Below are 144,179 nucleotides of genomic sequence, written 5' to 3' on the forward strand. Positions count from 1 at the left end.
GTTTTATGCAGGTATCAAAGAATGTTTTTTTTTAACAGAAACGCCTATATCTCGCTAATTTATTAGATATTAAACGATATGTATTGTAATGTTTCAATGCAATACTTTTAATATGTTAGCTATGAATTGTTTTGTTTGCTTGCAATTAAAAAGTCGTAATATCGTTTATTTTGAAAATACACGTTTTAAAAGCACATGTAGTCCTAAATCAGAACAGCACTTAATATATGTATCTATTAATTGTTTGAAAAAAAAAATACAAGAAAAGATTCACAAATGCAAACCCCATTAACAACTTATAACATTCCCTGAAATGTTGTAACAGAAAAAGATTACGTCAGGTAAGTCTCTGAATACATGCTCTTTTCAGATAAAATGCATTAGGATGCCAATGTCTATTAGATAAGCTGACCGATATCTGAATAAATCTTTATAATTATACTAAATACTGGTCTTATTTTCATGTCCTCGCTATTTTTTCTGTTAAAAAATAAAGTTTCAAATTCAATTCACTTACGTTTTACAATAAATTTTTCTAAACACAACACATAGGAAATAGAATAAAAGATTGCCACCAGTGTGTTTTTCTTTTTTATTTGTATGATAAGTAGACATGTAATGATATTTTTTTTCAATCCGATGAAAACAAAGATCCCCGATCCGTTCCTTGATTTTCTATTGTAGCTACACGAGGATCTGAAGAAGGCCCACATAAGGTCACCTCCCGGTGAACTTGAATTTAGGAATATTCATGAGTTATTTTAGCCAATCAGAGCAAGTGTAAAAAACGATAATATTTGGTTACAAACACAATTGGGGTCGTATTACGAAGCGATGGCATATGTTCTCTAATCTTTCGGTATCAGCGAGCTAAAGACGGGGCATACGTTGATTTTATACGACCTCAGGGAATTCATAGATTGTTTTGGCATAACTTCTAAAACAAGTAACTGAGGGAATGGAACCTACGATTTCATTGGTCAAAACAAAGTTTATCAGGAGGTGACTACAAGCGGAGTTTGCTTAGATCCTCGTGTAGCGGCAATAGAAAAACAAGGAGCAGATCGAGGATATGATTTTTATCAGATTTCATTTTTTTCCTATTAACAACTCCCTTTTTAAACCAATTTATCCTACCTTAAACAAATGCAACGCTTTTTTCTTGCTATTATCATTTCTAGAAGGATACTAATGCTACATTTTTAACATGGTATCTATGAGCAAATTTTTAATTTGTTTTTTCAATTAGATTATAACAAATTTACAGTGTAACAATAAAATAGCACCACAAACACGTCGTTAAATAAGTATTATAATACAGCAAGATTGTTCCTCTTTGTACATCTGATGTACTAATATACTGAACTAGATAAACTGAACATATCTTTGTTAGCGGGTTAAATCACTACCTCAGTGGTTGTTTAAAACATATATATTTGACTGTCTGATTATCAAAAAGAATGGATATTTTCAATTAAAAACCCAACGTTATTTCCGACGAAATATAATTGATCAATCTAAATCTCGAAAATATTTACAGACGAATAGATCGTAATGCCCGTTTAAGTATAAATGATCATCTTATTTTATGAATAAACCACGTGTTACTTCAGAGCAGTTCATATTTTGCAGATATGAATCAGGAAGTTAGAAAGATTGAATGAGGTAGAATGTGCCTTACCAAAGGTTACCAAACTATCAATTATACAAAATATAATATTTCAAATAAAAATGTTTAAACTTCCGCTATCAAATGTCGGAATATTTCAAAAACTTTACTCTTTGTACAATGTATTTGAGAATGTTGAGTATATAATAAGCACTTACAAGGAAACATAATAATGAATACAAGCATTCGTGGGTTTGAACACTTCGAACATGTTTAATCTTATATAATTGTTTATTGAACTTTATACTCTTCTGAAAATTGGGTTTTTAACCCTGAAACTATAAAAAGCGAGTTTTTTAAATACCAGATTCCAATTATGGATTATGTTAATAAAGTTTAGTTGTTTTTTCTTATGCATATAAACCAACGACATGCAAACAGTGTTGTCTTCTAAAAATGATACATTTACACTTGAAAAATGGAATTCTTACTATAGCAAATTATATTTACTAAAGACGATTCTGCTTACGAATTGGCTTATAATCGGAACGCTTGGAAATGCAACTATTATTTTTGTTTACCAAAGAGGGTTGAAAAACAAAGGCCAAGGGCGCTTCTTCATACCGATCTTGGCAACTGTAGATTTAATGTGTGTTTCAGTAAGTGCTAAATTTAACATAGTTCAGATTACAAGACGTGTAGCATTTCCTGACTCGTGGATTTGCAAAGTGTTTTTCTACTCAATTCGGGTGATTTTGACTTATTATGACAGTGATTGCTATTAGCAGATTTCAACATATTTGCCATATCATAACATATCAAATTAAAACATTTCATTTGTTGATCGCCATTGCAGGTACCGGAATATTTAGTATGTTGTTTATATTCCAACTTTTTTTGCATTTGGAACTGTCGAAATTTACAAAGAAAACATTACTGGGTACAAGTGTAAGGAAATAGATAATGATGCCGTTGCATTGGATAAAGGAAGTTTGTATTTCATGGCAGTCGTTCATGGGACATGTATACTTCTCATAATCATATCATACTTTTCGATAGCAGTCTTTATCTTTAAAGCCAATTGCAGACGCAGACGAAATACTATGCACATAAATACCATTGAATCAGAAAACGGGGGAACTGTTTTAACAATGGTATCAGGTCAAAAAAATGTACTGATTTACATTAATGTTTTTCACTCTACAAGTGTGTATGCTGGTTGGTTATTGCAATAAAGAAAGAAGAGGCAGATCCTAATATCTGGGACAGAAAAAGTGACGATATTTCTAAAAATGTTCATTTGGCAATGAGATTGCTATACTTTACAAATGCTGTTATCAACCCTTTCTTATATGGATTTTTTGATCAAATAAACATGAACTAATTGCCGATCGAATTATAGTAGCAAACATACAAATGAAATTCGGGGTAGTGTTACACTTTTTGATTTTTTGTTAAGGTAAAAAGTGATCTATTTTTAACTTTCACGTGATACCAAGGTAAGGCAGCTTCAAAGATCGAGTCGATTCCGAAGAAAAATTATAATATCTTGGTGAACACATTCACCTGGTATTAATATTCCGCACTGTTTTCATAAAAATAAACAGTTTTTAAATTGGTCATAATTTTAACGGTCATTAAACTCGGAGTTGCCTTAACTTACCCGCGTACCTATTGTCTGATATTCAGAGCAATGTCGAGGACGAAAGCAAGAATTAAATGAAAGTCAGTACATTAACTCAGATTCCACCAGCTGGTGTGGTGCTTTCCACATTTGTCATTATGTCCGTATCCGTATGTTTGTCATTTAGGTGGTTACTAAATGCTAATGTTAATTGCACAAAAATAGCCATTTTACATGAACCTCGTATTGCATTATAGCAATTTCTGGTTTTGAGATTTTTGTCACACGTAATACATTTTAATCCAGTTTGTCTCAGTTCATTTGTGAAGCTAGGAAGCAACTTTTGAAACTCAATGTTGAAAATTTCATACTTTGTGACATTCAAGTTATTCTAGTTGTTAGGACTAAAAGTTTTAATAATTGCCAAAGGGTGTTATCACCATCAATTATGAAATAAATCCCGAAAAAGGAAAAAAAATGATTTTATCGGATTTTGTACACCCAATATCTATGAATACCAAAAATGGTGCATTTAAAAGTTATTAAAAGTTCAGGTAAAATTTAAAACTCTCATCCAGTTTTATTTTATATTTTCTTTTATTTTGTTCACACATACGCAGTTGGATTTTTTTTCAAAATATGTATTTATTCTAGTCTGTTAACCAATCTGTTAGTCTAATTAATAGCATCATAATTTTGTTCAAAGAAAAACTTAGCATATGTTCTTTGTAGGTTACAAATATAACAACTTTAATATGCATTTATAAACTAAACACAATATGTCTACATGAAATTACTGAGGCTGTTACATTTATTTTCTTGGGAAACAAAGATAAATCATTGAAATTTCACCGGAACGTACCACATGGGGCTTTTTATTTACGTGAAAATATTGAAGTTAATGCCATTATTTGTTTTTTTTCTGGTGTGCTAACAAACTTGCCTACATCCATTGACCCTGAAAAACCACAAACTCATCGCAACGTCAGTTTAACGTTTCTCATTTAACGATTCTATGTTTTAAACACCTTACATATGAACGGAAAACACGAACCATGTAGACATATGATAATTAAAGTAAATAGTAAGGCATATGAATAAAACTGTATTCTGACGTTATGTAAATAGTTTTATTGTTAGTTAAGCATTGTTATTTCGTTACAGGAAGCTTTTAGCACGTACAGGTAACTGCTTATATTGCTAACTGCTAAATCAAACCACAATCAAAAGGAAGGTTATATTTATATATACAACTGTTTTCATTCCATGGATAAATGATAACCCATATCGATGCTTTAAATCCTTCCAACAAGTTTAAACTTTTACAAGACATGCAATCATAAAGGTAAATGGAGTAATTTTATGGATGAACGATCCCCCTTTTTAAATGCTTTAAATTGATTTAACACGTATAATCTTAATATTTGGGCACAGATCGATAGTGAACAACGTAAATTTTACTTCCTCAATCACAGCAGTCGTAGTAATGCGTTTCATATTTTTGATTTATTTTTTGAAATTATTTAACGAGGCGAGAACTTACGGTAAGTACAAAACCATACTTGTGAATATTTTATGTATGGGTTAATCGTTTATGGTTGTGTGTTTAGATCCTTGGCGAAGGAAAGGGGTTTTATGTCTGTCTGTCTGTTTGTCTGTCTGTCTCTGTCTCTGTGTCTGTCTGTGTGTCTGTCTGGCTGTCTGTCTGTCTGTCTGTCTGTCTGTCTGTCTGTCTGTCTGTCTGTCTGTCTGTCTGTCTCTCTCTCTCTCTCTCTCTTTCTCTCTCTGTTATGATGTTACTATTCTCCTAAATGTTTATGGTCAATGGTCAGGAAAGTTTAAGCCCTCCCCTTCAATATTTTTGCTGCATCGCAATTTAATTATAGCATATATTCGATCATCATTACAAGAGACCCCTAAATTAATAGGCAAACATGTTGATTTTCTCCTTCCGTAATAGGTGATTTGTGTACGGGTTCGATGAATGAGTAAAATAATAGTTTTTTCTTCTGTTCATTTTTTTTCATTTCCTGAAACCAGTTTCTCTCTCTCTCTCTCTCTCTCTCTCTCTCTCTCTCTCTCTCTCATTATACAAATATAGTGTGTAGCGTTTAGACTTTTGTATATCTTATTTCTAAAACATTTAAAAATATAAATCCTTCCAACAAGTTTAAACTTTTACAAGACATGCAATCATAAAGGTAAATGGAGTAATTCTATGGATAAGTGACCCCCCTTTTTAAATGCTTTAAATTGGTTTAACACGAATAACCTAAATATTTGGGCACAGATCGATAGTGAACAACGTAAATTTACTTCCTCAATCACAGCAGTCGTAGTAATGAGTTTCATATTTTTGATTTATTTTTTTAAATTATTTAACGAGGCGAAAACTTCGGTAAGTACGAAATCATACTTGTGATTATTTATGTATGGGTTAAATCATTTAGGGTTGCGTGTTTAGATCCGGAAGTAGGGGGTTTTATGTTTTTCTGTCTGTTTGTCTGTCCCTGTCTGTCTCTGTCTCTCTCTCTGTTTGTCTCTGTCTGTCTCTGTCTCTGTCTGTCTGTCTGTCTGTCTGTCTGTCTCTCTCTGTCTCTGTCTGTCTGTCTGTCTGTCTGTCTGTCTGTCTCTCTCTCTCTCTCTCTCTCTCTCTCTCTCTCTCTCTCTCTCTCTCTCTCTCTCTCTCTCTGTTATGATGTTACTATTCTCATAAATGTTTATGGTCAATGGTCAGGGAAGTTTGAGTCCTCTCCTTCAATATTTTTGCTGCATCGCAATTTAATTATAGCATATATTCGATCATCATTACAAGAGACTCCTGGCAACATGTTTATTTTCTCCTTCCGTAATAGGTTATTTGTGAACGGGTTCGATGAATGAGTAAACAAATAGTTTTTTCTACTGTTTTTTTTATTTACTGAAACCAGTTCCTCTCTCTCTCTCTCTCTCTCTCTCTCTCTCTCTCTCTCTCTCTCTCTCATTATACAAATATAGTGTGTAGCGTTTGGCATTTTGTATATCTTATTTCTAAAACATTTAAATATAAATCAATTATTTAGCAATATTTTAAGAAAACTGTACAGCTACGCATATTTCAACATGTTACAACCTTCCTTGCTTTCTTGATGAAATTAATGATAATATTCACCGCTTAATATGTCATTGAATATGTTTGAAATTCATAAAGTCTTCTGCAGTAGGTGATATTTTGTTGAATTAAAACCTAAGATTTGGAATGTATTTTTAATATTTAATCAAAGAAAATCAACATATGAGCTAAAAACTCACACGCTATCGCCAAAGTGTACCTGTTTAGTCTAGCGGGCAGTTATACTTGGACAAGTGTACACAAAGAACACAGAACAAGCATGATTATATTTTGTGGATTCTTTGTTAATCGACTGTTTATTTTAGCGGATAAAACACAGCTTATGAGATGCAGAAAACAACAATCTCATCATTTAAACGATGGTTTGTCATACCATCAATAAGAAATGATTATGTGACCTTGCTGGTTGGTGGGGGGGGGGGGTTATTTTCCAAGCAATTACTAGCAAAATAAACATAATGACATGCACTTTTTTAATGATGAGATTCAATATGTTAAATTCAGAACTTTTATCTTATAGCTAGGAAAATTATCATAAAAAGCATATCATTTGAACAATATAATGTTGTTTTTGATGATTCATTCGGGATATGAAGGTAGCGACATTGCAGAAAAATATATAACCCGTGTTAGCCGGTTTTATAATGTTTTTTCTGCAATGAACGCCACCTTCATAACCCACATGAATAATTTCAGAAAGAATCTTTCTTTTAATTGATTAATGAATTGATGGTAAAGTAAGCAAAATTCTCTAAATTACTGTTAACGTACATAAGTACGTTAGCTAAATGAAACAGCCAAATCGTCTCCTGTGACACTTTGACTTTGAAATCATCATGATTATTTCGTGCAGTTCATGATTTTTCTTAGGTAATTGTAGGTATCGACCAATCGAAAAACAAGGCGTGTCAATTTCAGTCCTGTCACTTTTTTATCCGTTGCAGTCGCTGTATATTTCGACGAATCGATAAACTGGACGTGTAGATTTCAGTCTATCTGTTTCTAAAGAACTTTGAGTTAACTATAAGTTTCCGTAAGAAATAGAAGGACTAATACTTGATAGATGTAAGTATTATTTTGTGACCCTAACATTAAAAAACAATGGACGTTGATAAATAAAATATATTAAATAAAGTTAACGGCCTGTTGCATTCTTCTGTTAAGTCTGTAAACATAATGTTAATGCTTTGTTAAGTATAATCAAAATAAATATCGAAGACAATTATATACTTAAGATTAAAAAATCTATTTCTTTTTCAAATTAATGGTAGAGTGTCCTACAGTGGGGTACAGCATGGTCAGTGTCCTGTATACTACCCTACAGTGGGATACAGCGCTCGCCAGTGCCCTGTACAGTGCCGTACAGTGGGGTACAGTAAAAGTCAAGTAGGACTGTACAGTAGTGTACGATGGGGTACAATGCTGTTCATTAGAAATGTATTGTGGGGTACAATGGAAGTCAGTGAAATGTACAGTGAGGTAGAGTCAATGTATAGTAGATGTCAGGCAATATCAGTCAGTTTTGGGGAATATCATTTTGGGATTCAGTAGTGATGGAAAGATCCTTGGAAAGGGGGGGGGGTGTAAGTAATGCGTTGGAAGGGGTATTGTAATGGTATATCCTTGGAAAGAGATTTTAGGAATGGGTCCTTAGGAGGTTGTATGAGTATATACTTGGAAGGGGGTTGTATGAGTAGTTCTTCGGAAGAGGGGTTGTAGTGGTAAATTCTTGGAGGTGGAATAATTATTCAAATGAAGAACAATAATTATTTTTTTTAAACATTTTTTGTCATATTTTCGTAGCAGTTATGACTTCTTTTTTGTTTTTTGTTTTTTATACAAAGCTATGGACCTCTGTAGAACTTCAAATTTTACGATGGTCCATAAAGGATAGCGTTTACTGAGATTGAAAAAAAGTCAACTGATGATAATAAAAAACCGTCTATAGTGTGGTGTAGAGTTTTTATTGTAGTATTTTTTTCACTTGCAAAAAAGTAGGGCATTCACTTACCTCAGTTAATAGTCATTAAATATTTTTTTTAAGTTCATGAATGGCAGTGGCACTTAAGAGATACACAATTTTAGGCTTCCTTTGACAATGTTTATGAATATTCTAGACCGAATGTCCTCCATCAGTTTTCAAATCCCTACACATTTGTCATTCAATTTAACCAAAAAAAATGATGATAACACTAAGAGGTTTATCGTAATAAACTTACTATATTGACCTTGCTGGCATATCTGTTAATTTGAGGACAATAATCAAAGTTTGCGGTATTTTGTCTTTTATCGTTTTTAGCACCTTTTTCAAAATATTTGTAGTGCCTTTCGAATATCTTAATGAAATGAGAGAAACAAACCAACAGAAAATATGCAAAATTATATTGACTTACAAATAAAATCTTAACTTTAAATATTGTAAAACTGCCAAAAATATATCAGTTTTGCTAAAAGCCCAATATTATCTTTTTCATCATTCACTTTTAAACGCAACTAAAGATACTGAGGAAATGTTTTTCACTATAGAAAATAGAAAAATATATATTTCCATGGGTTCAGATTAAAAATAAACTTTAAACAGGTCCAATGGAATAATGTGTTTTTTTGTTTAATTTACTGAGTTTTTTTTTCTGTTTACAGTTATACATTAAACTTTGAACGGAAAACTTTTACAAACATAAATATTCTAAATTAAGAGATTGCCAGGTACAAACTGAAACATGCACGTTGAAGTGAGTCTTTATATTCTTTTATAAGTAGCGTGGAAGTCAAACTAATTGGTCATTCTACACACGAGACGTGTTTACTTTAGAGATGGAATTCCTTTTATAGTGAAACGTATTTACTAAACAAAATTAAAATTGCATTTGGAATTCTTATCGGACTTAAAGGCAATCCAGTTGTAACTTATATATACATGTACCACGGAGGATAAAAACCACCGGACATGGACGCTTTTTCATACCAATTTTGGCAACTATGAGCTTAATTTGTGTAAGCGTAAGTGCTACATATAGCATATAGCTTAGTGCAAATTACAAGACAAGTATCATTTCCAAGTTTGTGGATTTACAAATTATTAGTTAAATAAGACTGTCAATAACGAATTTTTTTTCCTTCCTTTAAATTGGCAACATTCGTTGTTTTGCATTTCATGGCTTTTAAAAAAATGTTTTTGGGAATTTTAACAAACTTTTTTACAAGGGGGGAATTTACGGTAACATTGCTTTAGATTGTTTCTTCTTTATGAAATTGATTTTATAAATTTAAATGGATACCAGTGAATCCTCCCTGTTTATTTATACAACATTTAGGTAATTGACCTACTAATTTGATAATAAAAAAGTAACACTACAATTAAAAATCTGTGACATACAACAATTTTTTTTTTTTTTTTTTTTTTTTTTTATCGAAGTGAACGTCATCCTTAAAATCCGCTTACCTATAAATTACTTTTTACACCTGTTCCTAATTCAGTTTTGTTATACTTTTAACGTTTCCGTTAACTTTGTAATATGACTATTTATTATAGAAAACATTGCCTTGAATAAACCTGCATCGCAGCAATATACTCAGTATACCTTTTATGGAACATTTGACGCGGCTCATGCTGTAGATGGATATAAATCTAATTTGGATGTTGAAGGAGGGCAGTGTACGTTATCCGACTATGGACGTTCATCATCAAAATGGCAGGTAGATCTGGAAGGGGTACTCAGTATCGACCACATCTCTATTCATTATGCAACGAACAATACTCTATGGGGTATGGATTTGAAAACACTTTAAATTCATAAAAAAATAAACGTACTCGATCATAAAATGCATTATGATAAATAGGTCAATACACAATTTTGCTTTTAATTATTTTTTTAAGAATGTAATCAAAGAGGCAAAACTCAGCACAACTTTAAAGGGCGAATGGAAATAGTTTAAATAAACTCTAGTAGTATTAACGATAAGATTTTTTTTAATCAGATACTAAGGGTGACACCTTGTCCACGTTTTTGGGATTTTCGCTCTACGTATCAAACACAACTACCAAGGAGGATTGGGTACTTTGTTTTAAGGACACATTCTACACAAGGGATACAATTCCTAACCCCCTTAACATATCATGTCGTCTGAGTGGGAGATACGTCATCTACTACAACAACAGAACACACTTTCCGCTACCTGCAGGATATAGTTATTACGCTTTCAATGAACTATGCGAAGTAGAAGTATATGGTGATTTAATTAATGTACTTTTATCAGCAATAGAAATATTTAATTGTGCATTTTTCTTAAGTTATTTTTTTTCTTACATGTATTCTGTTTTACTTGTATCTATGTTTTTAATAAGTGTTGTAACATAAGATACAATAGGGCATCACATAAAAATTGACAATATCAAATACTACACAAAATTAACTCTTGGATTTACAATGGCTTACATTAATTCTCTTGAAGAATAATACAATTTTATTTTATCAAGGAGCATTATATGAAGAAATATTTTCACTGTGTTACGTTTATTGTGACTTAAGTATAGAGTTTTTATTACACAGCTAAATACTTGTTTGCGAAAGACTCGTTCATACTTCTGTCATAGTAAATGTAACATTTTTTAAAATGTGAAGCACATGCACAGTCAAAGTTTATGAAATCCATAGTTCTAATTCTTACTTCATTTTAGATAAATATACTATAAGTTTTTCTTTCTTTTTTATTATTATTACTTATTGCCAAAAAATAATCATCCCTTTTCCTTCGATACTCTTATTTACAGGTTGTCTGAATGCAAGCTACGACGGAGATAACTGTTCTACATCTTGCCATCAGAACTGTTTGGATGGACGGTGTGACGTCATGGATGGAACATGTCTAGGCTGCATTCAAGGATACACAGGATCGACTTGTGACACAGGTTGTAATACAATTGTAATTATGATATATTTCTACGGAAAACACAACGTTTTTATGTATATGATATATTTAATAAATTGCTAATATTATAATTGCAAACAAACTTAATATAAATCATTTTGAATATTTAAGTTTTGATTTATTTCAAACTTAAAAGACGTGAAGTAATTTCACACGTATCTTATTATTGCTTAAACGCTTTAAAAAAATGTATACATTGTTGCATATGTAAGTGTGAAAGACTGTGAATTTGTGTCGCTGAAATAATACACTCAACGTTTTTACTCAGACTTTCAAAAATGCTTTTTGCATTCTTGAAATGTGTTGCTGCTTTTCATGTTTTAATATTTTCAACTTTTCAGCAGATCTTGAGTTTGAATACAGCATTTTTTTTTCAAAACTTGTAATACAAATATGTTTTTAAAATGATGTTGTGTACAGAAATCTGAATTATAAATTTGTCTTCCTGTATTTTGTTAATATGCAAAATAGTTATGATATTGTATTTGCAACCGTTTTAAACTTATCTTATCTTAAAGGTTTGATAACGTAAATGCAATCAATTTGTTTTGGAAAATCATGATTAATTTTTAGCAATTTAACTGTAAGTATGAATTTCTTAACTATCAACATTATTGTTATTGACAACACTTGAGTAATTCTGTTTCATATTTATGATATAAACAATGTTCTGATTTTTTTTTACCATAAAAGTGATCTGAATCTAAGATAAAAACATACTCTTTTCATTTTACTTTTAGTTTTTATAATACTTTCAAATAACAACTACTTGTTTTGGAAGTAGCGTGTGAAGTGTAGGTGTAACTGATATCAAGAATAGATAACACAAATAATGTTTATATTTTTCTTTCAATATAGATATAACTTCATTCTGATCTCAAAAAGGAAAAGAAACATGGTTGTTGCTGCCAAACAAAACTACACAGAGGGCTTTATATTTTAAAATCTAACGTGAGGAAGGATAATATCACCATGGAAAAAAATTCATTTGACCAGTAATTATATCGTCATCTTTTGTTGCATCATGTTTATGCACTTTTAAAAGCCTTTTTATATTTTATGCATATTTTTTTTTCATGTATGCAAAACAAATGATTTTGAATGTGAAGATAAGAATGTTCACAAAATCATGAAATTTTATATTTGAATTTTAAATGTTAAACAAACTTTAAAAACCAGCGCTTATCTCTCCAACATTCAATGTCAACACTCGATGAATTTTGTTCTGAATTCAGTACGATGACCAGCTGATTAGAAAATTTGGCGGGCTCGAATACTGGACAATTTTAAACAATCTTTATCGGCAACAGGACTGAAAATTAAACAATCAATATTCTAAACGTAATTGAATGAAGAAACATATACCTAAACTCACTTTCTAATTTTCTTATTTTATTAATTATCAGGGTTTAGACATTGTTATCATTTTGTTGAGTACAATAACGAAACACTAACACAGAAAATATCATAGTGTTTTTAATAAAACAGTACTTGTTCATATAAACACTGAAATATTTGATATTGTCATTCTGAATGCAAGCGTCTTGTATATTTATGGGACTACTATTTATCGTGTAACCGTCTTTATTTAAACATGGATTCCCGATTCAGATAATCTGAGTATTTTTTTTTTGGTGCAAATACAAACAGAAAATACAGTAAAACACGCTTATAACGAAATCCCAGGGATGGGCAATATTACTTCGTTATAAGCGTAATTCGTTATATCCGTCAAGTTTACAACATGAAATACAGACTTGGAAAATGAAATTCACTTCGCTGTAAGCGTCAATTCATTATAAGCGTGTTCGCTATAACCGTGTTTTGCTGTATTTTATTGTGTTGATAAAGCAACGTCAATATTAATAAATACTGAAATATAGAGACTTTAATATATACATGTGGCTTCTTGTATATTTATAAAGACTTGTTTTTTTTACTGAGTCCACAGATGCCGCTCTAACATTGTCGATAAGATTTTTATTTTTGTTGATGCATAAAAAGGACCGTTTTGTGATTAATGTTAGCACCGAATCTATGATTAATTGTTGTCAAATATAAATTAGAATTAATTTAATGAAAAATCACATTCAAATATTCGGAGTTGTAAAATTTTTATCAGCAGAAAGAAAAAGAGCAATATGTGGATAAACAATGGGATGAACAGGACAGCAAAGAAAACAGATATGAAATCACCTGCATATTTCCAAATGGTGGATACTACCTGGCAATGGACAATGGTGATTATCAGGAATCGTGGAACCATAATCAACCTTCACTTTATGATTGATAGTCAAATGGATTTTATATTCTTCCTCCTTCAAAAATTACTCTGGTTAGATTGATTTGATTGATAGTCGAATGACAAACCAATGATATAATTTAAAATGTGAGTGATGATTGTCATTTTAAAAAAAATGCAAACTATCTGTGCCCTTGTTTTTAACGTCTGAAGCTTGTGAATCTTATATGTATATGAATTTAATGATATTAAAAAAAATTTTAATGTGGATGTGTTCTTACTTAATGTGATAACATACTAAAATAAATCATATTCTATTGTTTTTGAATTGCACATCTACTGCCGTAATATTATACGCATTCTTGATTATACGATTGGACAATCTGAATGAAAACAAATATCGATCAAAAAAGTATTAAATGGAAAATAAATTCAAAAAAGACAGTTAAGTGTAAACCACCATTACGATTAAACAATATTTTAAGTGATGATACATTTAAGGAAATAACCCCTTGTTTTTATAAAATAAGGAAACGTATTTTTTCCTGATACAGGAGAACAAAATGGAGGAAAGTATGATCCCCCCTCCTAATGGAACGCTGATAGTTAATTAGAATGTATTACAGCTTATATGAAAGTATGAGTTGTTAATCTAAGGACATAGTGTGTTTACATGATCAAAGTATAGAAACAACGTTCATTTCCCCAATATTGATGTGGTAATTGTTGAGATGATGTTTAACATTTAAGGAAATAGAAGTATATTTCAAAAGTACATATACAGGTTAAATAATCCTTGAACAGGTCCAACCCAGCACGCTTGATTTTCAGACTTTACACTTCATCGACCCCCCCCCCCCCTCAAATTTAGTTGATTTGGCATTCATACATATATGTATAAATTATAGTTACAGGATTGAAAGTTCAAAATGTTGTAAGTATCGTCTAACCGTTTTCATTCACGCTTAGATGCAATTCATATGAAAGTCTTTGTTCATTCTTCAAGAAGCATGATTTCACTTGGCAGCTGGAATACTTATTATACTGAACTGTTTTTACCAACCACAATCCTTGTTGTTTTTGGATTTATTGTCGGAGTCATTGGCAACGTAACTGTTATTTTTGTATACCAAAAAGGATTAAAAAACAAAGGAAACGGTCGTTTTTTCATAGCAATCTTGGCAACTGTAGACTTAATGTGTGTTTCATTTAGTGCTGTGTATCATATACTAAAACTTACACATTTCGTAACATTCCCAAATTCTTGGGTATGTAAATTTTTCTATTATTCAATTCGAGTAATTATTACTCACTCAATAATGATAATAATAGCGATCGCAGTAACCAGATTTCATCAAATTTGCCAGATCATGAAATGTCAAATTACGACTTCACGATTACGGATTTTCATTATTTGTACCGGGATACTTTCTTTAATCTCATATATTCCCACACTTTTTTGTTTTTGGAACTGTTGAAGTTTACAAAGACAACATCATAGGGTACATGTGCAAGGAAATTAATAACGCAGCCCGAGCGCTGGATAAAGGAAATTTGATTTTCATTGCAGTTTTACATGGAACGTGTATGTTTATCATTACTGTGTCTTACGTTTTAATAGCAATTAACATCCTTAAGAAACACCGTTGACAAAATACATCAAACATAGTAACAACTGAAACGGAAGTTGGAGCAAATTTTAAGCAATTAAGTGCTAAAAAGATTCGAAGACAAAACTCTTCATGGTCGCACCGTTTCACGTTGATGTTTTTCACTTTACAAGTGTTTTTACTGATGACTTTGATACCCCCTTTTATTATTATCAAGAAGGAAATGGCTGATCCTCATTTTTGGGAAAGAAAGCGTACAAATCTACTGAACAATGTTTATATGGCGATGCGCGTTCTTTATTTTGCAAATGCAATCGTTAATCCATTTATATATGGGTTCTTTGACCATGCTTTCAGAAGAAAACTTTGTGAATATGTTTGTAAAAAAGGATAGCTAGCCTTGCCCAAAGTGTATAAAATGTACATATTTTTGAATAAAATTGAAGGCTTAAAATATATCTGCTTGACACGTTACTCTGATCTAACATATTTTTTTTTATTTTAAGGGGACATTCAAATATATAGCTCAAGTCACATTTACATGTTTTATTTACATTTACGTTTTATTGAGTTGCCTATACGATCTACTCAAATTATTTTTAAAACTTATTTGTGACAGTTGGGTTGCTATAGTTTTTACTATGATCTATAATACAGATATGAGTCATGTTTAAAATGCACGAAGGTTGAAATTAAAAAAAAGTTAAGCCATTTCTAAATTCAATTTTGCTCTTAAGTCCTGTTATCATGTTCAACAATAGCATACATCTTGAACATTAAAGATAAAGACAAATGTCATCATTAAAAAAAAAAGTATTAAATCCAACATTTTCCTGCTACAAAATGTAATATCATTCATCTCTAACCTATTATGAACTCAATGTAATTTCTATGGAGACCTTTAAATAGCTTTTGAAACAAAGATATACTAATTTAAAAACCATTATTTGGGTTTACCTACTGTTCAAAGAGACATGTTTGATGTAGAAGGTAGAATAAGGATGAAGAAATTAAATGTCCCTTTCGCATCCCTCTGATCTTTTTTTTTAGAACAAATATCAAAGAAATGAGTACAACTTTATGTTTAACGTATTCACAAAATCATTCTATAGATTAAAGCAGAAGGTTTTAATAATATAAAAAAATTAATTGTTTCTAAAAGATTATACTGATTTGTTATGTGTATGCTCTGGAAAAAAAGTGGACTTATATAGGACTTTAGATATCAAGCACATGGAATTTGTACACCAGGCACTCTAAAAAAACATTACATGTTGGATAAAAACAATCAAAATAAATATGATTTAATAGTAAAACCACTGTTTGAAAATTGTGTTTCTTTTATTTATAAAATGTAGTTGCCAGGTTATAAATATCATTGATGTGCCTCTCTCTTTATAGATAATAGGCGTCTAAAAATACGGTACATGTATGACGTCTAATCAGTGTATTGCGATCGGTCATTTGTTTCTTTTTATCGCTTTTTGAGTTATATGACTTTGCAGAGGTAACCTTTTAATGTATTTCAATGTGTCTGTACTGATAACAATATTAACAGATTACTTTAATGTTAAGCCTTATTAATGAATTGGTGTTGCGCGTAGCACATTGTAAACAAAGTTTTATCAGCTATTTTTGGCTCTGATGTGTCAATCACAACGAAACTTATTAAATTCGATTTTTATCACTCCATCAAACATTTTCAAATCATAAAACGCGAAATATTGTCCATCAAAAAGTGTAAATGATGTAATTAAAGCGGGATGTACGAATACTAACCATAACAAAACAATATGGATGTATCTGGAGTTGGTGTAGCTACTGAGATTGAATATATTAAATACAAATAGAATGTTGAAATCGGAACTGGCTAAATAAAAAATACAGGGAAAATACATGCAATGGCTTGTTTTATTCTTCACTTTGCCGCAAGATTAGTTAAATCAGTCAGATTGATCGGTAAAAAATGCAACGGGGTATAAACATGAATCAAAGTTATATGATTGTGGACGAAATAGCTTGTATATTGAAAACAATAGTATGTATGTGCGACATTTGAAAACGAAGTGACAGTGAGGTGTACATATTCGATATGCCGTATGGGAAACACTTAAGGGCTGGATGCACTACCAATTGTAACATATGGAACGCTTTATTCTGACGGCCGACTATTTACGTGTTTTAAATTCAAACATTATCGTTTAACAATTCTAACAACCGTGTTACGTGTATATATGTTTATAATAAATTTTTATTTTATATATTCTTGGAACTTGCAGCCTCCACGTCATTGTTGTTCGTCGTCTCAATCAAACAAGATCGTGAAAAGACAATCCATTTTTAATTAAGCGAATTGATTAATGTGTATTGTTTATGTTTCAACGTTGTATTTTTAATACTTTATATATACCTATGAAGTGTTTTGTTTGTGAAAACACACGTTTTAAAAACACATATAGTCCTAGATTAGAACAGTACTAGTTAAAAGAAAAGTAGATCTGGCTATAATTTTATTTATACAGATTTCACATTCTTTTTTAACAGAAAACGTACAACTTAATACATGTATTTATTTATTGTGTAAAAAAAATACAATAAAAAATTCACAAACGCAAACCACATTAACAACTTATAACAATCCCTGAAATATTATAACAGAAAAAGATTACGTCAGGTAAATCTCTGAACGCATGCTCTTTTCAGATAAAATGCATTATGTTGCCAAGGTCTATTAAATAAACTGCCAAATATCTGAATACATCTTTATATTTACACTAAATACTGGTCTTATTTTCATGTCCTCGCTGTTTTTTTTATTTTCTAGAAAATAAACTTTCAAAGTCGATTCACTTATCTTTTAGAATAATTTTCCTTAACCCGACATAAACATTGGAATAAAGGATTGCCACTAGTATGGTTTTCTTTTTGATTTGTATGATAATATACATGTAATAAAACATTTTTTTTCAATCTAATTAAAATCATATCCTCCATCCGCTCCTGATTTTCTATTGTCGCAACCCAAGCATCTGAAGAAAACCTGCTTAAGGTCATCAATAGGTGAACATGAATGTAAGAATATTACTGAGTTTTTTTTAGCCAATCAGAGCACGTAAACAAACAGTGATATTTGGTTATAAACAAAATAGAAGTCGTATGATGATGCGATGGCATTCGTACTTAAATTTGTTGGTGTCAGCGAGCTAAAGACGGGGCATAAGTTGATTTTAGTTGATTTTATACGACCTCGGGGAGTCCAAAGAATGTTTTGGCATAACTTCCAAGAAAAGGGAAACATTATAATGGATGTATGATTTCGTGGGTTTCAACACTTTGAACATGTTTAATCTAATATAATTGTTTATTGAACTTTATACTCTTCTGAAAATTGGGTTTTTAACCCAGAAACTATAAAAAGCGAATTTTCCAAATACAAGATTGTAAATTATGGACGTTGTCAATATCGCTTTATTGTTTTTACTTATACAACGACATGAAAACAGGCGCACTTTCTTCGAAAAATGATACTTTTTCACTTGAAAAATGGAATTCTTACTACAGCAAATTATATTTACCAAACACCGTTCTTCTTACTATATGGCTTATCATCGGAACGCTTGGAAATGCAACTGTAATTTTCGTTTACCAAAAAGGGTTGAAAAACAAAGGGCATGGGCGCTTTTTCATACCGATCTTGGCAACTGTAGATTTGATGTGTGTTTCAGTAAGTGCTACATTTAACATAGTCCAGATTACGGGACGTGTCACATTTCCTGACTCGTGGATTTGCAAAATGTTTTTTTACTCAATTCGGGTGATTTTGACTCATTCAATGCTTATTATGACAGTGATCGCTATTAGCAGATTTCAACATATTTGCCATATCATAAAGTATCAAATTAAAACATTTCATTTGTGGATCGCCATTGCAGGTACCGGAATATTTAGTATGTTGTCTTATATTCCAACTTTTTTTGCATTTGGAACTGTCGAAGTTTACAAAGAAAACATTACTGGGTACAAGTGTAAGGAAATAGATAATGATGCCATTGCATTGGATAAAGGAAGTTTGTATTTCATGGCAGTCGTTCATGGGACAAGTATACTTCTCATAATTATATCATACTTTTCGATAGCAGTCTTTATCTTTAAAGCATACTGCAGACGCAGACGACATACTATGAATATAAATACCATTGAATCGGAAAACGGGGGAAATGGTTTAACAATGCGATCAGGTCCAAAAAATAAACAAATGAAGACACCTTTATGGTCGTACCGATTTACATTAATGTTTTTCACTCTACAAGTGTGTATGCTGGTTGGCTATATACCTCATGTTATTGCAATAAAGAAAGAAGAAGCAGATCCTAATTTCTGGGACAGGAAAAGTGACGATATTTCTAAAAATGTTCATTTGGCAATGAGATTGCTATACTTTACAAATGCTGTTATCAACCCTTTCTTATATGGATTTTTTGATCCCGCATTTCGAAGAAAACTTGTATATCTGATTTGCAACAGAAAACGTACTGGGTTTGCTTAAACTATACGCAAAAAGAAGTTTCTTTTTTTAAAGTATGTCAGAAATTAATGGAAAGAAATATTGTTTTTTATGCAACGTCAGCTTTTAATCAAGTTGATTGATTACGAATATGTTTCAACCAAATCAGATCCAGATTAAGGTATCACACATACAATTGACAAAAATATGATGCCTTGAAAGGTTAATATTCTATATATTTATTTTATGTATGAGTATGTAGTTAACAAAAAATGAATTCATCCATATATTTTATGGATTAGTAATATTATATAGCTGAAAATTATTCAAGGTTAAATTCAATTTTTTACTTACGAACACATATGTATACCTGATTACTATCAAACAAAATAATATATATAAATGCCACCATTTCTTTCATTTGATTTTTTTAAATAATAAAGTTAGGAAATAATTGTTTCATTCTATTGTTTTTTTTTTAATTTTCTTTCATTTTCCCGCAATTTTACAATGACCATGACGAGGTCATGTGATTTTAAACCCCCTCTCAATTTTAAACAGAGAATGCCATTAAATAATATTTACAATTGTCCTGGTAATTTTAGACTTAGGTTGATAAGTGAAATAAAGAGTTACGGGTCACGTTGTGACAAGTGTTTGAGTGTATGAGTGGTGTACAAGTAGGACGAGAGTCCGTTCTAGCCTACTTACATTCAATGTAATGCGAAAAGAATGGATTATAAAAAAACCCCAGTAATATCATATGTAATCGCTGTGTCTAGACATGCGTTAGTTCATCTGTGAATACCTCATTAAAATATTATTGTTTGTTCATCCTTAGGAAAACCTGGGAGCTAATTTACATTAAAAAACAAGATAAACATTTGTGTCGTGTATCAAAACGCTGGGCAATGTTGTTATTTTGGAATTTATAATTAGCATTAAGGTTTAATCTGTATTCATTTACTGATCACATTTTATTAAATTTTCATAGAATAAATACATTTTTAGTACAGGAAGCTCAGTATTCATAAAAGACTGTCACATTATGTACAACATATGACTTAAAGACTATTTACAGAAGTTTAGTCTTTAAGGGACAAAAAAATATATCATAAAAAGTCCAGTAACAAAATTGTTAATAAACACAAAATGACAAAGTTAAAGGCAAATATCGATATTGTTATTTTGCTATATTTGCTATATTTCTTTAAAGAAGACATGATATGATATGGTATGATCTTGACTGTTCCACAACACTATATTGTCATACATTGGATATAATTTCTGGTTTTCTTAGCGTTTGCACGATGTTTCGAATTGTTCTATGTTGATGATGAAAAAATGTGTCACTTATATGAGTATAGCAGAGGCAAATTACCCCCCCCCCCCGCCCCCAGCGCCCCCCCCCCCCCAAAAAAAAAACTGTTTATATTTTTGCCTAATATTTAGATCATTGCTGAGAACAAAAGCAACTGTTAAATAAAAGTCAGTACATTAACTCATATAGCAACAGCGGATCTGATGCTTTCCACATTTGCCTTTCTGTCTGTTTGAATTGATCCTTATTTAGCCTGTTACTTAACACGAATGAAAATTGCAAAATGTAGCCATTTTACATAAAGCACGTTTTGCATTATGACAATTTCTGGTTTTGAAGTTTTGCTTGCGGGAAACATATTTCAATCTGGTTTGTCTTATTTTATTAGAGAAGGTAAGAAGCAACATTTTAAAATAAATTTTTTGAAAACTTCACACAGATTTACATTGTGGTATTTAAGTTATTCTGTTCGTAAGGACAAACAAGTTCTGATAATAAAATTGCAAAAAGAATCAAGAATCACTTTATCGGAGTTTGTACACGTGATACTTATAAATACCAAAAAATGATGCATGTTAAAGTTAATACAAGTTTTAGGTGGAAATTAAACCTCTCATTTGCAGGTTCATTTTATATTTTCTTTTTTTTGTTTACATATGCACAATAGTATTTTTTTCAATTATGTATTTATTCTAGTCTGTTATCCAATCTCAAATTACAATGAATAATACTAAATAATATATTATTTTTTTCAAGGAAAAGTTAAGAATACGATATTTATAGGTTACAATTTTTTTCTACTTAAATATACATTTATAAGCTTCACACAATATGTACATGTTTATGACAAACCCTTAATGACGTTTTAAATATTTACTCAAATGTAAATGTGTGTAAAACATATTTCTTAGTCTCAAGAAATACAACTGACTGCTCTTCATATAAATCTGAGATAGTCATACCTATTGTCTCAAACATGAAAATTATAATAACTATTTTGTTTTTCTTTCATGTTATGAGTAAACGTTTAAAGAATTTTTGAAATAATGTTGCAGTTAAGGATAGCCATATAATGATTAAAGTAAATAGTAAGGTATATGAATAAAACTAAATGTCAACGTTCTCTAAATAGTGTTTATTGTAAGGTACGCAGCACTGTTAATGTTTACTTTGTTGTCGCGCCGATCAAAAAGTACGGGAAATGTTAACTGTGACATCATACAAAACAACAGGTCGTCAAAAATGCTAATAAATTAAGTAATTTCCTATTGTTATGGGTACGAACACATTAAACAACTTTGAACATTACCTATGCGTGCAACTTTGTAGTGAAATAAGTCCAACAACGATAAATATAAACAACTAAGTGATCGAGGTGCACTTGTCGATGGGACATCATTCTGTAACTGTTGACGCATATTTTGTTTAGAGAGAGGCGGATCAATCAATTTTTTACAATGGAAAAATGCATTTTATAAAAGAACAGAGCATAATCTGAAAACATAAATTATACCATGAAATCCTATCTATTGTGCTTGTTTTTGATTTGGCATGTGATTGAAATTTGTTTATGACCTCCATTCGGGAGAATTATCAACACATGTCACGTGACTCTCAATTCAGGGGACCACACTGAGTGTCATTCAAGGTAGCATTTACTATACTGTTTCATTTTATATCGCATTTATATCATAAAAGAACTTTACATAAATATTTGTAATAATAGATGCATCGTTTTATGAACCTTTAAATCCGCTAATATTTTCATAGTAAGCCTTTACAGTGCTGCGTAAACATAATCATTTTGTAACAGGCAACAACTCTTAGCATTTACACGTAACTGCTTATTTTGATAATAGCTAAATCAAACCAAAATCAATAAGTTATACCTGTATATACAACTGTTTCCATTCTATAGATCAATGGTAACCAGTATCAATGATTTAAATCCTTCAAACAAGTTTTTAACTTTTTGAAATACATAAAGGTAAACGGAGTCAATCTTCCTTTTCGAATACTTTAAATTGATTTAACACGTATAACTTAAATAGTTGGGCACTGATCGATAGTCAACGACGTTTATTTTACTTCCTCAACCACAACAGGTGTAGTTATGCGTTTTATGTTTTTGATATACTTTTTGAAGTTATTCTACGAGGCGAGAACTTACGGTTAGTACAACACCATACCTCTTAATATTTGCTTACTTATTTTGCATTTTGTAGGGTTTTGTGTGGCTAGATCCTATCAATCGATGTTTTGATATAGACTATTTTTAAGGTTTGAGCACGTGTTCCTACAAACTATAATATACTCCTGTGTTTACATTTATTTTATGATTTCACGTTGGTCAGTTTATATCATCTTCGCTAGCCAGGGGTTTTTGGTCAATTTTGCTCCGCATAAATCCTTGGCGGATTTCATTACGAAAACTCGGTGACAAACTCCGTTTTATGATTGGCTGCAGCTGCGAGTAGCTGATCCAATCGCAGTGCTTGTAAATATAAACCTTAAAAGAAAACTCATGTGTGATCTTTGGTAAAACATTCGGTGCTTTTAACAAGTTGAGACACAAGTTCTCGAGTATAGTGCCTCCCCAACGATGGTCTCACCTGTTCGCTTTAAAAACTCAATTTACTGGGATTGAACATAGTTCTATAAACTTGTCCAGGCTCGCGTGACAGTATGGGAAGTAATCATGGGGAATATAGAAGTTGCATATTTCGTTAGTATATACGTTCCTGCTTATTGTTATTGCTTTTAAAGGTTCAATGAACTGTGTTTTATTTTATTTCTTTGGTCCGCAATGTTCACGACAACGATACCTGGTTTTATGGCAGGAAAGCTTTCATATACATCAGCGACTTTTTCACTCTCGGTACAGGTCCTTACAAAACACTATGAACAAACCATCCCGTACTCTCCTAGTTTATAACATCTCGTATTTAATAAAATCGTTAACTATGTTCCGTATTCGGTAAGCAACATGTTTTCAAGTTATATTAATGCCATGGTGTTTATAACCCATTGTTTAATGCGATTAAAATGTAAATATGCAAGGAGCGCAACTCAAGTTGTTCGCTAGATAGCGCCACCACTTCACTGAGTTTTCGTACTGAAATCTGCCAAGGGTTTATAGGGAGCAAAGTGGACCGAAAACCCTTGGCTAGAGAAGATGGTTTATATTTAATTGTCTTATATTAATAATATAATGTACTGAGTGAAGGAATACACTACATTGTTTTCATTTCATAACATTTCCATTTTTTTTATGGAGTTACGCATGTTCACCTATTTTTAGCTGAATTATTTTCTTACAAAGCTGTTATTCTACATGGGTTCCTAATACAAAAAAAAAGTTTATTTTTGTTGCACGTTGAAATAAATTAGCAGCGTCATTTGCACTGCAATTATTGTGATATCTAGGTTTAAATGATCTTTACGTGATCTCCCGCAGACACTATTCAATCATTCATAGAGAACATGGTACTCGTTTAGAGCGTGTCTTTTAAATTTGATTCAAAGAAAATTTATCTTTATTTTGTCATCTTGATTCTATGCTTGTTTACCTCGTTTTTTCCCCATATCCATACATCCCTTTACGTCAGTATCACCAGAAAAATCTCTTTGTCGGAGAGTTTTTAAATTTTCAAGGCCTCTTCTGCCAAATTGCATCATTACAGTTATGGAGATTTAAATAAAACGCCTCCATACACAGAAGAGTTCCTATCATTTCAAAGTAAACTGATTAGAAACCAAATTGTTCCACTAATCTGCAATGTGGTCATTCATTCGTTTTAATAAAATCATTTTAAACCAATTGAAAATCAACTTGTATGCTGTGCTATGGAATGCTATGGTATGATATGACGAATGAAAATATATGAAATTGTATGTTATAATATAAGATTTCTATGCTATGGTATGGGATTCCAATGCTATGGTATGATATTACAAAGCTATGCTATTGTGTATGTTGTAAAAGATATGCTTGAACTAATAGTATATCCACACAAACCTATGATATATCGAACGTTAAGTAATAAATGCGTGTGGTCTATTATATGACCATTTGTCGACATCAATTCTAAAATTTACCTTGTGTTGCAACACCTGGGCCGACTCAGAGCTTCAAAAATAATCAAACATTTTTATCAAGTCAGCTATTGGAGGGTGGTGTTCTATGTTTGTCCCTCCTGCATCTTCAACTCCATTTTACCCAAAAATATTTCGTTTAAATATCAATAACTTTTCAATCCTCTGAATTTATCTAAAAAAACAAATACCAAAACCAGTATGCTCAGTTGTCAGTATTGTGAGGTAGGCAAGTTGTTATAAATGCACTATAGATATAAATTTGTTTAGCCTATCAAATTAGACACTGCAACTAGAATTGAATAATATAGTAATAACGTCTTTATTTGTATAAACGTTTTGTTGGAATTTTGAGGTTCATATACACTGTAGGATATAATAATCGATTGCAGAAAATATCGCATTGCATAAACCCGCATGGCAGCAGCATACTGCTATAGGAATGGGAGCAGATCGTGCTGTGGACGGACGGTATTCAGACCTGTCTGGTGGAGGAGGACAGTGTTCGATATCAGGATATGGGCATACAACAGCAGAGTGGCGGGTAGACCTGGGAGATGTACACAGTATAGACCGCATCTTTATACAGTACCTGACGGAAAACGCTCTATGGAGTATGGTTTTGAAAATACTTTAAATGTCTTCAAAATAATAATGTTATGAACTTTTATAAGCATTGGAACATATCAGTTAAAACCCAACATTTTATATTATAGAATGCATTGTACATGTTATAGCGAGCGCAGCTCGCCGGCGCACAGCGCCGGCGCGAAGCGAGATCTACCGGCAAGGCGTGTGTGAATAGAAAATTCGGACTAGTTGCACATTCATTCAACAGATTTTTTTGGCGTCAGTAAATCGGACCAGTAATGCATCGTTTTAATCGTCCCAGTAGTTCCCTGTAATCATGGCAATTTTTATCACTTCACACTCTCACGAGAATGAGGAAGACAAATTTAGACAGTAAAAACAATAACGATGTAAGCGACATACAGTCAATGTTACCTCTAAAGTTCACCTCAGTACACTTTCAATCAAAAATAATCGTGTGACGTCACAAACGTTTACACATTGATCCGATATATTTTTTCGGAGTCAGTAAATTTTGACCCACAATTCATAGTACCAATGGTTTCCAACCTCACGTTCCAACATCACGTTCTCCCGAGAATCAAAGTAAAACCTTTGAAAAGCTTATAAGATGTGCAATTTTAAGAACATCATGCTTTTTAAGTAAATAAAACAGTATACTTCGCATACTTTTATTTCTCAGGGGAGTTTTAAAGAGTAAGACGATACTTAACCAACGTCAGCTTTGACGTCACAATAAGCACTGATAAGGGGAAATTACTCTAATTGAAGTTATTGTAAATCTGCTGAAATGACCAAAATCCTCTTAAAATCTTGCAAAGGCTAAGATAAAGAACAGCTGACGAATAAGGACATTTCTTCAGATACAGGAAACAGTTGTAAAATTGCACTAATTTGGATGAATGCTCACAAATATTTTATTCACTATAATTACGGTAATTTCCTGAAACGTAACGTTATACGTAGCAGCGCCTTTTTTTAAAGGGGGTGGGTGGGTGGATGGCAGCCTCATCCAAAAAATCTTTGCAAGCAAACAGAAAAATAAATCATGAAAATTATAATCCTTCAGCTCTTTAGCAGTTCAATGGTTTCTTTATTTTCACTTCCATTTATTACATGCGGGGGGGGGGGGGGGACAACACCATGTTCTTTTAACATGATAAGCACATATTTTTAAGCGTAAATTAAAAATAAAATTGAAAATTAATTATTTTTTTTAAGTGGAGGGGCAAATCCATGGTAAGTCGATTTTCTATGTATAAATTGACAAAAATGAAAAAAAAAAATTAGCATGGGGGGAGCTCTATGATGAGTCAAGTTTTATATGTAAGTTTAAGAAAAAATGTCTACTGCCAAAAAAAAGGGGGAAATCAATCAATCAATCATAATCACAATCACTTTAAAAGAGGAGATGCAGTGCAATGAATATTTATATATTAAAATCTTTATTATTTTACAACATTGTATCTGAGATTAAAGTATTGTTCTACATATAAATAAATAAATTATAACAAATCTTATAAACAATGAATAATGAAAATTTACTGAAAAATAGGTATGTTTTATTTTTTGGCATTCAAATTTCACGTTGATAATTTTATTTTATTTATTAATTATAATTCATTGTTTGATCACATGCTGTTCTCGCCCCAACGGTCGCACCGTAAAACATATTATATATGTTAAAAAAGAGCAAGAAAAAAAAACAAAGTCAGCTAGCAAATGATTATGTAAACTTTATTGAAATGGACGAACTTTTTCATTATCAGATGGAAATAACAGCTATGCCTCTGACTTTCTCGGATTCTCGCTCTACATATCAAACACAATTAGAAAAGAGGATTGGGTACTTTGTTTTAAAGACAATACCTATACTAAGGAGACAATACCAAACCCTCTTAATATATCATGTCGTCTGAGTGGTAGATACGTCATCTACTATAACAACAGAACTCATCCTCCATTTCCTGAAGACTACAGCGAATATGCCGTTTTCACTCTGTGTGAAATAGAAGTGTATGGTAAGTGATGGATGATACTGTAAATTCCTAATTAAACGCAAAGAATTAATATCCGCGTAAAATCGCGAGAAGCCTGTCTCGCGAATTTTAAAATCTCGCTTTTAATTTTTTAGATATATGTAAACTACATGAAACTATGATAAAATTTCGGCATTCACGATTTTATATTCTTGCGATTTGATGGAAACCGTTGAATCACAGAATTAAGTACTCGCGTAAAATAAGGAATCTACAGTAATTTTTTAAAAAAATCAGGTTTTTAACTTTGGCCTTTTTAAAAGTTCTTCTTTCTTATTTTTTTTTATTTTTAAGTGGGAAAGTTACACATTGCACTTTATATTTTGACCTTTTGATGTAGCTGTACATGCAATATGGTATCTCATAACTATTTCGACTAAACCAAATGTTATAAAACAATGATACGTGAATAATGAGCTTTATTTAGCAGAGTTTTTTTTCATAAAAGTTGTTATTTCTTCGATAATTTTATTGTACTTGGTATGTTTAACTATGACCTAAACGACATTGCAGCGCATTTATAAGAATGAGTGGAATTCTGTAACAATAACTGATCATAACAAAACGAAGTAAGGCATAAAAATTCACAAATTATATTAACCAGGTGCATATACATTCTTTTTAGGAATAACCATCACTTTTAGATTGGAGTGCATTATCTGAAGGAATACAACCATGCAATCATACTGCCTAACGTTTATTGGTTCTTAGGTATGAACAATAAAGCTAGGTATATTTTGTTAAAGATTCATGTACATAATTATCGTAGTTAAGGTCACATTGACCACTTCAAAATGTACCACTATTAAAAAGCAAAAAAATCAAGAATAATCCTAAATCAAGTCTTTTCCTTAAAAGTGTTATAAAGCAGTGGAGTAAAATTGTTTACAGCGCTAACTACAAATGTATGTGTTCAAATCCCGCTCAGCCGTCATTGTGTTAACCTTTGCAAACATTTTCCAAACATTTTTTGCTTTCAAATGTTGAAAACAATTGAAATGTTAAATGTGCAAGTTCACGTATATATAGGCTGTTAATTATTTTTAAACTTAGATGTTAGGTCAATGCATATTTTATATGAAACACCTCATTTTGATTCTAATGATACTAAAAAATACTGAAACCATTTGCAAAAGTCCCTTGTTGGAAAATTAGCATCGTTCAGGGGTTTTTATTTTTTGTGATCGGCTTTGGCCGATCACAGTTGTGTCCATATGAAGATCTTTAATCATATTTATGAGATCGTTACTTTTATCCGTTTGTTTTAAACAAATAAAACTTTTATGTAGTTACATACATAATGATTCGAATCACGTTTATCTACATATACATGCGTAAAAATTGTGTCGGAGGTATAAATCGCCTACAAACAGTTGAGCTTAATAAAGCCTTGATATTTTGGAAATCAACAAATTGTTGCTATATATAGACTATCTTATGTAGCGTAATGCGTTTATGTTACATTAACAGAGCTGACAAATGATAGTCCATGCATATCATCCCTTTCACAGGAATACTTGTTGTTCGACAGGTTGTCCAAATGTGAGCTATTACATGTACGGAGATAACTGTTCTACGCCTTGCCATCAGAACTGTTTGGATGGACGATGTGACGTTATGGATGGAACGTGCGTAGGCTGTGTACCAGGATACACAGGATCGATGTGTGATACAGGTTGTAAATGATATTAAAAAGAAAGATGATTTCAACAAACAAAACACTCATTTAAGAAATATATAATTTTATATTCAAAAATTGTATTTATTTGTTGTATCATACTTGAAACAAATTTGGAACAAGTTATATTTAACCTTTATTTTTCAGTTAATTATTATAATAAAAAATAAGTATTATTACATTTATCTAATTATTATTCAAACAGTTTACCTTTTTATGCAATTGTTCAGATGCATGTGTGATTGGCTGTGTGTATGTTTTGCCAATGCTTAATGTACAAAAAGATTTGCAAAGTTTCTATTTTCAAAATGCATTTGTCTATTTACAATTGGCTGCTTTATATGTTTCTGACATACATTCAAATAATGATACGGGTTTTATAAAACCCCTTGACTATTACCTGTAGTGACACATCATCAAGCAGTACATAGTGAGTATATAGTATCGAACTGATCTCGATTAAAAATAGGCAGATACTTATTTGATTATTTTGGAATTCGATTTTTAAAAAGTCGTAAGTTTTACATTATATTTCAAACTTTTATATATGCAAATTTTTCATACCATTAAGTAACTATGTAATTGCTGATAAGAATGTTTACTCAAAGTTATGGGGGACCTTTCTAATTACAAAAATATTTCAAATTTAGTTTTTATTTAACTTATTTGTGTTCTTTTAATATGGTATTATATTCGCTTTAATGATAAATGAATCTAAAAATGTTATATTTTTAATTATATTATTGTTTAATTAAATCATTAAGTTTTTCAGCCATTAAACTGTAAGTATGCGGGTTTTTGTTTATTTAATTATAAGATATAATGTCATTATATTTATCAGCTATCAAAGTTTGACCAATACATTTTCAAACTTAAAGGCTGATATAATTGCTCAAAATATCGGGGTTAAAAAATAAAATGAAAATTCATCCATTCATTTTTTATATATATTTTTTTTTTTTTGCGGAATGTTAATACAAATCCAAGGGCTTTAATATTTAAATCTAAAAAATAAAGGATGAAGTCACCTTGGAATATCTCCCTATTTACAGAATCGGTAGAACAACAAGGCATTGTCCTTTATCAAAATAGTTCATATACTTGCACAGTTGATAAACATTTATTTATTAGAATGCTTGACACATGTCAGAAAAAATAATTTGCAATTTTAAAAGCAAGAGTCAAGATTAAATTATAATTTAAAGGACAAAAATTGAAATTGTTTGATGTACACTCTTTCAACAACTGTGAAATTCCCTACGTTTATTCTTTAGATAATTTTCAATACAGACGCATTTACCAGAAAACGAATTTGACTTCACACAACAAAATTTCAATATAAGAGAGGACATTTAATGTGCCTTTATTGAAGGGGTCACTCGTTGCTGGGCGAAAATTAGGGTCGGAGCTTTGAACCCTAATGTTAATATTACCGGCAATGGAAACTGCAATATTGGAATATATCCACTATGAAAAAGAATTCGCTTGACCGGTAATAATATTCATGTATTTTTTTTTTCATAACGCACATGCACGTTGTAACTGCATATATTTTTAAAGTATATTTGTATGTGTAAAACGGACATTGGGAACAGGACAGCAAAGGAAACAATCGTGAAAACATCTGCACATTTCAAATGACGAATAAAATATCATTGATGAAAAATGACAATAGCAAACTGTCCACCATATCAAAAATCCATCAAATGAATTGCAAATTCAAGGCAGAGCAACACAGACCTCTAAAAAAGATAGAGGTAGGATAAGTTGCCTAAAATAAGTGTAAATATAGAAGTAGGATCAGTTGCCTAAAATAAGTGTAAATATAGAAGTAGGATCAGTTGCCTAGAATTAGTGTGCACCCATCAGCTGACCGGTGACACCCAACGTGTGAGGTTGACAATTACGTGTTTAATTATGGTTTAACAATAAGTATGATATTAGAAATTATCTGATTTAAATCAACGTTTGATTTACAAAATACATTTTTATAAACAACGAATGCAACCAGGTCAATGAAAATAAATAAAATGAGAAATCGCAGGGGTTCAATCAATGTTTGTTTTGTGATCAACATAATTAAACCTTTGAAACAAACTTGAAACTCTCTGACATGTCAATCTAAGGGCTACCACACTCAGGTGACCGTCAAGGTCTCTTCAACTCTTGTTTCTTCTTTTTCTTTCAATTATAGGGCAGAGGCTAATTAAATAAAAGATTGTAGGTATATAAAACGAATAGGGAAAAATTATCCGCCTTAAGGAAGTGTTTACTAATGGAAATCTAAAGATGTATGTTTTCCTGTAACATAATGTTTTATTATCAACTTGCAACTTCATTCTTGTATGTCAATTCATGAAACCCTTAATTGATTTCAAGACTTTTTTTTTCAAAATAAGAACAAAACATCTAAACAGACTCGAAGTTAATAAATCCGAACTCGTTGACTATGACAGTATTTTGTAACTTCCCTTTTGAAACACTCATAAAATGGATTTCATTTGGATGGTCCCGTTTCTTTCCCAATTATTTCGCTTTGGAATAACTTATGGTAAGTGAATAACAGTAAATTTAGCATATCTAATTTAAATAGCACATTTAAGTTGTTTGTTATTATTCATGTGTTTCTCCAAAGCCTTTCATAATAAAATAATTGTATATGATATTGTATTTTTGAAGGAACTCTCAAACATTAAATTTAAAAAATGGTAATCTTCTAATGGAAAGATCGTTATACAGTAAATTTTTTGGCAATGATTGTCCATGTCTTTTTTCTAAATTCGATAACCAGGCATCCCCATCAAACGGTTTAAGCAAAAGCTTAAATCCTGAAAACAGAAACTTAACTGCTTTCTCACAGAGTCAATAAAAAATACAGCATTAAAAAAAATAAGTCTATTTGATATGATAAATATAAACACTACTCGTAAGCCAACATGCCGCCACAAAACTGTGCAAAACATATTATGCGCCAAGAGCAAGGGTTATATATTGACACTAAAAATTATTACGTTATTACAAATAAAAAAAGTTCGAAATCAAAGCCCTAAGAAATGTCATAAACGTATTAAGACAACAGCTTGTAGTAGGGAGTAAATTCATGCTCTTGTTATGATAAAAAAAAAAACAATTACGTTCATCAACAGATATATTTATATTGACTTAGACAACGTGATCTAGACCATGTGAACTCGGTAACAAAACATTAAGAGAAAGTTATCGTCAAGTCTGACTAGCAAAGATCCAATTAATTCACAGCGCTGTCGTGGCCCCTATTTCTCTTTTCTAGGCGACGCAAACAATGGATGCAGACAATAATGAAATTTTGATGTTCATATAAACATTGGGGTATGAAATCTTATTACAGACAATGTCGCTTTAAATCAACCTGCATGGCTTCAACATCAACATCCTACGTATCCACAATACGGGGCGGAGCGTGCTGTAGACGGAAACAAATTATATTTGTCCATATCTGGAGGGCAGTGTACAGTATCTCCCGGCGGATATTCAACAGCAGAATGGCGGGTAGATCTGGGGGGAGTACTCAGTTTACACCATATCTTTATCCAGTATAGGACGGACATTCGTGTATGGGGTATGGCTATTAAAGGAAAAAATACAAATAATCTGTAGATTTCTAATTAAACGCGAGGAATTAAAATCTGCGTAAAATCTCTTGAAGCACCCATCGTCGATTTTGAAATATCGTCATTATTTCCTTATAGATGAGAACTATACAAAATTAGGCTAAAAGTTCTGCGTTCGCGATTTTATATTGTTGCTATTTGATACAAAACGGAAGAATCTCGAAATTAAGAACTCGCGTAATATAAGTATAGTTATTTTCACGTAAAATATAATAACTTACATTTAGATAACTAAGTTATGATACCATATTTTATATGCGCTTTAAAATACATATATCAGAAAATTCCCGCTCAAATATGTTTTAGGAAACTATATAATTATTAACGTTTTTTTTTCTATAACAGATGAAACAAACATATTAACCAGTTACTTGCTCGGATTCTCGCTCTATATATCAAACACAACTAATAAGGAAGATGGGGTACTTTGTTTTATGGATAAATCATATACAAGGAAGACTATACCTAACAATTTCAGCATTTCGTGTCGTCAGAATGGGCGAATTGTCATCTACTACAATAACAGAACACAATTTCCTCTCCCTGATGGATATAGTGTCTCCGCAGAAAGCGATCTCTGTGAAGTAGAAGTATATGGTAATTTCATGAATGGACTTTCAGCAGCAATACTTAATACATAACTTTAATTTTGCATTTTTGTACAGATTTTGTTTTGGATTACTCTTTGTTTTACTTTTAGGTGATATAGTTAACAGTCACACCTGGTATTTTACTATGTTATGAAAGTTATACTACAATAATTTATATCATAAATATAGATACAAAATGAAATAATACAAACGAAATGATAGGTAAATAACTAGTAAATGGACTATTTCAAAAAAAAAAAACAACTTTGCTATGTACAATGTATAATAATTAAACACCATTTTACAACCTGGATTTTGACCTAAAGTAGATATTTATTCCAACATTTCTTAAAGTAACTGGGATATGGCATTATGTCCAAGCCCGTCCCAGAAGCAGATTTTAAAAAAATATACACAATGCTGTTACAGCCAACAATCATTGAGATTTGTGTATAAGCAACAGATGCCACTTAACTGTACCCCCTTTCTCGATTTTTTAAGGTTTCGATAGATAAGCTACAAAACCTCCTGCTGAAAAAATGTCTCTTTTACTGTAATTTTTTTAACAAATTAGAGCTATATAAATTTCGCGAAAGCCTAATTTTTATGCTTCCTTTTTACTCAAACTGGTATAACTGATGAAACACTGATCGAGTGTAGCATTGGCCCCATTATAAAAACTAATCAAATTGAAAACTTATGTACTTAAACATCTAATAAAAGTCACGAAAGTCAAACATAAGGAAAATATATTACTGCGTTACAATGTACGCTCATCGTGACAGATGAAACTCTTATTTTTGATCTTGATATAATTGGTGAAAGACTCATTCAATCCTCTTTCATAGGAAATATACAGCGTTAAAGTTGTTTCCGCCTTTAGTGCAAGGTTCAATTATGCCCTATAGGAAATTTGTACTTGATTTTATCGTAAGCCTTATCTAAGAATATCAATAACTTTTTTTCTCAAATATATTTTCTGAGGTAGATAAAAGCATTGTATAATTCAATAACAGTCGTTCTCTACATTTAATTACAGGTTGTTCGAAATCGCGCCATTTTGGAGACAACTGTTCTACACCTTGCCAACAGAACTGTTTAGAGAGATGGTGTGACGTCGTGGATGGAACATGTCTAGGCTGCATTCCAGGATACACAGGACCTACATGTGATACAGGTTGTAATACAAAATTATACAATTTTATGGAAATGAATTCTCGACAGAAGACATATTAACGTTACTAACAAATAATCCTGATTTTTTGACATCCTTTAACAGCCATTGTTGAAAAACTTTACCATTAGTTTTTTTTTCACCATCAATTTTCAGTTAACCTTATTCTTAAAGAGTTTAAGAGAATTTGTACACTAAGATAAAGTTGTTGGTTTGATTTGAAATTTGTTGAATTGGTGTTTCAGTGAATTTTAAATATCAATTATTTTATTAGAAATGATCTGTGTAAAAAGAAATAATTACAATTTTAATCTAAAGGCGTTTTCTTTTTTTTTATATAAAAATTAAACAAATGATTATACACGGGGCGATGATTTTGCTTGAAACGAGGACTTTTTGGTCACCTAAGACGATACCTGCTTAAAAGGTTGTGATAAAAGAAAACATTATTCGAAATGCAATATACCTATAGTTTTGCATTTGCTTAAATGGTTTCTAAAAACAAACACAAATTAGACTCGTCTTTGCGTTCTATACACGCAATGGCTTGGATAATATTAGTTTCATCTCAATATGTCATTTTTCAGACTGCCGTCGGGGATATTACGGATATGACTGTAAGAAGAAATGCAGCGTTAACTGTGAGGTTCCTGAAAAGTGTAATATTGTAAATGGGCATTGTGATGGAGGATGTCAGGTTGGTTGGAAAATGCCAAGTTGTGATGAAGGTAATACTTGCCTAAACCGGTACATATAAGCACTGACGTGTATGATGTAATCGTTATCGCCGTTAGCCAATTACGTTTGAATATATAACTTCCTGCTTTATTTTGTTTTTCGTTGTAGATATCTTGTTACAAGTAAACATTCTCATTCTGATCTGGGTTTTTTTCGTAGTAAAGCTAATCTTACGTTTTACTCGTAGTAAAACCCTCTTTTAATCTAAGGTACTACTTAATGGATTGTTTTTAAACAATTTTGTGTTATTTAAACTTTATACCTTTTTGTTCAAGGATTTCTTCTTTCGAAATATATCTAACCATTGCACAAAAATACGATGGTTTCATTGCCGAACGTAGGGTGTCACTTTATTTACTTATTTCTACAAAATATTGATGTATTTTGAACATAAACATTGGTCTGTTCAGTGAATCATTTTTCTGTAGCATGTGGTAACAATACATATGGACTAAACTGCGCAATGACTTGTGGGAATTGTTCCTACTTCTACGGGGAACAATGTCATCACGTGACTGGTTTTTATCCACGTGAGTGTATTTCTGGTTTCAAAGGTGCACGATGTGATGAAGGTAAGTGTTTTCCTTTGTGAGTTCTACAATAAGTTTCAATAGTGGAAGCATTCAAATTAATATTGCTGGTATATATATGGTGTATTGAATATTTTGTAGCATATGATTCAGTATTCCTTACTGAATCAAACAGTAAGCGAGAGGTTCTACTCTATACCTTTACTGTTTTATTTGGCGTCAGTGCGGTTATCATCATCATATTTATTGTGAGGTATGGTTTTTTTATGGATTGTTTTAAATACTAAATTGAAAATTGTTGTCATGTCATGTCACTTTTACATTATGAAAGCATTAAATGATACTGAAATTTCAAAATATAATTTGAACAGATGCAGAAGACAACAGATACTTGAACAACAATATAAAGAAGACAAACAAGACAGCGAACATGATAAAAAATGCAAAAGTACAAATGAAGAATATGACAATCCGTTAGAAAGTGGAAGGTATCATGAACTGGGAGTTTTCAATCAAATGTCACTGTACGATAAACTTGAATGATATATTCGATATAACCGTCAGAAGAAACGCAGTGTTAGGCATGAGGTGATGACTAATATAAACAACACCACCGTAATGTTCAGACCTGGTATACATGCATTGAGAACGACTTTGTAATTGTTCAATACTATTTTGGAACAAATATTAATTGTTTGTACCAATGTGCTGTTGAGATCACCAAACAGATTGTAAGGAATAATTAATGCTACACTGCATTCACGCCGCGAAACCTTTTTAAATCATTATTTAAAATGACTTTCGAATCAGAATTTAAACTGGTATAAAAATGGTATTTATAAAATAAATGGAGGTAGACAAGTCATACAAATTTCTCTTATTTGACGAAGTATATGTTCTCTCTATCTCGTTCTGTGAATTCTACGATATTGATTCAGTTTAAACACAACATATCTTATCAACAAATAAAGCAATATAAATGCACTAGCTCTTCTTGTTATTTTGCGACAATATTGTAATGGTTATAGTATAGAAAGAACATTTAAGGAGAGATGGGAAATTAAAGTGCAAACAGTCATTAAAACACCATTTCGTTGTGTGTATTCTTAAAACATTAAATTCGCATTAACTCTTCGAAATGAAAAGAGAAAAACATAACAGGACAAATGTATGAAAAAATATCAAGAAAATTACCTGAACACAGTAATAATGTGAATATAGTTAAAAAAAGAAAAAAATAAGATATTCATGCAAAAATGTATATCATGTTAAATTGTGAAAATTTTATACGAAATTCATTGCAGGTTAAATAACAAAAAAAAGGAGATTTCCCATGGTCTAATTTAAGAATTGCGTTTATGAAGAAATTCTAATTGCTTAGATAACTGATATTCCAATTAATTTGCTAACTCCAAAATATGAAGAAAACATTGATGGCAATATTTTAGGAATTTTTTTCAGATTAGATAAAAATCCCTTAATTGTTAAAGAAAATTTCACGTCAAATAAAATGTTTAAAAACATGTACTTTTTAGATTAAATACATAATGTTGCACAAATCAATTAGATACGCTGCATATTTCTTGAATATTTCCCTATCTTTACATGACATGAACTGTTGGAATAAATGATTGCATTTTTTTTTTAATTTGAATGTTTTTTATTTAAATTGAATTCGAAAATCTAAGGATACAATTATTTTTGTAAGTGACTCATTTTCTTTTACTAACTAGTTCATTCTCAATTTAAACAAAAATGACGTTTTTGCCTTGCTATTATTATTTTTTTCAAAGGAATACTAATGCATCCATTCTTTGAATGAAGAAACTATAAACGAACGGTTTAATTTTCTTTTAGAATAAATTTTAATTAAATTTCAATGTGTTTACAGCTAAGCAATAAAACAGCAATGCAACACATTGTTCAACTGTACATTTTAATATAATAGTGTTAGTAGCACGTTTAACAATTGTAATGGTAAACAAGTGACGTACATTTCTATTTTATCTCGAATAGTTTTGTAAGCAACATTCATTAACACAATAATGTAAATGGGTTTTTCAAACACTTATTAAGGCAGTAAATGAGAGTCCTAAAGAATTGAGTCTTAAATACTTTTAAATGAAACTGGTTTTAATATTTCTTATATTGAAATGTAGTTCAAGGGAAATAAGAACATATCTTTACAGTCTATCACCGTACAGATTATATAACGTATTTAACATTAAGGTATCCGATGTGCAATTGACCAAAAAATGATGCCTGGTAAGGTATATATTCAATGTACTCGTTTGATAGGTAAGGATATGTAGTTTCTAAAAATAGATGTTTTTCCCGCCAAATCACGATGGGGAAGTAACTCTAGCTCTGCAAATCACGCATGGTAAAATACCTCTTTTTTTAAACGAAATCATGTGAATCATTAATAATATTTATCAAATAAATATTGCCAACACATTTTAATAAAAATAAAGTTTTTAAATAAATTGATTACCTTTATCAAAATCTTTTTTTAATTTTTGTGAATTTTTTTTACAATGACCATGACGACTCACACGATTTTTACCCCCCCCCCCCCCACGTCAGCCGTCGCATTCATAATCCAACGCATAGTCTCGGTACCTGGTAATTTTCCTGTGTTCTATTCCTCTGCGATTGAGAACTTGTAATTTTAGAATTAAAAATGTAAATTGTTCAGGTTTTTTTTCATTCAGCAAAATGTTTGCACAAAAAATATTATTACTAATACAACGAAGTCGTGAATTGCGGGTCACACATGTGTAAAGTGTTACGAACAAAGCGTGCAAGAACCATGTGAAATGTTTTATTAGAATTCATTCCAAACCTTTTACTCGTAGAAAACAATATACATTGTATTATCTTTTACTCAAAATTGTATCCTTTTTTACCAAAAAAAATTAAGTCAGTTTTAAAATGGAGACTGTCGATAAAGTCTGACTACGATGTTTCCGTATCGGTACAATTGTGGAATGCACAATACACCAACATGCTTTACACAGTTATAACAAAATATGAATCAACCATAAATGACGCTGTGATGTTGTAATAAGCATGCATTTTTTTTTCACGATAAGATTGTGTTCAAATACCACACATAATATGCATTGGACATCGGCTATCTGGCTGAACCTGTCAATCAAATCTCGAGTATTTGATTTCATTGGATGGTGACGCGCCTCTTTTATGTAAACAGCAAAATGAAACGAATTGACTTTGAAGCAGTCGGAATCAGTATCTAATAGTATTATTTGAATGATATAGAATCCAGCGATTTGAAAAAGAGTAAAAAAAATGTACCGTTCATGCACATACATGTAATATGAAATGCGAGAGAAGAAAATTGTTTGGAATCCCGATGAAAAAATAAATCAATGTCAATGATTAGAAATTTCATTATTTGACTCTTGTTAACTTGATTTACGGAAAATAACAATGAGATCTTTTAACACAATAATTACAATAAACGTGTACAAGCATTTTAACCACGAAATCCGTATGCATGGTACTTATTAAAAATAGTTAGTAGCAAATACGCCGTTATACAAATGTTAGGTCCGAAACAGCGCCGCGGGAAAAAATAACGTCATACAACGGCAAATGACGTAAAGCTGCTACAACGTCACAATCAGCGTAAGGGGGAAAAGTTAAAATAACTCGTTTTAAAATTAAGAAAAAAAAATATTGCTTGACTTTATGCATCAATGGTTTATTCTTTATCGTTTATTATGTCAGATCAAAAACAGTGCGACTTTTTGAAAAAAAAAATTCAAGCTCCGTAATCTACCGAGCTGATCCCGGAAAATCCCGAGCTCTCTGACTCAATTGTACATCGGATACCTTAAATCAGAACGATTTATTGGTATTACAGTACAATTTGTGTTATTCTTTGAACAACCGACATACAAACGTTTGAAACTCGATAAACCAAACATTTTGTTTGTCCTAGAGGCTTATACCTATATCTCAGTGGTCTCAAAATATCTTTGACTTCCTGATAACCAAAATGAAAAAAAACCGCTTTCAATCAAATACGCAAATCTATTTTAGACGAAACTTATTTTATTAAACTAATTTTTTAAAAGATATTAACCGAAGTTTGAAAACTGTATTGCACGTTGAAGTATAATTGACGGTTTTAATACATGAATAAATATTACCACAGAGTTCATATTTTTGACATGAAGTAGGAAGTAGGAAAGAAGTGAAATACTTATAAGCAAAGGTTACTTATTCTAATCATACGTCAAACATAACATATTTCAGATGAACGTACTTTAACGTACTTTAAACTTTGCAATCAGAGGTCAATATATATTAGAAATTGGATGGAAGTAAATAAATGTTATTCACTATACGATATGTTTGCCGTTGTTTTGAAGAGTCAGATTACTCAAGGAAGTCCAAAAAATATTATTAAGGGCACATACTGACTTCTACTCTGATTTGATCTAAACATTCGCCATGTTGTGGACTCTACACCTCCATATATCGTTTATTTTTCCTATAAAATATATTTTTTATGCTCCGAAAGTACATATACAAATCATAATTTGTTATGCAGTCTCCAGATTTTGTCACTATCGTCAGCCCGTTTTTATAATTCTTAGCGAACAATATGAAATCGGGTTCGGTTTCTACGATAAACGATACGTTTTCACTTGAAAAATGGAATTCTTACTACAATGAACTGTATTTACCAAACACGGTTCTTCTGACTATTGGCCTTCTGATTGGAACGTTCGGAAACGCAACTGTTATCATAGTATACCAAAGAGGCTTAAAGAACAAGGGACATGGACGCTTTTTCATACCAATTTTGGCAACTATAGATTTGATTTGTGTTTTATTGAGTGCCACATATAACATTGTGCAGATTACAAGACACGTCACATTTCCAGGCTCCTTGGTTTGCAAACTTTTTATTTACTCAATAAGGGTAATTTTGGGCCAATCTGTAATGGTCATGACAGCAATTGCGGTGACCAGACTTCAACAAATTTGCCAAATTACGAAGCATCAAATCACGAAGTCTCACTTGCGAGTTTTCATTGTATGCGCCATAATATTTTGTGCACTTTCCAACATCCCCACACTTTTTGTTTTCGGAACTGTCAAGATTTACAAAGAAAACATTACTGGGTACAAGTGTATGGAAATTGACAACGATGCACGAGCATTGGAAAACGGGATTATGACATTCACAGGAGTTTTTCATGCCTTATGTTTGTTTATCGTATTTGCTTCGTACATTTCTATTGCAGTCCATCTTTTCAATATATACCACAGACGAAACAAATTGAATGAAGAAAGCACTGAATCTGGAAAAGGAAAAGACTCAATGCAATCACTTCCAAGGCAAAGGCGGAAAACTTCCTTGACGTATCGATTAACGTTTATGTTTTTTACGTTACAACTCAGTTTGCTGTTAGCATTTATACCGCCATTTATTGTAATAAAGCAAGAACTGGATGATCCAAATTTTTGGGATAGAAAAAGTGACAAGTATTCAAAGAATGTCTATCTAGCAATGCGGATGTTCTATTTTATGAATGCTATTGTTAATCCGTTTTTATATGGGTTTTTTGATACATCTTTCCGAAGGAAACTTTTCGAACTTGTTTTCAAAAGAAAGATACCTGAATTGGTATCGGCTGTGCAACAAACGACTTTCTGAATACAAAATATCATAATTATACTGTTTATCGGAAAACAAATCGTTAAATATACGGTTTGTCTTTATTTGTGATGATAAATTTTAACGTCACTGTATTAGAACGTCGAAATTTTTCATTTAATGATGAAAATGGTTTTAATGCAGGCTTTTGCATTGAAGTCAAATAACCTTTTTTATGTGCATCTTCCCTGCGTATCTTTTTCAGACGATTACAGTACATACAAATATGGTTTATTTATCGAACATATACTTGTAATTTTCTTGTTGTCTGTCTTTCTATATTGTAACGAATATTACTAAATATTGTTTGTTGCTTAATGATTTATATCTATGCAAAAAAAAAACAAACAAACAAAAACAAATCAACAAAGGAACGTACCAAAGGGACAAAAAGATGAATAAATTAACATGGGTGCAAAGTGCATATATTAATTTTTGGACAACCTTCTATATGCCGTTTACACAGTCACGTATACGTCTGTACTTGCACACCAGGGTATGCAGAACCACATTTCTAATCCTATTAGAAATTTGTATGTCTTAAATTACAATATTACATTATCAAACCGTTTCTGACTCAGTTGTTGATGTTGGATAAAAAGCTCTTGTACATGCAGAGCTTAACAGTGTTTATTTACAATAGTTATCTTTTCACTCACAGATATATACGAAATCATCAAATCATCGTTACACAATATACCAGCAGACTCAGCCTCAATTAAATTTTGCGATTTTTAGAACTATATATAATGCGTAAACTTGTTAACTGCTTTCGAAAAATTTTGGAATTGTTAAAATGAATATCTATTGTAGAAACAAATCATTAATTAAAATACATGTATTGTATCTGAAAATCGATAGGTAGAAAGTAATAAAAATCAAAATGAAATCAGAAATGAACAAAACGCACGCATTCTTATGAGTAATGTGTATTTAAATCTCAATACATCCATTTATCAGATCTAAAGTTGTTATTCTGGATGCATTGACATGTTAAATTTGTATATGCAGTCTGGTATTGTTATAATAAACGTTTAAGTGTGCATTATTCAGCTTTGCATATTAATCGTGATGTAAGGAAATATATGTAAGCACAGACAACCAACAATATTAATCGACTCGTCTTATGCTATTGACAGTGATGACCATTGATATGTTGCTACAGTATCAATTTATATAAAAGTCCAGTAAGAGAATCAGTAACACAATGCGATAAATTAAGATAATGATTAATATTATTTGCCAGCTTACAGCTACAGGGAGAAAACTCACAGATTTTCATTCCCAAAAATTAATTTGAATTACAAAAGGAAAAGAAAAGTTTAGTTAACAAAGTGATGTGAAACTTTGGTACACTCCCAAAATAATGCAAGCCGCTAACCTTACCCTAAGGTCAGACGACACGTCCCTCGGACATCTTTTTTGTATTTTGTCTTAATGAACTGTTCCAATAAAAAAATCCTGATTTTTAACCAAAATTTGTTTAAAAATATTACATGTAATTATGATCCTTTTTGTGCTTTTCTACAATTGGAGATACATTTGTTATTGTAAAAAGATTATACAGGAAATTATAAACTTTAGAATAAATGCATGGTAAGGTACTTTTAATTGTTTGGCAAGAAAGCTTGTCAAAGTAGTATTAAATCAATAACAAATTCCTGGAAAAGTTATAAAAATTTAGGAGCGTTTCGTCTGACCTTAACAGTATACTGAACGAAATTTTATACCGATATAGTTTTTTCACATTTCACAAACTCTTAGTGAAATATGAAAAAAAAAAGTTCAAAGTAGTTTGAAAGCGACTGTGTTCTATATAGAACTGTGTTCTATATTACTTCAAAGTATGCATCAAAACACGAGACAAGGTGATAATTTGATACATATATAGTAAAATACGGTATCATTTTAGATAAGAAGAGATTCATTGATCAACTGAAATTAAAAAAAAGAGAAATTAAATATTGATATCCTTAATTACACGCTCAAGAGGGCTTAATGCTTATGACCACTTTAAGGATATACAACTTTTCTCAAGAAAAAAGAGCATTGTATAGAGACATAACAACTTAGTCCAATTCAAAATTGATTGTCAACGGTTTTCCCTAAATGCTAATTTGAGAAGTACATGGCGGGTTGATAACAGAATGATTATTTTTTAAACACACATTGTTGTACCAAACCTAGAAAAAAAATGTTGTCAAATGTCATTTTGTATTGGATATGTCTATACATTGTTACTGCATGATATGAATGAGTGCACATCAAAAGGAAATGCTCTACGTCCATTTAAATATATTTGACCGAGATATTAAGACACAGTTTGTCGTCGTAATTTATTTCTTACTTCCTGGTCCACGAGAAACATTTGAAATGGCTCTTATTTTGTTATTGTTGATACTTTCTTCATTATTCTGTTTAGTAGCAACATACGGTAAGTTAAGTCTTCAGAATTCTTGTTTTTTCTTTGCAAAGCATTTGTTTTATACAGATAGCGTATAAACTGAAAATAAGACAGACCTACAGATATTTGCAGGATCTTATCCATCGTTAACTATATATCTAAATATGTGCATGGACAGAATGTTTGTGAACTAGGTGTCATTATTTTTACGCAACCAGTGCATTATCAAGTAGTTATACATTTGTAAAAATAAGCCTAATGAAAGACACATAGTATCAACATGTTTAAATTTGGTAAACGTATTTGCAATGCATTTTATTTGGAGAAAAAAATAATTACTAAATTTAAAAAAAAATTGCTAGTTTATAGATATTTATGTTTGCAGCTGTCCCTCTATTTAAGAAGGTAAACTGATTAAATAAGAAAGATACTGAAATCTTCAGTTATATCAAAATAATCCATGTTTAATAATATTTTTTTTTCAAATCTAACCAAGTCATTTTAACGTACAATTAAATTCCAATTATCAATTATTCATGATCAGAATGTAACATTAGCATCATGAACGCAAACAAACAAATGATTTTTGAAGTAAATCATTCGATTTCATAAAAAAAAAAAACCAATTTATATGCAATATGATATTTTTTAGCATTTAATTATTTATCACCAAATCCTTAGATCAAATCAAAAAGCAATCTTTTTTTTTTTTTTTTTGGAAAGGCACTCTAAAGACGAGGTTTTGTACAGTAGAATATATCAGGATTCATCACATCCTTTATTACACTTTTCCGGATATTTTTTGCACCTTTTTTATCTGGAGTACGTTGGATTTCTCCATTTTATTCAACGCATACCTGAAAAATGTCATCAAATTAACGTACTGTAATGAATGAAGTCACAAAACATTTGAGCATCAAAAATAAGCTAGTTTTGAGATGGGAAACTAAGATTAAGTATAAGAAAGCCTTTTCACATACAAATAAAAACAAAGCATGTGAAAATCGGTATCACACCCAAAACTAACCCTCGAACACTATATGTGTTACTGGTTGATATATGTATGGGATGTGATACATACTTTTCCATGTATTATTCTCTATATTTTCAACATAACTCGACTACACTGATTGTATTGATCTTTCCAGGTACAGCATTTACATGTAATTGCAAAGAAAAAAATGAATGGCATTTTCTTTTCAAAGAAAACCTAGCATTGAACAAAACAGCCTGGCAATTGCATCCCTACCCTAATCCTTCATGGGGAGCAGATCGAGCAGTGGACGGACTTAAATCAGACCTGTCTGCTCATGGAGGACAGTGTACAATATCAGCATTGGACCAATCAGAGGCTGAGTGGAGGGTGGACCTTGGAGGGGTACTCAGTGTACATCACATTTCTATACAATACAGAACGGACAACTTCCAGTGGGGTTTGTAATTTACAGAGGCCTTACAAAACATTTTGTACTAGAATAGTATTGTTATATTGAAAGGAATGTGTTTGTTAACAAGTTTATTTTCATTGATGAAATATTACTAGATGGCATTTTAAAAGTTTCTGGTCTAAAACTCACTTACTTGTCCATGAACGCATTAATATCTAAGAGTTTACATGGAAAAACACTGATATGCATTTATTTATTGGAACATACCATTGTTTTGTTTTACTCCGTTCGAACATATGAAATCCCATCCAATTTTTAGATGTCGCCATAAGTTTTATAATACTTTTGAGAAAACCTAGACATAATATAAATTCTGGAGGGAGAAATGATTACGTTGAAAAAAAAAAGATTTAAAAAATGAACACGATATGCTATATATTTTTAACTAAAGAAAATAGGAGAAAATTGTGTATACTTGAAAACATATTTTCGAGGAAATTCTTTAAGCGTCGTTTATCTGTTTTCCAAGATAGTAAAATCGGTTTTGATACCATTGCTGTTTGATTTAAACAAATGAAGAATAACATTTCAAGAAACGTTTAATTTAAACCACAAACATGGACTTTTGATAGACTCAAGCAACGGTTTTTCTGCCAGATTCCTTGGATTTTCTGTGTTCATATCAAACACAACCAGTAGAGAAAACGGAATACTTTGCTTTAAGGACACAAATTTTACCAGAACAACCATTCCAGAATCTATAACTGTTGCCTGCCCTTACCATGGAAGGTATATTATTTACTACAACAACAGAACTCACCCTCCCTATCCGTCTGGGTATTCTACAGAGGCACACAACGGTTTATGTGAAGTAGAAGTGTACGGTATGTCGATATCAATAACAAAATAAAATCTAGATAAATGATAATAATGACTTACCTGATTTTAATATTCTGGCCTTATCGAAACATGAATGTTTCAAAAAAGATTTACTTGTAAAGGCTAGTTTTAATTTTATATACAAAAAAAAATCTTGGAAAAAGGTAAACTTCTATAATAAGAATATTTACATGTTCAGGATGTCCTAAACCAGGGTTTTACGGACAGAACTGTTCGACTCCTTGTCTAAGCAGCGACTGTCAATACTGTCATCTAGAGACAGGTGTTTGTGACGAATGCAAACATGGATTTCTTGGACTAAACTGTATTTCAAGTAAACCTTATACAAATATTTGCTACCTTTGTTTAACTTTGTTGAATCAAAAGAAAATAACAAATACAGTGTATAAAATGGGTCTGAATCTGAATTGAAACAAGGAATGTGTTTATTTTAGATACCAGCAATTTTTGTTATATATTCATGATACAGTAGAATTGATGATTTATTATTGAATTATGTATATCAAAGCCTATTTCAACGAAATACTCCTTACTCTATCTGATAATAATTTGTTCTTAGTCCTTATGTTTGAAAATCATTTTGCTGTATGTTTTTGTTGTAAACGAATGCTTATTTAAATTAAAAATCAAGTTAGCAAAGAATAGAACGAAAACAGTCCAAAAAGCACTCAAGTTAGTATATGTATGTGAAACATTTATGTAAAGTCATTCAAATGTGTAATAAATGACGTTACTTTACATGAAGGGTGTGACAATCCACAATACTATGGATTAAACTGTTCCTTGCCTTGCCCTGATGTCAACTGTGCTTCGTGCAATATTCAGACTGGACAATGTCAGGAGTGTAAGCCTGGCTATCAAGGAAACAAATGTGAACAATGTTAGTATCAATATCTTCTTACTCATTACAGTAAAACTCGGTTATAGCGACGTCCTAGAAACCAGTGGATTAACTTTGCTTGATCCGTAATTTTAATATCAGCATGATGAGTTCGCATTTATTTTATTTTTTTTAGAAAATTCCAAAAAATGTTTTCTTACATATGACTGTCATTTGTGCTCATTGTGACGTGAAATATATTACCTTTTTAGAAACTTAAAATAAGTAGTTTGGAAATTTTAGGATTAAAAAGATATTTTTAAAAAAATAATCCAATTAGTACTGCTATTTTGTTTAACACTATACAAACTTTGTTTAGGCAGATGTAATTTTAACTCTTTTTTACCTCTACTTGACTCAAAATCAGTTCTTTAGATCCGTAAATTCGTTATAACCGAAGTTCGTTAAAACTGTTAAAGTCGCAACGATTTGTTAAGAGCCGGGGACTTCACAAAAAGGCATAGTATCCGAAAACTCGCTATAAGCCTGTTTTGATGCAGTGCACTTATACGTGTCATATATCTGTTAAATCCAAGTGATCATTTAATCATTTGTTGTATTACTTGATAAAATATATCCTAATCCGTGTTGTTGTACAACAGCGTGCAGTACTGGTGAATATGGGTTACATTGTAAGCAGAGATGCAGTGCGTTCTGTAATTCATCAGGAATTTGTCATCCATTGACAGGAGAGTGTATAGATGGATGCATAGAAGGCTGGGAAGGGGCGCAGTGTTTAAAAGGTAAATTAACGTTTAACATTGTATTGTATTATTTCCTAAAAACTGAACAATTCTTATGTATTATATCAAGATCCAATTAAATACCTTAAATCACAGTCAATCAATAAATATCAAAAGAACATGTTGAATAAACATTTCACTACCTATATGATTGTGTTTCCAGTTAAAACGCAAACAATTGTTGGAAAAAGTCATGTCAAAAATCAAGCAGATGAAATCAACAGTACACCACTGTACATCGTTTTGGGAGCTTTATGTGTCTGCATAGTAACCATTGTTCTGCTTGTTGTCTACATTTTCAAAATACGGTAAGAGAATTTCAAATTAAAAGTAAAATACATAGAATAAGAACACTTAGACACAGTTATATTTCAAACTAGTGAACGCCATGATCTTTAGAAGCCGTAGAATTTTCTTCAGACGAATAGCATAATTTTGATTCACATGTATGTTATTGATCAATACGACTCCATAAACGAATTATCATATATATCAGATCATGGTTTGTGTCACTAACACACATTGTTTCCATTAATTTATTGAATAAGTCTTTACAAAAGGTGTTTGCACTTCAGATCAACAGATCAAACCAATATAAATGCACATATTAACAAACACGTACCATTTTATATTTCCAGTAAAGACCAAGAAAACCATATGAAACAAGAACAATATGAACAAAGATGTAAAGAAACTGCATTTACACAGGATATAAGTGGGTACGATTCGGTGATTGGTCGACACGACGACAACTACCAGGAACTTCACAATGTTACGAAGGACAGATAATCAATCACTATGATACAAATAGTAATAATAACATGCACGATTAATAAATTTTAATCAACAGTACAAGGAAAACAATTTGATTTTCTAACCTTTTCTTCTAAAAACCATGGGTTTTATGGAGTAATTGTTTTACGACAAATTGTTTTGATTGAGACCTAGCGTGCATTGATTTGTTACTTAAAGTTTGCTACAGAATATATTGGAATTAATAATATATCAAAAGTATTATCATCTCATTTTATACAAAAGACTCATCTTCAATATGTATTCTCCTTTTATGTTTTGTCAAATAATGTAAATAATATATGTATAGCAAAAAAAAAATATAAATGTTTATTTTGTCGTACAAAATGATCAGTATTACAAGTGTTGGGACAGCTTCACAGATAGAACATTACTGCATAGTTATTTAAAGACCTAAACTTATTTAGCCACATTTCTACTTATTTCCACTTTTCTTAGCATGAAGACGCACATTAAAATTAGAGTCGGTTTAGGTACAAGCTCAGTAATCCATCTTAATCTATCTTTAGATATTGAATGCAATAGTTAATACATGTACAATTCACATCTAGCTAAATGATACATGTCTTGTTGTTTGCCACCGTTTAGTAGAATGGTCCAGTAATCAAAATTGTGTTTAGAAAACTGTATAACAAATGACAATACATTTCTTCATTTTATTTTCTATATCCTACTTTTTTCAGTCGCATTTAAGTTGGTAAAAACTTATTTTAACAAATAATGATGTACAGCATTTAATCAATAAAGACCTGCTTAAATAATTATTTATTATCTTTAATGCCAAAAATACACTCGTGTAAAAGAATATGACGTCAAACAGTGTCAATGCAAACCTCTTGTTTGAACCCTGCGCTTTATCACTAATATCTTTAGAAAAACGTAAAGTCACCAGTAGAACCTTAATACATCGTTCTTTAAAGAACTAAACTTACTTGGCCACATTTTTATTGTAAAATTGAAGATTCTATTCTTTGCATGCAGGTGCACAAAAAAGTTGAGTCGGTTTAGCTATAAGCTCAGTGAACCATTGAAATGTATCTTTAGGTTTTGAAAGCAACTGCTCATGAATGCACATTTCTCACATCCAGCAAAATGATACATGTTTTGTTTTTTGCCACCGTTTAGTAGAATAGTTCAGTACTTAAAGCTGTACACCGCAAAAGGCATGAGACTGCATTCCTTTATATTACTTCCATTTACAGATTTTATTTTGAGAGCTCTTAGTTCTATGGGAAAAAAATGAATATATACAATTTACAATATGGAATGTAGTATTTTTACTAAGCAGTGAACTTCATGTTTGAGTAAACATCAACAAAAGGAGCTGTTTTAAATATCCTGAAGAAGTAAAGTTATACTTGAATGTCAGCGAAGTGTTAAACTTCCCCATGAAAACTTCGAAAAAGAGTACGTCTCTTTGGTGTGTGTGTTTTTTGTTGTTTTTTTCTTATCAATGTTTAAACTATTTTGCCTGAGCAGAACTTTTGTTTTTTTTTTATTTAGAGCTTATCGCGAATTTTGCAAGTATGCCTAATCCACTATCAGCATATGTGAACTCCGTTATCAACCAGATACATGTACATAAAAGAAATAAATCATAGAAATAATAAAAACAATTTCACAATGATTTTTGTTAAAACATATATTTTGTAGTTTTTTATCTTGTAATTTGACTATATGTCAAACAAAATATAAAAAATTGCAACATACGGCTTAAAGCATGAATATAGGGATTTTAAATGTTGCTAAGCGGTTTCATTCATTTTTTTAAAAGAGTTCTTGTTAATCCTTCACCCTCACTTAAAAAAAATATTACGTACCTAGGTAAATGTAAATCAACGCGCAGATCTAGAGGGAGAGAGGAAGGCGTACATGCCGTATTATGCAATTCTTGCCACCAAAATTAAAGTTTTATAGAGAGCTTTAAAACAAAGATTGAAGATAGTAAAAATCATTCTGAAAATAAGTATGATAATATCACCTAAGTGACATAATATCATAAAAAGATTTACTGAATGAATCTATCGATCGAAATTCTTACGCGTGGGACAAAATGTGCATTCTTGAATTAACAGGTAGAACTGTATTTAATGTATGTTTGCATCCCTTAAGGCAAATGAATTGAAATAAATTGAATAAAATGTTATATAAATACTAAACCAAAGCTTCAAGTTTTTTTAAGAACTACTTATGCAAGCGGAATGTGTGCCCATGTGGAAGCATTTGCCGGATGCTTCATATGGACACAACAGTGATCGGCCGAAGCCGATCACAAAAAGAAAACATGCGTGTTATCTAAAGTAGTCCGAGTATCGCACTACGTCATAATACGGATTTTACAATATTGGTTCGACTTTTACAAAGCGTTTTTGATACCCGGTATAGATTTTGCTCTACATCGCTGTTGTAAACAATGGCAATAATAAGCAATTAGTACGGTAATATACAGACCCTGAAACGTACTACTACACCAAAAAAGCGTTTTGTGTAAACCGTTTAGCGTTTCGTGTGAATCGTGAAGCGTTTCGTGTAAACCGTTTAGCGTTTCGGGCAAAGCGTGCAGCGTTTCGGGCAAAGCGTGTAAATCGTTTCGGGCAAAGCGTGCGAGAACCGTGTGAAACGTTCATCAGATTTCATTCGGAACTCTCTGACAATTTAATTGTTTCAAATAAGCGCTCGTGTTAAACATTACTTTTAACTGTTTGTGATTGGCAAAACTCCTTTGAGATATTCTCGTAAAAAAAATCTACATGTATAAGAAATGATATACTTATATTTTTACAAAATTAAATTAATTAATTAACAAACAAAAGAAAAGTACACGTATTGAAAGAAGACTGAGACTATTCGGCTGTATACAACCAGTACACATAATCTCGGACATCGGGTAGACCTGCACCTGGCTGAACCTGTCAATCAAACTCTGTGTATTCGTTTTCATTGGATGGTCACGCGTCTCTTTTTTTGTCAATAGCCAATAGAAATTTAATGACTTCAAGGTTGTCGGAATCAGTATTTGATGATGCACACAATTTCAATGATAGATTATTTAACATTAATTTGAACAAAATTAAATGTAAACATAGAAAGAAAATATACTGTTCATTTCTATGAAATGCGGGAAGTAAATTCTTCTGAATCCCGATTAAAAATAGTTCTACAAGTTATTATTCTAATTATTTAAACACTGATAACGGAAAACTACAAGTAATTAACACACTGAAATTTTCCTAAAATGTACACATGCAATTAATTATAATGGGAATCTATATGCATGGTACTTAATTGAAATAAATTATGATAGATATATTGTACGCCTTTATGCGGGGCGCCGGTTATGTATACGAATATTGAGACAAAAATCTAAATCATTTTTTATTTTTTGTTCTTTCCGAAATGCGAAATAGTAATGACAACTTTCTTTATTGTTTAATCCATTGATTTTTTTTCTGTGATATTATGTACGGAACATTTATTTACGCGAATGATTCGACATAAAAAAAAATAATCAGTTGTTTTATAGCATTTTCTAACTTATGTGACTAATTTCATTTTACATAATTTTCAAAATTATCTATGTAAATAATTACAGGTTTATTTACAGTTAGTATTTTTACATCGTATTCTCTGAAACCAATAAAAATATTAACGTGAGAAGAAAAAACAAATCCCGCCGAATACTGAAAAACCGATTTCAGTTTGTAATCATACGGATTTTATTTTTGGTATTGCATATTGTGTTACGGTAACTTTTTTCTCTGGAATTTTTATTATTTACGACACTTATAAGAATCATGGATATTTCTTTTGAGCAATAAATATATTTATAAAAGTAATATTTTTGGCGAATTCTGTGAATAAAATTTTTTTTGCTTTAAATATAAGTACCAAATTAATTTAATTAATAAATTCAATACTTCTGTACATATATGTTTCTAATATCAGTATTTCTATTATTTCGTGTTTTCTTAAAATTAATTCTTACTAACAGAGTCAGGGTAAAAATCCGAGAGGACCCGAATCGATCAGGATAAAAGCGTGTCCAAAGCGTGTGGAAAGCGAGCAAATCGTTTCGTGCGAGAATCGTTTCGTGTAAACCGTTCAGCGTTTCGTGTAAATCGTTTAGCGTTTCGGGCAAAGCGTGCAGCGTTTCGTGTAAACCGTTCAGCGTTTCGTGTGAACCGTTTAGCGAGCGGGTAGCGAGCGTGCAGCGAGCGTGTGGTGTAGTAGTACGTTTCAGGGTCTGTATGTATTCTATGAGAGATAGAAATGTTTAATGTTGAGAAACTCGATTCTGTTAATAAAAGTAAAATAAAAAACGAAGTTTCTAATTAACCAGGATCTCAGGTATGCTTATATCCTCTTTGTTTTGACCCCCCCCCCCCCCCCGAATTTTTGTATTTCCTTTACTAAAACCGGTTTAAATTTAGAGACAGAAGCTATTTCGAATTTAATCAACCGTCAATTGATTAATGTTTGAATGATATCTAACATTGTTGACAGATCTAGGCAGAAAACTGTAGCAAAATGTGATTGTTACGGATTTTTTTCGTCAGGGTCTACTTGGTTTAGAGCTTATAGCGTGAAAAGTAATCCGTCAACATATAATTTATTTTACCAAATCTTTTTTATAAGATATCAATCTATAGAATAAACACCATGAATTTAAGTTTGAGTCCATAAAATAGTAAAAAAATTACCAAACGCGATACTAGCATTGCATTTTTTGTATTCTATTTTGATACATCAGGTCCATAAAGCGTACTAACTTACAAAAATTTGCGCAAAATGATTGATGAAATATGACTTAAATAGATATTTATACTCTATTTTGTATGTTCAGTTCTAATTTTCCCAAAATTGGTAATTATTTTTAGGAAAAACGGACGTCTGGCAAATTTCATAATTGTTAATAATTTTCGCAAGGGGGTACACCCGTCTGAGAGGTGACAACAAACAAACTAGCATGTAAACATACATATTTTCTTTTGTATATGTATTGCTAGAATGTATATTTATCATTTAAAGCTAAGTTTTATTGATTGAGTCCATTTAGTGTCGAGTATAGGACTACCTTAAATATATTTATACACAAACATCAAACCCAATTAATTAATTGATTAATCAATTAATGTTTAGTTTTGTGTTATTTAGCTTTCTACAATTTAAATCCTTTATAGCCTCCTTGCATGGTTGTCATCGCTCAGCATGCTATATGTAACATTTGTATGCAACATATCTGCATGTATATACATGTATGAGTCCTGTTCAGATATTTCATGTAAATATGTATTTGTGCTACCATCTGACATATGTGTCTTGTATGTATCTGTACTAACTTATTAATTGTGATGTCATTTTATGTTTATAGTGCTGCAGGTTAATGTTGTACTGTTTATTACTTTGACCATTAGAGCTTATGTTGCTTTTTTATCTATATGGTGACTTTAAATGAAGCTTATCTATAACAGTTTAACTGGTCCGTGAAAACAAACTTGTTTCAAAACCTACGTTATCATTTAAATTGTGTTTATTTAACATGTTTTTAAAGGAGATATTTCTACATTTTCTCTTTTAATTTGGCTTATTCATAGAAAAGTTATCGTTATTTTAACTTTCTAAATCGTTTTCAAATTCACGGATTAATTTTCAATATTTGCAAGTATTGGAATCACCAGATAATTTAAGATCAGGTTTTTTTTTTTTATCAAAAACAAAAATGTAACATGGAAAGGTGTATGGATCAAAATCAAAAGCATATATATTTAACAATAATATTATTAAATTGCCCGGTGTCTTTAGCCGTCTTAACTTTAGAAATCAAATACAGTTTAGTTTCTCGATAAATCGAGAATAATCACGTGACATGACACGTTTGTTCATTGTGCATGTAAAACAAAATGTATACTAAGACTATTATTTATAAAGGAGTGTGGGGGGAGGGGTTATAAACAAACTATCAATTTACTTTTTAAACAGACATCTTCGCTAACAAACCTAACTAAAGTGAAAGAACGCTGTCAATTTTTTTTTAAGTTGTTTGCAAATTTGATATGCGTAAACATTGTAATTGCATGAATGAATGCATATCAAATGGAGACACTATATGTCCTTTAAAACATATTTCACCAATAAACCTAGATATACAGACACGCTTAACGACGTAGTTTGATTTTTCACTTCCTTGTCTAAGAGAATCATTTTCAATGGCTTTTATTTCGTTGTTTCTGATATTTTCTTCTAAACTGGTTTGTTTAGTAACATCTTACGGTAAGTTGCATCTTCAAAAATCTTGTTTCTTTCTAAAAACATTATTTTCGGACATGTACGGGTTGTATCTATACTGAAATTTGACAACAGGTCGACTGGTATATAAATTAATTTAATAAGTATTTTATTCAAGTATATAAATACATTGAATTGGATTGAACAGCAGGCACAATGCCTATTTATGTTCTCTCCTGTAGTCAAGGTATAATATGAGTAATTATATAATTATATATAATATATATATACATATATATTGCCATGGAATTTTGTATAATAGATTAATAGTGTAAATAGTATTGGAAGGAGGTACAGTGCAAAAAAATAAACAAAACAAATAGCTCATGATAGGAAAATGAAAATAAAAAAAATAGAAAAATAATGGTTAATTGCTAAGGTTGGAAATAAAAAAGTATATGTAATGTAGGGAAAAAATGAGAAAGAAAAGAAAAAACATGTAATAAAAACAAAACAAAATTTAATAACAGAGTAGAAAAAATGGAAAGTTTGGGGGGATGGGGTGGGAGGGGGAGGGGGAGAACAAATAAGCAATAAAAAATGAAAAGAAAGGAGTGTAAGGAAAGTCAGTGGTACCCATTTTGATACAGATACATTTTTTATACAATGTGTACATTTTTACCTATGCATTTACTTAAATCTGTTTGTACTTTTTATGTAAAAATGAATTTTATCAAATAATAGTAGGTTATTTTGAAATGTTAGTTTATCACTTCCAAAAAGTAGATTCTTAATTGTGATTGGTATGGAATTGTCGTTCATATAATCAAATAGAGATTTTCTTTGGGAGGCATATGATGGACAGTGTAAGAAATAATGTTTAGAGTCTTCCACTTCAAGGAAGCACTTCTGACATAGTGGAGAAGCAATAAGGTGGTGTGAATAAAGGTCAGCATTTAAGTTACTACTGTTATTTCTCAACTGACAATGCCAAATATTTTCTAATCTTTTGCCATGGTTAAATAATTTATGCATATACAGTTTTTTACTATTAATATTTTTGAGGCTGTTCTTAAATGCTGAAACTGTAGTTATATTTTTTGTATTTTGAGGTAGATTGTTCCATAATATAATTGTAGATGGTATAAAACTATTGAAGTAAGATGTTGTTCTTGCAACAGGTGTGCGATAGATGAAATTGTTTCGAAGATTGTAGGTATTCTGTGGGGGGAAACATTCACCAGCAATATTAGATAAGTATTCAGGGGTATAATTGTTTAATATTTTGAACAATAATATTAATTTATGGTTACTTCTACGTTTCTTAAGTGTTTCCCAGCCTAATTCCTGATATAGGTATTGTTTAGATGAATTTCGTCTAAGACCAGTAATTATTCGTGCAGCTTCAATCTGTATACTTTCCAATAAATTACTTTGTTCATCTGTACAATTGTCCCAGACTACATCACCATACTCTAACACAGGGCGAATAAATGCAAAGTAAATTTTAATCAAAGATTCCCTATTTATTTTATATTTGAGTATGCGTAGCATGTTCAATCTTTGGCATGCTTTTTCGTAGATATTTGATATATGATGTGACCATCCCCCATTTGATTGCAAAGTAAGTCCTAAATGACAATGATTATTTTTTTGGATAATATTGTTTATAGTGTTACCAAAAGAGACCTGGGGATGGGTTTTTTTCTTTCTGGAAAAGTTAACATTTATAGTTTTGCTTGGATTAAAATCCACCAGCCATTGATTAGACCACTGTTTGATTTTTTCAAGATCAGCTGTTAATGATTTAGCTGAATTATTATCATTATCATCAACTATTACAAAAAGTGATGTGTCATCTGCAAAGAGTCTTATTTGGTTGCATATATTTTCAACAATATCATTAATGTAAATAAGAAAGAGGAAGGGTCCTAACACTGACCCCTGGGGTACTCCTGCATTAGTGGTTTCAATTCCTGAGGAATAGCCCTCGATGACAACCTTTTGTGTTCTATCAGTAATATAGTTTTCTATCCATCCAAGGATTTCTCCTCTGATTCCATATTTTTGTAATTTATAGATGAGACCTTTATGCCAGACCTTATCGAAAGCTTTTGATATATCACAAAATATGAACATAATATCTTTACCTTTATCAAGGTTAGATATTATAATATTATAAATTTCAGTAAGCTGATTAATAGTGGAATCAGAGGGCTGAAATCCTGATTGGTTTTTAAATAAAAGATTGTGGTCCTTCATATAATTGTGAAGGGTTTTTAAAAGAATTTTTTCCAGTATTTTACATAAGGTGCATGTGAGTGCAATTGGTCTATAGTTTGAGGGGTCCTCTGGGTTGCCCTTGTTCTTATATACAGGTGTAATATGTGACAATTTCCATATAAAAGGTAATTCTTGATGTTGAAGTGTAAGGTTAAATAATTTAGCGATTGGATGTTTGATTGAAGGTATGATATTTTTAAGAATCTTTGGTGAGATACCGTCTGGGCCTGGAGGTTTGGTGATATTTAGATTTGATAATTGATCAACAACATCTTGGGCTGTGATGTTAATTCTTTCTATGCTGTGAGGGGGCCCTGGGCCCTGAGGTGGAAGCCTGGGTTCATTAGTTGTTTCTATATGTGATATGCTTGCAAAATGTTTGTTAAGTTCTGATGCTTTATCTACTGGGTGTATATGTATTTTACCATTAGAATTTATTGGAGGTGGTACTTTTTTTTTATTGTTACACTTTGATAATGATTTCACTATTCGCCACCATTTACCAGGAGGAATTGATTTATCTAGTATTTGTGATGTAAGCTTTTGTTTATACTTGTTTTTTTCAGTACGAACCATGTCAATAACCTGATTTCTTAAGCAACGATATTTGTTCCATTGGTAGTCACTATTAGTTTTTTTTGCTTTATAATGGATCCTATTACGTTGGCGCATTTTACGTCTTATGGCATTGGTCATGAATGGTTTATCAGAAGGGCGAATGACAACTACTTTTTTAGGAATGTGTTGGTTCACATGCTGTGTGAATACATCTGTGAAGTTTTTATAGACATCATTAATATTTGTAGAGTTAAATACATCCCTGTCCCAATTGACCTGAAGTAGATCACTATTTAGTGAGGTGTAGTCAGCATGTGCGTAGTCTGTAAGTATTCTTCTATATGCCCTTTGTTTGTAAGTTTTAAAGTGAATTTCAAGAGTTACTGGACTGTGTGTACTACAAAATGGGGTTAATACATCTATGTTCTCTATTCTTTCTACAGCGTTAGTAATAATTAGATCTATACAAGTACCCCTTGTGGTGGTATAATTAGTTGGTTGAGTTATAACATTTGTAAGGGAAAAATTTTGGAGCATATGCTTAAATATATGGTTACCATCAGCTAACATATCAATGTTAAAATCACCCATCAAAAATATGGGTAAGCCAGTGTCTATAGCATTTTCTAGTGATATTGCTAAGTTGTCAAGTACATCAGCCCTGGAATTTGGAGGTCTATACATAACCCCAGTTAAAAATTTGTTATTAACACAATGAATTTCTAACCATATGATTTCAATATTTGGATTACTCAGGTCGTTGCGTATCAAAAACTGCAAGTTGTTCTTAATATAAATTATAACTCCACCTCCAAATCTATTACGGTCTAATCTGACAGGCTTGTGAAATCCCTCAAATTCAATTTCCTCATCAGAAATGGTTCTATCTAGATGACTCTCAGATATTCCTATTACATCAAAATCACAAAGTTCGTTAAAAATAATATCTACCTTCGACTTAAGACTACAAACATTATTATGTACTATTTTGACATTTGACAATAATGAACCTTGAACGGGACCAGGATTGAATTCTATCCCACCAATTAATAGTAAAACAGTAAGTACCAATAAAGCGTAAGACAATAACGTACCTTTAGGAATTGGATGAGTCGGCTGTATTTCATAGTAAATGCTGTACATGAGAATATTAGTCATACGAATCAAAAATGTAGAATAAACCTTTATGCACAGCCTTCATCCCACAAAATGTAAACAAATCTACTTTTACTTTCGTATTGCACAGAGTGTAAGCTAATGACCGAAATGGCCTACATTTATAGTAATGTACTCTCGGGTGAATAAAGATAATCAAGTAACAATGTATAAGCAATATCTTATCACTTCTATAGGCTAATAGTAGTGATTTATAAAAGAACAATAATGGGTAATATGATTTTCCACTACAGTAGAAAATAAATGAAATACATAACTTATATACACATGGGTATTGTCGAGGTGACAAATAAACAGAAAACTTATCTACAAGGCATTTCTGAACAATAGAAATGTCGATTAGGTTACATGAGGAAAATCCAATACAAGGTAAATAAAAAAGGAGGAAATAGATTGTAAAGAACATAAATAGAGCTATTTCCCCTAACTAACAGCTGACTAATGTAGTAAGTTAAACATGTTTACTGAAATTAGATGATACCCTTTTTTTAGAGCATACAAGAGACAAAGATTATTATGCTTCTTAACGACGTTGATCAATAATACACATGTGTGGGTTAAGTGAAAGTACATAGCGTTTCTAGGATTTTACGAATTAAATAATAATTTGACCAGTCTGAAAATGGACTAAGGCACGTGGGTGGCTACAGAGCAACAGCTCTAGTAGCCAAAGTTAATCACGAAGAACGACTTAGTCCCTTTCAGTCACAGGGGTAGAAGTGGTCAGGATACGTTCATCATAATGATGCTCCAAACGCGTTTTTAGCTTTTCGAGGTCGTCCTCTGTGGTAAGTGTTATACGATTTTCATCCATTTTTACAATGATGCGACCATCATACGTCCACACACTATCGACAAGTCTGCTAAGAGCAAGCTTGCGAGCTTCAAACAGGATGTTGGATCTTTGTTTAGTCAGTGCTTCGTTAATAAAGACTCTCGATGAAGTACTCGGATTATGGTTGTAGTTTTTAAGATTGCGCTTATGATGAAAAACTGTGGCGCGATCTCTGTAACTGAGAAACCGTACAATGATATCTCTTGGTTTCCCATTCCCCTTGCGCGGGCCGACTCGATGGGTTCTCTCTATTCGGTCCAACCCAATTTTGGATGTTTCCTTGGATAGTATCAGATTGATGACATTCATTGCTAGTTTGTCAGTATTTTCACTGGTTCCCTCTTCAGGGATTCCTGAGAATTTTAGGCAAGTTCTGCGGGAATACTGTTCCATCTCGTCAATCCGGTCATTTAATAATTTTGTCTCATTTTGAAGTGATTTAATTTGGGGCATGAAGAGTTCACTCATACAGTTTTTGATGAAGGGTTTCTGCATTATCAAATCGATAACCTGTTTGGTGCCCCGTTGATCCTTGGTGAGGTCATCAAGCAAGGAACTTAGTTGGTTGAGTTGGGGGTCATCAAATGATGTTGTTGAATCATTGTTGGTGGAGTCGGAGGTTGAGCTCTCAACTCTTCCCCTCTTTAATGGAGGTTTGTTTGGTGTAGTTGCTGGCCTTGCGGCTCCCTCACCAAGTTTAGCACTATCAGTGGGTCTGTTTGTTACAGATGATTTGACTGCAGCTTTATTGATGTTTTTAGTGGTGGGTTTATTGTTTGACATCATTAGATAAGTAGTTGTAGCTGGTTTGGTAACAAGTTATTGAGTATTAGCACAGATATAGACTCTGACAGATCACACTGGTATCTCTTTGTTTACATTAACAGTTAGGTTGGTGAAAAGTATTCACATACCTGAATGTTCAGAGTTCATTGTTTTTCCAAGAATTTCACCAATTTATCACTAAATTTTAATTCAAGACTATACAGCACATACCAGTCACCCTTATACTCATCACACAATCCATTTATAGTTAATTGGAATGGTATATATCACATAATCAGCCTAATATAGGGGAGAGCTGAAAAGTGTGGCCTACTCCATTGCTGTGACCTTGACCTTTTTGATATATAAATATGGTCATATGCATTGTTTTCCTCTTAGTATAAAGAGTATTCAATTCATATTTTATTATCTGCTGGTGTTTTTTGGTCAACCAAAAATAAATCCGTTTAAGTTTTAATAAGAACTGTTTATATGTTTTCATTTGACACTACCGAGTGCTTGTATGCGTGCAAATATATCAGTTCTATTTTTGTATAGACATGTGTCATTTAAATACTAGTGTTTTGTTATTTGTGCTAGTAGCTTTGTAAAACCATTGTATGGCATGTCGCGACTTGTTTTGAAGACTATTTAAAAAAAATATAAAAAAAAAATCTGTAATGTAATATATCATGCAAATAGTCACCATTCAGAAAATAGTGCCATTTTAATGATTTGTTTGCTCCTTTCTGTAATATCATATAAATTGACACTTTTTTTATCCCTAAGAAAGTTTAAAAATATATTGCTCTCAAAATGAGATTATACAATGTTTATCGCAGCATATGTAATGCATAAATCAAGAGATTCTTTTTCAGCATGATAATAAAATTTAAGAGCATAAAACAATGTGGAATTTGAAAAAAAGGAGACAGATCATTTGAGAAGAAATTGACCCAGTGTTTGCCTTTTTACACGCTTTTGATTTGCCCAAAATTTCTTAGTTTACTAGAATGGAAGAATTTAGGATACTGTTTTAATTAAAATAAATATTTTCGTGTTATGTAAATCACATTAATACATACTTTAGTTTTATTTACAGAAAGGTTTTTGTTATCAAATGTAAAGGAAAAATCCAACCAATTTTTTGTACCTATTTCTGTTGACAGAAAATATTGCGTTGCATAAAGTAGCATGGCAACAGTATCCATACCCTAATAGGTCATGGGGAGCCGAACGTGCTGTGGACGGACGGTATTCAGACTTGTCTGCTGTTGGACAACAGTGTACAATATCAGAAAACAATCGATCAGCGGCAGAATGGCGGGTAGACTTGGGAGGAGTACTCAGCATACACCACATCTTTATACAGTACAGGACGGATAATGTCGCCTGGAGTAAGCAAAATATACATATAGAGATAGTACGGATATTTAGGGAAGAAACCCTGACTTATCTTGATATGGAGAAAATTGTGTGACTCTGTGAACCAAAAATTCAATAAGCTGATTTACAGTAGTTTATTATTATTATTATTTTTTTTTAAATGTATATCTTCTTCAATTTTACTCTGTCTTTGATATTAGTTTTTTTTTCGTTCAAATGCAGAAATGAATTTATATAAAAATATTTATTACTATGCTTGCACATTAAACCAGTTTATCCTTCATTTTTCATGAAGACGAAAATAACGGATACACCGGTAGATTCTTAGGATTTTCGGTATACATATCGAACAAAACGGACAAGGATGACGGGGTATTATGTTTCAAAGACACTTACTATACCAGGGCTACGATACCTGTTCGTGCAAACATAATGTGTATCACACATGGTAGATACGTCATCTACTACAACAACAGGACTCACCCTCCGTTTCCTCCTGGGTATTCTTCCAACGCTTTCAACGAGCTTTGTGAAGTGGGAGTGTATGGTAAAGAACCAATTTTTAACGTAAACGAATATAATGAACAAATCGAAATACTTTTGAATGCTATTACTCATTATGAATTTTGTATAACTGTTAAAACGTATTGTGCGTACAGTGTACATATACATTCTTTTGCAAAATAATAACTGAGATGTACATACATAGACAGTGTTGTTATGGAATCCGTTTTTTTTCTATTTAAACTGTTTTGTAATCAGGGTGTCCTGTAACGGGATATTACGGAGATAACTGTACAATACCGTGTCCACAGAACTGTCAGGAAGGTCACTGTGATATTGTGGATGGAACGTGTTTAGGTTGCATAGCAGGTTACATAGGATCACGATGTAATGAAGGTACAAGTTTCTTTTCAGCAACTCGGTCATTTAATACTAAAAAGTTAATAGCTGCGCCTTAAGGCTATCAAAAATCACTCACTCATTTCTTATTATAAATATCATTTTGCGCCTTAAGGCTATCAAAAATCACTCACTCATTTCTTATTATAAATATCATTTTGACCTATAGAGTACGAAAGGAAACAACTCGAAACTAGTGTTCATTGATTGTTATTTTTAAAACGGAACAAAAAATTCATAATGCATTGTGCTTTAAATTTAGAATGATGTCATGTTTCAGACTTCGCTACATTGTATAGATCAAAACGGTAGGTTCTAAACTGTATTGAATAAGGAATCATTTCTTGACTTTTATCGGGAGATCATTACGGACGGCAAAAGTTCCAATCAAATAAAGCCAGAAGAACTTTATGGTAAGTGATCACGTACGGACCGTAATGATATCTGCATAAAAGTAAAGGTATGATTTTTTGACATTGCACTATCACGACTGGCTCTAAAAACCCCTGTCCGTATGAAAATCCCTTATCACCTCCTGTGTTTTCACTGCCATCCCTTGTTTATCTCCTGTGTGCCCCTGTACAGAGCCCCTGCATAGACTGTCACCCCACGTGTGCACCAGTACATAGCCCCTGTATACCCTGACATCCCATGTGCGCCTCTGTACACATCCCCTGTGTGCCACTGTAAAAACCCCTGTCATCCCCTGTACGCCCCTGTCATTCCCTGGTAGCCTCTGTGCTTCCCTGTATATGCCCCTGACATTCCCTGTACGGTCTTTAAAGGCTCGCTAAAGAAATAACTTAAAATTAATTCGAATGTTTAAAAATTTATATTTAGCATTCTTGTTTAGACAGTGCTTGTTTTTCTTTGCATTTCATACAGGGCAATATTATTAGAAACATGTGACCTGCCTGAGCCATAGGCGTCGAAAATTGGGGGGGGGGGGGGGGTGGGCTTATACGTTTCAAAGTTAGCCTTAACCTTTAGGAACATACATATAGTATCAAGGGGGGTTTAGCCCCCCCCCCCCACCCCCTCATTTTTTCTCGCAGTAAGTACAATTTTAAATTTACCCTAAAAGATTAAAATATTAAGAGTGATATTGAAAATTGGAATCAAAGGTGTATAGGAAAACATATTTACATGTTCTAACTTTGTGGCAAATTTCTGGTCACTGGCAATTAATTAAATTATTCTTAATAAATTTCACTTTGCATTAAAAGGGATATGAAAATAAGATTTAAGAAATTTAATTTTATGAAATTGGTTATGAGAATTAATCATCAGTTTAAATTCAATTCAAAAGTCCAATAAGCCGGTCAGAAACATATTAAACAAACATACTAAACTAATTTCTTAGACAAAGTTATATAAGCTATTGATGCTTTATTTTGCTATTCACGCGAAATTAAAAAAAAAGTATAACTAAGAACTAAGTTTATAAAAAAAAGAGGAAAGGTGTACTCTATCATAACATTGCTGCTTATTCATTCTACATTCTGACTGATTTATTGGTTTTAGTACGCACCTATATGTTTAGATATATAAAAAATTAAAAACCAAAATTACGTTATGAAGGTACTTCAACATTTTTTTTAGTATGGAGACGCTTAACGCACTTTGAAAAAATAAGTATATATCACATATTCTGGAACTGAATTTCTAATTTGTTGATATATAGTATGATGATTTGTTAACACTCGTGATTCTAATTTACCGTATGTAGAACGGGATGTGGAGTGGGAGTTAACCAATAATACAGGTCAATTACTAGTGGATCATTTAATTAATTACTGGTATAAGGTCTCCTACCCCCTTTTTTCCTTCTTAAACCTATGATATTCAGCAACTTTGGGTAAACGTTTCAGATTGGAAAAAGAAATATGCTCTGTATAAGTACATGCAGTGATATTAAAAAACCGAGCTGGCCGAACAATAATTTCTCCATTGAAATGTTAACGAATTTATGTGTTTCAACAATAACACTCTTTTCATTCGTATCAAATAAATCACTCCAATATAAGTATACTAACATTAACGAACATTAATTTATTATATACTTAAAAATAAGGATTAGGATTCTAAAAAAATCATATTGTTTTTTATAAACATAACTAATCTATCATTTTTTCACATCATGTTTATGTACAAACACATGCAATAAGCCAGTTAAAATATGTTATACATTGATCTCCATTATCAATATATATAAATTGCGTAATTTTTCAAAGTGCGGTGTAACGCTGCCCTCACCTGAGGTTTACCACCCGTGATTAGCTCAGCCAAACAAAAATTATTTTCTATTCTATTAAAATAAAACAAACACATAATATAGGATAGACGTAGTTAGTCATTTATTAAACCACAAGTTGTACATAAGTCCTTAGGAGGGCAGGTCATCTTCCGTAGTAACACCAAGTGGATCCTTTACATCAAAATCAGTGACAACTGTAGAGGATTTTATCGACTGCCACATGTAACTTAATCAATAGCCGAGTGGATAAAGTGTCGGACTTGTGATCTGTACATCCCGAGTTCTAATCCCGCAGGGGCTTTTGTTGTTACATGTACTTACTGAAATAATTATTTTAGATATTCATTTTTTATACCCAAACTGCAAATTTTTTCTATTTGACATATGTACAGTTTCTTTATCTTATTTTCTTTTATTATCCAATAATGTCCTATTAATTTGAGTGACGTTTTCTATGTGTTTTATTTCACCTTAAATATCCAGAATACTACAGTGTGAAAGTGTAACGACGATCCAACAACCAAAATTTCGCAGGCTAGAACCAAGCATGATTATTGAAGTATTAAAAAATTATTGACTAAAACGTGATTTTTAAAATTACAATAACAGTGCGTCTTGTGATTCGGCGCTGTTGAGTGCAAAGATTGACTTATAGCTCGAAATATAACACATGTGATTAAAATAGTTTAATTAAGAAAATAATGGTAAAATAACAGTCAAAATCCGTACAGGGGATGTTAGGGGCATACTCAGGGTAGTGCAGTGGCTTACAGGGGATAACAGGGGCGCGTAGGCATAGGGTGACAATGACTTACAGTGGCACACAGGCTATGTGTACAGGGGCGCGCAGGGGATGACACGGTATACAAGGGCTATATACAGGGGCACACAGGGGATAACAGGGTACTGTGGTATCATCAATATTCGTTGAATACCAATTTTCGTGGATTTCGTTGTTAAGTTGATCCACGAAATTAAATGTTCATTTAGGTTCAATTTCAACTAACATTTTGTATTGATATGGTCATTGGCCACGAAATTACGTATCCTTGAAACTGTGGTTTCTACGAAATCCACGAAAATTGATGCCCACGAAAATTAATGAAACCACAGTATACAGTGGCTCTCTACAGGGGCAAATAAGGGATGTACAGGGGATGACAGTGAAAGCACAAGCGTTGACATGGGAAGACGGGGGATTTTCATACGGACATGGGGTTTTATAGCCAATAGTGTATATGCAATACGCGAACTCCGCTTGTGTCCAAGTAGCGTATTTCAGTTTACACATAAAAGGTTTTTTTTTTTATTTTTTAAATTCAATTACCACGCGGCGTAAAAATGTAATGCTCTTAAACACGCAAAAAACAGACCAAAGCACTGGGAAATAAAATTAAAATATATGAACCGTAAAAAGACATAAATAAGAGTTAGTAATTATATTTTTAACATTGACCTACTTTATTTAATGCACCTTTTGTTCAGATTAGAATTTTTTTTATAGCAGATTGAAGACAAATCCATCAAAAAATATATATTTATTCAATTTCATTATTACAATTCTCAACTATTGCAACAGCATACACTGTTTGGGTTCATATCTTCACAGAGTGTGATGGAGGCAAATTTGGTCCCGACTGTAACAACAAATGCGGGCATTGCGTGCAGAATGGATATTGTCATCACATTAACGGCTCCTGTATGAATGGATGTGATCCAGGGTATCATGGAACCCACTGTTCAATGAGTAAAATATGCACGTATTATGATTTTAAAAAAATGAATATTTAGTATATTTCTAAGGAAACAAACATTACATATAATGGTGAATGGCAAATTATTAAAAAAAAAATTATCTTTCAAATAAGTAACTGAAACATTTTTAATTAAAAAATACCGAAGGGTTGAAATTTAAAAAAAAGTAAATCATTAAACGAATGTCTTATACTATGTGTTTATGAAAAAAGGAAACATTCGGATATAGAAGGTCTTGTATAGAAATTAAAAATGCAGATCGTTTAATAATATCTTCAAAATTAATTTCAAAGGTATAAAGAAGGTTTATACATTATGTACCAAAAATAACATAGAAATAATATATAGTGAAATTCAAAACAAGGTTGCATTTTTTAATTTGCAAATATTAATTTGTTTTAGAAAGTTTTGAGGGTATTGTCTTAAAACAATTACTAGTACAATATATACATGATTTTTTACTTATTTTATGCAAGCGATCTTTTCTAATGTTTATGTTCCATAGAATGTGAAACAGGAAAATATGGCATTGATTGTCAACAAAGATGTAGTGCATTTTGTCATACGTCTTGGATTTGTCATCATATAACCGGAGCTTGTAGAGACGGTTGCAAAAGTGGATGGAAAGGAGAACTGTGTTTGGAAGGTACAACTATTTTATTCTAAACACATTCTTTTGATAAACATGTGGTTTAAGCTTTACGTCTGTATGAGAAATGTGTACTATCATTACTTGAATGGGTGTATTGTATGATACATTGTAACGCAATTTACTATTTCAGTTCAAGATGATGAACAGAAATCTACAATCCTATATGTTCTGACAGCAGCTCTCTCTGTCTCAGTTATTATCAATATCGCACAATTATTCTATATAATCCTACAGAGGTAAATTATTTAGCCTTTTTTTAGGAAAGGTACACTTAATTGTCAAGTCAAGCTGAATGACTACATGATTGAGTAGTTTGATATCATTTGTATCAATCGTTCAATTGTTATATAACTATTTTTTCTAAGTAAGACCATTATACATTCTACGGTAAATTGGATAATTATATCTTTAAAATTATTTCTACAAATTAAATTGTGAGCCTGGCTGGCTGACTTTCAAAAGGCAACAGTTTGCTATTAGAATTTCCTTTTTGAGAAAGAAATCTTTTCTATGACTATAATGCGTGATATGATTTTGGACCATAAGTTGGGTAGACAAGGCACCAAAAAAAAAAAACCAAAAACAAAAAAACAAAAACAAAAACCGCAATACCCATAATATTTTATTAATTAAAATTTTCCACATGATCTATATTTTTAATAAACTTCATATTTTGATTATAAATGTTGAAGTAATCTGTAAAACGGGGATTTTAAAGAATGTGTGAGAATAGTCGAATAAGTATGGGCAAAACATGAATTCAATGACAGAATCTTTTTTATAGGTATCCCTATACCTATATATGTTTGCAAACGTTAGGTTGTTCACGCTTAAGTAAATCAAGTCTTATATTTGTAAACTCATTTATAAAAAATATCATTTTTTTCTCAAAATGCAAAAGTCTGTCTTGAAATGATTACGTCAAAATAGTATTCTTTATCACCGTTTATTGTTTCTATTACTGTGATGGCTATGGATCATGAAAGTGGATTTGGGAAAAAGATGTCCAAACTATTTTATTTCGTTAATTTTTTTCTGTGAATGATATTGCTAATTAATTCCTGTTATAATATATAAATGAAGACAAAATCTAAAACTTTAGCGGGAAAAAAAAGGTTCAGCTATTACCTGACGATATATCTCAAACAAATAAAATCAAAAAAGAAATAACAAATCCATTCTAAATAGACTTACCGTTCTATACTTCATATAATTCATAAAACCTTCAGTAGCCATAGAACAAAAAAGGTTTTTAGTATTGGTTTATACTTTTATTACTTTCCTAGCAAACACAGAAAAAGACAAAAGAAGAAAAAAACATACGAACAAACCAAAAATGAAAACGTGTTTACACAGGATATAAGTGGGTACGATTCGGTGATTAATGGACCCGAGGACAACTACCAGGAATTAGCCACAGTTACTGCTGATCGATGAACCACAACAATGTTAATAACATTAACTTTGTCACTAAAAACTTATATATTTTATCAAATCCTTTATTTTTAACTCTGTGTATAAAACGTTACATTTTTGCGTGAAAGGGGTGGGGGTAAAAGTTGAGCTTTTTAAGTGAATTCCATTTTATCTTCTAAATGTTGTTCGCATTTACAATGTCAACCCACTGTCCTTGGTAAAACTTAAAATTAGACAATATATTGATAATATATCATTAATGTATAATATATTGTTTCCTGTATACTCAGATCAACAAGATTCTTACTAAATAAAAAAGCTTATTGTGTAAATAAAGTGTTTTAAATAATAAAGTAAATAAGTTGCTGTCCAACTGAAACCTGTTTCACAGTCAATTTAGAGAACAGAATATAACTGCAACAGAATATAACTAGATTCTTAAAAATCCTTTTGACTACACTTGTTTGCCGATCTTTTGTATTTTTGTTTTTATTTTTGGGGTTTTTTTTGTATTGCATCAAATAAGACACAAAATAAAAAGATCAACAGACTTGATTGTTGATGTCTACTTTATTGAGTTTAATATCTGAAACATATATCCATAATTGCTATGATATTTACGTGGTTAACATTTCTGTTTAAATTATGAAATTGTTGATACAAAAAACTTGAATGCAGGTTTGTGAAACAAAATAAAGATAACTCATTTTTCAAAAAAATTTCATAGCATTGTTATACCCCAGTTATTTAAAAATCCAGTAGCCTAGCACACGTTTTGACTCAAAAAACATTCATTCCATTTTCAGTCATAATGACAAGACTCTGCCAACAACTTGTTAAATTGTTCATCGTGTCCTTAATAATAGAGATGCAAAGTGTAAACTTGTTTTCTTGTAAGTTTTTTATGACAAAAAAAATTAGATATAGTACATGTATCTACCAATCATGGATCTCACTAAACAAACCGAGGCAATGTATAGGAATTAAAAAAATAGGTCTATGCGACTTTTTTTGTCTATCAAGATGACTGTTATAAAACCCTTTAACCATGTTAACCAAAAAGAGATTCGATAATAAAGGTAGCTTACCAAAGATATTACGTAATAAAATTTTACACAAATTAGTTTTGGTAAACCATACAAATACATTTTTGAGCTCCAATGACACACTTTTTGTATATTAGTTGTCTAAGAGGCATGGACATATTTATTAGCTGACATGTTTCATTATTTGCATTGCATCCAACTTCATTCGAGTTATTTTAATGTGTTGTTTATTATTTGTCTTCGAATTTCGTTTCAGTCATTTATATAAAGTAAAACAAAAACGCCAAACGATTTTTAATCAATTTGCAATGACAGAAATTAATGTTATAGACATTAATGGTATGATATAATGCGTTACAAAAAGATTGTTAATTCAAACTAAATGATATTCATAAACAGATCTTATAGAAATCAATGGAAAAGTGAAATGCATGTTAAATGCGTAATTAGGAAAACAGATAAATTTCATTTTCCTTAAAAAGCAATAGCTTGAAAGAGGATTTAATTTGTGTTGTGTCTCCATGGATGTATAAGCATAAAGTAGGAACACCACGAGTAATCAATAATTGTACATGCATGCACAATCCAACAAGGAAAACACAGGATAAAAGAGGGTACATGTACGATTCATTGATAAGTAGAACCAAGGACAACTACCAGAAAGTGTTGTTCATCAATATTCAATATGTAAAATCTTTTTGATTTTCTTTTTATTCTGTAATTATACTTATTGGAAAACAAGCATTTCCTGTGGCAGCATTACGTTAGTTTATTTGGTCTCATAAAAAAACACACACACACAAATGGGAGGAGAAAACTATATGTTTTCTTTCAATCTCTCAGTATGTATTCAAAATGTTATCTGCAGGTGTATTTTTTGTGATGAGCAATAGTAAATTAAAAGGTATTTCAATGATAATGCATACTACTGTAGATTGGCAAATAATCACGATGGTTTAAATTTCACTATGTTCGCGATTTAATATGTTTCCGCAAAATTTAACCCATCGTGAATACTATCATTAGTTTTCAAAAACGTTTCAATGCTTATATTCTGATCAATTGATTTTTAAGCAGCGTGAAATTAAAACCATCGCGACTGGTACTTTTATAGAAATCGAGAAATGTTAACACCGTGAAATTAAAACGACTTACAGTATCCTGTGTATAAATATGCCTTGTTACTTGCATACTAATTTTACCGAGGTTCATAAAAGATTAAATAGACAATAATTATTATGTTAATTATTAAGTATAGCTTCAAATTTATATCTCTATGGGAATGATTAAACCATGTATAGTTTGTTGTCAAAAGTGCTCAGCGGGCCATTCAGAAGTGTTAACGTTCAGAAATCAATTCAGACGTGTTACACGGTTGATTCAGAAATGTTTCGCAGCGGAAGGAGTGCGAGTGTGTAGAATATTTAAAAAATGTATCACTACCTCATAAGTGAATTTTAAACAGCAATGAAGCCATTTGTTTCCTTTGCAGAGATGCTGTCGTTAATACTATTTATACGGAATTCAATAAAATCACTATTGAGTATTAAAAAACTGGTAGTTTTAAACCTTCGTATTAAGTATATGACTATTTATAAACTATATGCAATGCCTTGGAGACTGTCTCTACTACGTTTAAGCAACACAATGAAAAAAATATGTTTAATAAATGTTAAATACAGCTTGTCGCAGGTAAACGACCAATACAATACAAAATATTTTCGTAGATTTGATTGATGTACAAATGGGAGTCATGTTTAGGTTACTCTCGGATTTGCCATCATGTTATGTAAATCACTCTTGATTAGGTAGAATGTGGCTTACTTTGAGGATGGTGCGAAGTGTTTTAACAATATTTGAAATAAAAGTAATATTTATTTGAAACCCAAACAAATAAAGCGTATAAATTAGATCATTTGCAGGATACCTACGTCACGTGATAAAGAGTGCATCTGACGTCACAAAAATTCCTTATGTATTGTGTTGAAAATCGTTGTCATTTATGTAATAGATGATTTAAAGATATACTCTCGTTGAATGTATTTTATCGTTACTATCTGACTAGCTTAAAGCATTGTTTGGATATCATGTAACTTCACTACTGAATTATTTCAGTATTTGCATTTTTTTTTCATTCATATAAAATTTAAAAAACACAAAACTAGTATGATCAACATGCAATGACAGATATAAATGTACATGTAGTAGATGTTATCGGTATAATATTATGAGTTGCAGTAGATACTGTTTAATCAAATAAAGTGGTAATCATAAACAGGTAAGTACAGAAATCAGTGGGAAAGTGAAATACCTTTTATCAATGCACTCCCAGTACGACAGATAACGTGTTTTCTGTTTGTTTGTTTTTTTCGAAAACCACAAGCTTGAAATGGGGTTTAAATATCGTTATGCTTCAATGGATGACTGAGCACGAACCACGACACTATGAGTAACTATTACGCATTAAAACCCTCGGAAGCCCCAGATCTTTCCAGTGTCGTGAAACCCCATCAATGACTTTCCACAATCAACATTTCAAAACGAAATGGATATTATTTTGAGTTTTGTTCTTTTAACGGAATTGTCTTTATCAGCGTGTTCCTTTGGTAAGTCATTTTGTTAAAACCAGAACAATGCAACTTTTCTCATTGATGATATATACCTCTACAACAGGTTTACATATTATTTTGTTCTGAGTTCTCGTTATATTATCAAAAACACTTAAAATGAAAAAGTACATAAAACAGTGTATCAAATTGATAATTGTCTTAATTGTAAATTATCTAGCTTGATATAGCGTCATATATTTGTTAAAATTCATACATAGATCATACACAGATCATTTTGTACATGTAATATCTAATTTATGTGTAATATAACAAAGTGATACTTTCATAACGTTATAGATCATATGGTAAATTAGTACGTAACATTAATTAATATGTGGCTTTATACAGTTAACATTGCGCTGAATAGACCTGCACGGCAGCAACACCCGGTAACCGGTAAGCCTTGGGGTGCTGACCGGGCGGTTGACGGGCGGTATTCAGACCTGTCTATTACTGGGGGACAGTGTACGATTACTGAATACGGACACACAACGGCGACTTTGCACGTGGACTTGGGAGGAGTCCACAGTGTCCATCACATCTTTATACAATACAGAACAGATAATATCGCCTGGAGTAAGTGTTTCTTGATACTTTTGAGCTTAACGTTATTTGTTGCGGTTCACTATGATATTGATATCCTTTTATAATTTGCAAACGCATTCTTTTCTTGAGAATATAACACATAGTGTAATTGGACATTTTTTCCGTGAGACGGTTAATTTTCATCCTTCTAAAACTGTCAAATTTTACATAATTGTAAGTAGATTTAATGATTTTTTCAAAACAGAAAAATCGTATTTTCATAACTTAATCATATTATGATAATCAAATATACATGTTGCTTATGTAACTCATGTTTAGCATAAATGAGATTTATGATTTTATTGACTTAGTTTCAAATCTTTCTTGAGCACAAATAATTTCATAATATTTCAATTGCAATTTAAATGCTTTGTAAGCAACTCTTTGAAATTGTACTTTTTTGTGACGCTTATTTTTTCTTAAGATTTTTGGTAAATTGTTTATATCAGGAAATGTAAGTAAATTTATTTGAGACAGTGTACATATTAAGACGTCAAACAACCCCAGATATTCGTATTGACCATTTTTTATCTCCATCTGTTTACTGAAAACTGATTTTAAACAGTCCATGTTTGGTCATTTTTAACGACAATTTACACTTTTCATCCCGCCACTATTAAGATCGTATGAAGACGTTATATTAAAGGTTTTTGTAGTTTACTTTGGCATTATTTTTAATTCACATATTAGATGGTCAACATCCGTACACTGCAAGATTTCTTGGATTTTCTGTTTACTTATCAAATACAATGGACATTAAGGACGGGGTTGTGTGCTTTCATGACACCAAATATACAAGAGAAACGATCCCTAACCCTACCAATATAACATGCCCTAAGGACACGTACGGGAGATATATTATATATTATAACAACAGGACTCACCCCCCGATTCCAGCCGACTACCACCAATTCGCTTTCAACGAGTTGTGTGAATTGGAAGTATATGGTAAGTATTAGGAACATACAATTACAATTAAATGAAAATAAAGGTTAAAAGCCTACATGCATTTCATTATAGTAAGCATTCAAACATCTGCAAAGCAAGTTTGACACGCCATTTTGCATATATTATTTCTAAAGCATTAAAAAAGAAATATTGTTCGTGTTTGCATACATTTCTGAAAATAAGGCACTGTAACTGTTTTAAAAGTTATATAAAATAAAATAAAGTTTTATTACCATTTTTGAAATAAATCCACAAAAATAAACACCCTTAAAGATCCGTGTGAATATTGTGAGAATAGAATCTTTATCATGCATCAAATGTTTTCTCCTTTTTTATCAAAAAAAAAAAAATGTAGAACCTATAGAATTGATAAGGACTGATTTTTTTCACGAATCAGTTCAGATCAGTTGAAAATTATTATTGCATTTCTATAACCCCTTTTAACTGTTTAGAGTGTTTTATCTAACTATAAAATGTAAACTTTACTTCCAACATGATAAATATTTATTGATTTATACAGAGATATGCATTGACTAACTTTAACTAGTGTTTATGACTCATGTTATAACCTTCACACACATGCAAGAATTGTCTATTACTTTCATGAAAGGTGCAGATTCACATTTATTATGATCGGACTTTTTCCAATTCTTTTTTATGAATAAATCAAAAGTTAAAAAACAAGCGCGGATTAAAAAGAGGCGGAGGTCCACCCTCAACAAGAATGAAACAACAGTTACTTTGAATTGTGAATATTCAGAAAATATGTCTTTTGCCAATCTAATATTTTCCTGATAATCTCAACTATCCCTCGAACCTCTTGACAAAAGTTATGAATGTGTTCAATTAAAACGTATATAGATTTACAAAATGAAGATGAAAAATGGGTTTATTGATTTTCTGTACACTACGAGCTATTTGCATACTCGCAAGGATAACAGATATAACTAGATACGATCTCGTTATGAGTAACGAGTAGGTCTTCCGTTCAAATTTTAAACGATACGATTAAAATATTAAAGTTATTTCAGAATTCCCCCTCAACTACTACTTTATTTTGGATAATGTATACGATTGTCAATATCCTTTAAAATGCTTAACAAAGTGTTTTGCTTTATCACATGCAGCACATTAAATATTTAAGATTTTAGTCCCCGAAAATCCATAATTACGTCATCAATAGAAGTGGCAATGAGTTTTACAAACTGATACTGTTAGGACAAACAAATTTGTTTTACAATGCATTACAAATTCTTTATTGTTTTTAAGATATGTGTTAAAACCTTTACAAGTTTCCTGGCCCTATAATTTAAGGGGTCAGCTCCCTTTTTCTTGAATTCAATCGAAAGGTCTCACAAATACTAACAGTTTTTGTTCTTACACTCATCAAAAATTGTTGATCATTTTTGAGACACAAATGATTGAATATTTTAGGGGCCAGTCCTCTAGATCCTTAATGGAGACAGTCATTGGTATTTTGATTAGTGGAATCGATTAGAATCATCAATACAAGCATTTTCTCTTCTACGATGCTTAACAAAATATGTATCCTTCTTTAGATTGTTGCGTCAAAGTTTAAGTACTTTGGCCCCTAAAAATCCCTAATTACGTAGTAAATGGGCGTGGCAACAATTTTTCCTGATATATATTGTTACGATCAACATATTTGCTTCTATAATGCATTACAAAATCTTTATCATTTTTAAGTTAAAACGAAAGGTCTCACAAATTCTAACATTTTTTGCTCTTAGACCTATTTATAATTGTTTATCATTTTTGAGATACAAATATTTGAATATTTTAGGGGCCAGCCCCCTAGATCCTTAATGGGGACAGAGATTAGTATTTTTATTGATAGAATCGATGAGAATCATCAACGCAGGCATTTTCTCTTCTACGATGCTTCACAAAATATGTCTCTTTTTTTAGATATATTGCGTCAAAGTTTAAGTACTTTGGCCCCTAAAAATCCCTAATGACGTAATAACTTGGCGTAACAATAATTTTTCCTGATAGATATTGTTACGATCAACAACTTTGCTTCTATAATGCATTACAAAATCTTTATCGTTTTCAAGTTTTTTGTATTATAGTTTACAAGTGTCTTGGCCCCTAAAGAAAGGGGCTAGCCCCTTTTTCTGGAACTTGTTGGAAAGAACCTTTAATTATCTACTATTTTTGTTATATATGACTTACCAAAATATTAACTGATAAAAAGATACAGATCAAAATGTATGAAAATTTTGATGCAAAATTCGTACTTAATTTTCGAGCCTAGGCGAGCTCAAAGAAATGGCGCCATTGGCGCCAAAAAACTTCTTTGTGCACAACTACAAACTGTGGTCTACCTATCCTGAAAATTTCATAATTATATCTCTGATAGTCTCTGAGTTTATGTCTGCACAAAATGGGTCGTAAAAAATTAACAAATCGGCCGTAAATCGGAACCGGAAGTGACGATTTCAAAATTTCAAAATTTAAAAAAAACTTCTAGAATAATGACCACTGGCAATCATCTGTGAAAAAATGGTCGAAATTGGCCGAATAGTTTTCAAGAAATCGCGTGCACAAAATTCGTGGAAAAAAAAAATAATAACTAGATACGATACCATTAAAATATCAAAGAAATTTCAGAATTTCCACTCTACCCCTTCCTTTCATATAATGTATACGATTGTCAATATCCTTTCAAATGCTTGACAAAGAGTTTTGCTCTTTCACATACAGCACATTAAAGATTTAAGATTTTAGTCCCCTAAAATCCCTAATGACCTCATCAGTGTGGCAATGAGTTTTACAAACTAATATTGTTACGATCAACAACTTTGCTTCTATAATGCTTTACAAAATCTTGATCGTTTTTAAGGTATTTGCAAGAGAATTTACGAGTCCCCTGGCCCCTAATTTAAAGGACCAGTCCCTTTCCCTAGAGTTCATTCAAAAGGTCCCACAAATACTTACATTTTTTGTTCTTACAACCATCTAAAATGGTTGTTCCTTTTTGAGATACAAATAATTGAAAATTTTAAGGGCCAGTCGTTTAGATCCTTAATGGGGACAGACATTGGTGCTTTGATTAATGGAATCGATTAGAATCAACAATGCAAACATTTTCTCTTCTACAATGCTTGACAAAATATGTCGCCTTTTCTGGATATATTGCGTCCAAGTTTAAGTACTTTGGCCCCAAAAAATCCCTTATTACGCAATTAATGGGTGTGGCATTGATTTTTTTTCTGATAGATATTGGTATTATCAACAATTTTGCTTCTTTAGTTGATAACAATATCTTTATCGGTTTTAAGGTATTTGTAATAGAGTTTACGAGTCTTTTGGCCCCTAATTAAAGGGACCAGCCCCTTTTTCTTGATTTTTTGAAAAGGTCTTAAGAATACAAACATTTTTTTGTTCTTACACCCATCTTAAATTCTTGTTTATATTTCAGATACAATTGTTTGAATATTTTAGGGGCCAGCCCTGTAGATCCCTAATGGAGACAGACATTAGTGTTTTGATAAGTGGAATCAATTTAAATCATAAATGCAAACATTTTCTCTTCTATGATGTCTAACAAAAGATGTCTACTTTTCTAGATATATTGCATCAAAGTTTCTATACTTTAGCCCCTAAAAATCCCTAATTACGTAATAAAGGGGCGTGGCAATGATTTTTTCTGATAGATATTGGTACGATCAACAACTTTGCTTCTATAATGGATAACATTATCTTTATCGTTTTTAAGTTATTTGTTATAGAGTTTACGAGTCTCTTGGCCCCTAAAAAAAGGGGGCCAGCCCCTTTTTCTTGATTTCCTTGAAAAGGTCTTAAGAATAAAAACATTTTTTGTTCTTTCACACATCTTTAATTGTTTGAATATTTTAGGGGCCAGCCCTGTAAATCCCTAACATTGGTGTTTTGACAAGTGGAATCGATTTAAATCATAAATGCAAACATTGTCTCTTCTATGATGTCTAACACAATATGTCTACTTCTCTAGATATATTGCGTTAAAGTTTAAGTACTTTGGCCCCTAAAAATCCCTCATTACGTAATAAAGGGGCGTGGCAATGATCTTTTCTAATAGATATTGGTATTATCAACAACTTTGCTTCTATAATGGATTACAATATCTTTATCGTTTTTAAGTTATTTGTAATAGAGTTTACGAGTCTCTTGGCCACTAAAAAAAGGGGCCAGGCTTTTTTCGTTGGAAAGAACTCACGATTATCTACCACTTTTGTTATATTTATCTTAACAAAATATCAACTGATAAAAAGATACAGATCAAAACGTATGAAAATTTTGAATGAAAATTCGTACCCAATTTTTGTGCCTAGGCGGGTTCCAAGAAATAGCGCCACTGGCGTAAAACAACACAATAGTGCACAACTTCAAACTATAGACTACCTATCCTTAAAATTTCATAGTCATATCTCTGATAGTTTCTGAGATCAACTCTGCACAAAATAGGTCGTAAAACTGTACAAAATGGCCGATTATCGGTACCGGAAGTGACGACAGGAAAAATCTCAAAATTGTATGAAGTTTTTCTCAAGTCTTATCTTCTGTGAAAAAATGGTTGTAATCGGTCGAATAGTTTTCGAGAAATCGCGTGCACAAAATTTGTGGAAATTTGTTATTTTAAATGAAACCATGAAATATTGATACAATTTCATATTAAACAACCCCCCCCCCAAAAAAAGAAATTAAAATATTGGATATAAAACCCTAATTACGTCAAACATGGGCCTGACGATGAGTTTTTTCAAACCGATAATGTAGTGTTCAACAACTTTGATTCTATAATGCATAACAAAATATTTATCGTTTTTAAGTTATTCGTAATAGATTTACGAGTCTCTTGGCCCCTAATTAAAGGGGCCAGCCCCTTTTTCTTGATTTTATTGGAAAGAACTTTTGATTATCTACCACTTTTGTTATAACGTTTTAACAAAATGTCAACTGTTAAAAAGATACAGATCAAAACGTATGACAATTTTGAATGAAAATTCGTACCCAATTTTTGTGCCTAGGCGAGCTCCATGAAATGGCGCCACTGGCGTAAAACAATATAATAGTGCACAACTTCAAACTATAGACTACAATCCTTAAAATTTCGTATTCATATCTTTAATAGATTCTTAAATCAGCTCTGCACAAAATAAGTCGTAAAATGATAGAAAATCCGCCGTAACTCGGTACCGGAAGAGACGATTTCAAAATTTCAAAAAACATCTAGAATTATGACTTTTGGTAATCATCTGTGAAAAAATGATCAAAATCGGCTGAATAGTTTCTGAGAAATCGCGTGAACAAAATTTGTGGAAAAAAATAATAATAAGAAACAGTACGAAAACAATAAGGTCTTCCGTTGGAAACGGAAGACCTTAAATATTGTTTACTTCAAAACTTTGTGAACATAATAAAACATTTTCATTTTCTATTTGCATGTTTTATTGAACAGGATGTCCAAGGTCAGGGTTTTATGGAGAGAATTGTTCATTACCTTGCTCTCAGTATTGCCAGGGGGAAAACTGTAACCTTATTGATGGGACGTGCTCTGTTTGTGTTGATGGATACACAGGAGCCAAGTGCAATAAAAGTAAAAGGTTTTGTTTTTTACAAGTTAAAACTAGTACTTGAGCGACAATTTATTTCATACCCATTTCTAATAGAAAATTCAATTTGACGGTTAGCTTATGACATTAAGAGTTCAAAATAAGTCAAATTCTTGAACCAAAATTTAAATAGCATTATTTCTATTAAATCAATTTTTGCCTTGATACATGTTTATGTTTAAATGAAAATGTACACTTGATTTTGAATATTATTGAGAGTGTAGAATAAGTCAAGTTCTTGAACTAAAACATAAATATCATTATTTCTATTAAATTATTTTTCGCCTTGATACATGTTTATGTTTAAATGAAATGTTATACTGAAGGTTAACATACACGTATACATGTATATATCATATCATTCAGATGTGCTGCATTGTTTGTATTTGCATTGACTTAATAATGAATAAATTGCACCAAAACAGAGTGCAGTAATTACACATATGGTCCGGAATGTAGAAACAGGTGTGGCAAATGCAATGGAGGAGTCCCCTGCAACCATATAAATGGAATTTGTTTTAACAATTGCGCTGCGGGAAGGCAAGGGGATAAATGTGATCAAGGTAAATAAAACAGTCTTTAATTAAGATTATTTCATTTAAAATCACAGATTATAAAACTGGAAAATAAGTTAAAACTTTCCACAGCTGAACAAATCTTTCATCTGCTAAATGCTTGTTGATTTAAGCAATTGAATCATTTTGAATTTGTAATATGAATTATGCAAATAGTTACATTTATTTTCACTTTATAACTACAAGTGGTTCTTATTACTGTAAAAAACTTTCTTATTAATTTCGAACAAAAAATGATATAAAATCATATTGTCATTTTTTGCTTTTCTTATTCCTCATCATTCTTTCCAAAACAAATGTCGGTTTCATTATTGTGTCCGCATTGTTATTATATATTTTTCTTTTCTTTTTTTTCTTTTAAAGAATGTCAAGTTGGGTGGCATGGCAGAGATTGTAAACATATGTATACTATTTTTTGTCTGGTTCCATGAGTTTGTGATAAGATAACAGGACACTGCATTGAATGTCCAGTCGGTTCGTATGGCGCCTACTGTTCAAAGAAATGTTCACCCAGTTGTGGAAATCCGAAATCATGTGACAAAGAAACGGGGCGCTGTGATACATGTCCAACGGGATGGTATGGACACAACTGCGATATGAAATGTAGAGTAGGCAATTGTGTTGATTTAGGACATGCGATAGAACAGGAGGATGTTCTGGAGGATGCAAGCCTGGTTGGAAGAATCTCAAATGTGACACAAGTAAAACTAAAAAGAAATAGATGTGTGAATTCATTTTTTTTTTCGTTGATTTTTTTTTATTGTTTTATGACGTTTTTAGTTGACAGATGGATGGATGGATGGATGGATGGATGGATTCGTTCGATTTGTTTATTTGATATTTAGGGTTTTTTTTTACAGAGTGTGAAGGCGGGACGTTTGGTCTCGACTGCAATAAGACTTGTGGACATTGTGAACACATGAAACATTGTCACCATGTCACAGGGGTCTGTATGCATGGGTGTAATCCTGGGTATTATGGACTACGCTGCACACATGAACAATGTAAATCAAATACTTTCTAAAGATAATTTTAGTTGACTATTCATATTACATTATTAAGTGACAATATGTTGTCGGTATGTATATTACTAGAATAATATTGCTAACAATTTATCTTTGACCGTCTCTTGGAAAATTTGCTAAATAACATTTTATTTTTCTCAAAAACTTATATCATGAGATAACAGTGAAAATGCAGGGTTGAACTGTAATGTTTTATTACATTATTGCCTTTCTTAATACTAGTTCATCTTTAAACAGTTTGTGAACCAGGATACTATGGTATAAATTGTATGCAAAGATGTAGTTCCCATTGTAATATTTCTGGAGTATGTCATCAGAGAAGCGGAATCTGTAAAGATGGTTGCGAAATAGGCTGGAAGGGAAAACTTTGTGAAGACGGTAATATGTCCATTAAGATAATTTGCAACTTCAGGAATTTGCATTTGATGTTACACAGGATGAATCTCTGTCATTCAGTCAACTGAATGGTCTGGAAATGTGACTGGATGGCACAGCTTTGCCATTCAGTCACATTTCAGTTACCTTTCAATCCCCTTTCAGTTTACTGAATTGCAGAGAGTAATCCTGTGGTTTAAGTCATATATATGTAAGCTTTTAAAGCACCATATCATCTTAAATGATGATACATTTATTTTGTATTTAAGAGCAGACTAATGAAGGTAGAAGTATCATCATTGACCACTACACGATTTATTCATCCGCCATTGCCGTTTTCCTTGTCATTTGCCTCAGGTGCTACACATACTGTATTCTTGGTAAGTTGATTTTTTTTACTATGTCATGGTTTAATGTGTTTCACTATTATGTTGATTGCTGAATAATGAAGTGCCATCAATAAATCGTTGTATTTACCCTTTTGTCACATTTTAAACTCATGCCTTTACATTTTAATCTCTAAATATATATTTCAAGTTTTACTCTTTCTTGAATTGTTATCCATAATCGTTTTTAATCAATTATTATGGTTTTCAAAGAATGAAAATCACAATTTAATGACGAATATTATCAAAAAGAATATTGTTCCTTAAAAAAATGCATGTAACTACATGTGTCATGTATTTTTTTTTATTTTTCAGAATAAAAAAGGATAAATAAAGCCATAGACAAAGAAAGGTGAATATAGGGGGCAAACATTTTATGAAGAACAGCAGCAAAAGCTAAGAGAGAAGCTCTTTTCAATTAGACGCATGGCTTACAGTTACCTTGGACTGTAAATTTCAGCCGCAAAATCAAAGATACGATTTTTTGTCATATTGGAAATACAGAGTGTTTTTTCTTCAAGAGAATAAAAACTTGAAATCTTTTTCTAGATCCTTACAATAAATTGTGTTTTTCAAAGCATTGTTTGTGATAAACACAGGTTGTTTTTATTTTACTTTTAAGATGTACAACAGGCATTTTTCTATAGTATGTTAGAGAAAAGGTACCAGAATCTAATTAATCATGTAATATCTAAATAAATTTGTCTAAATCTTCTAACGACAAAATTTACACTAATGTTTTTCTATAAGATATATGAAGCTTTTTCGACAGGCGACATTTAGACACAAAATGAGAAGGAAAATTAAAAAACATCACATAGATGAAGACTTCTTGTGAATACTTGTGAAGACTACATATAACTGGAGGATGTCCATGCAAGACATGGAATGGGTAATCATGTAAACTTGGTTTTCAATTACATGCAAGTTCTACCTTTTTTATGTCTGATACACACATGGGTTTACTCTATCGCGTTGTTATTAAACAAACCAACAACTGTTGTTGAATGATTACACACAACTACACAGATAGCTAAAATGATATGTTAATTTACTTGTTCTGGATTATATTTTGCCAAAGAAAATACAATGCGATATTGACTTTGTTTGTATTTGCAGAACTTCATTTTACTGATAATGAGATACAGCTTAAAACATTTGTATCTTGAATCATTATATATTAATATGAAAGAGAGAGAGAGAGAGAGAGAGAGAGAGAGAGGGGGTTTTTTTTTTAATGATAAATAAACAATATCTGCTTTAGCAAAAATGCAAACGTATCCTTATGCTTAATTTTCGTTAACACCCTGCATCATTGCAATTTATAAGATCATACATTCACTCGTAAATAACACAAAGGGATTTATAATATACTGCTTTTTGAAACAAATGTAAAATATAATATTAAATAAATAAATGGTTGGATGGTTCTAGATCCTTGTATTTAAACAGTTTAAAACAGTTGAATGATGAACGAAAGAAAACAATCACAAAGATTTATTCACGAAGATATGATTTGTTTAATAAAATTGTGTACCCGAAGGATAGTGCAAGCCCGATAAATATGGCATTTGCGCTATACTGTACAGTTATAACAAGATAACAATATACACTGTATGAGCTAACCGATTTATAAAAAGCCCAGCGACAAGGTTGAATAACACTTAAACAGGAACAATTCTCAGAAAACCTAGATGCCACTGGGGTTTCTGATACTCCATCAAACATAAATAGCTTGTGAACATATATAAATTCTTTCTCTCTCCCCCTTTGACGGTTATTGGTCAAACTGAAGTGTTTCGCCTTTATTAAACGGTAATAATTAGTTTGAATAGAGAAGCAAGGCGCGTATTGAGGATAATTTTGCGATATTAACTATTTTTGTGATTTTTATAAAACTGTGTATACATTTTTCAAAATACGTTTATTTAAAGGAGCAGGGCAGTAAATCCCCCAAGATACTCCTGTATCAAAACTATAGAAAGCGTCTAAAAAGTGTAGTACATGTATCCCTACATTTGTGTTAAGAAGAAGAAACATATGTAGAAAGGGGAACTTAAAGAATGTAGTAAAGCCACACTAAATAAGACTGGAAACAAGGCAATATAATAACTACGAAAACCTCTCTCAGAAATTATGTTTCATAGTTTCAAAATCATAAATGAAAATTTCATTTATGTTAACATGTTAAACATTTTATTTTGGCCAATGATAGAACGAATTATTATATCAGACTTATCTCTATAGACATAAAAAGAAAAACATGGCATGGTCTTATTTAATCGAAATTTATAAAGGATCTACATGGGTAAGTTACTTTGTTTGATAGACATTTTGCTGGTTTTTTTCGAATACAAATTGCGTCAAGTATACATTTCATTTTAGTTAAAAAATCAATAATGAAGTTTATATATAGATACAACTAAGATGCAACTGAAAGTCTTGTTGTCGTATAACATTGCGACGGTATCTTTCTTATCATAAAATGTAATTTTTATCTGCAAATTTTGCGTATATGTTAAAACGTTTTGAATCTGTTTTGGTTTGTTTTGGGTTTTTTTTTAAATATATAGTTTTGAGATTTTTATTCATTAATAAGCGTTAGTGGTTTCCTTATATACTAATATGTTTCTCGAAATCGTATAAATTGATATTTTTATTTAAATGATGCCTTGTATTGCGTTTATTTATTTATCATGCAACAATTCTACCACATGCTTTCGGGAAGAGAGAGAGAGAGAGAGAGAGAGAGAGAGAGAGAGAGAGAGAGAGAGAGAGTTTTCCAAAAATAGTCCCCTACTTTATCTAACGATCACACTAGTACATACTTTGTATACATATTATTGTAGAATTCGGCACATATATTTATTTAAACGGCGTAATTAATATTGTTTTCATGTTAATACACTGTTAAATATAAAGGTTCAGTTATGGGACAGTTCTGTGTGTATACAACCATAGGGCATCAAACGGGCTGTTGTGTTGTGTTGTGTTTTGTTGTGTGCACCGATGCATTATCTTATCAAAAACCCCGGACCTAGACAACCTGGTGATTGATTTTATTGCATAACTTTGGGGGAACAATTGATGATTTTCTGTACGTCCTTGCTCCCTGGATGAATTATTCTTGATTATTAAAGTTCTATAAACAGACTACTCTTTGAATTTAAATTCATTATAACAGTGCGTTATTTCACAACGTAGATCTTTTCATTACTTCCTTGTTTATTCCTTTCTTTATAATGGATAGCGTCTGGGTTCTCTTAATTTGCCCTGGATTACTCTGTTTTGCAGAAAATAATGGCAAGTACATGTTACTTCTGATAGGAATTCTGATTGTTTAGGAATATTCAACTGTTATTGTTGCTAGCAACTAAGAATTGATCATTCATCTGTTCTTTTATATGCATAGAAAGTCAATGGATATGGAAGTGACTCATCATCAAATAGCTTATCCTCTGCTTAATACATGTAGAACACATATAAATCTAACATGCATATGTATTATAAATTTAATCAAGCTAAGAAATAGGAAGTCCGAAATATACGATGTTTTTCTGTGGTTTTTTTAAAGGATTTTGATATTTGTTCAAGCCTTGTTATGCCAGTTTCGTAATGGCGCCGTTCCAGTTCCGATGTTTTCTTGGCAAACAAAAATCAAACTTGTTAATTTTGCCAAGAAAACATCAAATATTTTGGAGCAAAATCTAGGTAAAATTAACTTAAGTAATTTGGCTGTATACCGTTAGAACAGCGTATTGAATTAACAATTACAGTTTTTGTTAACCGTCATTGTATTCAAAGGAGGTGTTCTGGAATGCGTAGATGGTCTTTTGTTCATTGAGTCGATGTGCACTGCAGGGAGAGTAAGTTTTAAAATCCCGGCAGAGGTGGAGGTGAAACTCTAATTTGGTGAATCTTCTACGTACTTCTTATTTTGTTTTTCATTTTAGAAGAACAAGTCGCATTTAACAAATCAGCATGACAGAAATACCCGGCAAAATATCTGGAGAAGTTTGGAGCAGAGCGGGCTGTGGACGGACTGCATTCAGAACTATCTCTCTAGAGGACAGTGTACAATGTCAGAATATGGGCATTCAACTGCCACATGGCATGTTGACTTGGGAAAAGTTCACAAGATAGCTCACATTGTAATGTATTTTCCTTATGAAAGTAAGTTGTATCTCATGTACCTTTAAACCATTTGCTACAGGTCTTCCACAAGACAGATTTAATGGTTTCGCTGGTAGATTTTTAGGATTTTCGGTTTATATATCAATTACAACCGACAAAGAAGATTGAGAGTTATGTTTTGTGGACACCAACTACACCATTGACGCAATTCCTAATCCAATAAACTTAACCACTCAAATAAGTGGAAGATACGTCATCTACTACAACAACAGAACACACCCTCCATTTCCTTCTGACTATCATCTCTTTGCTTTTAGCGATCTTGTGAAGTTCAAGTGTATGGTAAACTATTGCTGATAATAAAGTGGAGTAATTGTAAAATATGAAGTCGGAAATGCTTTACATGTAGCAACCTTGGTTTGTTTTAAGTAGATCTTGATTTATACATATATCAATGAATAACAATTAATTTTTTCTTACACTATTTAAGTTGATTAAATACAAAAATATATTGGTGTTGAGAATCTCAATTGAGATGAAGTGGGGTATTCTAGTTTTTTTTCTTCAAAAAGTATAAATTCGATTTTGTGATAAAATCCATTTTTTACAGAGTGTAAATTTGGGTGGTTTGGACCACACTGTGAGAGCAGATGTAATAAAAATTGTGGAGTTCCCGGAAGATGTGACTGGATAACGGGACAGTGTGAAGGAGGGTGCCAGGCTGGATGGGAAACCCCTGAATGTGATAAAAGTAAGAAAAAATCAAATTTTATGTGAAAATCTAAATTGCATACAAGGGATCCGACACGCAAAGTCACGTTTATTGTGTATTGAAAACATCGATACATATTAATTTAAAAAACAGCAATATGCCATAAATTTGTTGCTTAGGACAATTGTTGTTATAGTATTAGAGAAAAAAGATAGAACAATTGCAAATCTAAGCACATTTAAAATAACATAGAAATCATTCGTCGCGTATATAGGTTATACATCTCAATATTAACTAAATGTGTATAAATTGTGGTAAATTTTCAACCTGAACAAAAATCCAAAGTATATCAAGTTATCATTTATTGTGTTGCACCTGTTTTATCTTTGGTTGTTTTGTTTTGGTTTATTTTGAATTTTGTTTTCGTTTTTGTATTTGTTGGTATGGTTTTTTTTGTCTTTCTTTTTGTTTTCTTTTATAGTATGAGGAGGGGGTGTTGTTTAGAAGAAAATGTATTTTGAAACATAAACACTCAATATGTATCTATTTAAAAACCGAGGTATGTTTTCTAAATCAAAACAGATAAATTAATTTCATACCAAATGAATATTTTCATAAAAAGTTACATACCTGAAAGTATTAAAATATATATTTTTTGTAGAGTGTGATGACGGGAAGTTTGGTCGTGGATGTACTGAATTCTGTGGCAACTGCAGCATGATTAAAATAGAGGAGATGGAAGATTGGAAATGCTGCCATGTTGACGGTTTCTGTAAATATGGATGCAATCAAGGATACTATGGAGATCGCTGTTTGCAACGTAATTTGTTTAACTTATAAAATCGGAATAGTGCAAGTATTATACCAAGCATATTTATTTATTTATTTATTCTATAGCTTAGATACATCCTAATAATAATAAAGCATTTTAAAACTAAAGACAAACTATTTTATAAATCTCAGGAATGCAGAATGTGGTAAACATGTAAAATGTTAACAATACTAGTCCAACATGTTTTTAACTTAATGATTCATTGCAAACTGAAATTGCAACATTCTTTTAAGAGATGGAATATTTTATATGAGATATATTTGATATGTTTCGAAATAAATTAGATAACATACATCAATAATGCGTGTTGATCATCACAGTTAACAGAGATTGCAATGTATCCAGAGTCATATATAACTATCTTGCATTTTTTTGTAAAATGCATAAAATATGTAAGACACTTTAAAATATTACCTGTAAAAGATTCATTTAAATTGAATGTTACTAAAGTCATAGCTGATTTCAATTAATCTTCGCCTGAAATTTCAAAGTGGTATATGTAGATATTAGAATATCTAGATGTAGATATTATTTAGTAAATTAATGAGAAAAAAAAAGATTTCGATCCGCTACTTCGGACAAAAAGACACCAACATGTTAAATTTACAGAAAACGGTCCAATGATATATGTTATCTTATTGTTAGGGTTGTTTGAAATATGTACCCTTCTTTGGTTCTTCTCACATTTCATCCTTTAAATTTGACGAACAAAAGAAAATTAGTAAAATCTTTAAACTGATTGTTAGGATAGTATGGGAAAGTGTAGGCCTTCCCCATTAAAAAAAAAATCCAAATTAATCGATATGACTTTTAGAATATATATATATATATATATATATATATATATATATATATATATATATATATATATATATATATATATATATATATATATATTTATATATATATATATATATATATATATATATATATATATATATATATATATATATATATATATATATATATATATATATATAATGTTTTTAGAAAGAATCTTTTTATATTGACAGAAATATTTATTTTTTTATCTTCATTTTATCTTCAGACTGTCCGAATGGGTTTTATGGAGACAGTTTTTACTTTAATGCCCCGGCAACTGTACTTACTGTCACAAAGAATACGGTGTTTGTGATGAAGGTTACCCTGGATTTACTGGTTTTAACTGCATGTCAAGTAAAACAACTTTTTATATAATGATTAAAAAAAAATAACTTCTTTTATTTTCATTTTAGTGGGTTTTACAATGGTTTAGTAATTCCCCAAAAATCCCATTCATTTATACCATTACAAGTCGCACACAATCCATCTGCCTTCCTAAGTATTATATCACAAACAAAAACATTATAAAAACGCAAATTGTACATTGAATTTAAATTCCATCAGTCGCCTACTTCACACTTTAACAATCATTTTTCTTGAACTGATTTTTTTTTGAATCACATGTTAAATTCTCCACTGATTCAATGGTTTTTGTTTTTCTTAAACAGCCTGTGCACCTGGAAGATATGGTATAAATTGTTACGAGAGATGCAGCCCGTTTTGTAACACTCATAAGTGTGATCATATAACTGGTGCGTGTGAAGATGGATGCGAAGATGGCTGGGGAGGAATGCAGTGCAAACAATGTATACAAAACCATTTTATACACAATTTTCAATATCCGCGTGAATTTTAATAGATTTCTATTACTTTTAATTCATACTAGCAATGAAAAAATGATAAGAAAATTAGCAATTTCCTTTTTAGCTGTTTGGTTTTGGCTGATGTGAGCTTGTTATGATAATTAATGTCGTTATAAATCATAAAACTTGTACGTTGAATGTAAGCCTGTTTCATGTACAATACATGTACGATGATGTTGATACATGTATGATATCATTAGATTAAAGATTTAACTTGGACTCCAAATTATAACAGATTTAGATGGATATGATGAGAATCGTCTGCCTGAGGACATCTCCGCATACCTGTACATCATTAAAGGAACGATAATTGCTGCGGTAATTAACACCGGGATTTTTGTCGTTTACATCATATTTCTGAGGTGAGTTGCTTTTGCATACACTAGTTATTTACGTTCTAGTTAAATCCAGCAAAGGTACGTTACATGTGATTGTTCTTATACATGACAAAACATTACGATGCATCAATCAAATAAATATTGTCATAAGCATAATCCTTAGTGCGCCTCTCTTGTACATAAGTAAAAGAAATATGTATTTCGGGGTGATGGATATATTAAATAACAGTTTATCACCGAGAAATGACTGAAGAAACGCCTGTTTTCCTGAAGCGACTATTCAGTAAATGTTTGTTTTATTGAAATGAAAAGTGGTTTTTCTTGTTCTTCAATTTTCAACACATTTCTCTTAAACATTTTTTGCACATTTGTAATGAACATGCTTACTTGTAGTTTTCTTCCATATATCATTTATTCTTTTTAATTTAAAAACTTTAATTTCATTTTGATAAACACAAATTTTGCACTTAGGAAATAAAATGGATATATCTGGTATGTAAATGTGAAGTATCTTATGATAAAACGCATGTCTTCACATATTGCAATAAAAAAAATAATAGATTAAATTTGTTCCGCATACTTGTTTGTATTTATGACTTAAAATGTTGGGTTTTTTTTTCAATGTCAAAAGAACAACTTTCCAAAGGCCAATTTAAACAATATATTTACCTCTTTCATGGCAAAGATTTTGTTGAATCTAAGACATAGGGAAATACAGGATAATAAGTCGAGCTAACAAAAACTCAACAAACACATGACTGTAACAATTTACGTTTTATCTATATATATCTTTGATTCCGAATAACATGGAATAGATGCAATCGGTATAAAAACTTTAATAGCATCTTCAAATAGATTGTACAGTGGGTCTTTTTTGCCTTAAATGCGTTTTTTTTTCAACTTCTAGGAGAAGAAGGCTGCAAAACTTGAACATTAATAGAAATAGCCTCAATGAAGTTGCATTAAAAAAAGATGAGAATTTGTCTTTTTCAGCTATAACACAAATTGAATATCAAAAACTATAGATTGTCCATTCTCAAATAAAATTATGCATTTTTTTTTAAATAAATCGAAAGAGATTTAAGGAAATCGCTTTCCTCAATGAAACCAAATTTTATTTACCGATGTCTTTTTAATTATTCTGAATGAGATAAGCTAAAAAGGAATGGTATGTTCTCGTTATAAAATAATACGAGGTTAATATTATATAATATATGACACCATTTGGGGTTGGATCGTTTAAAAAGGAAATTGCTTAGCTTTTTTAATCATAAGATTACATTATCATTATTTTTTTTTATCTTTGCTTGATTTATCACATGTGTGCTTTAAACAATTATTATATATTTAAACAAGTTAAAGTGATTTGTAAAATGCAGACAAATAAATACATGTACTATAGTAAGTCTGTTCTATAGATTAAAGTTGCTAGTTTTTCACCGATGAGAGATGTTAATGATGCATTATCACAATTCCAATCATTTTTACATGAAGTACACTTATATGCACTTTTAATTCATATTTTATTATCTGTTGCTTCATTGACTTTCCGCCTGATTCTTTCTCAAGTGTTGAAAGAGTTGTTTTTCCTTGTATGTTGATGATCATCAATCGTGTAAAACATTTATTATATTTATTTTAGTACACTAGTCAATAAAAATGCTAACTACTGTTATTGTTCTTTTTTTTCAAGCTTCAGTACGCCTTCAACCAAGTAAATTCAAAGCTAATCAGAACAAAGACTTACATATGCATTTAAAACGGTTGATTGCCACATGTGTTTAGCAGACTCTGCATTAAGTGATTATTTTAGACATTTACTTACGATAATTTACAATCAAAATAATTATCACTTCAGTGTAGAGTCTCAACTTCCATAAAACATTCGTGTTGCCAAGGTTATTACGGATTTCAAATATGATACTAGATTATATGTTATGGCTTATTTTGTTTTTTGTTTAGCTTTAGGTAATAAACACGATTTAAAAGTATTTTTATTCTATTTTTAATATCGATGTATATTGCACACATTTTATGCATTGTCTTTTTCCTATAATAGCCGACACATCAACATTGTACTGACAAATAATTGTTTTGAACTATAAACCTGGTGTATTAGAAGTTTGATTGACAGGTCGGGTGGAGATTAAGTGAGCGTCTCAGAGAAAGTCATGCAAAACAGTCCACAAGCATGGTTGATGTATCGATATCAATTTTGGTGTGCAACATAGTATTAATATGGCATAAAATTTACCACATATGCTTTTGTCATGGTTGGCATAGTTCATGAGTAAAAGGCATGTTACTAAAAATAGAACAAGGGGTCAAAAATGGGAACAAAAACCATGAAATCTACACATATTTCAGGACCTCTCAACTTAGAGTGATAATACATGCATAGAAACTAGTTATAGGGGGTAAAAGCATGTTGTCTAGCATTTCATCTGGGGTGGTACATTTATATAGAACTTATCTAGTTTAAGTACAAAAAGGTCATAAACTTTTCAAATTGCTACGTTTAATGAAATGTTCAAATTTTATCAACTTACAAAGCATTATTTTGGTGTCTGTAAACGCTTCAATTTCTTTTATTGCAATTACACCTATAAGTACAGACCATGAATAGTACAATATAAAAAATCTGACTTTGGACTCTATAATATAGGTCAGATATGAGGTCACCAATAAGACTGGTTTTTTCATTTTTACAAAAAAACGTTAAAATGGCTAACATTCAATTCATTTAAATCTATACCAGAAATGTTCTGAAATATCACAGCATTATTTTGACAATTTATACAGCAAATAATAATAAAAATTAACTTTGAATATTTCAAAACAGGAAATACAAGTTGTCATTAATAACGCCATCATATAAGTACATAACGTATATTACTGTTATTCATAAAAACTTCAAATTGTTGTTTTTCCTCATTTTGGACTTTTATCACTTTCTTTTAAGAAGGTAAAAAAAATTCTGATGCTTTATGGTTTTAACAGAGAATACTAAATTAAATGTTATTACTTTAAGATAAGTTTTGCAAATATTAATTTCAATATTTTCAAATACTATAATAAAATTGGTTACTAAAATGAAAAAAACTTGTTTCCAAGGAAATACAATCATTTGCGTTTGTTTAATTTCCTGAGAAAACCTTATATTTATATATTACTGACAGTGTACTGAACCTTCAGAGAGTTAACTTTTGGTGGTGTCTAATTAGAACTGACAATAATCATTACATAAAAAGAAATGAATCATTGCACTAATGTAACCTGTAAGTTGCCATGCTCACACAATCATAAAAGATAAATACCAAATGTAATAAGAAATACATTCATGCTAAAATACACATACTGAGACAGTGTATTTTTTTTAAACCTGGAATTTTTCACCTTTACAGATATCTTAAAGTATAAAACATTGATAATTTCCATGTAAATGCATGTTATACAGGTTGCCACAGAGATATCCAAAGGTAAATTAAGTATTTGCTGCATAAAACACATTTTCATACATGTCAGATACAGTCTGCTGACGTTCTTCTGCCTTAAGATTCATGACAATTTCTTGAAGATGTTCATCTGTTTCTGGAACTTCCACTAAAAGAATCTGTCTGTCCCTATAATTTTTCTTCTTGTTGTTAATATATGATGCAAACAAGTTTCTCAGTTGATTTGCTGTTAGCCACTCAAATGGTCTAAAAAGGCGTTGTCCATTTTCATCACAAGCTTTTTGAAGTTCTCCACTTAAAGCTGCATAATTCGGCCGTTTTCCTGTCTTTTCACAGCTTTCAAAAATCTTCTTTACATACTCCTTCACATTTAAGGAGAACCTGTTGCATTTAGCAACAGATTTTAATGCCCATCCTCCTGAACTTTGGGAAAAGATACCTGTATCACGACTCTGAGACAACACTGTCTCACAAATGTGAGCATATTTCTCTCGGATGGCAGAACACTTTTCAACCCATATTTTGATGCCACAATCAATTCCGGTTTCTTCAGCTTTCCTGTAAAGGTGATTGCCTAATGCTAGATGTTTCTCGAGGTTAGCAGACCTCACATACTGTTTCTGGCAATAGGGATCTGGACATGCATACAAATTATTATTCAGGTGCCCCTGGTCCTGATCCTGGTTCTGTTCCTCCTCCATTTCATTTTGAATGTTTGGGTTCCTCATTCTAACACAGACTTGTCCAACATCAACTGCATGAGATGGAAATTCTTCTAACACCTATAAAGCAATAAAATCCAAATTACATTTGTAATTTTTAGACTATATAGCACATACATTTGTAATTATACTACAGAGACTATATAGTAAATTGCATTTGTAATTTATATAACAGAGACAAAATAGCTAGTATGTCTTCTTTATGATATTAAATCGAACATTATATAAGTATATGATTATCAATTTTCATAACTAACATTTACCTCAAAACCATTCATTTCTCCAACATTAAGATGCTGATCCTTCAAAGTATTGGTCTCAATAAGGCGTCCACAACCAATCTGATATGCCCTTTTTGCACTAACTGAATCCACATCAAATCTGAAATTGTTCAGAAGGCTAATCTGAGGAATTTTGGATTTTATCTTGGGCTCCTCTGCATTGTCAATGGATATAACACAGGTCTTTGTTCCTTTCAATCCATTATTACTTTCTAAGGCTCTCTTCAAGTCTGAGGCAGAAAGAATATCATTTCCCTCATTCAGAAATCTAGCCACATGCATTCGACAGGAACCAGTTTTGCTGTCACAAAGATCTTTTCCAGACTGTGCTTCACTGAAGTTGAACTCCTTGATGGTAATAGGAAAATGACTGTGATTCTGACTGATAAAGGAGATTAGTGGTGTACAGTGATAGCAACCAGCATTGTCTGTCTTCATGTAGATCTCTTTCAGGTTTGGAAACTGCACTGATAGAGTCAAAAGAAGGTGTCTAATAATATGAGCAACAGAAAACCAACCTTGAGTACCATTCTCAAGGATATGGATATAGGTGTTCAAGTCAAGATGGTCTGACAAGGTGCTAGCTGTTGGTTCAGGGTCACTCTTCTTGGTAATTAAACATGAAATATGCCAGCTAATGCCCCTTTTTCCAAAGAAGTCTGACTGTGTTTCCCTGTACTGGAGGGGTAGAAACTTCATGGCCCAATCCATTATAAGAAGTCCCTGGTTTGATTCAAGGTGTTGTAGGATGTCTGATCTTGCAAAGTCTTGGTGCACAGTTCTAAGAAGATGAGCCTTCCAGTCCTTGATGGCTTTTGTTGCCATGGTAATTTCATGCTGCAATTCCTCCATCAAATCCTCAGATGGTATTCTGACTGTTTTAGTGGCTTCAGTGATGCCCTCTGTAAGTTTGTGTGTCAAAGCACAATTTGAGCAAATGTCTGAATGGTCATGATCACAGTTACTAGAAAAGCATGTGTCTGTTGGATCACTCAGGGCAAACATTGTACAATGATCACTGCATGAGGAACTTCTGCTGAAATGGCTTTTCACATCAAATTTCAAGTGCTGATTACAGATGTTGATCATATCAATCAGAGTGTCTTTTTTCTCCATATCCAATCCATATTCCCCAAGTCTTGTTACAACCTTCTGTAATGACTCCATGGCAATCATTCCAAGTGCTGTAGTATTGTCAAGTCCATGCATTGCTTTCCTTTTTGATGCTCGACAGGCTTTCAGGATTCTGTACAAAGATGCACGGCTAAAAGTTTGGAACTCTGTTTCCTTGCAATACTCTAGGTAGTTTGCAATGATTCTAGCACTCACAGCATTTCTGATAACTTTTGGAATTTGTATTTTTTCTCCACTTGACAAATGAAGTTGCATGGTACCAAAACCAAGAACCTGGGAAATAGAGGGCATAGATACATATTCCAGAAAGTGGAGCAATTTTGGTCTGGTCAGACGTATTCTGTATATCTTTGGTGGATTTAGTATCTGTCCTGGTCCCATCACTGAAGCATGTTTTCTGGCGGCATCAATTTTGGATTGTGTCAGTGATGGTACAAGTTGAAGAAGCTTTGCCTTTGTAAAGTTGTTCGCAAATAATGACAAGATCTGCAGCTGGGTTTTTTTGTCTGCTGTGACATGATATGCCTCTATCAACTGTTGTGTAGCTTTGTCTGTTGCATCACTTTCATTTGTAAAGGATGGACTGAGTTTTGAGAGAATGGTGTCCTCTTGTCCTGGGGCTATGATGGACAGGACTATCATAACAGCTTCTTTGGCCTTGCTGATGTAGTAATACTTTGCAGACTTTGCTAATTCAGACCAAGGTCTTGTAAGTTGAGACTTCAGAGGTTGAAACTTGTTATCTATAAACAAAGTTGTTATTTTTATGATATAATTTTACAAATGATATGACGTACCAGAAAGGACCAGCAAATGTTTAGAAATTCACAAATTTGTTAAATGAAGTAATGTACTCTGCAAAATACGTTACTTTTTAAGCTTTCTCTCACTAAAATATTATCAATCTTCAAAACTAAGAATAAGCAAAGAGCCCTAATGCCACATCACTCACTGTGTAACAGGTCTTAGTGCGTGCTTGCATCCCCTACTATATTTCTTATATATATACATGTATTACTAGTTAAAATCAAGCATATCCCGAATGCTGTTAAACAAATAAGACGTTTTGATTCATCAGCATATTTGAAAGCAAATGTCTAACAAGTTTCTTGAAAATTACTGCATAAATTGATTTCAGTTAAATTACCTGAAAGTCTCAGTAATGCTTCATTTAGTTTTTCTTTTGGTGTTTTGTTCTGCTCATACCAGTCTTGGGATGATGGTAAGGAAGGGTAACAAGAACTTGTGGCTGGAAAGCAATACAGTGTGCTTCATTACTAGAAATCTACCGGTAACTAGAAAATGTGAATTCATGTATTAATGTTATGTGTATGATCTTCTCAGGTAGTATGATTTGCATAGTCAATGTCTATGATTTGTCTCAGTATATTGGTTTGCCATGATCTATTTATTAATTGATCAAACTTTGATATATTTAGATACACTTATGAGTTATTAAATAAATATGCAGCTCTAATAATGGAAACAAGATATCTGCAAGTGACCAATGCTTACTAGTAATACCCTTGCTCTGATGTGAATATTATACAAAACAAGCATTCTGAGAGTATTGCATAAGCAATACACGTCCCCTACCGGTTTGTGGAAATTGTGAAAACAATGCACTGTTATGCAGAATATTGAACCCGAATATTAAAAAATTGAAATATAAAAAATTAATTTTCTCGAAAATATGTCAACCAGACGCTACAAAAGTGTAAACTTGATCTGTAGTTTGACATTTTGAAGCAGTTCAGCAAATTTCATTTTATTCCTCAAACGCATAAAGAAAAAAAGTGTGGAAAACTGAAGTGGGACAGACAGATGGACTGACGGACACAGAGGAAAGCTATAGTCCCCTCCGGTGAAAACCGGTAGGGGACTAATAAGCAAAGTCTACATTTAACAGGAAGTTGACGTACACATGGTACAAAAATAAATTCCACTATATGGCATGCCTATACAAAGTGTGTGTTAAAATTTCAAGCATCTGTGATGAATAGCTAGTTGCTGAGAAAACTGTGACAGAAATTGTTGACAGACAGACAGACACACAAGGGTAAAACAGTATACCCTTTTCTCCTTTGGAGTGGGATACCAATAATTCATTATAGATACTAAAAAACTGACATAGTCTCAAGATATACAATCCTCCTTATATGGTCTACTTGTGACAAATTGTGTCACACAATTGTGTTAATGGACAGACAGACAGTTGGACAGAATGATATTTCTCTTAAGAGTTCCAAGATATTTTACTGAGTCATAATTACTTTTGACATTGGTTCGCATAATGCACTGCATACATTTTTAAACTTTTTTTTATACACAATGCACAATAAAATTTACAGTACACATTTTACACCTAACAAGAATATCTGTCAAATTTATAGGAAATAAGATTATCAAAATAAACACCAAAAAATAAATCAGTTGAGGCTAATATAGCTTGTAAATATGCTTTACATGTAATTGATTTGTGGCTTAATTTATCTGCATGCATACACTTACAGAGAATTTCAAACTCCATGTCTGTACCCACTGTGTCTGTGTCTTGTGAACTTTGTACACCTGTATTTAGGGAAGACACACATATCCATTTAAAACAAAGCAATATTGCTAAAGACCTTTAAATATATATACACTCTTTTATTATTTATCTGTTTCTGATAAGAATTGGGAAAGGTTATTGGTTTATCTTTACATATTAGTAACATATACCTGTAGTTGCATCTAGATCGAGTTAAGAAACCACCAACAATAATGCTGATGTACCTGTTTCACAAGCAATACATGTTTCTGTTCAATTCAACTGTGAACTTACTGTGTACATCAATATCAAATGCTGTTTCTTTGTTTTCAACTATAGCTGGTACATGTGGCACTTGTATGTCAATCAAACAGGACTGTAGATGTTCACCTATATAGATATAATGCAAATCTTTTCAGATTGATTTTATGCTAAACATAAAAATAGTTGTATATTTCTTAATTTTGTATAAAGATTTGGTTTAACTAACAGACAGATGAAATTACAGATAAATGAATAGATTGATTTATAATTTGTCCCTAAAAATGATCCTTTGTCCCATTAATGTGGGTGATGTAGCTTTAAAATTTAATATAAACTTGCATTTTTATGCGCAAACATGAGAATATCCAAAATCAAGTCATTAACTGAGAAAGAATATCTGGTATAATTCATTAACATATGGAAAATGCACTAAATTTCATAAAAAAAATGTGTCTGATACCATGACTTTTGGATTTTGTGCTGTTGTCTGTGTGAAGAATTCTACAAATCTGTCTACACCACTCTGAAAGTAAAATAATAAGGTCTTCTTAACAATTACTTTAAAAATGATATACCCATATGAAAAGCTAAAATGTATCATTGACAACCCCAAGTTCCATATATATCTATAATTAACAAACCTGGTATTGCACAATATATCACAACACATGCAGTTTTAAATTTTTCAAAATTTCTTAAGCTTCAAATCCATTGTTCATGCATGCATATCTACATGTTTATATGTATGTTCTTAACATTTGACATATGAAAATAATCCTTAAAATGTAACATGATGAAATCATTCGACATGTTACAATGCTTTCAATAATTAGAATATATTCCTTTACAATTTCTAATTGTATACATGCATGTTTGTCAGTTTATTACATTTATGTATATAACTGAATAATATATAGCAAAATTATTACCTAGTTCTTCTACATACTCTACATTGTATGATGGGGACACATTCTCCTTATGATCCATTGAGCACCTTTTGCAAATTGCTACAAGTAAATACTGCACATAAGATCAAAGTTCAATTAGTACACTGTGCATTGTAACACAGTTTGACACATGTTTTGAATATGACAAGTTATTTTCATTTAGTTTATTTTCATATGATTTTGAACTTGAAGTACTTTTTAAAGCAAAACATATTGTAGTGATCTAAAGTACTAATACACAATAAGACCTCTCCCCCCCCCCACCCCACCCCCCGGAAAACAAAACTATCTCTCATTGGAACCCCCCCCCCCCTCTTTTGAAAAAAATTTCTGGATCCGCACGTGTACAGTTAAGGTCAATTGTTAAATTTTTAATCTTTACAGACCCTCATATCTATATTACATCTATATCTAGATATAGAGGTCCTCCTAGATATTAACTAATTTTCTCATAATATTTTATATTACATACTCTTTCAATGTCCTGAATTAAGGTGACTGTAAAAATAACTTACCTGATCCTACTGGTATAGTCTGTCTTGTTTTTAACCAGAGTTCTTTACACATTGTTGGACTGGCCCCTCTGTCAGCTTTCATATTACCCCGATGACCAGGATAAGAACAAGTTCTCTTTGATCTTTTCCACCGTGCTCCCAACTCTTCGCGGTGCTTCAGGCATATTTTCATAGAAAGCACTGCCTTATCGATGATGAAATATCCACTTCGATACAATATTACTATGTACTCAGGACATATATGAGCATTAGACACACACCTGTCTAGAATTTGTGCACTTTGTAAACTGTATAAGTGATTCATAATATCCCTGTCACACTCATAAACAGAACAAACGTTTGCAAGATCACATTCGGATCCTCCGGATCCATTATAAAAGTTACACATAGCAGGACATTTAGCTGCTAAACCTAGTGCGTTTTCATCCATTTCCATGAACAAATAGGTCAAGCTAAATTAAAATAATCTCATGGTTCCTTCTGATGGAAAATGATAAGGTCATAATGATCAAATAACTAGTATTCACCCCATTGTCATAAATTATGTTTTCAATGTGACCTCCATTTGGCGTCTCTTCACTTTTTTAACCTCCTCTGCCTAGAGATTGTATCAAAGGGGAGGTAAATCTTACAAATCCTATTTCACAGCAAAAAAATTAATTTACAGGCTTGGGGAGCAATAATATCAATATAACAAATATTTATGACAAGAAAAAATCAATTTTGAATTAATTTATTCTTTCAAAATCCATTATATAACTTATTTTTTGAAATATAAATATATTTAATAATATGCTAGAATATGCTTATTTTGATAGAATGTATCAGTCAATATATTATTATTGCGTGTTATTCTTTGAGAGTCCAAAAGTGGATTTTTGAGAAATTTACACTTATGTCTTCATCTTAAAAAATCATGATAAATTTTGAAGATGCAGGCGTTTACAGGTATATTTATACCTCTATCAAAGTTGTTAATTTTTATACATCTAGCAAAATTGGCAAACTGCCAGTTTTCAAAATCTCTTTTTTATGGTTCTATGGGCAGTTTGTAATAATTTAAATTGGTATTATGAAAAATTGAGTTTTAAGTAACATATATATAAGTAAAACAATTGTGAGGAATTTTCTATTATATTCTTTTTTTAGTGTTCAAACTGCATTGTTTTCCATAATTTTTCTTGGGTTTTAATCCATATTTGGGCCATTATTCAAATTAGGTCACAGCTAAAAATAGAACGACACCAGCAAGCAATTGAATTCAAAATTTGGAGTTTTATGGGATAATCTTTCAGTTTTAAACACTTTTTAAAATATCTAAGATGTACGCTTGTGGACAATTTTGGTAATATTGCATGACTTTCTCCGAGACGCTCACTTAAATTTTAGGTAAATGTGAGAAGTAAAAATTGTAATTTTTCTTTATAAAGTGCGGCAACCAATTCATTAAAATATCATAACGGAAATTCTATAGAAATTGGTTAAAGTACATGCGGTAAATAGATAACGTATGTTTATTTATGTTCATGAAGAAATGTGTTATTAAGTCCAGTGATGAGCCTGTCGATGCCGGGTCAGAAATCTAAATAAAACTCTTCTACTGACCACGGTGCGTCAGATCATTAGTATGCACTTAATCGCATTTACTTATAAGGTCCGGAAATTGAAGGTACAGTGTCCGTGCGTATAAAAAGGAGGTGCGGGAAAAACGGCTCTCCAGTAGTCAACTGAAAGCTGTATTTTGCCTCCTCTTTTTGTACAGGTAAGAACATATTACGATACTTGCGCGGTTTTAATAAAAGTTAACAAAAATGATTCAGATGGTTCAAGTAAATATAATATCTTCTTTTCAAAGTTTTTGTAATCAATGCTTATTGTTATTACTTATACATTATATTATATTATGGAATTTGATTGGAATGTTTTATTATTAAAATTGAATAAAAGAATAGTCAACTGGAAGCTGTCTTTTGCCTCCTCTTTTTATACAGAGAAACGGCTACTCCCCAGGTCGAGGAGGAGATAAATCTGGGTTATATAACGTGGCACAGGCAATGCCAAGTGTCTGGTCAAGGACGAATAAGGTCCCGAGGATAAAATAAACTAAAATATAGTATTCAGCGAAATCCTAGTACGATAAAAATATAAATCTTATTTGTTGTTAATCATAATGAAGCATTTAGAGGCTAGTATCATATTCCAGTGTTATTTGTTTCTAGTTAACTCACCAACATATTATTCCTTTATTTACGCGAATTGGATTTTATTTCTATCATATGATTTATACAAATTCCAATGATAATCGATAGTTGGTTAACATTTACTGAGTACTTTTACAATATTAACATTCCAGAGAATATTTCATATTTCTGTTGAAATTCGGATATTTACTTTGAATCATATATATATATATATATCTGCAAATAAATAATTTGTTATTGATACCCACACGGATTAATAACTGCAATGTAAAAAAAGAGCTTTCCTCAGATATTGCAAAATTAATATTAAATTAAGAAGTAGCTAAAAGGTTTAGTTTCGGTGGGTTTGTAAGGATCATGCATCATGTAGTTACTATATTACTTTTTCCCATTAATCAAAATCTAAAACCAATACAAGTTTACAGAAAACATGTGAGTGAATAGTTGTTAAATAATATTTTTTTTCTCAGAAACATGTTTTTTTTGTCTAAATTATTTTGTTGGGCGGGCAAAAACGTATTCAGTAAGTGAAATAAATATTTATTTTTTTTACCAAAGGAATCGTTTGGAAGACTTGGGTCATTTATTTTCAGACGATTTACGCATTGTTCAAACAAAAAAAGGTCAATGGTCAAGGTCAAGCAATAAAAAAATTGCAAACTTAATCGTTTGACACTTTTTTTATGAAGTAACGCAGAATAAATACTTTATTCTATTGAAGCAATCTTATTTCAAACATAAAACACAATGAGGTGGAAAGACCTCTAATTGTTCGAGAACAATTAGTCTACTAGTTATTCTTATTATTTTTCTCTATTTTCCAAGGACAGCTTTTTTATTATAAGATATATTGAAACAATTTTTCCTTCATGTAATTGGCCATTTAAAGTTCTGATACCAAATGACCCTGTTCCTGACAATCTCCGAAACTTACAAAGTTATTGCCCTTGTCTACGAAAAGCTTGTTATCGCTACTCCTCTGAAACCAAAAGAGATAAAAGCTTGGAACTTTTACCAATGTCTTCAGTACACTTACAGGGTTCTTCAATCTATTTATACCTAAAAGATCTGAGGCCCCCTTCTAGTACTTATTGCCCCTGAAAGTATTTAAATTTCTATAAAATCACTTTCAATTTTTTTATTATTTGTCATAGAGACTTCGGGTCACTTGGGATGGAAGCGTCTACCTTGGCTGATCAAAATGACATAAAGATCAAAGGTCAAGGTCATTTGGAAATCTCTTAATTAATGAGTTTTTAGATCTTTTTTGTTGAGGGTGGTAGAGAAAAACTTGTTCATCGATGTAGTAGGACATCATAAGACATTTCAAAATATAACCCTTAAACCCCTACCATGAAACAATTATAGAGTTATTGCCCCTATTGTACAAATTCTTGTTATCCCTACTCCTCACTAACTGTTAGGGATAGAGACTTGAAACTTTTACTAATGTATTCAGTACACTTAGACGCTCCTTCAATCTATCATACCGAAAGGGTCCAAGACCCTTCTATAACTTCAATAACTTCTATCAGTTATTGCCCCTGAAAGTTTGGAACATTCAATAAAACACAAATAACTTTGGAATCAATAATCATAGAGACATCGGACCACTTTGGATGGAAGCGTCTACCTTGTCAGATCAAAATAACATAAATGTCAAAGGTCAAAGTCAAGCCATTAAAAATTGCATACTTAATCTTTTGACACTTTTTTATAAAGTAACGCATATTTTAAAAAAACTTTATTCTATTGCAGCAATCTTATTTCAAACATAAAACACAATGAGGTGGAAAGACCTCTAATTGTCAATTCGTCTATTAGTTATATTTCGAATTCTTTGTCGATTGATTTTCCTTTTTTAACATGATGTAGATTTTAGATAAGACAGAAAAATACATATATGGCTTAATCATATGCTGTATTTGTGAATGTTTATGGTTACAGTATGCTTTTGCTAATGCTATTCCTAAATTGACAAAATTGTAAAGCCGACTAGATCGCATTGATAAACGTTCTTCATCGTCTGTAAAACAAACTGAATTGGTGTTGTAAATACATTGTAACGTAATTTTTGTCTGCATAATCAATCTACAATTTTTACTCAAATCTGATTGGCTACATGATGCAGGATTGGATAGGATACGATTCATGTGGCGTGCATTCTGCATCTTATTCTACCTAATCCTTGTAAACTTGTAGGATGGCAGCATTATACCGTATTAAACAACATTTCTGTAACAGAAACCGCAGTATATACAGTCAGTTTAAGCATATATTTTACAACATACACCATAGCATAGCATAGCATTGAAATCTCATAGCATAGCATTGGAGTCTCATACCATAGCATTGGAATCTCATACCATAGCATACAATCTCATAGAATCGCATTCGTCATAGCATACCATAGCATACCATAGCATAGCATACAACATTATTTTAACTCGGTTTTAAATGTTTTTATTCGAAAAAATAAATGTTCACATGATATATTTCTGGTAAACTTTGGCTTCTTATTATTTCACTTCGAAATGTGTGGAACTCTTCTGTGTATGGAGGCGTTTTTGTTCAAATCTCATAGCATACCATACCATAGCATAGCATACCATATCATTAAGCCCTTCATTTCAATTTATCATAGCATAGCATACAAATCTCATAGCATACCATACAAATCTCATAGCATATCATTAAAATTGCATACCATAGCATAGCATAAAATTGTAAAAGATATGCATGAAATGACTGTACGACAAAACGTGTTGATTTAATAAACATTGTTACTACACAAATGAATCAAAATGGATAATAAGCGCTGTTCATCCATTTAAAAAATTAACTTTGATATATGGACTCCATTTGTCGATGTAGTTATATCTTACTTCCGTGAATACAATGCTTATGTCTAATGGTTTCATTTTTCTTTTTTGTGGGTTTTTTTTTTGTTTCTTTATTATTCAAATATTGGGTGTCCTTATCATTGAATATACATAACCTGTGTCAATTGTGTTTTGTGTGATATTCAGACTGGTCATTGTGAGGAGTGTAAGACTTGGTATCAAGGAAATTTTAGGTAAACCAAGAGTACTCATCACATCAAAGGTTTGAAACATTTCAAACAAATTTTCATAAACACTTTTTTGAAAAGTCTGAAACATTTCTAACAAATTCTCGTATCAACTTTCTTTTACAGATCTGCCTTTTTATCAGTTTGAGTTCAATTATCTAAAAATGTCAAAGTGTTATATTAGATACTGTCGATTGAATTTGTTGACAAAATTACATGATGCTGCAGAAATTGTTCATAATTAGGTCTTTCCACCTTTCAGGTTAAAGACCTCTTGTTTTCTTCATGTTTTTTTTTCTTCTTCTTCTTCTTCTTTTTCTTCTTCTTCTTCCTTCACTTTTTTTCTGTTTTTAGGGTTAATAAAACAATTTAAACTTTATGTAATTGCTAATTAAAAGTTATGATACTAATTGACCCTGTGTCAAAAAACTCCCAGAACTTACAGAAGTATTGCCTTTTGTGAAGGAAATGCTAGGTATCTCTACTCCTCTGAAACCATAAGAGATAAAGACTTGAAACTCTTACCAATGTCTTTCGTACAATTAGAGGGCTTTTCAAGCTATTCATACCGAAAGGATATGAGGCCCCCTTCTAGTAGTTATTGCCCCTGAATGTATTCTAATTTCCATAAAATCACTTCCAACTTTTTTATTACTTATCATAGAGACTTCTGACCACTTGGGAAGGAAATATCTACCATGGCCCAACAAAATGACATGAAGGTCAAAGGTCAAGGTCATTTGGTTATCTGATAATTAATGAGTTTTTAGATCTCTTTGGTTTAGGGTACTAGGGAAAAACTGTTTCATGGGTGTAGTAGGACATCGTAAGACATTTTAAAATACAGCCCCTTGGTGCATACCTTGGAATAAATACAGAGTTATTGCCCCTATGATACTAAATGCTTGCTATCGCTACTCCTCTGACACCATAAGAGATAGAGACTTGAGACTTTTACCAATGTCTTCACTACACTCAGAGGGTTCTTTTATTTATAAATACCGAAAAGATTTGAGGCCACCTTCTAGCAGTTATTGCCCCTGAAAGTATTGAAACTTTAATAAAACCACTTCCAACTTTTTGTACTACCTGTCATAGAGACTTCAGACCACTTTGTATGGGAGCGTCTGCCTTGACCGAACAAAATGTCATAAAGGTCAAAGATCAAGGTCATTTGAAAATCTGTTTATTTATGAATTTTCATATATTTTGAAATACAGATTGATATTAAAGGTTTTAATAGCTTGCTGGATTGCGCAAAAAGGTATTCAATTGGGTCAACCAGATATCACATTAAGTCATGTGATTACTCAAGTGGAACTTGTTTTTACAGTCAACCCATTCATATTGTACAAAGATAGCTAGCCTGTAGAACACTTTCTTCTATTATTAAGTTTCCTGTTTATATGCTTGTGTTAAGAGTATTCACTAAGTACGGTTTTGTACAGAGTAAGTGCAAAAAAATTCACAGATATGTTTTAGATAAACAACACGGAATTCTTAAATGACTTGAAATAAAACAAATCTTTAAAAATCACTTATTGGTTTGTGGTTTCCCATTTTATTGTACAATACATATAAAAGGTATGATAATTTTCTGTATATTGTTTGAACAATGCAGCAACTTAAATTATTAAGGTGGAAAGACCTTTAATTAATCGAAAATAAATACTGTACTAGTTCTACACGCATTGATTTGTTGTGCATGATGATTTGATTTTAAAAAAGATGAACTAGTTATCTTTTGTCAAATTCTTTTCTAAAATATTACCAGAAATAAAACAACATACCTATGGAAATTAATCCATTCTGAGAAAAGCTCCCCAATTGTTTTATACGCTACAAAAGTTCAAGACAAAAGTAGATGAGTCATATTTAACGAGCCGGTATGGTGGGACAGAACTTGTTTACACTGTGAATAAAATCTTTAGATTTTATATATTGTTTATTGTTTATTTTTTAACTCGGAAGTTAAAAAGGCTTGCATTTCAGTGTGTTAAATGCGTAGATAAATTTCACTTCCTAGATCATTTATTTTGAAGAACATATATTACCATGGAGTCAGTATTATTGTGGTGTTCATTCTCTGCAATGGTTGGTCTTGGAATATCGTATGGTAAAATATTTCAATATTTTGGTTATACTTTTTTTTTACCTTTAATGTGTAATAAACACTTGTTCTTTAATACGGAGCAGTCTACTTGTGTAGATCCCTTGGAATTTGTATAATGATTTATTTGAAATTTATGCATGTATGAGTTACTAAATCAACAAAATTTGGGATCGTTAAGATGCCAAAATGTTCTTAATTAAGTTTGTAATGTGTGTTATTCAAAAAAAATAGCGACAATATTTTTTAAGTCAATTTTAATAGAAGTGCATATTATAGTCAAAACGTTTTTCATACGTATGCATTATAATTTACCTAAAAGTAACAGTTGTATTCAAAACATCAGATGATTCATTTAAAACTTAAAAAGGTTCAATGAATATTATTTTTATAAAATATATTAAATATAAAACAGTGATTGTTAAGCTAGTAATGATGCAACTCAATAAACCAGCTAATAAAACTTGACTGTGTCATATTTGCATTTATGATAGCAATTCAAACAATTATGTAGGCTAGCTTCATATGTATTTCTTAATGAAATCCTCAGAAAACATTGCCTGGAACAGAACAGCATGGCAGAAATATCCTTATTCTTATAAACAAGAATGGGGAGCGAATCGTGCTGTGGACGGGCGGAAATCTGATCTGTCTGTTTTTAAAGGACAGTGTGTGATTTCAGCAGACAGAAAATTCACAGCAGAATGGTTCGTAGATCTGGGAGAAATGCTCAGTATACATCACATCTTCATACAGTACAGGACGGACAACAATGTTTGGGGTGATATTTTAATCTAAAAAGAACACTACATAGGTTAGAACAGATAGTCTCATTATATATGATACCGTTTTCCCTTAGAATAACTTTTTAAACAACTTCGTTATCAAAATGATCAATTTTTTTTTTATGTAAATTTATTTATTTCTTTCTCACCAATTTCAAAACCATTTATGAGTTTTTAACATTTCGAGCATTTTTTTTAAAAACCCAGAAAAAAATTCTAAGAGAGTGCCTCAAGTGACCTTTTGATTGATCAATGATAACGACTTCCGACAGCCCCTGTACGAATCAATTTTCTTTCAAATATCTTCACTATTCTCAATATCTGCAGAGTATGTCACTTGTTTAGTTGGTTTCCCCAGTTGGACAAAAATATGGTGCGATTTTGATTAGTAGAAAGTCGCGTTTTTTCCTCATTTTTCTGATGGGAAAAAATGAAAAATGTAATATTGAGGCCACCATATACATCTTTTTGGTCAACTATTGTTTATATCGTTTGTTAATATTCACATTTCCAACCGTCTTTGTGTGTGATAACATTACAAATCAATTTTGAAGACTATACCCCAATAAAATTATAAAAGATGAGCAACAGTAACATCGGCGTGTCTTAAAGCATAGCAGAAAAAAACGGTATTAGCCTTACCGCATAGTAAAACATTGCATACGCTAACTGGGAAAAAACAGTTTCAAATTGCTGTTTCAAAGTGTACAAATCGGAAATAATACCTAAAGAATGATTTCTTATTCCTTTACTCATTGGAATATCGAACTGCATTACATATTATGGAACATTCTCTGAAAAAAACTTATGCAAAAAAAAAAAAAAATAATAAATAAAAAATAAAAACTCTTGATATGGAGAAACTTGTGTGTCTTGGCGAATGATAAGGTGATATATATGCACCTTTTTGTATAATTTAAAGATAGTCTGCCTGGATTCTCTCTGACAGTTAACACAATATGTTCTTGCATCTTGAAAAAAAAAACCTATCTTTCTAGGTGGTCCGTAGAAAAAAGTCCTTATATCTGCCAAGTGACAATGGTTGAAAAAAAAAACATTTATTTTTCTTAATCTTAAAATATCAAAATAATTCGGACCAACAGTTTATAGTTGTAAAAAATTTTTATGAAAAATTGCATATTGTTTCCAGTTGTACGTTGCCTTTGATATTAGTTTTTTTTCTAATGCAGTGAGATATATATATATATATATATATATATATATATATATATATATATATATATATATATATATATATATATATATATATATATATATATATATATATATTTATATATATATATATATATATATATATATATTAGCATGTACATTAAATCAGCCCATCTTTCATGTTTCATGAAGACGAAAGTAACGCATACACTGGTAGATTCTTGGGATTTTCGGTATACATATCGAACACAACGAACAAAGATGACGGGACATTATGTTTTAAGGACACCAGCTATACCAGAGCCACGATACCTAATCCTACAAACATATCGTGTATCACACACGGAAGATTCGTCATCTATTACAACGACAGGACCCACCCTCCGTATCCTGCTGGGTATTCTATGTTCGCATTCAACGAACTCTGTGAAGTGGAAGTGTATGGTAAAAAAAACAAAATTCAAATTGAAAACGAGCATGATGAACGTATCACAATCGTTTTTAAGATAATTATGCATAATAAATTTGGTAAAAAGTGTGCGTAGAGGGCACATTTACATAATATTGTAAAAATATAATTGAGATACATACTTATAAGGAAAATTGTGTTCTGGAATCTGCTTCATTCTTTCTTATGTTTCTATTTCTAACTAGGGTGTCCTGTTATAGGATATTACGGAATGAATTGTTCGTTACCATGTCCGCTGAACTGTCAGGAAGGTCACTGTAACATTGTAGATGGAACGTGTTTAGGTTGCATTGCCGGTTTCATTGGATCGCAATGTAATAAAGGTTTGTTTTTTTCTATTGGAAAACTCTTTGAATTAAAGATAAAAAGTGTTATCGCTTCACTTAAGAGCGTTCTTTACTCATGGTTCTCAAAGTTGGATTGTTATAAAATTCAATATAATTAGTAAAATTTATTCTAAAATCAAAAATGTTTTATGAAATGAATTATTCTTGACATAACACTCGATATGTGTACTATATTATGGAATTAGGCTTAAACAAAGCTGGACTTTTAGCAAGACAGAGGAAATTCGGACTAAATTTTTCAGATTTTTTTTAATGAAATATTTTTGTTAATATTGTAATATTCAAAGTTAAGATTTAATTTGTTAGTGAACATAATTTTGCATATTTTCTGTTGGTTTTATCCTACTTTTTCATTTAGATAATTGTATGACATACACTACAAAAATACTAAAAATGCTTAAATACGATAAATGACACCATTTCTCAAAATTATGACCATTGACCTCATATAAATGTTATGCCAGCAGAGTAAGGTCAATACACTTAGTATAATACTAAAAATGTTTTAGTAATATTTCATTCAGTTCTTTGTTAAATTGAATCAAAAATGGGTAGGAATTTGAAAAACTGATAGAGGAAATTCGGACTTGAATATTTATAAAAAATTGTGAATGAAACCATAAAGTTTTTTTTATCTATTTAGTGTCACTGCCATTTTTAAACTGTATTTCACTCTTACAAGAAATGGCAATTTGTATTATTTTCACAATTAAGAAAATCTCAATCATAGTGTAAATTGTTAAGGGTTTTTTCCAAAATTTTCTAAAAATATTCTTGGCCATTAACTCAAAGAGTAGGTCAGTAAAAAAAGGTATACTACACAATATAAGTTTTTCATTATCATCAGTGGAATTTTTTCCATTCTGGGTAAACCTATACCTTAAAGGCTTTTATAAACGGCTCGTCCATTTCGCATTACACAAATCACTCTGACTTATGGAGTACACTAGAAAACAACTAAGAATTAGAGTCCAAATATTTTTAATTAGGGAAAAGGACAACAATAATCATGTATCATGCTTTAAATTAAGTATCATATTTTTTAAAGAATTAGCTACTTTCAAAGAACAAAACCATAGGTGCTAAGCTGTACTGACTAAGATATAAGGAATCATTCTTTGACTATACTGGATAGACTATCACGGATGACATTATTTCAAATTAAATAACGTCTCTCGAACTATATGATATATATACATGTAATCACTTACCGACAATATTATTGTCCGCATGAAAGGCAAAGCATGATTCTTAAGTATATTTCAATAACTGTGTAGTTGTTGTGCCAAAAGAAATATATATTTTTTTTTAATATGGCATTAGTTGCAATAAACAAAATCCACCTGTGATCTAGCAGCGTGCGTCAGTTTACAACAATCGAATTTTGAAGTTATTAAATGATATGACCATACAGCGCAAAGTATCCACTTGATGCTGTTAAATACGTTACTTTTAGTTTGTAAGATACCTCTAAAAAGAGTTTAAGGACGTTGTTTACTCAGGGTCAGAGTTCTCAAATCCGGATTGTTAAAAAGTTCAATTTCATGAGTAAAATTTGTTTTGAATACAAAAAGTATTTATGAAATGAATTATAATTGACATCACAATCGATATTTTTACTAAATTATGGAATTAGGCTCTGACAAAGTTTGACTTTTAGCAAAACAGAGGGAATTTGGACTAAATTTTTCAGATTTTGTTTTCCACTGAAATATTTTGTGTAGTACTGTAATATTTAAAGTTAAGATTTTATTGGTTAGTCAACATAATTTTGCATATTTGTTGTTGGTTTTATCTTGCTTTTTCCTTTAGATAATCGTAAAGAACACACCACAAAAATATTGAAAAATGCCTAAAAATGATAAAAAACTCCATATCTCAAAATGTTGATCATTGTCCTCATATAAATTGTATGCCAGCAGAGAAAAGTCAATATACGTAGTTTAATACTATAAATGTTTAAACATTATCATCATTCAGTTTTTTGTTATATTGAATAAAAAATTGGTAGCTATTTGAAAACTGATAGAGGAAATTCGGACTAGAATATCTATAAAAATTATGAATGAAAACTTTATGCTCTGTATCTATTTAATGTCACTAACATTCATAAACTGTATTTCATTTGTTAAAGAGTTAAGTAATTTTGTATCATTTTCATCATTAATAAAATCTCAATCTTAGTGTAAAATTTTAATGGATTTTTCTTAAATTTTCAAAAAATATTCAAAGGCGATTAACTCAAAAAGTAGGTCATTGACCTTTTTTGAAAGTGAAGAATAACACTACCATTTAAGGTCTATAATACACAATAGTTGGTTTTTCATTATCATCAGTGTTATTCTTTTTCATTCTGAGTAAACGTCATCCTTAATGCTTCATCTTTATATTAATTGATTTTGTTCTCCGTATTAGTTTTATTTTTTAACGTTTAGCATATGAAACAATTATTTTGTAGAAACCCCAAAAGAGACATAAATAAGAGTTTATGTTTATTTTAACAAATATTTTTTTTTATTCAATCATCTTAAAGAAAATATTATGTATGTTTAAATTTATTTAAGAGCTTATTTTAAAAAAAAACCCATTTACCTATGAATTTGTATTCATGGAATTGATTGAAGTTGTTTGGGGATTTATCTTTACAGAGTGTGATGGAGGCAAGTTTGGTCAAGACTGTAACAACAAATGCGGGAACTGCTCGCAGAATGAACAGTGTCACCATATTAACGGCTCCTGTATGAACGGGTGTAATCCGGGGTATTATGGATCCTATTGTTCAAAAAGTAAACCATGCACTAATAATTCAGATTTAAGAATTTTCAAAATTAACAATATTTCAAAACACAGAAACTTTACAGAGAGTGATGAATAACAAATAAAAAGTGATTTCGTCAGAAATAAGTTACTGGAATATTGTATTCCAAATTATCAAAATATCAACATTATAAAAAAAATCAAATTAAAAATACAAACTTAACAAGATAGCATAATTCTATAAAGAAATGTATAATTTAATGCAAAACAAAGTTTTAGAGTATGTTTTTTTTTTTCACGGAATAGATGACCTCATTTGCTATCGGCCTTTTTTAATTTGCACATTTTTAAGGGTATTGCCATAAACCTTTACCAGATAAAGTCAGAAATATATCTTTCTATTTTTCTTTCTTTTGTTTTTTTTTTCTTAATGTTTTTGTCTATATTTTCAAGTTTGTGAAACTGGGAAGTATGGTATTGATTGTCAACAAAGATGCAGTGCATTTTGTCGAACGTCCGGGATTTGTCATCTTATAACCGGAGCTTGTGAAGACGGTTGCAAAAGAGGATGGAAGGGAGCAGAGTGATTGGAAGGTAAACGTTTTTCATTTCAAATAAAGAACTCGCATCAATACACTAAAATACATTTTCAAATTTCGTTTTTGTTAAAAACTTGCATTTAACTTGTTTAAATTTTATCATATGAAACAATGGTTTTCTATAAACCCTAAAAAGACATAAATAAGAGTTTATGTTTATTTAACAATGATGTTTTTTATTCAATCACTTTAAAGAAAATATTATGTATGTTTAAATTTATTTAAAAGCAAATTAAACAAAAATCAATTTAACGATGATTTTTTTAATTGTATTATGAAAATTATCAACAAATGCAATGAATTAAAGTTGTTTGGGGATTTATCTTTACAGAGTGTGATGGAGGCAAGTTTGGTCAAGACTGTAACAACAAATGCGGAAACTGCTCGCAGAATGAACAGTGTCACCATATTAACGGCTCCTGTATGAACGGGTGTAATACGGGGTATTTTGGATCCTATTGTTCAAAAAGTAAATCATGCACTCATAATTCAAAGAATTTTCAAAGTCAACAATATTTCAAAACAAATAAACATTATACAAAATAACGAATAAAAAGTGATTTCATCAGAAATAAGTTACTGAAATATCTAATTCCAAATTATTAAAATATAAACATTTTGAAAAAGCAAGCCATACATATAAACTTAACAAAAATGTCATAAAGAAATGTATAATTTAATGCAAAACAAAGCTTTAAAATATTGTTCGTTTACGAAATAGATTACCTCACTTGAAATAGACCATTTTTTATTTGAAATTTTTTAAGGGGTATCGTCTTTAATTTACCAAATAAAATTATACATATATGTTACTATTTTTCTTTTTCCCTTAATGTTTTTGTCTATATTTTCAAGTTTGTGAAATTGGGAAGTATGGTATTGATTGTCAGCAAAGATGCAGTGCATTTTGCCATCCGTCTGGAATTTGTCATCATATAACCGGAGCTTGTGAAGACGGTTGCAAAAAAGGATGGAAGGGAGCAGAGTGCTTGGAAAGTACACATTTTTCACATCAAATAAAGAATTTAAAGGATATTAGCATGAAAACACTAAAATACATTTTCAAATTTCGTTTTCGCTAAAAACCTGCATTATTATTGCTGGATGAATTATAATGTAGGATACCATAATATTGCAATTTCAGTTGAGGATGATGGAAACACGTCGATTACTCTGTATTTTACGATAGCAACTTTTTCTGTCTCAATTGTGATCATCATCATACAGTTTATCTATATAATCATACGGAGGTAAGTTTGTTTGTTTGTTTGTTTGTTTGGTTTTTTGGGGGGTTTTTTTGGACGTTTTATATATGCAACATGTCATTTCTGTTACGTTCCAGTTGAATAACTACATGATTGATTAATTTGCTACAATTTTTATTAAACTTTAAAGAGGAATGGATGGTCGGGGTCATTTTAAAAATCTATTGATATATTCAAAAAGAAGATCCCTGTATACTGATGTAGAAAATTTGTCAAATTCCAAAGCTATTACATATGGAATTTTCTTTAACGCACTAAAAGTTTATAGCTAAAATAAACACTACTGAATAATTAAAAAGATATGATGGTTAGTTTGCTACCAACTAGCTACCTTAAATGTTAAATAAAATGTAAATATTTTTTTTTATGCATGAGTCTCATTCTACTTGCTTAAGAAAATGAAATGTACATTTTTGAAATTATATCGAGGAATTACAATGCAAGCTTCTTAGGATTTGTTTAAATGCAACCGTCTACCATTTTAATAGCTTTTCGAGATAAACATCTTTGTTCTGTTTATTGCGTCTAATACTGCGATGCGCGATATGATTTTGGATCATACGTTGGGTTGATTAGGGACATATGTAAAACAAAAATTGCAATGTCCAAAATATTTCATTTATTTATAGTTTCCATGTGATTGATATTGTTGATAAAATTTAAAATTTCGAAGACAAATATTTAAATACTTAAAAGATCTGCTAAGTTTTAAATAATATTTGAAAATAATCCAACAAAGATAAGCAGAATATGAAATATATTACAAAATCACTTTTAGAAATACATCTTGCTTTCCAATTCAATGTTTGGTATGTGTATTTATCATCGACATAATACATTAACTTTTAGTAACCATTGAAAAAATCCAAATGAGGTTTCAAGTAGTGGGGTCTTATTTCATTTTAATTTTTCCCAAGCAAACAAAGAAAAAAACATAAGAGGAGAAAAACATATGAACAAACCAGAAACGAAAACGTGTTTACACAGGATATTGGTGGTTACGAGTCGATGCTTAGTGGACCCGAGGACAACTACCAGGAATTAGCCACAGTTACTGCACATTGACAAATGAATATTTGGTGACAACAACCGTGTACTCACTAGATACATGTGACATGATGAATCGATTAGTCTTATCATATGTTAAAACACATTGTTTTGAACAGTTTCTTTTACAATTTTTTAAATTCTTAAGTAAAAAAAACGACAATCATGTATCTGGACTTGAGACATTTTTAGGAGTTTCCTTTGAGTTTTTCATGCTTTTTTCTAAAATGTCATTTGCGTATATATCAAGTGCGCTACCATAAATCAAACGAGATGGTATCGTAAAATAAATTATATTCACGTGAATTAAAGCACATGAAATATCTATAATTATTTCACACAAAAACATACAAAATGTCACTAATATTCCGAATTTATTACATCACACATAGATTATATGGGCCATGATTAGAATGTGGTCTGTGATAATGTTAGTTATTGAACAATTCAACGGTTTTGCAGTAGGACAAAACATTTATCAGTTTATAAATTTGTGTTTATTTATATACTCTTTAGAGATTTTTATGTGATATTTTCAAATCATGATAATGTTGTAATCGTATAGTGGTTATTGTAACGTCACGGCACCAATGTAATCGTATAGTGGTTATAACTTTTATTTATACCAAGAGTTCCTTCTTACGTCTCTAGTCGCTAAAGCCTAACGTAGGTCAGTCTCAAATCTGTCAATTTTCTTAATCTAAATCCAAAACTCCGTAATAATGAAAATGTATAGCTCAATCACTCTGTCAAATATTTACGAGTTTTTCAAAATCACACTAACTCTAGCCCAAGTTCCAGCTACATGTATATGAAACAATTGTTATGAACCATAGATTTATTAATGAACAAATGTTATATACACAAATATACAGTTATACAAACTTCCCGTTATCACCATCCTTACCAAGTTACAACGTAAATGTAAGCCTGCCTTAAAGTGGGAAGTGAGTTGACTCGAACCTTAGAAAAGACTCCACGTCAACTGCCGGACGAAGGCATATCCTGACTTTATATACACCGCGCTTTGGGGGAGTGTTTCTCTTAACCAATCAGAACCACTAAATGTATTTATAACTCGAACTAGCTTTTCCCCACATCATTATGAATAACAGAGACACTTTCCGGATAATGCTTAAACAAATACAACCAATCATATTTATCGTTACGTTTTGCATAGGCTATAGACGAACATGTGCTTGACATGTGATTATGCTAAATATATAATCCTATCACAATGTTTTTTACTATAGTTATTGCCGAGATTAAAGAGATACCGCGGACAATATTCTCCAATATACCACAAACGCCATCAGTTAATTATCAGATCAGAAATGCCTATTTGTCTTGCACTGATCATGAAAGTACAATTTCAAACCGTAAAAAGTTTTACAACAATGTCTATTTCACGTGTTAGTTCAAGTCAAAACGATGTGTATTGCCTCAAATGTTTTTTTTAAGAGATCAATGCGGCTGTTCCTATGACCTCCTTAACACATTTTCACTGTCTCTCTTATATAAAATATATAACGTGTAGTAGTAATAATCGTATTAAATTTCCCTTAAAATATTAGATAATTTATATGATTCAAAGATATCTTATAAATAAGTGAAGAGTATTAAAAATTCAAAAAAAATTGTCGATGCATGTGATTCCTTTGAGCGATCCACATGTAAACCTTACTAACAAAACTGTTGGTGTTACACGGAACAGTCGTCAAAATGACCTAGATCATATTTCTATAGAAGAAACGATCTGTACAAATACTGGGCTGTTAGTAGAATATAAATAAATTTCTTGTTACCGTGAAAGTTGCAGGATAAACTCCTCAAGATTTGTTGTTTGAAATATTAAAGCCTCGGCTACCGCCTCGGCTTTTATATTTCAAAACAACATTTCTCGACCAAGGAGGTTATTCTGCAACATTCACGGAAACAAGAAATTTATTTATATTCTTTATTTCTTCAATGTATTATAATGTGTTGATTGTAAATTAATCCATTTTATTTGTGTTTTACATATTGTAATTGTTTATTTTTTCAGTGTATCTTTAAATAACGGATGCTATCTTCAAAAATTAAACTCAAAGAGGATTTCTTTAAAAACATAGATTTTTTAATAAACAAAAAAATATTTCAACGTGTGTTGGTATTGATTTCTGTTCATTGTTGATTAAAATTTTGAAAACATTTGATTTGTTCATTGCTGTCCTACTATTCTATAAAATTGAAAATTTCTAGACCTCTCTATATTAAAAAAAAAATTGTCATGACAAAAAAAACCCATTGACGTCAAAATAGCAAAATCAACATATGCATTATGAACAAAGTATTTTACTATTATAAGCTTGAAGAGAATGAAGTTAATAAGTTTGATTTGTTAAAAGAAAATAAGAGTTATAGCGTTTTGATATCGATCAATACATGATTTAATAGACCTGATGAAAGTACATCAACATTCGTCCAAGTCGATATACTCTCATCTGGTCTATAAAAAAGCATGTATTGACCTCATTAAAAGGCTACAATTGTATGTCATTATTCATTAGTATATTCTTACTATTTAACCCAAAATTGACGAATGGTCAATAATATACAAGGTCGACAAGGATTATACATTTTCAGTCAATAACAAAATTTATAGCACGATCACGTGACAGCAATTGATCAACCATATGCTTGTGGAAAAAAAACGACATTATAATAATTGCATTGTAATAATAGTTTTTCTTGCACTTATATTTTTAATTGTGGAAGCAAACTAAATAACATGTTGATATGGCTTTTGTATGTGTGTTTCATATCCCTGACTGAGGTCGTATTTAATGGCTATACAGCAACAATACACATATTTTTCAAAAACATAAATATTAGCGTAAATATGAATATAAGCATAAATTATCATACCGCGCTAACGCATGGTATTTAATCTTTATGCACCGCTTTCTGTTATAGGACCGATGACATCCAAAAATAAGCATTCGATGCTCAAATACATTGTTTATCAGCAACTTCTATTCAGAAATAATTCATCTTTATTACAAATTCAAACGTCAACTTCGATTTAATATATTATTCTGTTATTAGTTTTTATGACGACAGTAGGAAAAATGAAGAGCAAGACATACAATGTCTACGAAAGCAAAGACGGATCATTCGAGATTCGAGAATCCAAATACGAGATTCAAGATTCAAAATTTGAGATTCAATATCTATATTAACCAATCAAATCATAGATCTGAAACCTGTATCCTAGCAACATCAAACTGTTCTTAAAAAAAGATCATTCGTACATGCTCTTTCCTACAAATAAATGTCTTAATAGCTCTTATATAGTGGTTATGAAATGCTTAAATTAACATTGATAAATTAACCACACACAGTATAAACAATTGAATTAGTGATAATATTGTGGGCTTTGCAAATCTATGTGATTTTGTTTGTCGTGTTTGTACCCCCCCCCCCCCCCCGATCCATTTAAAAATCGGCTCGCGAAGAAAAATCTGTCTAATCTAAATGATTAAAATGGAGTGTGGTTTTAGCTATGAAACGAAATTCAATGAAATAATTGACATGTCAAAATATAGGTTAAAGTTTTAAACCATAGAAGATATAATGATTTACAACCTCAACGACAACAATCCTGATAGGAAAAGTGTATTGTAGGGTATCAATGCCATTGTCGATATTAAGAGAGAGAGAGAGAGAGAGAGAGAGAGAGAGAGAGAGAGATAATCTGTTTTCAGTATATAAATTTCAGGGAGAGGGGGGAGGGGGGCTATAGTCCTAATCTAATTTGTCAGTTATTCTGTCCCCACTTCGTTTTCCAGGCTTTTTTTTTTTTAATTTGGCTCGGCAAATTAATTTTAAACTTTCTGTGTACATGTAGCTCCATAGCGATGCATTACAGATAAATTATGAGTAGTTTTACTTTTGATAAACTGGTATATATCCGTACTTGATTTTAAATTTGACTCTTATCTTAATCGGATTTAATGTTCCAATAAATATAGGGTATATAAGAGTAGACGGGACTTTTTTGCGCATATCCTACTGTACCATTCATTCAACACAGGTATTAGCACTCATCGACTTCGACTTGCTTTCCTTTGTTTATCCACTGGTTTTAAAGCTTTTAATTTTTGAAATATTTCGAATTTATGGCCTGATTATATATAAATTAGAGCTGCGCTGATGCATCTTTTTACCCAAATGGACCAAAATATAACCAAATGAATCTAAAAATTTGACAAAATTATATTTAAACGACTCATTTTTCAATTCTAATCGGGTATGTCCTTTAGAAAAATCTTAAACCACACACATATTTAGCAAATAAAACGACAATTGTTTCAATTTTTATGGGAAGGGGGTGGTGCCAGTAAAGGTCATGTATTGCGTGTGGCAGTTGTGCTATACTCTCACTTGTTATAATAGGTAATACTACAAATTAATATAAAATGAAAGTTTCCAATTACACTGTACATAGCTTCTATCATGCATGTTGACCCGTGCAATAGTTTAAAACAATTTTCAAATCATTTAATATACATGTAATTCAACCGATCATTTTTTGAATTCATTTTTCTGGATCCCCGCCCGATACGTCCGCCTCCTTGTATATTAGAATTACATGTACGTTGACCATATGTACACATTAACTTAATCGGCTGTGTTATGTAACGATAACATTTTAATCAATGAAATGATTAATGAAGGATAGGTAACAAATAACAGCCTATTTGTTGGTTTTTGCACTGATTATTTGAGATAATTTGCCGCAATCTTTTATGCGTTCCCCACACCACTCACAGTTTCTTTATTTGGTGTTCTATGAGTATGGCGACAAATTGGTGCACCACTCGCCCCATGAAGCTTCACCCTGATTACCTTTTATCTCGCTAATTGTAATGTAGTAGTATATCAAGTAAACACATCTTTGCAGTGCTTATTTACATCTTTAGAGAGTTACTTACATACAAAGTAAACATCTGTATGATTTATGTGTAATTATTGTCAATTTTGGTGCGGGGGAGGGGGGGGGGTTGGAAACTACAGAGAAACTTAACTTGGCTGTGATACATATGCCTGTCTATACCTCCTGTTCTTTCTTGTTGATATATTAATGAATGAATTATAACAAAATACAACAATTTATTTTAAAAAAACCATGCACAATCAATTTTTTTAAAAAGTTTTACTGTTTTCAGCACAATAAATCGGCAATGTGAACAAATTGGCACCCTAGCATCCCTACCTTTAATTATAGAGAGTATGTATCCTTCTATATTGAAAACAATGCCAAAAGTATAACTCATAATAAGTTGTTTACTCAAGAAAAGAAAAAACAAATTGTATTAATCAATAATTCCGTATGATATGATAATATCTCAATGATTATATTATAATCATAGTACTTGTGTATGCCTGTATACATACATAAATACGATAAGTAATGCTTATATTTATTGGTGAAACCGGACTGATTATTTCTATTTAGATTATTTAGATACTAATCTTCATGCGCGGATCTATAAAGGAGGGGGGTCAGGGGGTCTGGACCCCCTCCTCGGGAAAATTGGAGCTTATTAAATTTACATAGTAAAATTATTTAAAATTGGCCTAGGACCCCCCTACAGAAAAAAATAGCTCCGCTTATGAAGTTCTCTACCATAACCGCACTTTTACACAAAAGGGGTGAATAAACCCGGGGTTTAAACTATTATTGGTGGTGAAATACCCCAGGGTTCAATCGCATCAGGTGGAAATGCACCAGGTCAAACAAACCACTTAGATCCGCGACGCACACTGCATTATTACTAGTATACTTAAACATTCTGTGTAAAAATAAATAGACATAATTTTTTAGTTAGCTAGGGAGAAGTGAAGATAGCATTTATTAAGATTTGTATATAAGAGCATGTACGAATGATCTTTAGTTAGAACACTTTGATGTCGCTAGGATACTTATTTTCAGATCCTTGATTTGATTGCTTTATTTAGATATTGAATCTCGAATTTCGAATCTTGAATCTCGTATTTCGAATCTCGAATTTTGAATGATCCTTCTCGGCTTTCGTAAATGTCAGCTACATTTACTTTGTCATAACTTCCCGATGTCTTATCTGTAGCCATTTCAATTTTAAGGTTTTTTTTACAACAATTATATTCTATCTTTTTAGGGGCGTAAAAATGGCGCTTTTTATGTAAGTTTCAGTAAGTCTTTTTAATTCAATCTGCATATACAGTGTATATCCACTGTGTTTAGCATACACTTAAATTAGATAATATATTGATGTTAATAAACCATGTGTATGTCAATCACATTTGACCTGATTATTAAGTATCCTATTCATTGCATTTGTTTATACAACACATCGACAATTCATTTTTTGCCAACTTTTACATATATGATTAGTTCCGTTTTAGCCCAAGATATACATGCAATGTGCACGCAAATAGTTGTTACATAACGAGACATTAATTTGCATACATGCATTTTTTTTTAATATAAGATAGACATTGATAACGTTATAAACGATGTATATAGGAAGACGTTACCTATATTTACCAACAAAACATGTTTGATACACCGTTAATTACAATATAGCTGTATAATTTATTTCACAGAAAAATCATTTTTGATACCATAAAACATAGCTTTACACTATCATATATTTGGGCAATAGGTATGCTTGGTCAAATTATATACAATTTGTTAAAATTTATGTTGGGTTATTAACATTTAGATTTTCTTAAATATTTAACATTTTATTTCATAGCGCACAGAATAAGATATTATCAATATTTCATATATCGATACAAAAGTTTAAACACAGCTACGTCATGAATGGGTTTCTGAACTCTGTTGAATTAAAGAACTTGATACACCGTTACTATTCCTTGACGAAGTTTGTTTTTGACTTCCGTGTCAGAAACGTTCAAGCAATGACTTCCATTGCATTATTTATCCTGTATTTAATTGAATTACTTTGCTTTGTGAAAACGTATGGTGAGTAGTATCTTCTTTTATTTAACATTTATCATTAAAATTATCAATGTTACTTAAAGACGTAAAGTTAGTTCTTCTCTATAAATTATTCGACATTTCAACAGTTTTATGATTGATTTTACTTTCTATAACAGAGATCAAACTATTCATCTTCAGTTTATATAATTTCACTACTAGTTAAGAATAATATATGATTTTCTTTTACTTTCATTGCTTCGAAATACATGTACATTGGAGATAACGTAAATGTTAACAAACCAATCGTGTTAAATCATCGATGTAACAAGCGTGATCGTTCAAATAAACAGCGTGCCCGTGTTTAAATCCCAAAACTTTGATTTCTCCTTTTAACTGTGTATTGTGCGTGATCTTGTGGATATTTTCGTTTTGATTTTATGTTAAAGAGTACCCATATTAAGTTTTGAAATAAGAAAGTGGCTTCCGGTTATATGATGGTCTGTGACTTACCATACCCTAGAAGCTCCGCTGTATAATCGGATTAATTATGTCATCCACAATATTTAGAGAGCCCACATTACCTTCATATTCTCAACCATTTAGGCCTTGATATTGTTATCGATTAAAATTCTGAAAATCTTTGACTGTTGTCACTCACTAATATTGGCAACATAGACAATGGTCGAAAAGTCGACAGTTCATCAAAATTATATGCAAAAAGAGAAATATAAATACAAAACACAATTGGTCAACGTGTTTGCAAAAAATCTATTCAAATTAGACAAGATGTGACAATTTTGGTCTCCGGTCTATTTTTTCAAACTGACAAATGAAATAAAATAAATGTAAATAGAATAAAAAATATTTGAAGAAATTAATTAAGAAGAATAAAGTAAGACTTCGATTATAAAAATTTAAATTCATCAGAGATTTCTTATTTGGAGTTTTCTGGATGTAATCACTCTTAGAGAAGAATTAAACTCGCAAGCCAATGAATTTAGATCGCTCAATGACAAACTGAAACAATGTGCAGTTGCTGCACAATCTGTAATGATTTTCGCCAATCAAAATCAACATTTAACGTAGAAAGTTAACAATAATGCCAAAAGTTGACCAAAGAGAAAGTCGAAAAGTTTTGTTGGATTCTTAACGAAGCCGAGAATGTAAACCTTGCCCCCTCATATGTTTTTGCAATCTATTGAATTCCTAGTGGGGATGGAATTAGACGGCGCCCTGTGATCGCCGAATTCCGTAACACGGAGGTCAAGATCGCAGTCTTCTAAAACAGATCGATTGAAAAACTAAAAAAAATGTTTACCATGCATGACCATTTTACACAATCCAATGCAAAACTTTTAAGTATTCTTTTATGGTTATCCCCGAATCTAGTCTGACTGGTACTATAACGGCAAGATTTGTTATGTTGGACGAACAGGGACGCCGCCATAATTTTAACATTCTGGACAGTATATCCGAAAATGTAAAACGGCGCTTAACACTTTACGATATACAGCGGAGCGGGCCCTGGATATATCGGGATCGGTCAACGGTTGTGGATTTCGGAACTGTGTACTTTTGTTTTAACCATTCTGACACCTAAACAAATCTTGTGAAAAACTGCACTGTTACATCTGAATACAGATCGCAAATGTTTTATAATGTAAAGTCTCGGAACTATTTAAACAAAACCATTACAAAACTGAATTAGAAAGTACTGGTAATGTATATAAACAAGCAGAAACTTTAAATATTGATAAGAGATACAATGAAACTCTTAATAAAAGAGCAGATTCAAGATTAAGTTATGTAGATTTCGAAAAATCCGTTTCCAATTATACTCTTACTAAAATAGATAAATATACAACCAACTGTCTAGAAAAAGAAATTAAGGCAATACAAGTTATAAACGCATTAAAACATATGAAGAATGATAAGTCCCGTTATAGTGATTATAGTGATTAGTATGTTGCAGAATTTGGAATGATATAAATAATTATATAAAAGGAAATATCAATTGCAAAAGCAAAGTTAAAATATATCATAACACAAGACTTGTCATAGACTATGCAAATAGTGGATGTTTGCAATGATTAAGTGTAAAAATGTATAGTGCCAAACATTTTGTTGACAGAAATTATTGCCTTCAATAAACCGACTTGGCAACGGTATCCACATTCAATTTGGGGAATGGATCATGCGGTTGACGGAAACAAGTCAGATCTTGATGCAGGAAGTTGTACGATTTCAGCAGATACACAAACAACACCAGAATGGCGGGTAGATCTTGGAAGAGTATTCAGAATACACCACATCTTTATTCAGTACAGGACTGCAAATAACATCTGGGGTAAGAATTTTGGGTAACAATGTAAAAGTTAATTTACCTATAGGTATTACTGATAGTCATCTAATATTAAGGCAGAAAATAAAATCAGATTGTTATGAAGAGAAAAGCACAACATGTCAGTAGGTATAATTTATCTGATCATAAAATATTGAATAATATTTTGAAAGATCTTATAAAAAGAGGTTTCTATTAAAATCATATTCCGACATAGCACAAAACATTTTTTCTGTTACCATCCTACCATACATTGGTTACAATCAGAGAGAAAATTGAATAGAGAAAAAATGTGCTTAGTATTCGGTTTCTTATCACAACATGTACGACACAAATAATCCAAGAATTGCATACTCATTTTAATTTCATTTGATGACTGAGGTTGTAGCATTGTTCTTAAGACACAAATTGTATCCTGTAGACGCATTTTAAGATCGAGTTTTTTTCCGTCAAATGCCAGGATAAATTACTCATTAAACAAAGCCTGGCGTTTCAGATAGGTTTTACTACAGTCAGGTTTCATTATTTCTAAAGGAGGGAATGGGATAGTCTTAAATTACACATACTGCAAAATCTATCTGAACTCTAAAATGAATATCAATACATCAATATTGCACACACACATACAATGAAATTTAAAAGGGGCTAACTGGATGTGTTGTGCAACTGTATAGAGATACAAATGTATGAAAACCTACAAAGGTATAAACAGTAGATAAAGTTGTAATTACATGTTAAAGGCGCTCTTCAATGTAACTAAATTGTACATTACGTGGCTGTGTCAAAATATCAGGGTCACAAAAAGATAATTGACGTTTATATAGATAAAAAGAAAAAACCGACTCGATCTCCCTGTGTCAGTAAACGCAATAGGTTCTAAAAGGTTCATCTCTTTTTGAGACGGTAGTAAAATACTCCATATATTACAAGCATTGATAGTTGAACAGATGATTACAACAACATGTATAACTGATAGGAAAATATAGATCTTTTGTACACAGTTCTACAAAAACATGAGTTTTCATTATTTGATATATAAACGGAAATTGAGATACTTATAACTACCAATATATTGCCTTTAAAAGTCATGTATTGTGACGGACTATTAGGCGAGTCAATAATATATTTTCTTGATTGATACAGGGTCGAGAGAAATTTAAGTAGTTATTACGAGGACCTGTGATAAAAAAGTAGTAAATAAGGAAATAAGCTCAAAATAATGTCAGGATGCAGTTAGTGAAGTAAATATGTACAATTTAGAAGTTAAGCAATATTTGAGTCCAGTTTTGTAAATATAATTGATATTGTATGCCCCTTTCCATTTAATACTTATATATTGTCGTAATATTTGACAAACGGCATGTTGTATATTTTATTACATGGTAAATAAACGTATCTTTCCTTTTACATGAAGACGAAAATAACTATTACACTGCCAGATTCTTAGGATTCTCGATTTATATATCCAACACAACACACAAACAGGGTGGGGTATTATGCTTTAAAGACAACAACTATACCATGGAAACAGTACCTAATCCTACAAACATAACGTGTATCACACACGGGAGATACGTCATCTACTACAACAACAGGACTCAACCTCCGTTTCAAGCAGGGTATTCTCAGTACGCATACAACGAACTGTGTGAGGTAGAAGTTTATGGTGAGAACAAATAGCAAACATAATCTAAACACAACATTACCGTCACAAATGTTTTGATTGAACCGTTTTCATCTGATAGAAGTCAAATACAGCCTGCTCCGTATATATTAAAATTCATAGGACCATGTAAACTATTTCAAAATATCCGTAATTTAATGTAAGCGGAATCGACTGACGTGAAGCCGCCATTTTTAAAAGTTCAATCGCCATCTAAAATAAATAGGAAAAAACCCGAACAAATTATTTGGTCATCGTTTATCTATTACAGTAAACAGATAACATGAAAATTTAGTCTTGTAAAGTTTGATTTAAATATCAGTAAGTTTTTAGGTGTCATTTTGTTACAATCTTCAAAATGCTTTATTGCATTTTTTTTACGTTTTATAGAGAAATTATTTGACTCAGACGCTTTAAATACGGCTGAACGATACTTGTTTATCATCATAGGTGTACCCGGGTAACACTTAAAATCCTAAGCTATTTCGAATTTTATGCTTTGTCCTTTTATCTAAGCCTTTAGGTACTAGTTCGTTATTATAGTGTCCAAATATACGGTTTTTCTTATCTGTTGGGTTTCAATATTACCTCAACACTGCTCAATATGTCCGTACACGAAAAACAGTGGATTTAACAGTGAATATTTAAAAAAAAAAAAAAGAAGTATAAAACCACATAAGGTGAGAACTTCAAAATTCACACCTTTGTATATCAACGGGTAAGTAAGGCATGATTGCTGTCACCAACCATGACGACAGCCGTTAGGGAAAACCTCAATATAACCGTTATGAAAACAGCTCATTATCACCTATGGGGACCGATCAGTGACTTCAATATGAGGGATATTTCAAAATAGCCGATCTCATTATAACCGTTAATTTAAAGCAAAGAAGATGAGAGGCTAACACTGAGGATTCATTTCTATTTAAAAATAAGAGGAAAATCAAAATAAGCGATTTAAATATAAGTGTAGTACTCTGTTTTAACTGTTATAGTAATAATTAATTCACATTTTAAAACTTTTATTAAAAAATGAGCATTAAGACCGTTTTTGATTTAATTCCACCCGGTTTCAGGTATCTACTATCGTCTCTTTGCAACCAGGGTGTCCTGTACCGGCATATTACGGAGAGGACTGTTCTTTAGCGTGTCAACAGAACTGTCTGGAAGGTCACTGTCAAATCGTGGATGGAAGCTGCTGCTTTGAATGTAAAGTTGGATACAAAGGAGCTAATTGCGATGAGGGTAAATGTATGTAATTATTAAGATGTATGCTTTGAGTTTTGAGATAAAGATGAATTAGTTGTATTTACAATTAAAAAAATGGTTTCTTCTCTTTTCAGATAATAAATATATTATATTTTTTTAGTATGATTATTTTTCGTATGATGTATTAACGCTGATAATTTATTGAAAATATGAAGTATTTATCTGAGTTGATATGAATTTCATTTTTGATTTGTTTCAATCTTTTTTATAAGCAATTGTACCGAAATCTGTTTATACTGATGCAAATACTCATACATGATATTTGAATGGATAATGAACGAATGGATAAATGCAAGTGTGTATGTGTATCAACTAAAAAAAAACTACAGTATATGCATTAATTGTTTTTAAATAGCAGTAACCTCACATGATCATATCTACTAGCAAATTCGTATTTTAATGCTAATGTTGATTAATACATATATGCTAATTGTTTTTTTTTAAGATATGACAGTTATTTTATTTATTAACGTAAAAAAACATGTATGTTAAATGTTAATATTTTCATATATTCTTATCAATGCACACTAGCCCCGAGTTATTTCACAAGCTCAAGCCGTGAGTATAATCTTTTTGTAATTAAAAGTTTACTTGAAAATCAAATAAATGTGTATTTTGAAATGTTTGGCAATTAAAACACCAACTCCTACATAAAATAAAAATATGACATAAAATAAAAGTAAAGTTGCTTATGTAAATATTACACTATATTTAAAAGTAACTTATCTATTCATGTTTTTTTTAATCATTTTTAACAGGAATATTATGAAAACGTCAGAATCTCTTAAAGGTTGAGGATATGCATACGATTACATTTCTCGTTCGACTTTCTGGAACTTCTTATTTATTGAGGTGATGATAAATATGGATGCCGAAAAAATGGCTGGCGGGTATTGCAAAATTTACAAGGTACAAGTGTTTACATAATGTTTACACAATAGCTTGTCCCTATGGAGGGGGGGGGGGGGGATTATAATCAACGTTGCCCTAAACAATAGTCAATATATGTATATTGAATGTAGTTTTTGATTGATAGATAGCCTTAAAATAAGCTTAAAATATGCAGTAATCAACAACTACATGTACATGAGACAATGCAAAAATTAAAGACAAGTTTTGAGGAAAATTGCAAACATTGTTTCTTTATGAATAAATGCACATCAATAGAAAACGATATACGTCAATTTAAACACATTTTGCCTAAATATACAGACTTAGTTTGTCGACTTATTTTTTACTTCCTGGTCTTTGAGAACAGTTTTTATTGGCTTTATTCCGTTGACTTTGATATTTTCAATTAAATTGTTCTATTTGGCAGCAACTTACGGTAAGTGCTAATATCACAATAATTGTTTTTTTTTTGGAGAACATTACTTTTGTAGAGGATGTATCTCAACTGAAATTTGAAGATAGACTTACAGGAATATGAATATTATCTCATGTGTTTTTACCTCTAGTGTTGAGAATATTTAAACTTAACTTTATTTATTTCACAGTGATAGCATTTTTACATTTAATTCACGTTGGGTTGAATAAAAACTGTTTATAATAATCGTTGACATTCAAAACTATCGAGTGTATAGTGATTTTTCAGGACTACATGTACTACAGTGTAGGCTTGTGCCGTTTTTAAACTAGCATTGTGATTGTTATACTTGTTTCATTTCAAATTTATTGTATTGACAAGCAAAACAGCGTTAATACAAGAAATATGAAAACACTTTGCAAACTTGTAATAAAAACGTTTGGCTTCATTTATTGATCAATATGTATATTTTTACATATAGTGTATATACCCCCTTATGTTTGCAATAAAAGTATGCGACGTTCAATTTCTCTTGAATACACCTACATGTATCTAATTGTAAACATCATCACGCGTTTTGAGTACATTTAGTATTTTAAGATTAAATGAGATGTTCCAACTTTCATAACCAATTTGATATGTACCAATGGAATATAATCGTTAAATCATATTTATTTGTCAATAAGAATGATACGGAAAATACATTATATAAAACAATAACAGAACTTATCCTCCATACCCGTCTCGATTTTCTACAATTGCACTAACGAACTATGTGAACTAGAAGTCTACGGTATGTAGGTATTCATATTGAATGTTAATTCCTAAAACAAAACGCGGATAGGTACATTGTAATATCAGCCTAAAATTGCTTTAAAAAAGCATTCATTTAAAACGTTGACTAAGGTTTTTTTTTGTATTCTTATAAAGCAGAATTTATTTTAAAAAATCTGTATATGAAAAAATAAACCATTCGCCTAGGCCTTCAACTCAATATTTCGGTATGTCGACGACGTATTATCAACTAACTATTGTTACTTCCATACTTCCGTCGACTCCGTATATTCCAGTAAACTTGATACCATAGAGTCCGGTTCATCTATTTCATATCTGGATGTTTTATTAGAAAGTGTTATTGATTGTAACTAAACAACAAAACATACCTTCACTATCTGCATATGGAGGTTTTGTCTCTCAGTTTATTCGATACACAAGGACATCTCTTACGTACGAACAGTTTGTTAAGGAGAGGCAAGCTACTAACAAACAAGTTGATAAAAAAGGACTATATGTATCAACAGTCTTGTTTGAAGTCATCTTTCCGTAAGTTTTATAATTGATCCTTAGTCTTTGTCAGCGAAAATAATCTACTACTTGGTAGCTTGGTGATTGGCGTTTTTCATACTTATTGTTAGACTACAGTTAATCACTTAATTGTCTACGAATTTGTCCTTTTTCCCAATTATGAGAAAGAGTAAACGGCGGATGTGACCGGTCAGCAAAAAGGAAGCTCACTCCCAAATTGCACCCGATTCTACTTTTAATTCTTTAAGATGTCTGTGTTAGCTTTGCTCCTATTTCGTATATTCCTTTGGACATTCGGTTTTGAACTTTTTTCGTTCTCATCACATATCATTTTTTGCTTTTAAATCCTTTGATCCTTTTTTTCTAAAAAGGCAATTGTCTTATGAATTTCCATGTACAACAAATGTTTATAGAATTTTCTTAGAATCTAAACTGGTGAGGTTTGTACTTCAGGATGTCCTAACTCAGTGTTTTACGGAGAAAATTGCTCGATTCCTTGTCCATGCATCAACTGTCAGTACTGCCATTTGGAGACAAGTCCCTGTGACAAATGCAAACACAGCTTCCTTGGACAAAGCTTTGCTTCAGGTAAATGTTTACTCTCTTGGTATTTGCCTTGTATTTAAAAAATAGTTATAGCGTAAGAACATTACTTATAACTATAAAACTTATTTAACATTAACCATGCACATGATTGTATATAATTAGAACGCATCTTAATTATTGCAGATCATCGCACGTTGTTGTCGATTTCTAGATTTATTAAAGATATAAATCAAAACAGTTTTATTGGAATGCTTTATAATAAGTAACCTATCGAAAACTTAAACTAAACCAACCCAAAAAAAATTGTTTCCTTCAAATTTTTGAAAAGGTGTTATACTAAACAAGACAATATATTCGATTTTTATTTCTGTTGAAAACATGCAACTCTCAGTTGAACATATTCTATCACAAGAATGTCAATTTTTCATACCTGTGTACAGCATCTATGTAACAACACATTTAACATTCAAAGTGTGACAATCCGCAACACTAGGAACTAGATTGATCCTTACCGTGCCCTGATGTCTACTGTATGTCATGCAATATTCAGACCGGACAATGTGAGTAGTGTAAGCCTGGCTATCAAGAAAACAAATGTTAACAAAGTTAGTATTGTGATTATTTGCCTAGTAGTATGACTAAAAGTTATATATCTCGGATACTTGCAAGTAACCCTTAAACCTTAAGTTGTTATGCTTGTTAAAATTTGTCTCAATCTGTATTTGTTAACAGTGTGCGGTACTGGAGAATATGGATTTTATTTTAAGCAGAGATGCTGTGCGTTCCACAACTCGTCAGAAATTTGTCACTAATTGACAGGAGAGTGTATTTATGGATGCAACGATGGCGGGAATGGGTGCAATGTATAAAATCTGCATACACGTTTAACATTGATTTATCTTTTTTACAAACCATAAATAAAACAATCTTAAGAATTATATAGATACAAATAAATACAATCAAAGTTCTTTTAATAAGACTTGAAAGAACTTTACACTTTTCCTTATTTCTGTTGTTTTGTTTCCAGTTATAGAACAAACGCTTTTGCGGGAAAGTCATGTAACAAATCCAGGAGACGGAGACAATATTGCGTCACTGTACATTGTTTTAGGAGCATTCTGTGTCTCCAAGGTAATCACTATTTTGCTTGTTGATCACATTTTCAAATTACGGTAAGAGCTTTTAAAAGCAAAATGCATAAAATAAAGAAGACTTAGACACATTAGACGATATAAATGAAAGTCATGGTCTTTACAAAAAGTAACTTTTTCTTCGAAAAGAAAACACTGTATTGTTGAGTCAAATTATACTTTTAACGAATTGTCTAGTTTCGCTATCTAAAAACTGGTATACTTGCATACGTGCATATTGTCTCCATTTATTTACCGAATGGAACTTTGATAGAGGTATTGCACTAGTTAAATGCATATTGCACGCACATGTTAATAAAAAAGTATTTTTCAGTAAAGACAAAGAAAATAACATGAAACAGGACAATATGAACAACGATTAAGGAAACAGCATTTACACAGGATATAAGTGGGTATGATTCAATGATTGGTCGACACGAAGACATCTACCAGGAACTTCAAAATGTTACTACCGACAGGTAATCGAACACTTCGATGCAATTAGAAAAATAACAGACCAGATTAGTACAATTAAATATACATTCACAAAAGAAATAAAAGATTATAATCATTTCATCAGGTTAAACAGTTTAATTTTGGAGGTTTTTTAAAGTATTGATTTTTATAAATTTTTTACATAACGACAAATGTATGTGTTACTTTAAATTTGGTAAAAAATATATTGGAAGTAGTAAAATATTAAAAGTAACATCATTCCATTTCAGACAAAAGACTCGTCTTAAATTTATTATCTCCTCTTATGTTTTGGCCAATAATGTAAATAACATATGTATATCAAACTAAAAAAAAAATGTTTTCTTATGCCGTTTAAAAGATCAATATTAGAAGTGTTGGGAACATTTCAATTGTAGAAATAATGATACTTTTCTTAGCATGAACACGCACAAATAAAAGTAAAGTCGGTTTAGGTACTAGTCTAGTGAACCATCTTGTATCAATAGGCATTGAAAGCAAAAGATAATTAATGCACAATTCAAATCCATAGAATATGATGCATGGTTTGTTAATTGCAACCGTTTCGTAGAAAGGTTCAATAACTTAAATTGTATTAAGGAAGCTGTAAACTGCATGAGATGTGACACTACATTCCTTCGCGTTACTTCCATATACAGATTTAATTTCGATGGTCCATAGTTAAAATTTTAAGGGAAATGAACATGTACTATATAAAACATGGTATGTAGTATTTTAACGAAGTTTATGTATTTATATGGCTTCATACTGTTGCTGCGGTAATTTACATAAAAACAATTTTGTTCTTGTACAAAAATTCATTACAATTTTATTTTACTGACTGCCTTTCATCTTTCTTTTTTTTAACAAGGTAGATTTTTTCTTATCTTGGTGTACTTTATACTTGCGTAAACCTCAACAAAAGTTTCCGTATTTCAATACCCTGATAAAAAAGTTAAATAAATGTGTGCTGAATGTTAACAAAATATTCCACTTCCTGGTGTCCACAAGAATGCTTTCCTTTGGTTGGATTTTAATATTTTTGGAATTATTTAGCCTGAGCTCGACATTAGGTTAGTTGTATAATATTTGAGGGTTTTTTTTCTTTCATTTCTAAGAATTTAGCCTGAATCATGAAAAGATTATAAACTATGCAGTTTTATCTTTGTGATCGATATCGACCGGATAAAAAAAACACCATTTAAAACGTAAAATAATAAGATATAGGACAATTTTGTGTTTGCCTGAGATGCTCTAATAACTCGCTTGATAAGAGACGCGTTATCGTTGGGTCCACTATGAGTTTGAATATACTCCATGTTTCTTGTATTTTCTTGCAATCTGCCAAAACTAAACAAATGTCCACTATTATATTTTAACCACGAAAAAACTGTCTAAATTTTTTAAACACATCACATAACAGCTGGGATTTTTTAAACAAAAATATCGAAAATAGTGAGGACGTTAATGTTTAAGCATATCTCTGAACGAAAACTACACTAACAATAGCATCTACCTAGTTTCTGTTTATCATTAATGTTATCAAATATCAGACGACCTATCATAATGCTACTCAAAGTGTCCCCTTAATAATTATTAACAATGTATATCAAATGAATTTACATACCATTTGCACCGAGTATATCCTGTTTCATTCATATACCATTTCCATTCCTTTGTAACTGAATACCTTTTTACTATTGTAAACAAATACGCTCATTGATAAAATAAGTAAGATTCAAGTAAATACATAAACCTTTTAAAGTACAAATATATTACAAATTTACATTCAGAAATATTTTTTTTTGTTCATACCAACCTATTACCTACAACCTACTAAAGGCAAACACGTTCATTTCTGCGTCTAGCGATAACATTCTTGCCATCACAATCATCACTGCTGGAGCTTATGCTATGACTGTTGTCAACATGACTATTATAATGCCAAATGTTTTGTAAACGATTCCAACTTGTTTTCTTTTTTTGTACGTCATATATGGTTTCATTTATCTTTGTTATGCTTAATGGCGTTTAGGTACCTCAGTATATCAATGCCTTTTGAGAACACAAAGTAACGTTATAGCGATTATAATGTTTTGTATATAGTTTGTAACAATCGATTCTGTTAGCTAAGAGAATAAAGGGTCATTTTCATTTTTCTAAACTTTAAATTTTATCTAAAATTGCATTTTTTGTTTGCCTATTTAACTATTATTCTTTTTAAGCTTTATGATAGCTTTCATAAAAATGCAACTTTCTGAGAAACAAGCTCAAGCATGTATGGTGAAAAGATTACATAGATAGCAACTTGGTTGGTAACGTAATAAAACCATTTGAAACCAAAATGCCTTGCTCAAAATGTTTGATTACGTGCAGAGAAAGAACTAACACAGTAACATGTTAAATGTCATTTGCATAAAAACTGTCTGTGGTCGATATATTTTACAAATTGGTAATGATAATAATTCAGAGAATTATAAATACATTTTAAATCATCCTTACAATCAACATTTCATTCTGTTATAGCGAAGAATTTTGACTTTTGAATTGTTAGCAGTAAAATTTGTAACATCGGCGAAGTGTTCTTTAAAAACCAGTTGAATGAATAACATAAAATTGCTTATAAATTAGTTAATGTTATAGCATATTAACGAGATTTATATATTATTAGGGTCTTCCGTATCCAACGGAAGACCCTCTTGTTATTCTTTTGTTTCTTTTCTTTATTAAGGTCTTCCGTTTCCAACGGAAGACCTTATTGTTTTTCTCTGGTTTCTTCTTCCCTATTATTAATATTTTTGGGGTTTTTTTGTACACATTTTGTGCACGCGAGTTCTCGGAAATGGCTCGGCCAATTTTCATGAAACGTTCAGATCTAATAAATATTGATCTGAACCTTATCGGAAATTTTTTTATTTTGATGACGTCATTTCCGTTTCAGAGATATTGACGTTTTAGCGATTTTTAGAGGGTCAGCTTGTTCGTCAAACTCCTCCTAAACGATAAAATATATCAAATTCCAATTTTCAGGAAATGTAGACAAACAAGTTGCTGTCCTTTAAAAAAGGACTACAATACGTGGACCATTTGCATGTGTTTCCAACGAAAATGTGAAAGCCTTAAGATTATCAGAGATTCCACCAACTCGAGCCCTCTGCTTTTAACCACTAAATTTGTTCGTTGTATTACGTATACATGTATGTATAGCCCTGACTTTTTATCTCAGAATTTAAAGGATTCAAACTTCTAAAATAATTATGATCTATCTATGAATGAAGTTTGCATGTATAGTATCAGGCATTCGGTGAATTCTACTATAATTTGCGCACACATTACAATTCGCACTACTTTGTTAACTATGCAGTGACAGCTTTGTGTAAATTAATTAAAAAGTTCATATTTCGATGCATTTTTCTTGAGATTTAAACTTTTATACAGTGACATAATTATTCAATCATACTTGAATGTTTAAAAAAAATTAATCGGGAAGTTCTCTAGCCTCGCCTACTATAAAAGTAAAGTTAAGTTACATGTGTATTCGGAAAACAACAAAACATTGCAAATTATGCTAGTTGATGCATGTTGTAGTTTTGGCATAACATTAACTTATTTCATAATACTGATAGTTCATATCACATGCCAATCATTTCTTTAAAAGGAATACGTTGTTTCTGTACTGTTTACCGACAACTTTACAATTACAGCGCCTTTGAACTTGTGTGTGAATATGGCACGTAATCCCGATCCCGATTCAGATAAACGTGTGCTAGCCTGGTTCCCTGAGCTACCCATTACGCACAGGAACCAGGCTAGCTCATGCGCAGGCTGAATTTTCCCCATTGCATCCGGTTTAACCTCGCTTATATATTTTCTGCGTGGACCTCAGGGTCCACGCAATGATTGTAGTTTTGTCTAAAGTGAGCCATTTATGTTTGGCGCAAAAGGCGCCGAAGCTCACCTGGACCCGAAAATTGAGATTAAGCAATTATGTTTATTCTAACGTTAACACCAATACATGGCAATCATTTACTCCTATATTACGTAATTAGGGATTTTAGGGGCCAGAAGTCCAAAACTTTGATGCTCAATATCTATAAATGGAGAAACATTTTGATAAGCAATATTGAACAAAAGATGCTCAAAATATTAAGCTTATCAATCTGCAATAATAATTTTTTTTTGTTTTGCCTCGGACTAGAATGTCTCGACGTCATTTGATGAATCGCGTCACGTGGTTGCCTCATAAATTTATTTACAGGGCAAGCGTCAAAGTTTAAACGGCAACATGGCGGACGTAACGTTATTTGAGCTGATTTTTTACACAAACGTTCAACCATACCTTTAATTTTTAAGCCCCAAAATGTTTAGAGTGACCCCCCTTTGCCCGTGACGTAATATTATGATCCTACAATAGCATCGAGGTTTGCACAAACGAATGACGAGGAAGGTAAAAAATTAGAGAATTAAGCTATGAATTTAATCGTTATATATTATCTTTTGTTTGTTTACATATCAAACTGTAGGTCCTTGACAAAACAAAACACTTATTAGGTTCGTTACGGACTGTTTACAGAAATTTGTGGCTCCGCCTCGCCTTCTATGGACTTTACCGACCCCACACATTTCTGTAGACAGTCCGTAACGAACATAATAAGTAATATTGTTATGCGGTCCCTGAAAGGAGTTACAGGGTCGGCCCCTAAAACGACCCTCTCCAGATATCTCCAGAACGGTACAGAATTTCTAAACACTTGTTGAACAAAATGTGTTTGAATTGACACGAGCTTGCATTTAAGATCAAGAAAAAGGGGCTGGTCCTTCAAATTAGGGGCCGATAAGGCTCTAAAGTCTTTAAATGGTAATTTTTTACTGTGAAATATTTTGTGATACGTCATAGAAGCAATTTTGTTTATTCTAACGTTATTTGTCTATACATGGCAATTATTTACTCCTATATTACGTAATTAGGGATTTTAAGGGGCCAGAAATCCAAAACGTTGATGCTCAATATCTCTAAATGGAGAAACATTTCGATAAGCAATATTGAACAAAAGATGCTCAAAATATTAAGCTTATCAATCTGCAACAATAATTTCTTTGTTATGCGGTCCCTGAAAGGAGATACAGGGTCGGCCCCTAAAACGACCCTCTCCAGATATCTCCAGAACGGTACAGAATTTCTAAACACTTGTTGAACAATATGCGTTTGAATTGACACGAGCTTTCATTTAAGATCAAGAAAAAGGGGTTGGCCCTTCAAATTAGGGGCCGATAAGGCTCTAAAGTCTGTTAATGGTAACTTTTTACTGTAAAATATTTTGTGATACGTCATGAAGCAATTTTGTTTATTCTAACGTTATTCATCTATACATGGCAATCATTTACTCCTATATTACGTAATTAGGGATTTTAAGGGGCCAGAAGTCCACAACTTTGATGCTTAATATCTCTAAATGGCGAAACATTTTGATAAGCAATATTGAACAAAAGATGCTCAACATATTGAACTTATCAATCTGCAACAATAATTTCTTTGTTATGCGGTCCCTAATAGGAGTTACAGGGTCGGCCCCTAAAACGACCCTCTCCAGATATCTCCAGAACGGTACAGAATTTCTAATAACTTGTTGAACAATATGTGTTTAAATTGACAAGAGCTTTCATTTGAGATCAAGAAAAAGGGACTGGCCCTTCAAATTAGGGGCTGGGGGGACTCTAAAGTCTTTTGGTGATAACTTTTTACTGTAAAATATTTTGTGATACCTTATAAAAACAATTATGTTTATTCTAACGCTATTCACCTATACATGGCAATCATTTACTCCTATATTACGTAATTAGGGATTTTAAGGGGCCAGAAGTCCAAAACTTTGATTCTCTATATCTCTAAATGGAGGAAAATTTTGAAAAACAATTTTGAACAAAAGATGCTAAAAAATTAAGCTTAACAATATGCAACCATATGTTATGTGTGATACGGTCCTTAAAAGGAGTTACAGGGTCGGCCCCTAAATTGACCCCCTCCAGATATCTCCAGAACGGTACAGAATTTCAAACACTTGTTGAACAAAATGTGTTTGAATTGACAAACACATTCTTATGATATCATAAAAAAGGGGCTGGCCCTTCAAATAAGGGGCTGAGGGGGCTCTAAAGACTTTTAATGATAAATATTTACTGTGAAATATTTTTTGATTCCTTATAGAGGCAATTATGTTTAATCTAACGTTATTTATCTATACATGGCAATCATTTACTCCTACGTTACGTAATTAGGGATTTTAAGGGGCCAGAAGTCCCAAACTCTGATCCTCTATATCTCAAAATGGAGGACATTCCGAAAAGCAGTATTTAACAAAAGATACTCAAAATAATGTGCTTAACAATGTACAACCATATATTGTTTGCTATCTGGACCCTAAAAGGAGTTTAGGACCAGATATCAAAACAATTTTTCACATATATCTCAAAAACGATAACCAATTTCTAAACACTTATTAGCAGTACACAAAAATACCTTTTAACTAAAATGAATGAAAAGGAGCTGATCCCTCAAAAAAGGGACACAAAAGGGGTAGATAGTCTCTCACCCATTACTCTTAGACCCCGCTTCAATTTCAAATCACGTATCGTTGACGAAGATCAAGAGCAAGGTCATTCCGTATTCTAAAAATCGGACGGAAGACCTCCTCGTTGCTCGCAACGAGATCGTGTCTAGTTATATTTTTTTTTTCTGACTTTTTTCAAACGCTATTTCTCGTGAACTACTCGCCCGATTTGCATAAACTTTTCAGGACGTATTGAGCATCAAACGTACATGTACTTGATACTCGAAATTTTGAGGATTTAGTAAATTTTTAAGGCCCATTTTGTCCACGTAACTTCTCAAAAAATGATTGCGATAGAAACATGAAACTTTCAGGGATAGTAGATAAATGTCTGTAGAAGATCTTATTTGGTTTTTTGAAAAATGCGCAAGGCGGCGAAGCTCGCCCGAGCTAACAAATTGGCACTAATTTTTTTCACGAATGTTTCGCACATTTTCAGCCCTAGCTTTTAATGTGTAAATATTTTGTAAAAACATGTAATGCAAAAGTTGTTTAAATTAACTAGGACTTTCGTTTGATTTCAAGAAAAAAGGGCTGGCCCCTCAAATTAGGGGCCAAGAGGGCTCTACAGTATTTTTGCAATAACTATTTTCTGAAAAATAATTTGTTATCAATTATAGAAGCAAAAATGTTCATTGTACAGCTGTTTATGTATACAAAAGCATACCGAAGTCATATGTTAAATAATTAGGGGTTTCAAGGGGCCAGAAGTCCAAAACTTTGATCTTTAATATCTAGAAAAGAAGAAATATTTTGATAAGAATTATAGAACAAAGGCTTAGAATAATGTTCTTAACAATATGCTACCTAAATTGTTGTTGGTGGCCCCAGTAAGGATTTTAAGGGTCGGCCCCTAAAACACATTTGTTCAGATATCTTTAGAGCTGTCAACAATTTCTGAACACTTGATGAACAAAATGTGTTTTTATTCACAAGACCTTTTATTTGATATCAAGAAATAAGGGATGACCCCTTAAATAAGGGGCAAAGAGGGCTCTAAATTCTTTTAATAATAAATCAATTATAGAAGCAAAATTGTTCATTGTACAGTTGTTTATCTATACGGTACCATATGTAAGTCATATGTTACGTAATTAGGGGTTTCAAGGGGCCAGATTTCCAAAACTTTGATTATTAATATCTAGAAAAAGAGAAATATTTAGAAAAGCATTGTAGAAGAAAAGTTGCTGAAAATAATGTTCTTAACGATATGGGATCTAAAAAAATTTGTTGATGGCCCTGGTAAGGAGTTTAAGGGTCGGCCCCTAAAACACAGTTGTTAGGATATCTCTAGAACGATTAACAATTCGTGAATACTTGTTGAACAAGATATGTTTATATTTACGATACCGTTCATTTGATATCAAGAAAAAGGGACTGACCTCTCAAAATAGGGGCCAAAAGGGCTACACAGTCTTTTCATTATAACTTAATGTTTAGCGATAGTATGTTATTAATCATTAAGCAGAAAATAAGAGCTTATTATTCATAATTTAAAACTGAAACCCGGTCTAAAATCTGACGATGTATTACAGAGATATAGGTGGTTTAAATATTGATTTTTCCGGAAGTTTTGATTCCACTTTTTTGGTTAAGAAAATAGTTTTATGTTAAGAGTTAAATTAACTTGTATCGAAAATTATTCGATAATTGTTAAATCGTACTTTTACACATTCGGATATGTATTTGCTAGGTCGTGCTTGAAATCGATAAAGTTTGTTAATTCGTACTTATAATCATTTGGATTTTTTTAACTCATACTAAGAATAATTCGATGTTTTTCTTTTTGTCGTTGTTACTTATGTTTATTGGTTTAAGAACTCTGCTTCTCACAGGAACTTCTAGCATTATCGGAAGACCCACTCGTTGCTTTGCAATGAGCTTTGCTCTAGTATTATTAAAATATTTTTATGATAAAGATATACATGTATATCTCTTAGATTGACATTGATAAACATTATCGATTTTGTTCTGTTGATTGCTCCAGAAACAAATTTGCAAAAACTAGCATAAAAAAAGACCACGTAGTACAATGAATGTGTAAACAAAAATCAGAATAACGGCGTGCTGTCATAACAACTCTGCATTACGTTAGCCTCAAGAAAAATACAGAGAATTCAATTTCTTAAATGCAAAACATGTAATTAGGTAGTTTACCTGTGTGACCAACTGCAATCTTTTATAAAGCAACTCTTAGTTCAAATATAAGATTTCTATAATATTACGTCTCATTTGATTTGTTTTGGTGTCGTTCAATGCTAAAACGCTCAGTTTTTTTTGTTCTTTTTTTAACATTTATTCCCTTTCCGCAAATATATTTCTTTTTATAAAAGTTCTGGTTTATTCAATGAATAATGCACTAATAACGGAAGAGCCATTGGAAAAGCCGAATTATGCTGACAGAAATAGTGCACAGTGTTTTATTAAATTCTAATTACACAATTTTATTTTTTATTGTGTAATTTGATGAATTTAATTTTATAATGCTAGAAGATTAATCGATTAAATCATATAACTGTTTAAATATATTTACATCAATGAAAATAATTCAACGTAAGTATAATATATCGGGTTGTGATCACCGTTGAAGTCGCGAGGAAAGTCAGTCATACTAGAGGAAGACTGAATGTATTCATACGCACCAGATCTGGTGATTGGATTTTCCGCGTGATGTGTAAATATCACTAAAATCAATCAATGTAATTTAAAAGTGGAAAAAAGTGAATGTAAATATTTATATGTACACGAGAAACAATTCTCTGTTAACAGAAAACATTGCATTGAATAAGCCAGCATCGCAGCAGCATCCATATCCTGATAGACCACAGTGGGGAGCGGATCGTGCAGTCGACGGACTAAAATCTAATTTAGATATACTTGGTGAACAGTGCACAATATCAGCAGACAAATATCTCACATCAGAATGGCGGGTGGACCTGCAAGAAGTACTCAGTATACACCATATATTTATACAGTACAGGACGGGAAACGTTGTTTGGGGTAAGGATTTAATGAACAATAAATACACGAAAAAGTAGGGTTATTAAAATTAACAGAAATTACAAACAAATCGATATCCAGATAAACGTATGGTTCATAGAATAAGGATGGTTTTTACGTGAATTATAGACGTGATGAGTGTAGAGAGGACAATGTACCTGGCTTCTCTATATAAGCAAACATAACAGGTTTTTTGCTTTGAAAAAAAAATACAGATGCATATCAATCCTTTTCTGTAGATCCGCCAAAAATAATTAAGATAATAAACAGGTAGAATTCTGATTTGATTTTTTTTTTCAGAAACAAAATCAAGTTGACTCTGGTCTTCTTGTTTAAAGTTGCAAATTTATATAATACACCGTATTTTTGCCTATTTTACACATTTTGTAATGTTGGTTTATTATCATAATACAGGAAGTTATTTAAAATGCATTAATCACATGTTTATCTCAATATACGATTAATATCACTTATGGAATAAATTTTTGATATCCATCTGTGTGATGACATGTGACGTCATAGTTAAACATTACGTAGGTTGAGGTGGATGTTTGACGTAAAATTAAAAAAGTACAAAAATGTTAGTTGAAAAGTGCGGAGTTGTACATTAAACGACAATATTTATAATTATGCAAGCACATTAAATCAAGACATCTTACTTGTTTCATGAAGACAAAAATAACGGATACACCAGTAGATTCTTGGGATTTTCGGTATACATATCGAACACAACAGACAAAAAGGACGGGACATTATGTTTTAAGGACACCAGCTATACCAGAGCCACAATTCCCAATCCTACAAACATAACGTGTTTCACACATGGGAGATACGTCATCTACCACAACAATAGGACTCAGCCTGAGTTTCCTCCTGGGTATTCTATGAACGCATACAACGAGCTGTGTGAAGTAGAAGTGTACGGTAAATACCAACTTCAGTAGCAAAAGTCTTGTTACACTGTCACAATTTATGATATCATGTGCCACAAATAAACTGTTGATATAAAATTTTAGAATTCTCCGAGCCGACCTTACGATTTTCTACAAACGATGTTTTTTAATGGAAGTTAATGCGGTACGAGTACATCCTCTGTTCAACAATACACAATCTTTCTGTGAAAACAGGGCGATTTGTATTTGTTCGAATTTCTGTGGTTTAGCAAAATAGTAATATATAAAATTGTGTGATTATTGCTAAAGAGATCATTACAAATAAACATTTGTACATAAAATCACTGACGAAGTACATGTAGTATTGTGTAGTGTTGCCACTTTTGATAAATGTACAATTCGGTTGTTAGACCTACATTATGTAATATATCAAAATCATTCATGTAAATGAAAGTTTGTTGATATGAATGCCCAATGAAATTTACTTACATTGTTCTTCTTTGAATCGTGGTGATTTCAAAGAAGTGACTTTGTTTTAGGAATGTGACTGAAACAATCAATCGATTGCAGCAATGTAATAAATAGTATAAAACTTTTTAAGTTAAAAGTTGTTTTATATGTATGCTATCGTATCTCAAAATCAGGACAATGTTACAAGGGCTAATTCTTAAACAAAAATGACATATAAAATGATATTTCTTCAAAAGAAGTTTTATAAAACTAGTTGATACGTTATTTCGTCTTCAATAAACGTTTTAATTAATGAATATATATATAGAATTTTAAAAAATGATGCCATAAGTTTGGGTACTCTTGTATACTTTTTATTGAAACAAGGTTGTCCTGAGCTAGGATATGACGGAGAGAATTGCTCCTCACTGTGTCCAGAAAAGTGTAAAGATGACCAGTGTTACGCTGGAAATAAAACGTGTCTGAGTTGCGTTGCGGGTTACATTGGCTCACAATGCATTGAAGGTACACGTTAAATATGTCAGCTAGAGTATCTTAGAACGTAGACTATGATTCCAGAACGTAGGCTTCAATGATCTTAATTTTATCTAATGT

The 144,179-nt window shown here is 31.5% G+C and overlaps 10 protein-coding genes and 2 pseudogenes across 14 annotated transcripts in view; 11 read left to right on the forward strand and 1 right to left on the reverse strand.

Annotated features, from left to right (window-relative positions):
• The first annotated feature begins 2,040 nt into the window (after positions 1–2,040).
• Positions 2,041–4,408, forward strand: LOC128174498 (uncharacterized; annotated as a pseudogene).
• A 12-nt stretch (positions 4,409–4,420) lies between these two features.
• LOC128170543 (uncharacterized) lies at positions 4,421–13,767 on the forward strand. 2 transcript variants are annotated; one of them, XR_008241852.1, is made up of 5 exons: positions 4,421–4,777; positions 9,878–10,111; positions 10,324–10,575; positions 11,117–12,269; positions 13,397–13,767. XR_008241852.1 is itself a non-coding variant. In XM_052836327.1 (4 exons), the coding sequence occupies exons 1-4, from the start codon at positions 4,720–4,722 to the stop codon at positions 11,335–11,337; spliced, it is 765 nt and encodes a 254-aa protein (XP_052692287.1). In that variant the 5' UTR covers positions 4,421–4,719; the 3' UTR covers positions 11,338–13,205. The 2 variants fall into 2 exon arrangements, 1 of the variants encoding a protein (XP_052692287.1); XM_052836327.1 differs by lacking the exon at positions 13,397–13,767 and having other exon boundaries at positions 11,117–13,205.
• Positions 13,768–18,619: 4,852 nt separating this feature from the next.
• Positions 18,620–19,732, forward strand: LOC128170533 (substance-K receptor-like). Its single transcript, XM_052836318.1, has one exon. It carries the CDS (start codon positions 18,620–18,622, stop codon positions 19,670–19,672), a length of 1,053 nt encoding a protein of 350 aa, XP_052692278.1. The 3' UTR covers positions 19,673–19,732.
• Positions 19,733–22,906: 3,174 nt separating this feature from the next.
• On the forward strand, positions 22,907–29,345 carry LOC128170551 (uncharacterized). Its single transcript, XM_052836336.1, has 5 exons — positions 22,907–23,122; positions 25,439–25,660; positions 27,407–27,658; positions 28,302–28,387; positions 29,208–29,345. Exons 1-4 carry the CDS (start codon positions 23,065–23,067, stop codon positions 28,337–28,339), a joined length of 570 nt encoding a protein of 189 aa, XP_052692296.1. The 5' UTR covers positions 22,907–23,064; the 3' UTR covers positions 28,340–28,387; positions 29,208–29,345.
• Positions 29,346–30,894: 1,549 nt separating this feature from the next.
• On the forward strand, positions 30,895–37,970 carry LOC128170521 (delta-like protein A). 2 transcript variants are annotated; one of them, XM_052836303.1, is made up of 8 exons: positions 30,895–31,905; positions 32,722–32,952; positions 33,350–33,601; positions 34,634–34,771; positions 35,356–35,496; positions 35,935–36,078; positions 36,178–36,289; positions 36,408–37,970. In XM_052836303.1, the coding sequence occupies exons 1-8, from the start codon at positions 31,845–31,847 to the stop codon at positions 36,577–36,579; spliced, it is 1,251 nt and encodes a 416-aa protein (XP_052692263.1). In that variant the 5' UTR covers positions 30,895–31,844; the 3' UTR covers positions 36,580–37,970. The 2 variants fall into 2 exon arrangements, with proteins under 2 accessions (XP_052692263.1, XP_052692264.1); XM_052836304.1 differs by lacking the exon at positions 35,356–35,496 and having other exon boundaries at positions 30,904–31,905; positions 36,408–37,967.
• Positions 37,971–40,631: 2,661 nt separating this feature from the next.
• On the forward strand, positions 40,632–41,758 carry LOC128170531 (pyroglutamylated RF-amide peptide receptor-like). The gene has a single exon (XM_052836317.1). The coding sequence runs from the start codon at positions 40,673–40,675 to the stop codon at positions 41,729–41,731; it is 1,059 nt and encodes a 352-aa protein (XP_052692277.1). The 5' UTR covers positions 40,632–40,672; the 3' UTR covers positions 41,732–41,758.
• A 2,282-nt stretch (positions 41,759–44,040) lies between these two features.
• LOC128170522 (delta-like protein C) lies at positions 44,041–49,488 on the forward strand. Its single transcript, XM_052836305.1, has 8 exons — positions 44,041–44,165; positions 45,341–45,568; positions 46,156–46,407; positions 46,602–46,736; positions 47,169–47,303; positions 47,906–48,046; positions 48,210–48,354; positions 48,685–49,488. The coding sequence occupies exons 1-8, from the start codon at positions 44,105–44,107 to the stop codon at positions 48,833–48,835; spliced, it is 1,248 nt and encodes a 415-aa protein (XP_052692265.1). The 5' UTR covers positions 44,041–44,104; the 3' UTR covers positions 48,836–49,488.
• A 5,507-nt stretch (positions 49,489–54,995) lies between these two features.
• LOC128170525 (multiple epidermal growth factor-like domains protein 10) lies at positions 54,996–69,609 on the forward strand. 2 transcript variants are annotated; one of them, XM_052836311.1, is made up of 8 exons: positions 54,996–55,129; positions 61,871–62,098; positions 62,383–62,634; positions 62,850–62,987; positions 66,857–66,994; positions 67,508–67,648; positions 67,785–67,890; positions 68,941–69,609. In XM_052836311.1, the coding sequence occupies exons 1-8, from the start codon at positions 55,066–55,068 to the stop codon at positions 69,089–69,091; spliced, it is 1,218 nt and encodes a 405-aa protein (XP_052692271.1). In that variant the 5' UTR covers positions 54,996–55,065; the 3' UTR covers positions 69,092–69,609. The 2 variants fall into 2 exon arrangements, with proteins under 2 accessions (XP_052692271.1, XP_052692272.1); XM_052836312.1 differs by lacking the exon at positions 67,785–67,890.
• A 2,459-nt stretch (positions 69,610–72,068) lies between these two features.
• Positions 72,069–115,627, forward strand: LOC128174499 (multiple epidermal growth factor-like domains protein 11). The gene is made up of 11 exons (XM_052840042.1): positions 72,069–72,722; positions 73,074–73,301; positions 74,001–74,258; positions 79,723–79,849; positions 107,737–107,948; positions 109,318–109,569; positions 109,780–109,917; positions 112,590–112,727; positions 113,629–113,766; positions 114,442–114,547; positions 115,480–115,627. The coding sequence occupies exons 1-11, from the start codon at positions 72,662–72,664 to the stop codon at positions 115,625–115,627; spliced, it is 1,806 nt and encodes a 601-aa protein (XP_052696002.1). The 5' UTR covers positions 72,069–72,661.
• On the forward strand, positions 85,346–87,923 carry LOC128170567 (uncharacterized; annotated as a pseudogene).
• On the reverse strand, positions 92,090–100,222 carry LOC128170492 (uncharacterized). The gene is made up of 8 exons (XM_052836267.1): positions 99,787–100,222; positions 99,254–99,331; positions 98,785–98,847; positions 98,355–98,450; positions 98,042–98,101; positions 96,678–96,779; positions 94,379–96,273; positions 92,090–94,175 (listed from the first exon to the last, which is right to left on the reverse strand). The coding sequence occupies exons 1-8, from the start codon at positions 100,220–100,222 to the stop codon at positions 93,423–93,425; spliced, it is 3,483 nt and encodes a 1,160-aa protein (XP_052692227.1). The 3' UTR covers positions 92,090–93,422.
• Positions 115,628–131,745: 16,118 nt separating the features above from the next.
• The window catches only part of LOC128170524 (multiple epidermal growth factor-like domains protein 11), a 14,683-nt gene continuing 2,249 nt past the window's right edge, over positions 131,746–144,179 (forward strand). Inside the window, exons 1-6 of one of the 2 annotated variants that reach the window (XM_052836309.1) lie at positions 131,746–131,872; positions 132,037–132,140; positions 132,474–132,618; positions 141,991–142,221; positions 142,894–143,145; positions 143,952–144,089. In XM_052836309.1, the coding sequence (XP_052692269.1) occupies positions 132,603–132,618; positions 141,991–142,221; positions 142,894–143,145; positions 143,952–144,089 (637 nt within the window). In that variant the 5' untranslated portion in view covers positions 131,746–131,872; positions 132,037–132,140; positions 132,474–132,602. Of the gene's footprint in view, positions 131,873–132,036; positions 132,141–132,473; positions 132,619–133,544; positions 133,687–141,990; positions 142,222–142,893; positions 143,146–143,951; positions 144,090–144,179 lie in introns of those variants that run through there. The other variant, XM_052836308.1, reaches the window with a different exon arrangement.

The sequence above is a fragment of the Crassostrea angulata genome, chromosome 2 (genome assembly GCF_025612915.1).
Source record: "Crassostrea angulata isolate pt1a10 chromosome 2, ASM2561291v2, whole genome shotgun sequence".
Classification (NCBI taxonomy): Eukaryota; Metazoa; Mollusca; class Bivalvia; order Ostreida; family Ostreidae; genus Magallana; species Magallana angulata.

Bases quoted from the DNA above. Each gene is read 5' to 3' on its own strand.
- LOC128170543 (XM_052836327.1), top strand. From the start codon at position 4,720: ATGCGTTTCATATTTTTGATTTATTTTTTGAAATTATTTAACGAGGCG. The intron at 10,112-10,323 runs GTATGGATTTGA...TTTTTTAATCAG, and splicing joins AACGAACAATACTCTATGGG to ATACTAAGGGTGACACCTTG. The intron at 10,576-11,116 runs GTGATTTAATTA...TCTTATTTACAG, and splicing joins ATGCGAAGTAGAAGTATATG to GTTGTCTGAATGCAAGCTAC.
- LOC128170533 (XM_052836318.1), top strand. From the start codon at position 18,620: ATGAAAACAGGCGCACTTTCTTCGAAAAATGATACTTTTTCACTTGAA.
- LOC128170551 (XM_052836336.1), top strand. From the start codon at position 23,065: ATGCGTTTTATGTTTTTGATATACTTTTTGAAGTTATTCTACGAGGCG. The intron at 25,661-27,406 runs GTATGGTTTTGA...TTTCATTATCAG, and splicing joins GACGGAAAACGCTCTATGGA to ATGGAAATAACAGCTATGCC. The intron at 27,659-28,301 runs GTAAGTGATGGA...CATTCTTTTTAG, and splicing joins GTGTGAAATAGAAGTGTATG to GAATAACCATCACTTTTAGA.
- LOC128170521 (XM_052836303.1), top strand. From the start codon at position 31,845: ATGGATTTCATTTGGATGGTCCCGTTTCTTTCCCAATTATTTCGCTTT. The intron at 33,602-34,633 runs GTAATTTCATGA...ATTTAATTACAG, and splicing joins CTGTGAAGTAGAAGTATATG to GTTGTTCGAAATCGCGCCAT. The intron at 36,079-36,177 runs GTAAGTGTTTTC...AATATTTTGTAG, and splicing joins AGGTGCACGATGTGATGAAG to CATATGATTCAGTATTCCTT.
- LOC128170531 (XM_052836317.1), top strand. From the start codon at position 40,673: ATGAAATCGGGTTCGGTTTCTACGATAAACGATACGTTTTCACTTGAA.
- LOC128170522 (XM_052836305.1), top strand. From the start codon at position 44,105: ATGGCTCTTATTTTGTTATTGTTGATACTTTCTTCATTATTCTGTTTA. The intron at 48,047-48,209 runs GTAAATTAACGT...TTGTGTTTCCAG, and splicing joins AGGGGCGCAGTGTTTAAAAG to TTAAAACGCAAACAATTGTT. The intron at 48,355-48,684 runs GTAAGAGAATTT...TTATATTTCCAG, and splicing joins GTCTACATTTTCAAAATACG to TAAAGACCAAGAAAACCATA.
- LOC128170525 (XM_052836311.1), top strand. From the start codon at position 55,066: ATGGCTTTTATTTCGTTGTTTCTGATATTTTCTTCTAAACTGGTTTGT. The intron at 62,099-62,382 runs GTAAGCAAAATA...TTTTTCATGAAG, and splicing joins GACGGATAATGTCGCCTGGA to ACGAAAATAACGGATACACC. The intron at 67,891-68,940 runs GTAAATTATTTA...TTACTTTCCTAG, and splicing joins TTCTATATAATCCTACAGAG to CAAACACAGAAAAAGACAAA.
- LOC128174499 (XM_052840042.1), top strand. From the start codon at position 72,662: ATGGATATTATTTTGAGTTTTGTTCTTTTAACGGAATTGTCTTTATCA. The intron at 79,850-107,736 runs GTGCAATAAAAG...TGCCTGGAACAG, and splicing joins GATGGATACACAGGAGCCAA to AACAGCATGGCAGAAATATC. The intron at 112,728-113,628 runs GTAAACCATGCA...TTATCTTTACAG, and splicing joins TGGATCCTATTGTTCAAAAA to AGTGTGATGGAGGCAAGTTT.
- LOC128170492 (XM_052836267.1), bottom strand. From the start codon at position 100,222: ATGGAAATGGATGAAAACGCACTAGGTTTAGCAGCTAAATGTCCTGCT. The intron at 99,332-99,786 runs GTAAGTTATTTT...ATTTACTTGTAG, and splicing joins GACTATACCAGTAGGATCAG to CAATTTGCAAAAGGTGCTCA. The intron at 94,176-94,378 runs GTAAATGTTAGT...ATTGCTTTATAG, and splicing joins GAGAAATGAATGGTTTTGAG to GTGTTAGAAGAATTTCCATC.